The 144,179-nt window shown below is 38.8% G+C and overlaps 1 protein-coding gene across 2 annotated transcripts; it reads left to right on the top strand.

The window, feature by feature from the left end:
* Positions 1 to 27,060: 27,060 nt before the first annotated feature.
* TMEM170B (transmembrane protein 170B) lies at positions 27,061 to 78,773 on the top strand. Of its 2 annotated transcripts, none has more exons than XM_066268385.1 (3): positions 27,061 to 27,823; positions 52,303 to 52,473; positions 53,265 to 53,355. In XM_066268385.1, the coding sequence occupies exons 1-3, from the start codon at positions 27,490 to 27,492 to the stop codon at positions 53,336 to 53,338; spliced, it is 579 nt and encodes a 192-aa protein (XP_066124482.1). In that variant the 5' UTR covers positions 27,061 to 27,489; the 3' UTR covers positions 53,339 to 53,355. The 2 variants fall into 2 exon arrangements, with proteins under 2 accessions (XP_066124482.1, XP_066124481.1); XM_066268384.1 differs by lacking the exon at positions 53,265 to 53,355 and adding an exon at positions 71,247 to 78,773 and having other exon boundaries at positions 27,136 to 27,823.
* Positions 78,774 to 144,179: the final 65,406 nt, after the last annotated feature.

Raw genomic sequence — 144,179 nt, 5'->3', positions numbered from 1 at the left:
ATTGTATGACTTCACACATAGGTGGGATATAAAACTGAGACTTATGGACATAGATAAAAGTGAAGTGGTTACCAAAGGGAGAGAAATGTAAGGGAGGTGCAGGGGGAGAAGGGTTGGTCAGAGGGAGAGAGGTTGGGGGAAGGGTGTAAAGAAGGACAAATATAAGGTGATAGAAAATGATTTGACTTAGGGTGATGGGTATACAACATAATCAACAGTTCAAATGCTATGGAGATGTTCATCTGAAACCTATGTACTCTAATTGATTAATGTCACCCTGTTAAAGTTAATTATCTAAACAAAATTCAAAAAAAAGAAAAAGAAAAAGAAAGGATAAATAGCTAAGTGAACAACATAAGCCAATGTATGGGGATGAAAATACACTCACTTTTGCAGAGAAACAATTAGCCAATTAGAGCAGAAGTGCACATTGGAAGCCATGGAACCAATGCTGCGTGGGCATGACACGTGAAAAGAAATCAGAGGATTTTAAACATGGAAAACATAGGGAATCACTGAGCAATAGAATAACAGAATGAAAATTGGGTTTAGGGAGATTAGTTGGGCAAGGTTATGAAAGAGATGCTGGAAGGGTAGAGACTGCAGCCTGGCAAGCTTTGTAGGGCATTGCTGTAGCAATCCTTTCATGAGGCAATGTGGACTTGGACTGGGGAACTGTCATTATAAATAAGGAGGGTGGAGAGAGGCTTTTCAAGGAAGAAAAGTATCTGATCTTGAACAAGCTGAGTTAGAGATAATGATAGAACTTCTTGTCTAAAATGAGTTGGGAGGTATGAGACTGGAGCTTAGGGAAGAGGACAGCATGAATAAGTAGATTGATATGAATGTGGTATTCAGTGGCATAGAAGTTACAACTGAATCTAAGAAAATGAGAGAGGTTTCTAAAAAAAGGAATGTAAAGGTAAGAATGGAGGAATGTGAGTTGGGAAGCGCCCACATTTAGGGCACAACACAACTTAGAGGAACTGATGCAAGAGGGAACAGGTGGCCTGTAATGTAAATGAACCTCAGACAGTGTTGCCAGAGAATTAAGAGAGCAGAGTGGGTAAGGAGAAGGATGTCTTTATGAGTAATAGAAGAAGTTAAATGATCAAGAAGATGAGGACCTTTGGACAAAGAGTTTCAGTAGTGATCCAGGGCTGGAAACAAAATCACATAGATAAGGGAGGGCAGAAGCATTGAGACAATGGGGTGGTGGACATGAGAAAAATAATTAAGTAGTTAGGACAACCTCTGATGAACCTTATACCTGAATCTTGGCTTCACCCAGACTGGGCAACTTAATATGCAGAAGTATACCTCAGTTTCCATGCACTGGGTTGAATTGTACCCCACTAAATTCATATCCTTCCCAGAACCTCAGAATGTGACTGATTTTGGAAATAAGGTAATTGCAAATGTAACTCATAAAGATTATATTGCAATTGGTGGGATCTTAAACCATTGTGACTGATGTCCTTATGAGAAGAGGAGAGGACACAGAGAGACACACATAAGGAAAATGACCATGTTAATTTGGAATTGAAGACTGGATTTATGCAGCTGCAAGCCAAGAAAAGCCCAGGATTACTGGCAACACCAGAAGTCAACAAAAAAGTACAGTACATATTCTCCCCTAGAACCCTGAAAGAATATGACACTTCTGACATTTGATTTTGGAGTTCTGTCCACTGTGAGAAAATACATTTCTGTTATGTGAAGGCACCCAGTGGTACTTTGCTATGGCAGTTCTAGCAAACTGATATACTTAGTTACTTCATCATTAAAGTGAGGATACCAACACTTTCTTCATAGGGAGCATTAGCAATATGACATGAAAAATAGAGTCTGCTCCATAGGAAAAGCTGAGCTACATGTTGCCATTTATTATGTTATTCTTTGAACAGTTTGTGGTGGAAGAAAAGAAAAAGTGATCCCTGATAAAACATGTATATAATGAAGTAAGTGTTGTTATTGTTTTTGCTTCTTTCTAAACAGGAGTTATGTGTGCATGTTTAAACACAGAAAATAAATAAAATCTTCAGAAAGAGTGATAAACAATTTGGAGTTAATATGTGTCTGCATCAAAGACCAAATCCAGTACAAATGAAAGATTTCAAGAGATGTGACTATAAAGTAATAGACTACATACTTTAATGATTTTCTATCATTTATAATTCCAAATCAATGTTACTCCACAGGGAACATACTCTAGAGGTTAGATTATTATTCTAATGGCAATGCTATTACTTCAAATTCTTTTTAATTTTCTTCTAAAGCTGGTAATTTCAAACTATGCAGGCAAGGTTTCACCACCTCATTTTTTATTACAAAGAAATATTTTTGGCCCTGGCCAGTGGCTCAGTGAATAGAGCACTGGCTGGGCATGCAGTTGTCCTAGGTTCAATCCCTGGTCAGAGCACACAAGATAAGTGACCATCTGCTTCTCTTCCCCTCCCTCTTCTCCTTTTCTCTTTTCTCTTCTCCCAGTCAGTGGCTCAATTGGTTTAAGCATTGGCCTTGGGCACTGAAGATAGCTCAGCTGATTTAAGGATTAGCCTCAGAAAGGGGTTGCTGGGTAGATTGCAGTCAGGGTATATGCAAAAGTCTGTCTCACTATCTTCCCTCTTCTTTCTTAAAAATTTTTTTTCCTAACCTGGTCACTCAATTGGCATGACACCAAGAAACTTATTTCCAAACACTAAATCCACTCTCGAATTACAAACATTAGCACCATTGAGGGCATATTTTTAAAATTTATTTTTACCTGGGCTTGCCTGGTCAAGGCACATATGGGAGTTGATGGTTCCTGCTCCTCCCCCTTCTCTCTCTCTCTCTCTTCTCTTCTCTCTCTCTCCCTCTCTCTCTCTCCTTTCTAAAATGAATAAATAAAATAAAATTTAAAAAATTTATTTTTACTTTTGTAGTGAGAGGAGGGAAAGTAGAAAGACAGACTCTCATATGTACCCTGACCAGGATCAACCTGTCAAGCCCACTAGGAGGCAAGCTCTGGGGCTGTTGCTCCATTGCAACTAGAGCCATTTTTTTAGCTCCTGAGTGGAGGCCATGGAGCTATACTCAGTGCCCAAGGCCAACTCTCTTGAGCCAATCAAGCCATCAAGCCATGGCTGTGGAAAGAGAAGAGAGAAAGGGGAATGAAAGGGAGAGAGAAAGAAAGGGGAGGGGCGGAGAAGCAGATGGTCACCTCTCCTGTGTGCCCTGACTGGGAATTGAACCTGGGACTTCCACATGCTGGGGTAATGCTCTACCACTGAATCAACCAGACAGGGCCCATTGAGGGCATTTTAAAAGTGTACCAAATAGGTGTTGAATAGTTAGCTTAGTTGGCTAGAGAGCCATCTAATGTGTCAAGGTTGCAGGTTCAATTTCTAGTCAGGGCACATACAAAAGTCAACCAATGAGTGCATAAATTAGTGGAACCACAAATCAATGTCTCTCTCTCTCTCTCTCTTCTACTTTCTTTAAAGTCAAGAAAAATAAAAGATATTTTTAAAGTGTATCAGATAGTTATTAAAGTCAGTCTTAAATACCCAAATGTGAAAGAAAACATTCTAAATTCAAGTAGAGTATAAATCTTGTTGACAGAAATGATGGATGACCTCAAACCAGGCAAGCTTTTTAAAATACATTTTTAAAGTACATATTATAAATTGGTCTTTTCTAAGATACCTAAAAATTAACCCTAACTGGCTACTCACTGAAGTAATAATGAAATTTTCAGTGGTGTATTTCTAATTGACACTCACTCAGCAATTTCAAAGTAAGTAAATTTAAATATACAGATTTATATTTTTCTTCTCATATCTTAGACCTTAATATACATGAAGAGAAAATAGCCTTATTTTTCAAATATTTACAAAGAATAGAAAGGAATAAACAATTATTTCAAAAGGCTTAACAATCTACATTATGTTTACAATTTTAGGAAGGAAGGAGGACAAAAGCAAAAGTGTTTCATTTTAATATTTTAATTTGTTCCTACTTTAAATAACTTTTTCAGAGATTCCAGACAGATAAAAAAAGGATCATTAACAAAAAGTCACTTTGATTAAAGTGAAATCTTTTAAAATGGGCCTCTTAGTATACATGAACCAAATTTTTTTCACTCCCCAATTTTCACCTAGGAATAAGTTAAATTTTTTATTCATCCTTCTACTGCATCATATTTCACAGTAAAATACCAAACTGTACTTTATTTGAGCTTGGAAATCCAGGACAAATATAAGGAGGTTGAAGTAAAAGAGGAGCCTCCCTTGGAAACCAGATTATGAGAAGCAGAGAGGAAGTTGCATTTTGTTGTGCAACTTGTTTACACAGAACTCTTGGCCTAATTCTAAGAGATGACAGCAATTTAACCATTACCCAATTCAGTGCCTTACTCAATCGCCCTCTGCTGATTTAATTTTAAACGCTGTCTTCCACTCCTTTGGACATTAGGAAAGATGAAGAAGCTGAGAGAGGGAGCTGAGTGCCTACTTGATGTAACCATTTCTTTAACTTGGAATTGGGTCACATGACCTTGGCTATGAGAAAAGCTCTGATATATCCTATTGTATTTTTATAATTCTCTCAGCATTAATGGAATATCTATAACTGAGAACACACATGTTATATACACATATTTACCAAGTACACACATATATTATGCAATTTATATAAAATATATGATATAGTGTTATACATATCATAATACACACTATAACATTTATTATATATACATATACATTATATAAATTATGTATATATCATATACATGATATATGTACATATAATATATGTTAGTATGTACTCAGTCACAGATTATCTGTTTCCTTATTTTTTTAATGTTTGTTTTATTCTCCCTTAAACCCATGCAAAGGTCAGTCTGCTATTTCTTAATACATATAATGAATGTACCAAAAGACAAATAATGAAAATTATAAACGGCTTCAATTTCATACTTTTACAACAGGCCAGATGTTCTTTTTATGTACTCTACGCACTTTAAAAACTTATATTATCTAAGATGGCATCAAAAATGGCCATTGGAAAACTTATGTTCAGAATTTTATTTTTTTAATGCAACAAAATATTTCCAGTTGAGTTTCATCTATGACAGATTGGTTATGTAACTTAATTGAAGAGAACTTTAAGACAGATTAGAGTTGTGGAGTAACATTCATCCTGTATGCAACATAAAATATTAGGATGTTAGAAAGAAATGGTCTAGATGAGGTCTCCAGAAAAATGGCCTTTGCTAGTTGCAAGATTTTTGCTTGGGTAGCAAAATTTTATAACTAAACAAGGTCTACTCAGACTGGGCTTAATAGAAAATTTGAATCACCTAGATTTGATTACTAAATTGAATTTGCCAATAGACTTCTAGGAAATAGGATCACTGGAAACATCAAATACAAAATAATGTATTCCTATAGAACAGTATTGAAATATTAATAAGGTTAGCCAAACTGCTGAAACCAAAGTTTCAAAATATAATAGCTCAACACTGAGATAGTTCAAAGTGGGTCCAGCCCATCAGGGTTGCTTTGTGCTCAGGTTTACACACCTTTTCAGGAACCTGGGCTCATAGCAACTTTAACATCTTTGACATAGGGCTTTCAAGGATACTTGAGTATCACCAATAATTTTCATCAGTAAAATGAAAGAGTATGAAGGAACAGCTGTGAGAGGTTTTTATACATCAGGCTTGGAAGTGGCACACATCACATCTGGGCAAAATCCATGACCATAACTACAGTGGAGCAGGGGAAGCGTGTCTGGTTGGGTGCCCAGGAGGAAGGGAAGAAGAGATGTTGGTGAACACTTAGTCTCTGTCACAAGGATCATTTAATAAGTAAGTCTTCTTCTATAACCTTTGTAAATTTTGAGCCTCAAAAAGCCATACTAAAATAAGAGGGCTGTTTGGAGGAGCAGCAATTAGGTTTTGGAGATCAGGAATTAGATGGCATTAGGGTAGGTGACCGTTGCAGGGTTTGTCCCATCCTTTCGAGACCACAGCTCTTCCAACCAGAGAAGAAATTAAGAGTTTCAGCCTTCTGCAGCTCCCTTTGGACTGCCACTGTAGCTGCCTCCCCTCCAGCACATTAGGGACTGGGGCTGAGCATGTAGCACATGAGCGCACACGCACACACACACACACACACACACACACACTCAGAGTACTGATTTCTCCCCACCCTCTCTGTGTTGGGAGACCTTTCTCCTTCTCTTCAAGCCAAAGCAGGAAGACTTCTCCTGGAGCTCTCTCTGTTGGCACCTATGTCTGTAGGTGGTTCTACGCTGTCGGGAACCCAGATGGCACTTCAAGTTGTCATTCTCTTCCCCAATAGGCCTGCTCTTTTTTACTTTCCAAAGTACTCTCTGCACGCCAAGTTCAGTAGCTATACTTCATAGGAGACACTGGATGAAGAATGTTTACTCTATCTTACCCTGAACTGGGTCTTGATTTGTTGATTTTATACTTGCTTACATTTTCATTCAAGTATAAAACAAGAACAAAACACTTTAAGGAATATACTATAGCTTCTATAAGTATTCTTAATGTTAAGATGAAATAATAGTGTGTAACTGACAGCAGTTTGAAGGGAAAGGGGGAAGAGGAGGATGTTTAAATATGCTGATTTTCTCATTTTTCATAGTTTGAGTTAAAAAGATACTTGAAGTAGCTAAAATTCAGGAAGAATACACAGAAAAGCTAATATTGGTTGCCGGAGGAGCACTAAGTGGCTGGGGAACAGGATGGAAGGGTCAGTTTTTACTGAGCACACTTCAGCCACGTGAATATATTATGTTAGTACAAAACAGGGAGAAAATGTAGATCTTGCCTATCAAGATAATCCTTCACAAGTCCTTGTTGTTTGTACTTTAGGAGAAATATTCTTTTGAAGTTGGCATTTATATATAGTTTTTAAAATTTATTACTTAAATGAAACAATAATAAAAGCTAGCATTTATTATTTATAACTCCTGACTCTATTCTAAATATACAATATGTAAATGAACACTATATGTGAAATATACATATTTCCCAATTTACAGATAAAGAAACTGAAGGTCAGTGAGGTTATATAACCTGTGTAATGTTCATATCTGGTAAAGCAGCCTGACTAGGACTAGACCCATCTAGTTGAGCAGTAGAGATAAAGGGTAGAAAAATATGTAATCTATTATAATATCATATGATTGGGAAAAGGAGGAAGAACAGTTGGAGAGACAGAGAAGTATATAGATTTAAATTGCTTAGAATGGCTCACTCCTCTGTTTAGAGGAGACTGAAGCGATAGAGATTACCATAAAAAAAAGCAGAAGCAACTCTTTCAAATTATAATGAACACAAAAGCAAAGCAAAGGCAACACAAAGCACACCAAAAATACTGTTTTAAAAAACAGAAAGAGACGTCACGGAAATGGCGCCGTGAGAAGCGTGTCCGACAGCTCTCCCCTAAATCACAACAAATTTATCAACTAGAAACAGAAAAATTTATCCTCGGAGCATTCCGGAGTTCCACACAAACTGAAAGCAAAAGGACTGTTATCACTTGAATCTGAGAGACGAGGGTGTGGAGGGAGCTACCGCAGCAGTGACGCTCATTCAAGCCGCGAGGGAGTGCGCCTGCGGTGAGTCAGCCCATATACTTGGGAACCGCGAGCGGCCGCCGCGAACTGCCGCCGTGAGCGGCCGACACGAGCCGCCGCCCGCGCGCCCGGTCCGCACACTGCGAGTGGGGGTCGCCGGCCGGAGCGCCCCATTTGCGCGCGTGCCTTGGGCATTCCACGCGCCCAGGGCGCCCTGCTGGCCCGCACACCCAGGGGGCTCCATTATCCTGCGCCTGGTGCGGTCCAACCGCCAGCAGTGGGGCGAGTGGGAGAGGCTTGGGAGATTCTCTCCGTGGGCGGGGCACCTCACCCAGACATTCAAGCTAACAATCAAGCGTTGGGGGAGGGGCGCGCGCAGGCAGCCTAAAATACTTTCGGAAACACAGCTGCGACCCAATCACTGAAATTAGCTTAACCATAAAATCTGCGCACCCTCGGTTCTAATTGATAAGATCTCTCTCAGTTCAGCGATCCAAGACAAGAGGCGTGATATTTGTTAGTGCCTCTCGCTAAAGGGGCGGGGGCAACTTCTGATTGATAGAGCCTCCATATTCAGGGATAAACGCTAACAAGAAGGACTTGGCAGATAATAAGGTCTATACTACACTAGTCGTAAGCAGAGACTAGTGCCTCTTCTTCCCTGCAAAAACAGGCTACAAAGTGTGGAAAGCCTGGGTTGAGAGGTCCAACTAAATGATAGGCGCTGAACAGTCACCTTGACAACAATTGACTCCCACCCCCGCCTGATTACACTGGAGGCCCTGACTCTCAGAGCCTTTCCCAAAGCCTTGCACTGAGTGGGGATAGAGTGGGGATTTCCCAGCTCTTTGAGCCTCTTACTCCCCAGGCAGAAGCAGTTGCAGCCTTATAGCTGGATCACCAGGCTGCTAATTCAGAAAGGGGGGACTAGGAGAGAGAATCCAGGAAAGCAAACTCTCTCATCGTTGGACCCTGCAAACGCCAACAAGCCTTTACTTCCAGCAAGACTAAAGCCAATTATATGACATTGCCATAGAATCCCATCAACTGCAAATCCCTACCTAAGAGTGACACAGGGGCAGAGCCTGGGGTACAGAGTCACCGACTAGGAAGAGGGAGAGAAAAGAAAAAGGAAGAAGTTAACCTCTCAAAATCAAAAAACCCACAGACTTTACAACTTGATCCACTAATTTTTTTTTTTTTGTTGTTGTTGTTGTTTGTTTCTTCTATCTTTTTGCCTTTATTTCCTCCACCTCGGTCCTTCTATTCTCTGCCCATCTTATGCTTCCCCTTTCTTGAACTACACTACCCATGAGTGTTGCATTTTATTTTTCTTCTTCATCCTCACCCTCCTTTAAGGTTATACTCCAAAACACTTAACTCTCACTCTCTCCTCTTTTGTTTTTTTTTTGTTTTTTGTTTTTGTCTTGCTTTATTTTGTTTTTTTCTCCTCCTATTTTATTTCTTCCTTCATTTTTCTCTTTTTCTTATTTTTTCCTTTCTATTCGTTTTTTCTTTTCTCATTTTACTTTCCTCCCATATAATCCTCAATCACGAACAAATTAGTTAATTTGGGACTCAAGGCTTTTTTTTGGCTTTATTTCTCTTTTTTGCTTTTGTTTTTATTTTTTTTTCTCTTGTTTGTTTATTTTTGTGGCATTTTGGGTCCTCCCAACCCAAGGTCTCCATTGTATTTAGTCTTCGCTCCACTTAATACAACAGATTTTTACTTATTATTTTTATTTTTTCTTCTTTATTATTCTTTTTTGGTCCTTTTTTCTGATTCCCTCTTATCCCTCTCATTATATCTCTTAATTGACCATCACTTACAAGCAAATCATCTTATGCTTGTCTAAGATTTTCTTCCTTTTTTTTTTTTTTTTTTTTTTTGCATTTAGTAGGTCCCTACTGCCTTTTTTTTGCCCCTTGAACTCTTCACCCCAAATCAGGCCCTCCATTATAGGCACGATATTTCCCTGAGGAGGGGAGAGGAGGGAAAGAGAAGAGAGAAAAAAAAGGGGGAAATAATAAATTATTACTGTTTTTTTTTGTGGGGTGTTTTACCCTTTTTTTTTTTCTTTTTACTCTTTATTAATTCTAATTAGTGCTATCAATAAGACCACCCTCAGATGCCGATAAGAAAGAGGAAATCGAATATTATGGATACAAAAGAAAGAGAGGTAACACAAATAGATGTGGAAAAATCTATGGAGAAAAGACTTAACATATTGGAAGCCTTGGAGCTAAATGACAGAGAATTTAAAATAGAAATCTTAAAAATACTCAGAGATATACAAGAAAACACAGAAAGGCAATATAGGGAGATCAGAAAACAACTCAATGAACACAAAGAATATATTACCAAGGAAATTGAAACTATAAAAACAAATCAAACAGAAATGAAAAACTCAATTCATGAGCTGAAAAACGAGGTAACAAGCTTAGCTAACAGAACAGCCCAGATTGAAGATAGGATTAGTGAAATAGAAGACAAACAACTTGAGGCACAACAGAGAGAAGAAGAAAGAGACTCAAAAATAATAAAAAATGAGAAAGCCCTACAGGAATTGTCTGACTCCATCAGAAAGAATAACATAAGAATAATAGGTATATCAGAGGGAGAAGAGAAAGAAAATGGAATGGAGAATATACTCCAACAAATAATAGACGAGAACTTCCCAAGCCTGTGGAAGGAACTAAAGCCTCAAATTCAAGAAGCAAACAGAACACCAAGTTTTCTTAACCCCAACAAACCCACTCCAAGGCACTTCATAATAAAGATGACACAAACCAATGACAAAGAAAAAATTCTCAAGGCAGCCAGGGAAAAGAAGAGTACAACATATAAAGGAAGGCCTATTAGATTATCATCAGATTTCTCAGCAGAAACTCTACAAGCTAGAAGAGAGTGGACCCCAATATTTAAAGCCCTGAAAGAGAGGAACTTTCAGCCAAGAATACTATACCCATCAAAGCTATCCTTCAAGTATGAAGGAGATATAAAAACATTCACAAATACAGAAAAGATGAGAGAATTTATCAACAGAAAGCCCCCACTCCAGGAAATACTAAGGGGGGTTTCCCAACCAGATTCAAAGAACAAAAGAAAACAACACCACAAGTAACAGCTCCACCAAGAACACAATAAAACCAAACTTAAACTGTTTTCAACAAAGGAAAAAAAGGGGGGAGAGGATGGAGATTAACAGTAGCAAAGGATGATGAAGTGCAGAAATACTTATAAGATAGGGTACTACAATGAATATGGTAGGTACCCTTTTCATTACTTAATGGTAACCACCCTTAAAAAATCCACCACAAAAACACTTGACTTAAAAAAGGTAGCAACAGAGGAAAGAAGTATGGAACACAAACAAACAAAAACAAATGATAGAAAAACAAAAGAGAAGAATCAAACTAGATACAAAACTAACAGAAAGCAATTTATAAAATGGCAGTAGGGAACCCACAAGTGTCAATAATTACACTAAATGTAAATGGATTAAACTTACCAATAAAAAGACACAGAGTAGCAGAATGGATTAAAAAAGAAAATCCAACTATATGCTGCCTACAAGAAACACATCTAAGCAATAAGGATAAAAACAAATTCAAAGTGAAAGGCTGGAAAACAATACTCCAAGCAAACAACACCCAAAAAAAAGCAGGCGTAGCAATACTCATATCTAATAATGCTGACTACAAGACAGAAAAAGTACTCAGAGACAAAAATGGTCATTTCATAATGATTAAGGGGAAGTTGAATCAAGAAGACATAACAATCCTTAATATATATGCACCAAACCAAGGAGCACCAAAATATATAAGACAGCTACTTATTGACCTTAAAACAAAAACTAACAAAAATACAATCATACTTGGAGACCTCAATACACCGCTGACGGCTCTAGATCGGTCATCCAAACAGAGAATCAATAAAGATATAGTGGCCTTAAACAAAATACTAGAACACCTGGATATGATAGACATCTACAGGACACTTCATCCCAAAGCGACAGAGTATACATTTTTCTCTAGTGTTCATGGAACATTCTCAAGAATTGACCATATGTTGGGCCACAAAGACAATATCAGCAAATTTAGAAAAATTGAAATTGTACCAAGCATATTTTCTGATCATAAAGCCTTGAAACTGGAATTCAACTGCAAAAAAGAGGGGGAAAAACCCACAAAAATGTGGAAACTAAACAACATACTTCTAAAAAATGAACGGTTCAAAGAAGAAATAAGTGCAGAAATCAAAAGATATATACAGACAAATGAAAATGAAAATACGACATATCAGAATCTCTGGGATGCAGCAAAAGCAGTAATAAGAGGAAAGTTCATATCACTTCAGGCCTATATGAACAAACAAGAGAGAGCCGAAGTAAACCACTTAACTTCACACCTTAAGGAACTAGAAAAAGAAGAACAAAGACAACCCAAAACCAGCCGAAGAAAGGAGATAATAAAAATCAGAGCAGAAATAAATGAAATAGAGAACAGAAAAACTATAGAAAAAATCAATAAAACAAGGAGCTGGTTCTTTGAAAAGATCAACAAAATTGACAAACCCTTGGCAAGACTCACCAAGGAAAAAAGACACAGGACTCAAATAAATAAAATCCAAAATGAAAGAGGAGAGATCACCACAGACATCATAGAAATACAAAGAATTATTGTAGAATACTATGAAAAATTATATGCCACCAAATACAACAATCTAGAAGAAATGGATAAATTCCTAGAACAATACAACCTTCCTAGACTGAGTCATGAAGAAGCAGAAAGCCTAAACAGACCAATCAGCAGGGAGGAAATAGAAAAAACTATTAAAAATCTCCCCAAAAATAAAAGTCCAGGCCCAGACGGTTATACTAGTGAATTCTATCAAACATTCAAAGAAGACTTGGTTCCTATTCTACTCAAAGTCTTCCAAAAAATTGAAGAAGAAGCAATACTTCCAAACACATTTTATGAGGCCAACATAACCCTCATACCAAAACCTGGCAAGGATGGAACAAAGAAAGAAAACTACAGACCAATATCTCTAATGAATACAGATGCTAAAATACTAAACAAAATACTGGCAAACCGAATACAACAACATATTAAAAAAATAATACATCATGATCAAGTGGGATTCATCCCAGAATCTCAAGGATGGTTCAACATACGCAAAACGGTTAACGTAATACACCATATCAACAAAACAAAGAACAAAAACCACATGATCTTATCAATAGATGCAGAAAAGGCTTTTGATAAAATACAACACAATTTTATGTTTAAGACTCTCAACAAAATGGGTATAGAAGGAAAATATCTCAACATGATAAAGGCCATATATGATAAACCATCAGCCAACATCCTATTAAACGGCATAAAACTGAGGACTTTCTACCTTAAATCAGGAACAAGACAGGGTTGTCCACTCTCTCCACTCTTATTCAATGTGGTGCTAGAAGTTCTGGCCAGAGCAATCAGACAAGACAAAGAAATAAAAGGCATCCATATCGGAAAAGAAGAAGTAAAGCTATCACTTTTTGCTGATGATATGATCCTATACATCGAAAACCCGAAGGACTCCACAAAAAGATTATTAGAAACAATAAACCAATACAGTAAGGTCGCAGGATACAAAATTAACTTACAAAAGTCCATAGCCTTTCTATATGCCAACAATGAAATATTAGAAAACGAACTCAAAAAAATAATCCCTTTCACGATTGCAACAAAAAAAATAAAATACCTAGGAATAAACATAACAAAGAACATAAAGGACCTATATAATGAAAATTACAAAGCATTGTTAAGGGAAATCGAAAAAGATACAATGAGATGGAAAAATATTCATTGTTCTTGGATAGGAAGAATAAATATAATCAAAATGGCCATATTACCCAAAGCAATATACAAATTTAATGCAATTCCCATCAAAATCCCTATGAGATTTTTTAAAGAAATGGAACAAAAAATCATCAGATTTATATGGAACTATAAAAAACCACGAATAGCCAAAACAATCCTAAGGAAAAAGAATGAACCTGGGGGCATTACAATACCTGACTTTAAACTATATTATAGGGCCACGATAATCAAAACAGCATGGTATTGGCAGAAAAATAGACACTCAGACCAATGGAACAGAACAGAAAGCCCAGAAATAAAACCACATATATATGGTCAAATAATCTTTGATAAAGGGGCCAACAACACACAATGGAGAAAAGAAAGCCTCTTCAACAAATGGTGTTGGGAAAACTGGAAAGCCACATGCAAAAGAATGAAACTCGACTACAGCCTGTCCCCGTGTACTAAAATTAATTCAAAATGGATCAAAGACCTAAATATAAGACCTGAAACAATAAAGTACATAGAAGAAGACATAGGTACTAAAATCATGGACCTGGGTTTTAAAGAACATTTTATGAACTTGACTCCAATGGCAAGAGAAGTGAAGGCAAAGATAAATGAATGGGACTACATCAGAATTAAAAGTTTTTGCTCAGCAAGAGAAACTGATATCAAAATAAACAGACAGCCAACTATATGGGAACTGATATTTTCAAACGACAGCTCAGATAAGGGCCTAATATCCAAAATTTACAAAGAACTCATAAAACTCAACAACAAACAAACAAACAATCCAATAAAAAAATGGGAAGAGGACATGAACAGACACTTCTCCCAGGAAGAGATACAAATGGCCAACAGATATATGAAAAGATGCTCAGCTTCATTAGTTATTAGAGAAATGCAAATCAAAACTACAATGAGATACCACCTCACTCCTGTTAGATTAGCTATTATCAACAAGACGGGTAATAGCAAATGTTGGAGAGGCTGTGGAGAAAAAGGAACCCTCATTCACTGTTGGTGGGACTGTAAAGTAGTACAACCATTATGGAGGAAAGTATGGTGGTTCCTCAAAAAACTGCAAATAGAACTACCTTATGACCCAGCAATCCCTCTACTGGGTATATACCCCAAAACCTCAGAATCATTGATACGTGGAGACACATGTAGCCCCATGTTCATTGCAGCACTGTTCACAGTGGCCAAGACATGGAAACAACCAAAAAGCCCTTCAATAGAAGACTGGATAAAGAAGATGTGGCACATATACACTATGGAATACTACTCAGCCATAAGAAATGATGACATCAGATCATTTACAGCAAAATGGTGGGATCTTGATAACATTATAAGGAGTGAAATAAGCAAATCAGAAAAAAACAAGAACTACATGATTCCATACATTGGTGGAACATAAAAATGAGACTAAGAGACATGGACAAGAGTGTGGTGGTTACCAAGGGTGGGGGGGGAGGGAGGACATGGGAGGGAGGGAGGGAGAGAGTTAGGGGGAGGGGGAGGGGCACAGAGAACTAGATAGAGGGTGACGGAGGACAATCTGACTTTGGGCGAGGGGTTTGCAACATAATTTGGTGACAAAATAACCTAGACATGTTTTCTTTGAATATATGTACCCTGATTTATTAATGTCATCCCATTACCATTAATAAAAATTTATTAAAAAAAAAACAGAAAGAATAACACGACTATTATATTAACAAATAAAAATATGTAGTTTAATTCTTAAATAAAAATAAGAATTTTACATTGTATTCTAAAGTGAAATTCAACAAAAGAATCCCTAAAACATAGTGATTCAGAAAGGCTGACAAAGAATGAACAAAGATATACTTCCAAATGCAAACAAAAAGTAAGTTAATATTTCTTCTAAAGTCATGACCTTAATGTCAGGCAATATTAAATTAAAATTTAAAAGCACTCACTGTAAAATACAAATTGACAATTTTAATTTAAAAAGTCAAGTCATAATTAAAATCTAGCATTTTAATATTTGCCTATCAAAAACTGTAGAATAAAAATTAATAAAGTCCAAATTATAAAAAAAGAGAAAGAAGCAGAAATATGTTATTTTTAGTAGACTAATCTCATTCAGCTTTTGTGAGACTTCATTGTTTGTTCAAAGTATTTGTTGCTTCCATCCACCCACCTTTGCTATCCTTCCTTTTAGGCAGAATGTACTTCTTTATGTTATTCAGTTTGGGCTTGACCATTTCTGCTTGACCAAAGAAATGTGATTGTTTATATATAACATGGACCATATTTGAGCATAAACTTAAAATGTACCTGTGTGGTTTGGCCCTGCTCCTTTTATTCCTGCCAGAACTGAGATCAAGGTGAACTGGTAAGACAGTGTCATGCAAGTACAGGGTCAGATTCTGCTTTTATTTTAAAATTTTGATGCTTTGTTTCTCATAGATTTTGTGTTAATTTTGATTGTTAAAGATACTGCATTAGAATATTACTTATCTCGTTCACTGAGGTTTTGGAATCATCTTAAATTTTGCATTCAAGGCAGGTACCCCACTTGTGGCCCTTGTTCTTGACCTATATTATGAGAACAGCATGACCCTAGTGGCTCCAACTCTGTCAACCCTACAGCTGAAATAAGAAAATTTATGGATCTCCATGAAGATCATCAAGCAAATTCCAGGTGAACAGCAACTGGCCTGCTATTGTTCTCAGGCAACACAAACAGGAAGTAAGATTTACTTTTTAAATTAACAAGATTTTTTTTGGCCAAAGAAACCTCACCTACAGCCTCCACTTCTAATCTTTCCTTCTCCGTGGACTCCCAACTCTCTCCTCCTCCTGCCTGACCCCCAGGGGAACCCCTCTCTCGGGACCCCTCTCTGGTCCCTCTGCAAATTTCTTTCACTTGTTTCTCTTCCCTGAAGAAAGCACCCTCCCTTCGCAAAATCCTGTTTTTCATTCACTTGCAAATACCAGTCTTTCTTGCTCCTCCCCTGCTGGCCAGGGGCCCCTTCCTTCTCCACTGTGTTCTTAAACCCCTCATCCCTCCTTGCAGATGGGTGGCTCTGTCTCTTTTTCTTCTTTGACCCATCCCACCCTCCTCAGAGACTGACTATACCTTCCACTACCCCTTGTCCTTTTCCTTCTCCTCAGAGCGCTAAATCTTTTGACTCCTCTGACCACGTGGCGCCACCACCAGCACTTTAATCTCCTCCCCATCCTCCTGAAAATTCTGACCCTCCTTCTTTCCATCCAGCTGTTCATGCTGTCCATCCATCACCTTACCTCTTCCTCCCCTCTATACTGACAACTCCCTGCCATCTCTAAAAGCTTTAAAAAAACCAAAGAACAAAGTTTTCTATTAAGCTGTGTGAATAAGTAATCTGTTTTGTCTCTTTGTCTGTGTCTGTTTCTAAGGCCTTAAACCAATAATTATCCACCTCTTAAATCAAGGCTTACTCATCCCCACAAATTCTCCCTGCAATACCCCCATCCTTCCTGTTCAAAAACCTTCAGGGGTTTATTGCCTTGTACAAGCCTCGTACACCTAATCAATGAGGCAGTAATTCCTCTCTATCCAGTAGTCCCTAATCTCTACAAGTTACTGTCACATATTCCCTCAAACACCACTCACTTCACAGTCCTAGACCTCAAGAATGCCTTCTTTACTATTCCTCTATACCCTGATTCTTACTTTCTATTTGCATTCACCTGGACTGACCCGGACACTAATGCAGCCCAGCAGCTTATGTGGACTGTCTTACCCCAGGGGTTCAGAAAGAGCCCACACCTGTTTGTGCAGCCACTAGCTCAGGATTTAGCAGCATGCTATCTCAAAATTAGTGCTCTCTTACAATATGTAAATACCTACTCCTCTGCAGCCCCTCCCTGCCTGCCTCAAGGAGACACACTGTCACCCTTCTTAACTTCCTTACCAGGAAGGGATATCATGTCTTCTCTGCTAAGGCTCAACTTCACTTCTAGTCCGTAGTTTATCTGGGCATCGCCTTAACCCCCACCACCTGAGGTCTCACCCTAGATCGAACTCAGACCCTTCGCTGTCTCCAACCACTTACCACCACAAATCAAATCTTTTCTTTCTTTGGTCTAATAGGCTTCTTTAGACACTGGATTCCCAATTTTGCTCTCTTAGTCAAGCCCCTCAGTGATATCTTCTGAGCATGGCTTGTAAGATCTATAATGGCCAAGGAAGTAACAGAAAAGGCAAATAAGGCCCAAAAGAAGTCAGAAAATACCAGCTTTTGGCATTTTCACCAGCTCCAGAGTGGAAAGAAAGATCATTGAACTGAAGCCTGCCAGGTTTCCTGGCCCCACTGGTTGACACGACTGTGCTGTGGAGAAGAGACGTGAGAACGTAAGCTGCCCCATCCCTCCATGGAGGGAGGGTTCAGTCTCTTCTAGCCCTGCTCCAGCTACCTGTGACCTGTACTTGCCCAGCATGCTGGGAATTGCCACTGAAGGCCCAAGGTCATTGTTCATGAGCCTATGGTATTTCTTCCAAGTAGCAGATAAACTGATCTCATTTCTTGGAAACACAAGGGCCATCTACTATGCCTTGCCTAAATATTTGAGTTTTATTTATCCCTCAAAGATCTCTACTGTGGGTAATGACAATCTGATTTTGTTGCTTTATTTAATGTATAGCATCTCCTTTATTCCTCTTGTCTCAATGCCCCATGCCTATTGTAGGATGGGACCTTCTGCTAATTCCAGCTAGAAGCAGTGGTCACTAGGACTTGAACTCTAGCTACAAAGTATAGAAATGTAATCACCCTTTCCCTAAGTACTTACAGGATTTACCGGTTACTCAGCAAACTGTTCAGACACTGTCCAAAGGTGCTTCCAGCATTACATCACCCAAGGACTGACTTTTACATGAACAGGTCCACACACTGTGATCCTGACAACTCCCACTGCTGCTAAAGTAGAAAAACAGAATAACACCTATATGTGTCTCCCTACGAATTAGACAGAAACCTGTACCCTCATCTATCTCACCCCAAATATCAACCTAATCCCACCCTATGAGCCTCTTTCAATTCCTAGTACACTACCCATCAATCTAAGGACCTAATGAGCTGTACAGGTAATCTCTCTTCTTGTTGTTTTAGGAATCTCTACAGAAGTAGGTCTAGGGGCAGGGGGACTGGCCACTGCCCTGTCTTATTCCTACTCTCTCTCTCTCTGAAGCCCAGCGAATTTGTAAACATGGAATCAGTGGTTTCATACAAACTGGGTGTCTTGACTGTTGCCTTTCATTGGTCCACTCACTCTCCTATTTATTTTCCTAACTTTTGGACCCTGCCTCTTACGTTTGTTCACTAGTTTCTCACAGAACTGTATGCAGACCTTCGCCAATCAGAAAACTGGAAAAATCTACCTAACTCTACACACCAATCCTGAAACTTTCCCTTGCAAAACAGAAAAATCTAGAACCCTATAAATACACCCCTACTCTGAACAATGGTGGAAAAAACCCTTGTTCTCGATGCTAGCACCAATTATAGGACCAATCCTAATTTTGTGCCTAATTTTAATGCCTCTTTATCAAGTTCCTGCAGGCTCAAATGAGAGAAATTTCCAGGATTACCTACAATCAAACGCTTTTACAACCACTACTCCAACTACCCCGGGGGGGGGGCGGGTTCACGAAGGAGGCCCCCAATAGGGATAACAGCAGGAAGTAGCTCCAGATGATGGCCGGTCCAAGACAAACCTCCTTTCTAAACCCCATACCTTCCCTTCCCCCCACCTCTTTTCCTTTTTATCATACCACAGAGTTGAGAAATGATAGATACATGAATTTACCAGGAATTCCAAACTGGCCTCTTGATGTTCTGCTTATCTGTCAGACCTCACCCTTACTTACTGGACTATCACCCTGAAGCAGAGAAATTCCAAGAAGCTGGCAAGCTGCCCCAAGGAGGAGCATTCTGGACATACCAGGACTTTTGATTCAACATCCACTTGCTCGAGATTCTCCTTTACCCTATAAAATTTGTCCCCCTAGCTTGTACTGGTGCCCTTCTTTGGGAGAAGTGCCCCAGAAGGTCTTTCTCCTCTAGTAAAGCCTGCACACCTGGTGTTCAAGTGCTGTCTCATTCTTACAATAATGAGCCACAAAGAAAACATCAATAAATTTTAAAAAGTAGAAATAATATAGACAGTATATTAAATTATGGACTGCTTAACAAATATAGGACCTCCTCCCCCAAAAGTGAAAATTAAGAGTCTCTCTTTCAAATAACTTCAAAGTAGAAATAATAACTAAAATGGCAACATTTCTAGATAATAGCAATAGAAAATGTTAATAGAATACTATATATTAAAAGCTACAGTGTACAACTAAAACAGTGCTCACTGCAAATTCAAACTTAAATAGTTAAGCAGATGGCCCCCTACTTATGATGGTTTGACTTATGATATTTCTACTTTATCATGGTGTGAAAGCATTCAGTAGAAGCCATATTTTAAATTTTAAATTCTGATCTTTTCTTGGGTTAATGAAATGCTTGAGATGCGATACTCTCTTGTGATGCTGGCAGCAGTAGCCAGCTGCATGCAGCACCTAGTAAGCCATGTGACCATGAGGATCAAGTACTGATACCCTCTCTATACAGCGTATTCTGCATGTTAGATGATTTTGTCCAGCTGTAAGCTAATGCAAGTGCTCTGAGCACATTTAGAGTAAGCAACACTAAGCTGGGATGTTCAGTAGGTTAGGTGTGCTAAATACATTTTCAACTTATGATATTTTCAACTAATGATAGCTTTATTAGAAGGTTACCCCATTGTAAGTTGAGGAGCACTGCATTAAGGAACAGGAAAAAATAAAAATAAATGAATTAAGCAACTAACATAAAATTTACAGAAAGTAAATTTTTATTTATTATAATGCTTGAGATGCTATACTTTCTTGTGATGCTGGGCAGCAGTAGCCAGCTGCATGTAGCGCCTAAAATAATAATAAAATTATTTTATTACTATAAAATAATCCAAAGGAAATAGAAGAAACTGATAATAATTGAAGGAACAAAGAGTGAATTAATATACAGAAACATGGATAAGTGATTAATATATCTATGACCTAGTTAACTGGGAAAATATAAAATGATTAGCAAACATAAGCTAAAATTATAAAAAGTATAAATTGACAAAATAAGTAATGTTTTGGAGAAGTTAACATAATTACAAGATGTATTTATTAGTACTATAAATTATTTTTAAACTGTATTAGATATATAAAAATAGGCTAAAATAAAAAATTATAAAAAAGGAACCAAGGAGAGAAAAAATATATCTAAATGGATCAATTGCTGTAGGAACAAAATACTAACTAGAAAACATTGAGAAAAAGCTTCATTTGTTGTTCCCCAAAATGTCAATAAAAGTTTACATTTTACAAAACATTTAAGGAAAAGATAAATTCAAATAAGGTGAGCTTCTATTCTATATAAAGCAAGCACAACATTAATTAGAAAAAAAATACCTAAATTAAACAATGACTCTAAAGAGAAAACTACTGATCAGTTTCACAACACTGATGGTACAATTCTAATAAATGATTAAGATGTGTATTAAGTAGCATATTAAAAAATGGGAGATCATTACCAAGTGGATTTAATTCCAGAAATTCAAAGAAAACAAATCAGGAAATATATTAATATAATTTCCATGTATGTAGAACTAAAGGAATAATGACATAGCCATATTCATAGTTTCTAAAAAGGCTTATCTTCAACATTTCAAAATCAAAATTTTTAATAAAATAAGTTTTCCATTTTGATAAATATATATTTATAAATTTAACATGATGCTAATAAAAATACTTCAGTAATATTTTTAAAATTAAAAAGCTGATTTTAGAGTTCCTCTAGAATAATACACATTGAAGATTAGTGAGAAAAGAAATGAAAATGAAAAATATAAAACGGAGAACTATTTTAGTAGATACTGAAGCATATTTTATAGCTAAAGAAAATAAAAATAGTATAGTGCTGACACATAGACAAATAGATTGAATAAACATAAAAGACCAGAAATAAATTTAAGGATATAAAGGAAGTTTGTATGTAATAAAGATGGAATTTTAGGTCAGTGGGAAAATGATGGATTGTTTAATAAATATTCTTGGACAACTTGAATAGTCTTCTGGAAAAAAATTGAATGCGTCGAAACTCCTTATATTGAGAAAATTCCAAGTGGACCAAAGTTACAAACCAAAACCCATGTAATTTTTAGAAAAGGTATGAGACTTAAAAATCACAGCTGAGGAGATAGGGTGAGTTAAGAACCGTATGATTTCACTCATATGTGGGATATAAAACTGAAGCAACAAATGACTAAACAAGAAAAACAAACAAATAAAAACTCATAGACAACAGTATGGTTGTTAACAGAAGGAAGAGGGGTTGGGGAAAATAGAGGGCAAAGGGGTCAAATATATGATGATGGAAGATCATTTGCTTTTGGGTGGTGGACACACAATGCAATATGCAGATTATATATCATAGAATGCATACTTGAAACCTACACATTTTTATTAACCAATGTCACCCTAATAAATTTATTTTAAAAATAAATTAATTAAAAAAATCAAATCTGAGAATGAGGAAGACTTCTAAGCATGGTAGAAGGCAGATACCATAAAAGGAAAGACTGACAATATAAATATCAGACATTTCTACATGACAAAGAATTTTTTCATTAAAGTTAAAAAACAATTGACAAACTGAAAAATATTAGGGGATATTTTATTGCTTCATATTTATTTTGAAATATCCCTAATTTTTGTGAGCAATATATATATCACCAGCAGCTAATTTATTAAATATATGAAAGCCCCTACATACAGTTTTTTAAAATATAAACTACCCAGAAGAAAAAAAAATGTACAATAATCTCTAGAAAAGGTAATGCAAATGTTCATGTACACATAAAAAAAATGTGTAACCTGAGTTAAAGTCAGGAAAATGCTAATTAAAATATCATGAAATACTGTTTTCACCATTTTGTTCTTGGCATGCTATGTTTTCTTATGTTTTGTTCAACAATGAAATAATTAAAAAATTGAATCTAGTGTGGATAGTGTATCGTATCGTAAATTTACAGGAGGAATTTAATCACTATACTGTTCTGTGCTTTATATTTGGCCTTCTATCCATAATATCACTGGATTAGATATAAGGTAAATTTTAAACACTGGTTTTTAGGAGCAAAACTGAATCTCATATATTGCCAAATGCAGGATTATGTATGTGGGTGTGATTTTAGTAGTCTTTTTCTTCTTATGCCAACATTCAGGTTTCAAGGCATATTAGAGTTCAAATGTCATTATGTATTCTCTTTTTAAGTCTTGGGATAACAAACGACCTAATTGTAGGGGGCAGTAGCAGGAAGAATCTGAAAGATAGGTAGCCTTAATGCATTGGTGGAGGGAGCATGCAAGAATGAAGTGGAAAATGCAGCTAGAGGCACTAGTGGTTATCTGCCTATTCTTCCTTCTCAAACATGCCTCTGATTCTCAACAACTGTGGGTGGAGGTCATATCCCACTGCCATTGCAAAACAGCTCTCCTCTCCTCAGCAGCCCCATAAAAGTAGTCTGGTACCTTAGGTATACCATATGTTACCAGAGAGACAAAGCAGGAAATATCTTTGTATTTCCTAGTTCCAGAAATTTCAGCTTTTAAATTGTCACGGTGGGCAATTCGGAATGCTTCTAACTTTCTTAGGTAAACTAACTACATTTAGAATGTGAGTTTCTAATGTCATTTTGCAACATCATTTTTGGAATTAGAGCGTTCACAGAAGGAAAATCCTCTTTATCTTGTTTCTCTGATATACTGTGATGGAAATGTCTCTTGGCACTAATAGATGTTCTGAGAAACATTTCAACATGTAAATTTCAGTGCAGTACACATTTTGGAATGATATGCATGGCTCTTTCTTCCTCTTCTGTCATTTCTCCCAACTGAATTTTATTTTCTTCTTAAGAAAACAATCAACAGTGCCATCATTTCTCCTCTCTCTCTCTCTCTCTCTCTCTCTCTCTCTCTCTCTCTCTGTGTGTGTGTGTGTGTGTACAGAGCAGAATTCAGGCAGAAGTGTGGTTGCATAAATAACATTAAAAAAATAGTTGAAAATTGTTGTAAAATTCCAACCTAGCCTTGTGAAAATTAAATGAGCTAATATATAGTACTTGATACAAAGCCTAGAATTTCTGTGCTGAATATAACTATCTGGAGAGATATGATTATTTTTCCAATTTTAGAGTTAGAAAGTGTTGGTGCCAGTAAACCATATTGTCAATATAATAAATCTACTGAATGTACCCCACCACCGAGGGTTTAGGACTGCTAAAATGTGCAACAGGATGAAATTAAGTTGTTTGTGCCATGTGATTCTATTATATCGCACTATTCAGCAAGAAAGAAAGATAATAGAGGGAAAGTGTCCTTGATAATATTTTTCTCAAAGGATCAATATCATTGCATAATTTAACTGATTTTAAAAGCTTTATCCTGGGACCTATCTGGACATTTAATTGTATGGCTAAGACTTATGGGTGTTCTCTCACTTGTGTGTAAGAAATAAATCAGGAACTGTTGGTGAATTGTTTTATTTTATACTCAAGGACAGGCATAGGATTGAAAGAGACCTCTAGGATTCTTTTGGGGTATTCACTGATTTCCATCAGGAATGTGACTAAACTATTCCTTGATTAGTGTATTAACTCAGTATCTAAAATTGCAAGGAAACAGATAGCACAACATTCATTTGCATTAACTCACTTTTGTGTTCCACAGCTCTGGCTGTTGGAAAATGTTCAGTTCCCTTGAGAGTATAGGCCTCCAATAGAGCGGATATCGTTAGCCTTATCAAGGCAAATAAAAGTTAAATGCAATCAATTAGCCTAGCCCTAGAGAGTAGAGAACTTATTAATTTTCAAATCCTATAATGTCTAGCATAGAACATAACAAATAGTAGATGCCAAATAAATATTAAATTGAATGGAACTGAAAAGCAGGGGAAAGGCTGTTGGGTCATCAAAGAGCATTATGGACTAGAGCAGCGATTTTCAACTGGTGTGCTTCAAGAATTTTTTTTTTTTTTTTACAGAGACAGAGAGAGAGTCAGAGAGAGAGATAGACAGGGACAGACAGACAGGACAGAGAGATGAGAAGCATCAATCATTAGTTTTTCATTGCGCATTGCAACACCTCAATTGTTCATTGATTGCATTCTCATACGTGCCTTGACCGCGGGCCTTCAGCAGACCGAGTAACCCCTTGCTTGAGCCAGCGACCTTGGGCTCAAGCTGGTGAGCTTTTGCTCAAACCAGATGAGTCTTTGCTCAAGCTGGCGACCTCGGGGTCTCGAACCTGGGTCTTCCGCATCCCAGTCCGACGCTCTATCCACTGTGCCACTGCCCGGTCAGGCCGCTTCAAGAACTTTTAAAACAGGCAATGACTTGCTTAGAGCACTGTCCTGAAGCACAGAGGTTGTGAGTTTGATCAGGGCACATGGAGAAACAGCTCGATGTCACTCTCTCTCTCCTTTCTTCTCTCTCTAAAATAAATAAAAATTAAAAAAAAACAAAAACAAAGAAAATGCAATACCTGACAATTTAGTCAGGGGCACTGACCTCTTTTCCTTTCGATTGTTGAATAAAAAAATGATAATAGTCAACACAATAATGGCCATCTGGTGTGAATGAATCAAAATTATACCTATTTTTTTTGTCAGATTGGCAAAAAATATATTTTTTGGTGTGTCACAGAATTTTAGTAATTAGTTTGTGTGCTGCAAGATGAAAAAGGAATAGAGGTTTCATTGCTGTGTCTTACTTTCTCATTTCCTAAAGTTAACATTTAGATTTAAAAAAAAATTTATGTGAAATAAGACAAATTCTTTCTATTAAGTTCATTCAATTATTCATTCAGCAAATATTTAATTGAACACCACGTGCTAGGCACTGTCCTAGGTTCTGAATATTTTAAATGAATGCTATATTTTAAATAGTGTGTAATACTAAGATCCCCAATTGATTCCAAACTAACTAAAAGTTCCTGATGTGAAAGTTTAATGAGCTGTTGCTCAGAGTTTGTTATGAACAGTTCACTGAATGTAGTTCCTGTTTTTTTTGTGTGTGTTTTTTTAATACCAATAATCATGTAATGTCAACTCTCTTAACACCACCATTAAACAACCTGCACTTCTGCATCCAGAACCTTAAGGTTATGGAGTAATAGTGAGTTAAGAAACACAATGTGGTCGCTGGAAAAAATTAACAGACTAGGGATTTAGAAACTAGCCTCTGAAATGGTATCACCTCAAGTCACTTGAATTCTGCAGAATCAGTTTTCCTATCCAAAAATAAAATAAATTAGAAAAATGCTTAAGCATTTCTAAGTGTTATATTTTATAATCTTTAGTTAATTAAGATCTAATTAATTGTAGGAGGAAGATAAACTATCAATTTGGGCTCAATTCCTACTAGTGATGCAAAAAATTTCCTTTCCTGTGTTATGAAATCAATACATTGCCTACATACATATATAGATATCTACATACAATTATTTTAAAAGTGGTCACCAAAGACACTATCTTACAGGTGATTCAAACCTTCTTGTTTTGCTAAGTATACTTGATTTAGCTATACCGTGAACTTCACTTCCCTTGTACATTGTCTTTACAGATGGCAGAGCGGTGGAAAAGGGATGGAGTCAGGGGTGGTAGTGCCTAGTGCATATTCACGCTATGCCCAAAATTTAATTTTTACGTTTCAAGTTAAAAGGTTCCAAACTTCAAGAAGGAGTTTCCTGCTAACATGGGACATGAAAAAAGGCAGAAAACTATGGGAAGCAAGTTTATGTCCTAGAGGAGAAAATAACGCAGACTTATTTTTTTTTTAATTCAAATAAAAAGAATAGTGCAATGACAAAAAAGCCAGATCAGGGAATGGCTCTGAATAGGACACCGGTGAGCCCTATTTCAATAAGTATTTCGGAACCTGGAACCACAGGAGGCACAAGTTCTTGTTGCGGGAAGGGCTGACAATGAGAAAGGGGGTCTGTTTCTGTTTTATAGCTTTAAATATATATTCTGCAGGTAGTGACCTAAGTCACCTGACTCAGAAAAAAAATACTCAAATTAATAAATCCATGTTCAGATATTTACGCCTTTCATAAAAAGATGCAAACATCTGTCTCAAAAGTATTTCATTCGAAGCCAAAGATCTGAACTACCACAGAATCCATCTCATGATGGACTCAATACCCCTTACTCTCCCCATGGTAGGTCAGGTTTGCCTCTAAGGCTTCCGCTTCAACACCATCGCGTACCCAGCGTACCCAGTGCGGGCCGGGTCAAAGGCTCCAACTCTCCCAGGCCGCGCGCCCGGGTCGGGGAGGCAGTGGGGTTCTCTGGAGTACCCAATCATCAGCGAGGCCTGGCGGTGGCGCTAGTGACGTAGGCTGCACTTCCCTCCGCCTCTCTGCGGTCCGACTCTGTGCACTGGCGGCCTCGCGAGTTCTGCGCGCGGGGAGGGGAGAAAGACTTCGGGGCCCGCTGGGTGTCGGAGGGCGGCGGGTCGCGGGAAGGGGGAAAGTGAGCATGCGCAGCGGCTCTGGTGAGGGAGGGAAGGGGGGACCTGTGCGCGCGCGCACGAGCGTCACGCTGGCGGCCGCGGGTGGAGGGGGCGGTTCCTCGAGTGGCGGCGGCCGCAGGGTGGGCAGGCTGGCGGCAGGTGCCGCCGAGGCCACCGTCTCAGCCTTCTCCGAGACCCGAGTCTCCTAGTTCTCCAGCGTGATGAGCTGGACTCCGTTGGAGGCTGCACCTGTCGGCTGCCCATCACTCCGAGCTTCCCGCGTGACATCGGCCTTCTAGCGTGCCTGTTCCCCGCGCCGCGGTGCTGCCCCTGAGAGGGAGCGATCGCGGCCTCCTCCGCCTCAGTCCTCGCCTGGGGGCCGCGCGGGGGAGCGCCCGGCCCCCCCCCCTCCCCCATCCGCTGTCCTCAATGTCTCCCCGGAGGGGAGGGGGCTGCCTGGGAGACGCGCTGAGCGGCCCCTCCCGGAGGCCCGTCGGCCGCAGCAGCAGCGCCCAGCTCGGCGCCCCGCAGCCTTGTGCGGCGGCGGCGGCGGCGGCGGCCTGGAGGAGCCGCACACCCGCCGCCGCCCCCGGAGCCTCGCTGCCGCCGCCGCCGTCGCCGCCACCCGGCGCCAGAGGAGAGGGCAGCGGGCGCCCTCCGGGGAAGATGAAGGCGGAGGGGGGTGACCACTCCATGATCAACCTGTCGGTGCAGCAGGTCCTGAGCCTCTGGGCCCACGGGACGGTGTTGAGGAACCTCACCGGTAATTGATGCGCCCGGGGCGGGGACCGGGATGCAGTGCCACCCCTAGCTTCCTTCCTCCGTTAGGAGCGGAGGGAGCGCTCCTGGCCGCCCCACCGCCGTGTGCGCCCCTTTGGGAGTTCGCAGTCCCAGATCCTGGCGAGGAAAGTGTTAATTGGATCCATTCCGCGCGGGTTCTAGAGGCGCCGACCCCCGCCAGCCGTTCCCCCAGCACTCAGAAGCTTCCGAATCGAGGCGGGGTTTGGGGGACAACCCACGACCTACGCCTCCTGCCTCTCGGGGGAGGAGCCCACGACCCTGCCTTCTGTAGTACGCACTGATAGCATTGGTGCTGAGACTTGGACACAGTTAGCTTTTTTTATCCTCCTCTCTCCCACGCGCACACAGTCTTACACGCACACCCTGCTTTTTGCTGTTTAGATTTCTTTTCTGTTTAGCTCTTTTTCTTTCGGGGCAAATCTCAAACTGAATGCAGGACTTAAATTTCATGCTCAAGATCAATTTGTTTCAACTGTTAATTTTTTTTTTTAATAATAGAGGACAATTTAAGTAGATTATAGTGGGTTAGGGGCTGGGCCGAGATCTAGGAAGGTCTGAGCATTTTAGTTTTAACCATATATCTCCTCCCTCTCCTATTTCCTTTTGTCTGTCCTCTCTCCTTTGGCCTCAGACAGCTGCTTTTGTGACATTTGATAATTTAGCGTTATTCCCCTTCGTTCCTCAAGGCAATGAGGAGTGAATTGGTCTTAACTACATTATAATAGTTAACATCAATTTCTAGTTTTTGTAAAAGCGAGCAAAAATACTCATGTTTCTTTTATCAGAGTTTTAGGTTTGCTTTGTGAGAAACTTCTGGTTTTGTTCATGTGGAAGAACTTACATTATTATACTATGAGTTCTGAATTTTAAAAATATCCTCAGATTAGTGTTTGCAAGAAAGATAATTGTTTGCAATTTGGTGACTTCTCAGTGCCTGATCTTCAGAGAAAAAAAAAAAAAGAAAGGAAACACACCCAGGATTTGATTCTTTAAAATGTTGATAGAACATTGTGTTTCAAAATGCGTTATGTCAAACTGGTTACGAGTAGGAAGAGTATATTACAAATATAACCCGTCTTGACAGGAAACTATGTGTATACATAATGTATTTTAAAATCTGGTATGATTTGGAATTTAGATATGTATAGAAACATTTTTTTGGGAATTACATATCACAAGGATGAATTAAAGACACTGGTTTCCTTGAATATGGGAACTAAAATTAACGTAGATTTTGGATTTATATATGGTGTCTTCACTTTTAATACATGGCTATTTAACTTGGAGCAAACCTACCTAGTGATGGTTTAAGGTCAGCAATGTATTTTTAGTTTTGAAAAACTACATTGACATAAAAACCATTTCATTATTCAATTTAATTTAGGGATAGACTGCTTTATCTTACTTATGGCTTTGTTTGTATTTGTTCATTGTTAATATTTCAAATGTATAAATTGTGTTTATTTGAATGAAATGAAAATAAGTACTACATATATATTTATATATGCTAATGACTGGTTTAGCTCATCAGTGAGTATTTAGAAAAATTATTTTTCAGAGACAGAAAATGTAAATGTAACTTATCTCTTGGCTAGATTTCACAATATTTTTAAATATTTACTTTAAGATGCTAATCATTATGCACTGACTTCCCATTCCGCAAGTCAACCATTAGGTTAGTAATAGTAGTTTCAGCCCAAGGTTAGCTGTAATTATCTCCTAATACAATCTCATTAACCATCAGTTGCTCATTTGACTTTGCCATTTTATAGAGGATATGCAGAACATCCCAAATTAGGACTGAAGTATGACTGAGGAACCAATGGAATCTCTTCTAGGAAATAGAGTGTGAGGATGCAAAATTCTGTTTGTCAGGGTAAAAATGGAGAGGGAAATAGGTGAGTTTGCCAGCAGGTGAATGTACTACGTGTTAGGAACTACATGGCTTCTAAAAAATGGACTCTGAAAGTGGTAACTTTCTGATGTGGTTCATTGTAGCCTTCTCCATACTGGTGACATACCAGGTATGTAGTTTAATCATTAGTCAAGAGGTGCTACCTACCTAGCTTGCCATTTAGAACTTGGTCTAAAAACAAACACGTCCTACATATAATTTCTGCTATATATCAGTTACTTCACATATATTTCTAATCTTCAGAATAACTCTCTAAAGTAGATTTACAAAGAAGCTCAGAGAGGTAAATTAAGTTGCCCCAAATCATACCTCTAGTACAATAAATGGCTGAGCTAGGTGTTAAAAACCCAGTCTGCCTGCAGAACTGCCCTTTCCTCTTTTCTAGGATGCTTTAGCTCAGTGGTTCTGAACCTGTGGGTCGCCTAAAGCCATCGGAAAATACATAATGCATATCAGGTATTTACATTCCGAATCATAACTGTAGCAAAATTACAGTTATGAAGTAGCCACCAAAATTATTTTTTGGTTTGGGGTCACCGCAACATGAGGAACTGTATTGCCGGGTCACGGCATTAGAAAGGTTGAGACATTAGAAAGATTGAGAACCACTGCTTTAGCTACTTCCTCTTTACCCTCTTCAGACAATGAATTACTTGCTACATCCTGCTACTTCAGTTTCTTTTATATGTTTTTTAATTATATTTCAATTACATTATAACTTTTGTCTCTTTTAGGCTGAGCTTTTTGGGATGGAGTCAGTCTTAAGCACTGAATTCTGGAACCTCTAGCATTATATTGAATAGTACCTGGCACACAGTACAATGTTCAACACGTATTTATGGAATTTTAAAAATGATACTTAACAGTTGCATGATTTATTCCAGTTAGTTTCCTTCTACATTTTTTGAAGTGAATATGCTGTTAACTAGGAAATGCTGTTAACAAGGAAAGGAGGTGTTTCAGTAACTTTTGTAGACAATTGTCCTACCTTTAAAACACACAAATGCGGCCCTGGCCGGTTGGCTCAGTGGTAGAGCGTCGGCCTGGCGTGCAAGGGGTCCCGGGTTCGATTCCCAGCCAGGGCACACAGGAGAGGCGTCCATCTGCTTCTCCACCCCTCCCCCTCTCCTTCCTCTCTGTCTCTCTTTTCCCCTCCCGCAGCCAGCGAGGCTCCATTGGAGCAAAGATGGCCCGGGCACTGGGGATGGCTCCTTGGCCTCTGCCCCAGGCGCTAGAGTGGCTCTGGTCGCAACAGAGCGACGCCCCGCAGGGGCAGAGCATCGCCTCCTAGTGGGTGTGCCGGGTGGTTCCCAGTCGGGCGCATGCGGGAGTCTCTCTGACTGTCTCTCCCCGTTTCCAGCTTCGGAAAAATAAAAAAACCCAAAAAACAAAAAAACACACACACAAATGCTTATTGCATTTTGTGGTAGTTAACTATGTTTTCATGTACTTTAATCTATTCAATCTTGAGAGAGATTGTTTATCCTTATTTTACACATTTGGATATTGAAGGGAAGAATAACTTGCTTACATCTGATAGCTAATGTTAAAAGCTATTGTCTTTTTCAAATTATGATAACATATTAAGTCAAAAGGCATTTTTGTCATAATAAACTTGGAAGAGAAACGGGTAGTAGAATGGAGCAGACTAATTTGGATTTAAGAATGACTGTGTGAAGGATTTATGGAAATCTGGTTAATTGGAATTTTGGTTAATTAAAAGCCAGTTAAAGTGGGAACATAATCTCATCTCTGTTTTTTTTCTTTATACAAACTAATGGCTATACAGTAGTTTTTTCTTTTCTTTGCATCTTATCCCGTAGGTGAAATGGGAAAATTTTTATATTAACTTTTTTATTTTTTTATTTTTTTTGTATTTTTCCGAAGCTGGAAACAGGGAGAGACAGTCAGACAGACTCCCGCATGCGCCCGACCAGGATCCACCTGGCACGCCCACCAGGGGGCGACACTCTGCCCACCAGGGGGCGATGCTCTGCCTCTCCAGGGCATCGCTCTGTTGCGACCAGAGCCACTCTAGCGCCTGGGGCAGAGGCCAAGGAGCCATCCCCAGCGCCCAGGCCATCTTTGCTCCAATGGAGCCTCGCTGCGGGAGGGGAAGAGAGAGACAGAGAGGAAGGAGAGGGGGAGGGGTGGAGAAGCAGATGGGCGCTTCTCCTGTGTGCCCTGGCCAGGAATCGAATCCGGGACCCATTGCACGCCAGGCGGACACTACCACTGAGCCAACTGGCCAGGGCCATATATTAACTTTTTAATCTTAGAGACCGACTGACCTTTAGAAAGCAATTTTTAGCATGTATTACTTTGATAAAAATAAATGTTTAGAAGGTGATAGTAAGAACTAGCTTAACATTTTAGAGCTAGAAGTTATGTGGTTTAGCTACTTCGTTTTAGAACTATCGTATGTCACATTATCTAAGTGAAGTAATATGACATGGATCAAACAGTTACTTAATGATAGAGGCAGGATTGGAACCTACCTTCGCTGACCCTTAGGTCTATGCCTTTTCCTTTTATTCCACCTAGCTTTATTTCAGGCAGGTCTTTTGGATGACTATTCTTAATGTACTTAAGAATAGCCTGATAAGTATTTGTCTCAGTGAGCCCAAGAATGTGTGGCTGGAGCTAATTTCTGTCCAGCTAGTAAAAGATATTAGAAAATGCAAGAATTATTGAATAATAATGCTTTCTAAAATTATTGAATAATAATACTTTCTAAGATGCTTTTTCCTGTGTAAAAGTTAATGATCCATATTTATTATATATCTAGTTATAGAAATCCTACAAAGTTTGCGCTGGTATCTACTTTTTTTCCCTCACGGAAGACACTAGAATGGGGACTCCATATAGAGAAAATTAATATCTGGAGACACCCATCTCTGTCATTTAATAACTGTTGTTAAAGTTCTCTTCTGTATCCATCATGTCCCAAAGTGTATAATTCATAAGGTTCCTAAATTTTTAACTGTGTATCTGTTAGATGTGTCTTTAACTTAAGTAGAGAGATGAGTGGCTTTCCTTTTCAAATAGTTTTTTACTTTTTCTGAGTTGTACTAAATACCCTGATTCCCAAGATAAAATTAGAACCAATATGTATAGTATATACTCTTTTAGTTTTATAGATCACTTGTCCTTTTTAAAAATGATCTACAGTAAACTGTATTCTTTTGCTTTACCTTTATTTTCCTTTGCCGTTATTTTCCCAATTTGTGTTCTGACCCAAATTTGGTTTAGAGAAGAATTCTTTTACTTAGAAATAGGCAGGATCCCTAAACACCTGGATAAACACAAATCCAGGCTGCTATTGAGAAAGGGATAATTGGTCCCTGGGAAAAAAGGCAAAGGCTGGTGTTAGGCTCCTTTCCTCTCTCAGTGACAGCAGCAAATGCCGAGGCAGGTGCTCTCTTTCTATTGGTAACAAGCAGTGGGAGGCTGAGAATTCACACTGGAAGGAAGGTCAGCAGTCTCTCTGTGTGTGCAAATGCCTATGTGTGTGTGTCTGTATTAAATGTATATGTTTTTATTTTTCCAGTATGCATACAGACACTACTGTTAAACCCTTTTATACTCCACAACTACTAAGCCACTTTAGTGTTAGTATTGTCAGCAAAAAAAAAAAAAAAGAGAAAGGGGAGAAATAGTTGGTATCTACAATATGTATTTGGAATTTTTTCCACCTCATGCTAGTAAAGCTCGCCTCTTCCTTTGTAGTGCTTCCTAGCAGATTTGCTTCTTTCAGAGTGACTTTGTATTTTAGTTTACAGTTAAGTTAAATTCTTTTTCCTAAATTTTCTATTATTAGAGTTGAATTTATCCAGGTACAGTTATTTCAAATGTCACTTATAAGTATGTATGGTTTGTAAATGCAGCCTTAAAAACAAATACTACTTTTCAGTATTGTACTGAACCTCAAAACTTACTCTTTCTGGAAAATTAGAAAATTAGAATTTTTGCCTTGATCCTGGCCAGTGGCTCAGTGGATAGAGCATTGGTCTGGTGGATGGATGTCCAGGGTTCGATTCCCAGTTAGAGCACACAAAAGAAGCAACCATCTGCTTCTCCCCTCTTTCTCCTCCCCCTTCTCTTCCTCTTTTCCTCCTGCAGCTAGTGGCTTGATTGGTTCAAGTGTGGCCCTGGTACCTGAGGATAGCTCAGTTGGTCCCAGTGTCAGCTTCAGGTGCTAAAAATAGCTCAGTATTTGAACATCACCCCTGATGGGGTGGGCAGTAGAGCCTGATTGAGGTGCATGTGGGAGTCTGTCTCACTATTCTTCCCTCCTCTCACCTTAAAAAAAATTATCTTCAGGTTTTTAAAATTCCCATTTCATTATCTTTGAATCTTACATCCCTATCCTCTGGCAATACCAAATCTAAGGGCTAGACATGTTTTAATTCTAAAGCAATTTCTGGGTAAATCTTGGGACTGCATAAGCTATGATTCTGACCTTTTAATAGTTAACTATCAGAATGTAAATTTATCTTTGCTTTGTTCAGGTGTAACAGGTGAATTATATATTTTTAATGACTATACATTTTAATAAAAATTAATCATAGAGTGAGCAGTGGGAGTAGCAACACATTTGAGAGTTCTCATTAGACTATCAAATTCCATTGACCTTAGCTAAGTAGATGAAACTTGGAAATAGAAAAAGATTTTTCACCAAACTTCATGCAAGTAGGAAAACCCAGACTTTTACCTGGATCCAATTGTTTGTGTTTTTATAATATAAATCATGGAATACAGTCTAGGACCGTGATGGCAAACCTTTTTATAAAAACCGCCCACTTTTGTAGTGCTGGTCAATCTGGTCCCTCCTGCCCACTAGTGGGCATTCTAGCTTTCATGGTGGGCCAATTGCGGTGCGCAGTTTGGTTGCTCCGCCACGCCCACCATGAAAACTGGACCGCCCATTAGTGGGCAGGAGGGATCAGGTTGACCAGCACTGCAAAAGTGGACGGTTTTTATAAAAAGGTCTGCCATCATGGGTCTAGGAGCATGTTATGTGCTTATTGTCATAAGACTGGGAAAAATGAAAATAGTTTTGAGAATTAGAGATTGCTAGGTCAATTAACATCTTTTCATTTATATGCTATTTTAATATTTGAAGGTAAATCAGCTTTCTAAATTTATTTCATAATTCTGACATGGCTTGTAAATAATCCTTACATTAAAAAATTTTTATTTTCAGGATTTCAATGCTAAGGAGAGAGAATGATACATTTATTTTTTTTAGAAATTTTACTTGTAGTAGTTAACAACATTTAACACCTTTTAGTGTGGTGGGCATTGTTCTGAGACTGTTACACATATTATTTTTTTGATTCTCATAATAATCCCAAGAGGTAAGGGACAATTATTGACTTTAAAGAAACTGGCCTGACCAGGTGGTGGCACAGTGGATAGAGCATCGGGCTGGGATGCGGAGGACCCAGGTCCGAGACCCGGAGGTTGCCAGCTTGAACGCAGGCTCATCTGGCTTGAGCAAAAAGCTTACCAGCTTGGACCCAAGGTTGCTGGCTCGAGCAAGGGGTTACTCGGTCTGCTGAAGGCCCACGGTCAAGGCACGTATGAAAAAGCAATCAATGAACAACTAAGGTGTCACAACGAAAAATTGATGATTTATGCTTTTCATCTCTCTCCGTACCTGTCTGTCCCTGTCTATCCCTCTCTCTGACTCTCTCTCTGTCCCTGAAAAAAAAAAAGTAAAGAAACTGTCAGACAATATCTTGCCCCTGCAATATAGAGCATGTAATCCAGGACTTGAAAATTATCAGTCAATCCAATTCAGCAAACATTAACTGCAGTGGACATAGTGCTGTCCGAAATATGATAAATAACCAATTATGGCTGTTTTCAAGAAGCTTATGTTCTAATGAGTATGAAGTTACAAATTTTTGTATTATTTTTTGCTAAGTAACAAATTACCCCAGAATTTAGCAGTTTAATACAAGACATATTAATTTTCTCACACAGTTTTTGATGCTCTGGAATCTGGGAATAGTTTTTACTGGTTCTCGCTCAGCATCTTACAGGGTTAACCATCAAGCCGTGAGCCAGACTGCAGTCTGCAGACTTGACTGGTGCTGGAAGGTCGGCTGGCTTTCAGGCATATGTATGTGACTGTTAGTTGGAGGGTTGAGTCCTCTACACGTGGTCCTCTCCATCGGGCTGCTCACGACATGGCTCTTGCCATAGCGAGTTGTCAGAGAGAGAGGAATCTAAACAGAAGTCACGTGGTCTCTCATAATCTAATCTAGGAAGTGATATACCATCACTTCTGCTGTACTCTATTCATCACACAGGCAACTCTGGTATGTTGTCCAGGGGACTGTACCAGGGTGTAAATAACAGGATTACTGGGAGCCTCCTAGAGCCTGGCTACCACAGTCTTAAAGGCAGGTATGGGGAGAAGGGAATGAGGCCCTGAAAGGGAGACCAGGGGTAACATAGTGAGTGAAGGGATGAAGCATCTGTAAGAGAAACAGGTGCCTAGAAAAAACAAAAACTACCTTGATGCATTGAAGAATTATTCTAAAAAGCAGTGTCTATTGTTTTCAAGTGTTAATCTTATTGGGTATTTCTTCCTGGGTTTTTTTTTTTTTTTTTTTTTTGTATTTTTCTGAAGTTGGAAACGGGGAGAGACAATCAGACAGACTCCCACATGCACCCGACCAGGATGCACCCAGCACGCCCACCAGGGGCTACGCTCTGCCCACCAGGGGGTGATGCTCTGCCCCTCCAGGGCGTCGCTCTGTTGTGACCAGAGCCACTCCAGCGCCTGGGGCAGAGGCCAAGGAGCCATCCCCAGCGCCCGGGCCATCTTTGCTCCAATAGAGCCTTGGCTGCGGGAGGGGAAGAGAGAGACAGAGAGGAAGGAGGGGGGGGGTTGAGAAGCAAATGGGCGCTTCTCCTATGTGCCCTGGCCAGGAATTGAACCTGGGTCCCCCGCATGCCAGGCCGACGCTCTACTGCTGAGCCAACCAGCCAGGGCCTTGTTGGGTATTTCTTGATCATGAGTCATATGTCAGTGTCTGGTAAATACTGATAAACAGAGATGAAAATATCAGTCATTGTCCATAAGGAGCTCATGGTCTAGAGCAGTGTTTTTCAACCAGTGTGCTGTGAGACATGGTTAGGTGTGCCGTGGGGAAATTAAACATGGGTCCCCAAACTATGGCCAGCAGGCCATATGGCCCATGGAGGCTATTTATCCGGCCCGCGGCCAGCCGCTTCCATCCGAACATAAACATTCCCCCGACAGGAAGAGTGGAGGCACAGGGAACGCTCACTAACCAATCACCTTCTAGGATTCATCCTGACCATTAGTGATGGACCAATAGTAGACCGCCTCTCATCCAGACCCAGGTAGGTCCCTGTTCGGGCTGCCGTGCACTTGTCATTGTGTGGCCGAGGTGAGTCATGGTCCCGATTTCTAATCCTGGTCAGGACTGGAGGTAAATGTTGCCACCACTAGATGAAGCCTCAGCCTCAGCTGGTTATGTCTATCCTGATGGTGTATATAGATATTTGATCTTTTTCTTTTTAAAAGAGGCCCCCGCAGAGGGTGATATACAATGCATCACAATATTGTCTATATTATATATGGCCTCCTGAAGGGTCATATTCTTAAAGAGCTCAAATCTCTCTATACACCATCAGAACAGACAGAACCAAGGCCCTTGTACCCAGCTGACCATAGGATTTGAACCCACAACCTCAGGGAGAACTCTAGTATTTATCAGAATCCTTACCTAGAAAGCAAACTTCTCAATCTGATAGTAGAGATGCTCTGAGGACTTATGATGTTACACAAGTACCCAACATTTTCTAAAATTGATTTTGTTCAGTCTCTATATAGAGAGTATTTGCCAAATTGATTTGAACCCACAACCTTGATGAAAGCTCCAGTATCTATTAGCGGGACTGTATATATATGAGGGGTTACATGGGACTGTATATGAGGGGATGTTACGTGAGACTGTATATGAGGGGATGTTACGTGGGACTGTATATGAGGGGATGTTACGTGGGACTATTTATAAGGGGATGTTACGTGGGACTGTATATATGAGGGATGTTACATGGGACTGTATATTGTTGCATCCACTGGGTACAAGAACAAACATCGGAGACTTTCAGGAGTTTAGATGTTACTTTATTGGCCAGTTTAACCTGCGCAGGGGCGAACTCCCAAGATGTCCGGAGACATCATGCTCACAAGGAGCTGAAAATGGAAGCCGTGCCTGGCGCTTACAGCCAGGTCCTTATATATCTTAAGTGAGCAAGCATTATACAGAAGCAGATGTGGCAGTTTAGCTATTGGCTAGGGAGGTCGCACGCAGCATAGCAACAGGGGCCGGCATGGCAACAGGGGCCGGTTTTAGCTTAGTGGTGAATTTCAAACATAAACTTCTGATAAGGGTCTCTGACCTTCTTTGTTCTCAGCCTCACAGGGGCCCTATCAGCACTCCCTGTTCCTTCAGTAGTTACGCTCTTGGCAGCCCCAGCATATCAGCACTCCCTGAATCTAACATACATATGAGGGATGTTACATGGGACTGTATATATGAGGGGGTTATCCTTTTTTATTTAACTTTCTTTTTAATAAATGTAATTTATTTAAATTTTAAATAAATTCTAACAGAGTGTCATTTTGTGTCATTTTGGTAGGTGGTGTGCCTCAGCATTTTGTAAATGTAAAAAATGTGTCACGGCTCAAAAAAGTTTGAAAATCACTGGTCTAGAGACACTGAGGAAACCATCAGGTTAAGTAATACTTTTGTGGCTTGGTGAGTTCAGGGAGAACCAGTAGTGGGATTTTGAAGGTAACAGAAGAGGTAGAGAGTGGAGGAAGAACCTATTTATGGGATGATGGAGAGAATGGACTTAAGTTTAAAAGTATTACTTGATCGTTTCTCCCGCTAAAACGTTTTCATCAGTAATGTGAAACTGGATTTTTATTATAAAATTTCCCCCTCTCCCATTCCCTACCATGAATCACTTTAATCTGACATGATTTCTAAATCTTGCTACATATTGTGATCATGTGGGGCTAAGGGTATACAGATCCAGGGCCTCAGCCCATATCTGTGGAGTTAGGAACTCTGAGAACAGAAGCTAGGAAACTACTTTTTAAACACTCTTTAGGTGATTTTGTTATTGAGGTTCAAGGATTGGGAACATCTGATTTTAAAAAGTTAAGGCTTTTGTGATTCATTTGTAGTTACAGTATTTAAGATATATATATATATATATATATATATATATATATATATATATATATATATATATATATAAAATGCATGTTAATATCCAATCTTTAGTATGGCTAAAAACTCATTGAAATTTTTTTTTTTTTTTTTTTTTTTTTACAGAGAGAGAGGGACAGAGAGAGACAGAGAGAGGGATAGATAGGGACAGACAGACAGGAACAGAGAGAGATGAGAAGCATCAATTACCAGTTTTTCGTTGCAACACCTTAGTTGTTCATTGATTGCTTTCTCATATGTGCCTTGACTGTGGGCCTTCAGCAGACCGAGTAACCCCTTGCTCGAGCCAGTGACCTTGGGTCCAAACCAGTGATCTTTGCTCAAACCAGATGAGTCCGCACTCAAGCTGGCGACCTTAAGGTCTTGAACCTGGGTCCTCCGCATCCCAGTCTGATGCTCCATCCACTGCACCACCACCTGGTCAGGCTCATTAAAATTTCAATATAAATGATTCATTTATTTCTAAGAGGATGCTATAATCAACCAGTTTTTTTAAGTGACTGTCTTTTAACATTAAGATCATATCTTTTAAAAAGAATATTTTATTTATATGAACTATTAGCTATAGAGAATAATTCTTATTAAATAGTATTTGTAGAATTCGAGACAATTTCTGTTAAATCTGAAGTATATGGGAGATTTAAACATTTATACTATTTATAAAAATACATAATCAGTTATTGGAATTTTCTGCTCAGTATAATTTTGATTCTGCTAGATTTCTATAGGCAAACAAAGAGTCTAAATAAGCACTGGGATCCTTGAGTTTAAAAGTCAAGAACCTGAGTTTTATACTTGAAAGCTGCTAATTAGCTTTTGTGCTTCAGACAAGCCACCTATTTCCAAAGCCTGAGTTTTCTCATCTGTAATACAATCTAATGTCAATAATTTTTCATAGTGAAAGCTGATTTAGACATTTTAATGAGTTGAGAAAAAGTTTAGAGACTTTAGTATAAGTAAGAAAAACATGTATATGCATATAAACTTGTTTCTTTAATCTTTAAAATTAAAAAAAAATTTAAATGGGGACTTCTTCAGATGTTTAATATGTTAAGTCATAGGTTGAGGTTTAGTACCTAGAAAATTGTTTTTCTCTGAGTACTATTAAGTAGCTCTTAGAACGAGGCCTTCTTAAATCTACTTTAGGAAACTGGAGTCAATATCTGAAGATCCCTTCCAGTTCTGAAATATATATGTGTGTGTGTGTGTGTGTGTGTGTGTGTTAAAATCCCAATGTGGTATAAACTCCCTCAGGATTGCAGTCAGTAATACCTAAGATGTGACTGTCTTAATGGTGCTTGTGTATTGCTTGTTTAGTTTTTATGGCTTTGCTTTTATTTTCTGACCTGCCATTCATTGGTATGTAGATTTAATTTTAGGATTTTGTTATATTGGGAGTTTCATGATAAGTTCTGTTCATTGATATAAAAAGTTCATTTTTCAGTATTCAGCATAAAATCTTTTAGAAATATTGTATTATGAGATTGTAAAAGATTATCATTCAGAGATTTTTTAGGTCAGTGCCTGAATCAAACAAATGTGTTGTTACTGGTATAATTTAAGATGCTTGAGGTCATACAAGTAATAACAGTTGAAACTGTTGTATAATGTCTCTTATAGTTTTATAATAATTTAGATTTTGATTTATAAACCCTATACTTTTATAACTGAGTAATCAATTATAAGGAAGAACAAACTGAGTAGTACCTTTTAGAACGATAGTGCTATGGCTTAAATATAGAACAATCTTTGAACTACTTTATATATATTTTTTTATTTTATTTATTCATTTTTAGAGAGGAGAGAGAGAGAGAGACAGACAGAGAGGGGGAGAGAGACAGAGAGAGAGAAGGGGGGAGGAGCTGGAAGCATCAACTCCCATATGTGCCTTGACCAGGCAAGCCCAGGGTTTTGACCTGGCGACCTCAGCATTTCCAGGTTGATGCTTTATCCACTGCGCCACCACAGGTCAGGCCCTTTGAACTACTTTAAATAGCTCAACCTGATTTCTTTAAAGCAATTGATTATTTTAAATTAAAAACCTGTTTTTCTAAGAATTTTACTATTTGGTGATGAGTACTGTAACTTACAGTTTGAAATTACATAAGTAGCAAGTAAAAGGGTAATTTAGTTTATGGGTAATAAACAGTATTAAAAGTTTTAAGAGAGGCAGTACATTAAAGAAGCTTTTGAATGTGTCACGGTTAAATTTAAAATATAGTGTTTCTGCTGTTTTTTAAGAAGCGGAAGCAGACTACTATTAAATATCTAAAACAGTTTTAACATCTGTGTTAATGAGGTTTCAAGTACAAAGACAGCAACTTACTTTAAATCTGATTAAAATTTTTACAGTGATTAAAAATAAAACATGTCTTTTATGTTTACCTTCATTTTTACCTTATTTGTTACTCATTCTTTGTGTAGAGTTAGGATTCCATGTAGTATTATCCTTCTGTCTAAAGAACTTCCTTAAATATGTGTTGTAGCATAGGCCTGTTGGCAGTTAATGCTTCCAGCTTTTTTCTTTCTGAAAAAAAAAGTCTTCATTTTACCTTCGTTGTTTTTTTTGAATATGGATTTCTGGCTTTATAGTTTTGTTTTGTTTTTCCTTTCAGTCTTTTTTCAAAATGTTATTCTATTGTCTTATGGGTTGATATTTTCTGACAAGAAGTTTGCTGTACTTTTTATCTTTGCTCCTCTGTGTGTCTAATATGTCTTTTCTCCTCTAGCTACCTTCAATACTTGATTTTTGGTTTTCAGTCATTTCACTATGATAGGCCTAGGTGTGTGTGTGTTATATTGTTTTTGGTTCTTTTGGAAGGTCTGAATCTTGGTTGGGATGTTTGGAAGTTTTTGATTTGTGATTCAATTTTTTTTTTCATAGCTACCATTCACTGTTTTTGTTAAATCATTTTTTTTTATTTTTCAAGTATAGGTAACATACAATATTCTATTAGTTTCAGGTATATAGCCCAGTGGTTAGACATTATATAACTTACTATCATCCTGATAAGTCTCATAACTGTCTGACATCATGCATCATTATTAGAGAATTACTATTTTCCCTCTGTGTACTTTACATCCCCACAAATGTTCTATAACAACCACATTGTACTTAATTCCTTCACCTCTCATCTGGCAACCATCAATATAGTCTCTGTATCCACGAATTTGTTTCTATTTTGCTTGTATGTTTGTTTTTTAGATTCAACTGTTGTTAGATACGTATTTATTCCCATTTTATTGTTCATATTTTTTTTCTTTATTTTTCTTCTTCTTAAGGAAGACCCTTTATCATTTCATATTATACTGATTTGGTGGTGATGCACTCTATTAGCTTTTTTGTGTATGGGAATCTCTTTTATATATGTCCTCAATTCTAAATGATAGCTTTACTGAGTAGAGTGATCTTGGTTGTAGGTCCTTGCTTTTCATCACTTTGAATATGTCTTTCTACCCCCTTCTGGCCTGCAAAGTTTTTTTGAGAAATGAGCCGACTGTCTCTTATGGGAGCTCCCTTGTAGGTAACTGCTTTTCTTTTGCTGCTTTTAAGATTCTCTCTTTGTGTTTAACCTTTGATATTTTAATTATGCTGTGTCTTGGTGTGGGCCTTTTTAGGTTCTTCTTGTTTGGGACTCTCCATGCTTCCTGAACTTGTATGTCTGTTTCCTTCACTAGGTAGGGAAGTTTCCTGTCATTATTTTCAAATAGGTTTTTCATTTCTTGCTCTGTCTCTTCTCCTTGGTATGCCTGAAGTTGTCCCAGTAGCTCCTTACACTAACTTCATTTATTTTGACTCATTTTTCTTCTTGCTATTCTGATTGAATATTTTTTGCTTCCATATATTCTAAATCGCTGATTTGATTCTGGGAGGAATTGACTTGTAGGCTGATCAGCTTTTAGGACTGGCTGGGACTATAGTGGAGGAGCTGCTGTGAAGGAGTCAACCCTTCAGAGAGGACTTCAGTGGGGCTTTGGTGCCCACAGGGTCTGCCCCTTAAATGTGTCACTCATTGAGCTGGTAGGCCTCGATCCAGTGGGTTCAAAGCTGTCTTCTGTGTGCACTGGCTCTGGGACTTCCCAGTAGGTTCAAGGTCAGCCACTGCCTGTGTCCTGCATGGGGCTACCTGGCGTGAGCTACAGAGCGAAGTGCAAATGGCTGCAATGTTGCTGAGCTTAGAGGTGCCCAGGAAAGGCCAAGGTGTGAACCAAGGCCAGCTGCCACTAGTGCCAGGCCGGGGGCCATTTAGCAAGAGGTATGGGGTATGCAGAGGCCTGATGCTGCTTTAAGAGGTTTTAGAAAAGTCCAAAGCATGAGCCAAGACATGCCTTTAAAGGGAAAAGCCACTGGAAGTGGCTTGAGTGGGTCTGAAAGTTAGGTGGGGCGGGGTCTCAGAATCACCCGGGCCTGGTAAACAGTGTGAGCCACATTGTTAGAAACGCATGTATGGCATCTGCCTGCCAGGTCTGTGTTGGGGACAGAGGGTGTCTCAGAAAAGGACAAATGGCTTCTGCCAGCACTTTTGTCTGGCAGAAAACTGCCCTTCTAGCTCTAGTTCTGATGCTCAACAACCCAGTTCTTCTCTGTATGTCCCTGTTTCCTTTAAGCTGCTGCCTCAGCACTGGACCTCAGAGGGAATGAGTCTGAATAAGTCTGTGTGTGGCCCCTTTAAGAGGAACTGCCTCAGACTCCTGCAGCTCTCCAACTCACTCAGCCACGATCCTGGTTGGTTTTTACAGCCAGAAGTTATGGGGACTTCTCTTCCTTGCTCTGGAATCCTGGGCTGGGATGTCTGGTGTGGGTGTGAGACCCCTTGATCCTCAGGGACTACCTCTACAGTTGAGATATCCTTCTCAGTTTTAAAATGCCACATGTGGATGTTGGACCAGCCCTTTCAGTCTCTCTGCCCCTCTTACCCATCTCAATGTGGCTTCTTTAAATCCCTAGTTGTAGGACTTGCACTCAGCTAGATTTCAGGTGATTCTGAATGATGGTTGTAATTATGATGGTTTAGTTATAATTTTAATGTGGTTCTGGGAGGATTCAAGTACTGCATTTACCTATGCCACCATCTTGACCTGAAGTCTCTTTATATATTTTAGACACTTTTCGGCCAGTCTCTTTAAATATTTTTCTTCTCCAGTCTCTCTTCTTCTGGAACTCCAGTTACAGGTATATGTTAAATCATTTGAAATTATTCTATAGCTCTTGGATGGTTTCTCTTTTTTCTTCTGTTATATTTTAGTTTGAATAATTTCTGTTGGTTCATCTTTAAGTTCACTAATTCTTTGCTTAGTTGTGTCAAGTCTACTGGTGAGCCCATTAAAGGAATTTTTTTCTTTGATATCATATTTTGGTGTGTGTGTGTGTGTGTGTGTTTTAATTTCTAGCATTTATTTCCATTTTACTTTTTCTCAGAGTTTCCATGTCTATGCTGAAATTTCTCATCTGTTCATGAAAGTTGTTCACCTTTTTCATGAGACCCTTTAGCATGTTAATTATAGTTATTTTAAAGTCCTGTCTGGTTGTTCTAAAACTGGGTCATTTCTGGGTCTGATTTTGTTGAACACTTTATTTCTTTACAGTGGATGCCATTTTTTTAGTGTGTCCCATAATTGTTTTTTATTAAATGCATGACTTTATTGTATAACAGTAGAGACTGAGGTACATAGTATTTATGCCAGCAAATGGGCTGCTGCTTCTGTTAGACCAATAGTGTGTAGGATTGATTTAATCTACTCAGGAGTAAGCTGAGTTTGTGTTTTGCTGTTATTATGGTTACCTTCAGGCTCCAGGTTGTCCAGAAATTGCTGTTGCTGCCTTCTCCTTAGGGTAGGGGCTGGGTGTTGCAGGGTTATTCTCAGTGTCAGAGCTTTTTGTCAGATTTGAGCCATTTCTTCATGCCTACACCACAAAAGGGCTGTCTGTACACACATTCCCTGCCCTCAGTGGCAGACTGCTATTGCTTGTTACTTAGCATTAGGCTCATAGAAGGAGCAGGAGGATTTCTCTGCTGTCTGCTCCAGTTTTAGTCTTTGGCAAATTCTGTGTATTAGGGTCTCAAGAATTGGACTGTCAGTATTTTTGCATTTCAGAACCATGGTAGCCACACTGTTTCTTGTTATCTGATCACTTTGCCTGCTTCTTGGCACCTTCTCTTATTCAAAGCAAAATACTTCAGCCACTGAGGGAGGGCAATCTCAGGGTGACCAGAGTTTTGCTCTTTCACATTTACCATTGCATATAATTCCGAGATTTGATCATATGTCTTAGAGCAGTTGTTTCTCATTCTTGGCTGTGCTTGAGAGTCACTGGGGAACTTTAAAAACGTCTGATGCCCAATTAAATCAATTCCTAGGGGTGGTATTTTTTTTAGCTTCTCCCGAGTCACTCCAACATACAGCCAAGCTGAGAACCAGTGACTTAGAGTGCCCCAGTCCCAGTTCCTCACCCTCATTCCATCTCCAATGTTTACTACTTGGTTAATTCTGTTTATTTTTTAAAATTCAGGTGTAGCAGTGTATTTTCTTCCTTGACATTCCTCCCTCTCACACAGAACTGTGTATACCATAGTATTGTACTAGCTGTATACTGTGCTCTGAAGAACTGGAGGTATTAGAATATATGTCATTGAGGTATCATTAGTTAAGCACCTGAAGTGTCAGCTCTTAATAGTATATGAAAGTACTTTGACAGTAATTTTCAATGAGGGTGTGACAACCCAGCTTCCTGGGACATATGTCAAAATCATCTAGACTAGGAATCAGCAACTTTTTCTGTAAAGGGCTAGTTCTCAACATATAGTAGCTGCAATAAATATTTTTGGCTTTGCTGGCCATATGATTTCTGTCACAACTACTCAACTCTGCCATTGTAGCACATCGACAACATGAGTGAGCATGTCTATATTCTAATAAAACTATGAAAATTAAATTTGAATTTTGTGTAGTTTTTATGCACCTTGAAATACTATTTTTTAAAATTTTGCAACCATTTCATAATGTAAATACCATTTTTTAGTTCACAGAGTGTACAGAAACAGGTGGTGGTTTAGATATGGTTCAAGGACCATTTCTGAGGCTGACCCCTGAGCTGGTGACTTTTTCAAATAGTATAAATGTATCATCTTTGCTGAGGATCTAATGATTCTCCTCTGTGGGATATATCTTCAAAATTGAGAAGACACTGCTGTTTGAAATGAAGGAAAGCAAGTGCTACCTACAAACCTGAGATTTGCTAGAATGAAAATGTTTGAGATACTGAGATAACCTAATTTAAACACAGATTATTTAAACATATAATGTGCATCATTTCTATAAAAAAGGTAGAAAATAATGAACAGCCCTCAAATACAGTCTTACTGGTTGGTATATTTTCAGCATGAGGCTTAGAGTATGTTGAATACATAGTAAGTTTTTATTGTCTACTTGCTAATGATATTAAAGGGTTAGATACTCTATAGAGGATTAAAAATATACTTACTGTTTGTTTAATGAGATAGGTTTCCTTGTTTTTTATGACTCTTGTTTTTTTTGTTTGTTTTTTAAATTTTTCCATTGATCTGAAAGAGAAAGAGGAAGGGAGAGAGAGAGAAGCATCAACTTCTTTTTCCACTTAGTTGTTCCATTTAGTTGTGCATTCATTGGTGGCTTCTTGTGTACGCCCTGACCCAGGATCGAACCCGCAATCTCACTGCAACAGGACAATGCTCTCTACTGAGCCACCTAGTCAGGGCTGCCTCTTGGATTTTTTAATAAATCCCTGAATGAACCTTTAGCCTAGAGTAGTGATTTCTATCTCTATTTCATATTATGATTATTTGGTAGCGTTGATAAAAATATAGCAGTATATCCTACCTCCAGAAAGTTTTAATTGCTCTATGGGTATTTCTCATGAGCTGCCTGGGTTGAGAACATTTGACTTTGATGAATTATAGAATGGAAAACTATTTTTTAAAGATAGTATATTTGCAGTAAAATATTTTTTTAAGTATTTCAGGCAGGTTGTTAAAAGATAAGCAAATACTAAAGAATATACACAATATCACTCATCTCCTTTAAAAGATAGCCATTGTTGCCTGACCTGTGGTGGCGCAGTGGATAAAGCGTCGACCTGGAAATGCTGAAGTCACTGGTTCAAAACCCTGGGTTTGCCTGGTCAAGGCACATATGGGAGTTAATGCTTCCTGCTCCTCTCTCCCTTCTCTCTCTCTGTCTCTCCTCTCTCTCTCTGTCTCTCCCTCTCCTCTCTAAAATGAATAAATAAATAATTTTTTAAAAAGATAGCCATTGTCAAGTCTTTTGTTTATACATTTTATTTACATTTATAAACATAATTTTTTAAATAGGATCAAACAATATATACCATTCTTTGACTTGTTTTTACTTAATGTACTCTAGACATTTAGAGAAGTTCATTTCTCATAAATAATTTTTCTAAGGATTAAAGTCAGAAGCATAGAATGTAAATTTCTGAGTGACTTGGCAACCAGGGCTAATGACACATGCAGATTGTGAGCAGGGCTGTTTCTAGTATTGTTTGGAGGCTGGAACAAAGCACAGCTCTCCTGCTGCTTATGCCACTAAAAAGTAAACACACTGTAGAAATCCCAGCACAGCTAGTTTAAGGTGAAGATTATGGACAGTCTTGAGTAGGGAAAAGTAACAAGAGAGAATTATAGGATGTGCCTAGGAAGAAGGGAGATTTCCATTGAATTAAAGTGATTGTACGAATGCTTCAAAGTTTCTGTTTTGTGCATTGTGTTTTCAAAGTTTTGTACTTGTTTAGCACCAGCAAAGGCTCCCTCTGGCTTCCTCCTTTTATTGTTGCTGAATAGCTAGAAGCTTGGGTTAGGTGAGTTATAGATGCAAAGAAAAAACTATGGTCCTCTAAGTGTTCATGTTGGCTGTAGAACCTAGAAAATTAAGAAAAAATTGTGATATTCTGCTTTTGTCCTCTTTGTACTTGTTCTCCCTCTAGGGCTTTTGGGCATCTGTTCTTGCTCTACTCTTAGGATCCCACAGTTTTCTTCATCTGAACAAACCCATAGGTTTGCCAGGTTTGCCAATAGTGAGTAGAATCTTAGAAAGACTTGTTTATCCTGAGTAGATCAAGATTTTCAGAGGCCTTGTTCATTGACAGGGTTGTGTTAATCTATCATGTAATTCAAAATAATAATAATAACATGAACTTAAATTAGTTGTAGATATATTCAGTGGAATTTAATTTTTTCCATGATAAATAGCATGATTTTTTTAAAAAGAGAAAGAAACATAAAATTAAATTTGAGTTTAGGTGCTTTGTATTTGGCCTGCTTAAAAGGTAATCCTGGACTGGTCATTAGAGGACCATTTGAAATTCCATTTTAGTTGTATAATTCTTTGATATCTTGGTGTTTTAAAAAGATTAATTTTAAATTTTACTTTTCCTAATTATTAGGTATATTTATCATTGATATCAAATATATATATATAGTTGGTAGGCAAACAATATTACTTATAGTGTCAAATAATCCCGCATTCATAAATGTTAAATATAGTCAAGAAATTTTTTATTCAACTTGTATTACAAGGACAATAAAGAAAAGTGCTTTCGGGCTGAGTAGATCTGATGCACTCAGAAGTGGTCTGAGGAGACAAGGCTAAGTGTTGACCTACTAGGCTTATGTTTTCTGTTGCAGAGCCTTTCCTTGTCTTAGAGCACCCTCCCCACTGCCTGTTATGACTCCCTTACATTCTTACTTTAGGCTCATTTTGGAAAATTATATCTTTTTAAATATAAATTTTATCCTCTGAGCAAGTTAAGCCTTTTTATCTTTCATGCATTTATTATAAGTTGAAACCATTTGTTTGGGAATGATGGAAGGAAAGCACTCTTTCCCTGAAAACTGGAAGAGAAAAAACCTTTAAAAAGGCAAAGTTTGTCTATTTTTCTATTATCACCAGCATCTATTTCTTAGGCCATTGAGTAGTGTGCATGGTATTTTAACATACACTAGAAAATATACCAGATGTCTCCCATGAAACAATTTGAACTATTGAAGTCCATTTTAAGGATCCATTAAGAATTTGATATCTTCCTTTAAAAAAAAAAAACTTTTTATTTTGAAATAATTGTAGATTTACATGCAGTTGTGAAAATACTACAGAGAGAGCCTATGTACTCTTTACTGGACCCAATGGGAACACCTTGGAAAAGCACAGTATAATTTCAAAAGCAGGATGTTAACACTTATGCAATCCACCAGCTGTTTTCAGATTTCACCAATATTGTATACTTGTACTCATTTGTATACAATTTTGTCACCTGTATGTGTATCTGTCAACAGTCAAAATACAGAACAGTTTTATTGCCAAAAAAAACCCCTAGGGTTACCCTTTTATTTTTATTTTTTAATTTTTTTTTGTATTTTTCTGAAATGAGAAGCAGGGAGGCAGAGAGACAGACTCCTGCATGCACCCGACTAGGATCCACCCAGCAAGCCTGCTAGAGGGCGATGCTCTGCCCATCTGGGGTGTTGCTCTGTTGCAGCCAGAGCCATTCTAGTGCCTGAGGCGGAGGCCACTGAGCCATTCTCAGTGCCCAGGCCAACTTTGCTCCAATGGAACCTTGACTGCAGGAGGGGAAGAGAGAGATAGAGAGAAAGGAGAGGGGGAAGGGTGGAGAAGCAGACGGACGTTTCTCCTGTGTGCCCTGGCCGGGAATTGAACCCGGGACTTCCACACGCTGGGTGGATGCTCTATCACTGAGCAAACCAGCCAGGGCCTACGGTTACCCTTTTATAACCGCACCTTCTTCCGTTCTTTTGGATTTTTTTTTTTTTTTGTATTTTTCTGAAGTTGGAAACGGGGAGGCAGTCAGACAGACTCCTGCATGCACCTGACCGGGATCCACCGGCATGCCCATCAGGGGGCAATGCTCTGCCCATCTGGGGCGTTGCTCTGTTGCAATCAGAGCCATTCTAGCGCCTGATGCAGAGGCCATAGAGCCATCCCCAGTGCCGGGGCCAACTTTTGCTCCAATGGAGCCTTGGCTGTGGGAGGAGAAGAGAGAGACAGAGAGGAAGGAGAGGAGGAGGGGTGGAGAAGCAAATGGGCGCTTCTCCTGTGTGCCTGGCTGGGAATCGACCCTGGGACTCCTGCATGCCAGGCCGATGCTCTCCCACTGAGCCAACCGAGCAGGGCCTCTTTTGGATTTTTTTAAAAATAACTAATCATTTATGGTCTTGACTTAAAACAATTATTTTTACAATTTCTATCCATGCATTAACTTCTTTTTACTTATTTAATTTTTAAGTGTGATTAAAAAATATATAACAAAGTATATCATATCCTTTTTTAAGAGTGCAGTTCAGTAGTGTTAAGTACATTCATACTGTTGTAAAATCATCTTGCAAAACTGAAGCTCTGTACCCATTAAATTACAACTCCCCTTTTTTCTCTTTCCCAACCCCCTGGCAACCACCATTCTATTTTCGGTTTCTGTGAATTTGACTACTTTAGATATTTCATATAAATGGAATCAAACAGTATTTGTCCTTGTGACTGGCTTATTTTATTTAGCATAAAGTCCTCAAGGTTCATCCATGTTGTAGCATGTGACAGGATTACTTCCTTTTTAAAGCTTAATAGTACCCATTGTATGTGTATGCCACATTTTGTTTATTGATTTATCTGTTTGTGGGCATTTGGGTTACTTGTACCTCTTGGCAATTGGGAATAATGCTGCTGTGAGCATGGATGTACAGATTATCTCTTCACAATCCTGCTATCAATTCTATGGCATATATACCTGGAAGTGGAATTGCTGGATCATATGGTAGTTCTATACTTATTTTTTTGAGGAAACACGGTTTTCCATAGTGGCTGTATCATTTTACATTCTCATCAACAGTGTATAACTGTACTCTAATGTGTTTGAATATTTTAATTCATCCATTTTTGCTTTCTTTCCTGACTTTTATTGACTTTCCTATTACACTCGATAGAGTGAATACTGGCACAAAAAGCAGATGAGATATTTTGCATTATAGAATATTTATATACGAAGTATGAGTCTCAAGGTGACATCTAGACATTTTAGAGTCAGCTACTTTAATTATAGTTAACAGAAACCTTATCTAAACTAGTTTAAATAAAAAGAGATGTTATTACAAGGAAACTGGGATTGGATCTGAAGATAGTAATGTGGCCTTAGGTAATAATGGCAGGGCCTTTATAAGGGCAAGTCCCTAATAATGGGACTTGGTTGTCTCTTGTCTTTGATGGATCTATTTTTCTTTCATTGTGTCCTGTGATTTTCATCACATGATGGTGAAATGGCTGTTTATAAATCCTGAACCCTTTGGCTTCAGCTATCCAGAAACTCAGGTGCTCAGTTGGTTCCAATACAGAATTCCCACGGGAGGGGATGACTGATGTGGCTGGGATCAAATGACTGCCCTGGTTTACCTGATTGCAAGCATGGTCAGGAGAACGGTGCTAGTGCAAGGACCCAGCGGTATCTATGGGCACTACATGGAGTGACTAGGGGGCTGCCTGTGTCGGAAAGAAAGGGAAGGAATGCTAGAGCGATGGAATGAAAGGTGTGCTCAGTAATTCTTTATTCACTAATTTCAGTGAATAGTAAGGAGGATATATTGAAGAATAATTGAGCTTGAAGTTTTGTGTAAGGACTATTAAAATTACCTTAGGTAAAGAATTCTTAATAGCGTTTTAAAAATCTGTTGTGTATAAAGTTGAAAGTCAAGAGAGGAATTGCCGGAAATTCTTAAAATTATAAACATAAAAATTATTGACTAATTTCTGGAATGATTCAAATTAAGGGATATATTTTTAAATGTCTTAGCACTGCCACTTAGTGTAGAAAGTAGAAAGCTACATATCTAACAGCACTAAATTAACTTATGTAATTTACTTCAGAAGATTTGAAAACATGTTAGGGGTATCTTAGACAAGTTGATATATTATGGCTGTTATGTGCTGGAGACATTTAGAGGAAATGTGTGTGTATCCTTGACCTTCTGAAGTCATGGAGGGAATTACTATCACAACAAGTGTTAGCAGTGATGATAATTGTTAAAATTTATTTAGTATTACTATATGTCAGGTACACTGCTAGGCATTTCTATATTTATTATCTCATTTAACCTTCCCCAGACCATGGGTACTCACAATTTGTTAAATTAAATGTTCTGTGGTGTTTATTGGCAGTTATTAACGCTTTGCGTTTTCTTTCAGAGATGTGGTATTGGATCTTCCTTTGGGCGCTCTTCTCCTCTCTGTTCGTCCATGGTGCTGCAGGCGTGTTGATGTTCGTGATGCTGCAGAGGCACAGGCAGGGGAGAGTCATCTCTGTCATCGCAGTCAGCATTGGATTTCTGGCTTCTGTGACTGGAGCGATGATTACTAGTAAGTTGACTTTTGATTTGATCAAATACAGAATTTTATGTGCGCTTACTGTTTTGGTAACTTCATTCTTTTTGTAACCGTAACGTAATCTTTCATGTATAATGTTCTTTACACTTCACCAAAGATCAGTTCATTTATTCATTGTAATAGTTTTTATACTTCTACTATGGTAAGACTCATCATGTTTTGTGGGAAGTGCAAAAATGTGTAAAGATTGACAAGGGGAAAAGCAATTCATGGGAAAACTTACCTTATAGTGGTTGTAGTTTCTGCTTTAAAGAAACTCACTGTCTCATAAGGGAGAAAAGTAGATACACAAGTAGGATAATGATAATTGTCCTTAAAAAGAGTGGACATATAATTTTTAGGTCCTTCATGTCATCTACCTGTAACTACAAAATAAAACTGTGCTTCCTTCGTATACACAAATTATGACAAAAATCTTCCCTGGCCTACTAGAAATTAGCCATATTAGAGTGTCCTATAGCTATTTGAAAGTTTTCTACTGTGTTGCCTTATATGTATTTCATATAAGTCCTCAGTTTCATGCCCTCTGGCCCTCTCCTCCTAACACTGTGCTTAGCTCCAACTCCAGCCCTAGGTTCAAAGAGTTCTGTTTTCTGCTGTGCCAGTTGAGCCAGAACATTGATGCATTTCGTTGAGACCAGAGGGTCCCCAACTGCTTCCTTAACGCGGTCCTGCCAGAAGCAGGTTGCTCCTCTGTGTTGATTCTGTCAGGGTCACTGACTAACAGAGGCTTATGTTGCCTTTTGCTTCTGGTCTCCTTTCAGATACCTGGGACTGTTCCCTGCTATCACTGGATCTGTTTCGAGACTCTCCAAAAAAAAGACGTCTTCCTTTCTAGCAGGTTCTTAGTCCCAGGGAGAAGTGGGTCTTCTATAGCTCTCAGACCTCCCCTTGTGCCGCAGTCACCTTTTCCCAGAGTGATTGGCATACCTTCCCTTGAGAGATGAGCCCTGTTCCTATGTCTGTGGGTATGTCTTGTGGCACTAATAAGGCAATCATAAAATAGTTGTGGAAAGTCATGAGAAGCGTATTTTTTCCTTTATTTACTCTTTGTTTTTTTTTTAGTGTTACCTTGTGTTAAGTTTTTGTTGTTGCTGCATTCCACCTGTGACTTTATCATATGGTACCTCATTCCTTTTGCCGTAGATAAGGTTCAAAACAAGTACTCAGGTTTAGCAAAAGCATAGGATATGCATGGTGAAATAGCAGGACATTCAGCTGGGAGACAGAACAGAGCCAGATCTTGGAAGGCCAGCTGGAAAGTGCTGCAGGGGGGAGAACACATAGATGCTTTCGACTGGAGTTGGCAAGGGGCAAAGTAGCTCAGTGGGAAAATGTGTTTTGTAGCTGAAGATAGAATATGTGTGAGGAACCGAGAGAAAGCTCTGTAAGAGCAGAGATCTTGTCTGTCTTTTTCACTTCTGTGTCCCCAAAATAAAACACTACCTGGAACATAAAGCTACTCTAAAAATACAGGGTGAATGGATGAATGTAGTGAGGGAGGAAGAACGGAGGAAAGGAAGAAAGAAAGGATAGGTAAGAAAGGAGAAAAAAAGGAAGGAAGGATGAAAAGGCAATACAGTCATCCCTTGCCATATCGCTGTTCACTTTTCACGGTCTCACTGTATCATGGATTTTTAAATTGTGTCTGTTTGATTTTATATTGCAGATTTTTTGCTTTATCGTGGGATTTTGCAGTATATAGATATTTTTATGTATTTATTATTTTAATTATTTTTGCAGTAAAATAAGCATAGGAAGTGTTTATAAGAGTGTGGGAAAGGTTTATAAGAGTGTGGGGAGGGTTTATAAAGCCTTAAAATATATATAAATAATAAAATAAATATAAGGCTGCTACTTTGCGGATTTTTGCCTATTGCGGGGGCTTCTGGAATCTGACCCCCGCAATAGACGTGGGGCCACTGTAAGTGTAATTTGAATTTGAGGTCAGGATCTAAACTAGAGTAGTGGGAGTGGGTTGGAAATGAAGGAGTTAATATTAGGACTGTGACACGGGAAAAAATCCACATTACTTATTGCTTGCTTTGGTGGCACACAAAGAGACATGAAAGGGACTACCAACCAGGGTTTTTGAGGTGGGCATGGAGGGGTCACGAAATAGTGAATAGAAGAGGAAAGAAGAAGGAACAGCGTGTTCAGAAGTCGTAAGCAGTGTATGAGTTTTTATTGGCATAAATTTTATAAAACTTTAAAGAAATGTCATTCAACTTCCATTTATTTTAGTGATAATATATACACACATGTATATCTTAACTACTTTTGAGTCAAAACTAAAATCAGCTAATGATTTTAGAACTGCATGGTTATATTTTAAAATCCTTGAAAAGATAAGTCTGACACAATTTCAAGTAAAAGTCTGTATCTAGGTTTGTAATAGAACATTTAAATTTATCCTGGCTAATTTTCTAACCTGCAAACACTTGAATTAAAGCAGAATGGATTAGAGTGAGTATTTCAGTCGGTTTTCTGAATGTGATTTGTGAGCACCCACAGCTTTCTGTTTAGTGCAGCAAGCTCCACCTGGGTGTCTATGTTGTGAGTAAGATACTGACAGAATTTTGATACATATCTATTATATTTTACTACTTCTTAGATTTTATTTCCAGGATACAGTGATTTTTTTCATGCTGGTTAGTGTAGATGGTTAATACTAGTGAATTGGGAGAAACTGGGTTTCTGTGTAACGCCATCACTTGCATTATACAGGATGGGGCAAAAGTAGGTTTACGGTTGTTTGTATGGAAAATAATAATAATATAAAGATAAACTATGTTTTCCATACTCACAACTCTAAACCTAGTTTTGCCTGACCCTGTATTATCTAATTTTAGCAAGGTATAATGTGACATCTCATTCTTGATTTACTTTGTATTCCTCTGATTACTGAATGAATTAGAATATCTCTTTCTATGCTTATCATATATTTTGATTTTTCTGTAAGTTGCTTCTTTAAATTCTGTGCTTTTCTTTTGGGGCTCTTGTTTCCTTTTTAAATTTCAGGTGTTTTTTATATGTTAGAGATATTGGTCTCTTTTTTTGTGTGGCGGAGACAGAGAGAGTCAGAGAGAGGGACAGACAGGAAGGGAGAGAGATGAGAAAAATCAATTCTTTGCTGCTGTTCCTTAGTTGTTCATTGATTGATTTCTCATATGTGCCTTGACCAGGGGGGCTACAACAGACCGAGTGACCCCTTGCTCGAGTCAGCAACCTTGGGCTCAAGCTGGTGAGCCTTGCTCAAACCAGATGAGCCTGTGCTCAAGCTGGAGACCTCTGGGTCTCGAACCTGGGTCCTCGGCATCCCAGTCTGATGCTCTATCCGTTGTGCCACCACCTGGTCAGGCTCTTTTTGGTTTTGAACTCTGCAAATAGCTTGTCAGTTTTTTACCAGTTACCCTCATCCATGATGCTGTTTATTGGGCTGAAATCCTTAATTTCTTCATGATCAGCCTAAATATCCTTTGCCATATGGTTTATAATTTAGATTTTTATTTAATAATTTCCCCCCACACCAAAGTCAGAATAGTTTCTGATATATTGTCTTCTGTTAATTTTATAGTTTTACCTTCAGCAAACATTTTCTTAAAGGACCAGGTAGTAATTTTTTTTTTTTTCAGAGACAGAGAGTCAGAAAGAGGGATAGACAGGGATAGACAGACAGGAATGGAGAGATGAGAAGCATCAATCATTAGTTTTTCATTGCACATTGCAACACCTTAGTTGTTCATTGATTGCTTTCTCATATGTGCCTTGACCATGGGCCTTCAGCAAACCGAGTAACCCCTTGCTTGAGCCAGAGACCTTGGGTCCAAGCTGGTGAGCTTTTGCTCAAACCAGATGAGCCTGCGCTCAAGCTGGCAACCTCGGGGTCTCGAACCTGGGTCCTCTGCATCCCAGTCCAACACTCTATCCACTGCGCCACTGCCTGGTCAGGCAGGTAGTAAATATTTTAAACATTGCAGATCAGATGGTCTCTGTCACAGCTATTCAGTTTTGCTATTATAGCATATGTACATATGTAATATGCTATAATATAGCACAGACATATGTAAAGGAGTAGGCATGGCTTTTTAAAATAAAACTTTATATATAAAAACAGATGCCTGGCATTCAGGTCATAATTTGTCCTCTGGTCTAGAATCTGCCTTTGTATTTGGTATTAGATAGGATTCTAGGCGCCATTTTCCTTCCCAGGGAGGAAGTCAGTTTTTACCATAGCAACCACTAAAATACACATTTCCTCATTGATTTCCGCATCACCTTTTCTGTGTATTATGTTCTCAAGGTACGTAGACATATTTCTGAACTCTGCTCTGATCTGTCAGTCCTTTTAGCTGTTCCTGCAGCCAGTCTGCGTGTTTTTATCCCCGTGGCTTTGTAGGAGGCAGCCCTTATTTTACTGTGCTTCGCCGATGTTGCATTATTTTACAAATTGGAGGCAAAGCCTCCATGAGCCAAAGAGAGTATGACTTGTTTGATTGCAATACTCATGGTTTTGCAGTGGTCTAGAACCAATCCACAATGTTTCTGAGGAATATCTGTGATAAAACTGACAAAGCTAGGTCCCTCTCGTTTCTGTTCTTTCTTGCTGTTAACATAGCTGTTCATGTCATGTTAATTCTTTTATTTAAATTTTAAAGTGTGTCTACTCAGTCCCTCAAAAAGTATAATTATGATTATATTGGGATTTAATTGAATCTAGAGGTTAATATGAGGAGAATTGGCATATTAAATTAGTCCACCTAAGAACATGTAGTATATCTCTCTCCATTTATTCAGATCAATTTGTGTCTTTTCTTTATTTAGTGACAGAGACAGAGAGACAGAGAGCGGGACAGATAGGGACAGACAGACAGGAAAGGAGGGAGATGAGAAGCATCAATTCTTTGTTGTGGCTCTTCAGTTGTTCATTGATTGCTTTCTGTTGTGTGCCTTGACTGAGGGGCTACAGCAGAGCAAGTGACCCCTTGCTTAAGCCAGTGACCTTGGGCTAAATCCAGCTACCTTGGGCTTCAAACCAGCAACCTTTGGGCTCAAGCCAACAACCATAGGGTCATGTCTATGATCCCACGCTCAAGCCAGTGACCCCATGTTCAAGCCGGATGAGCCTGTGCTCAAGTTGGATGAGCCTACTCTCAAGCCTGAGACCTCAGGGTTTTGGACCTGGGTCCTCCGCCTCTCAGTTCGACGATCTATCCACTGCGCTGCCACCTGGTCAGGCTATTTTTCTGTGTCTTTTAGAGTTTAAAAATGTTTTTCTCCATAGGAGGGTTGCATAGTTTGATTATTTACTAAATGTATTATACTGTGGTTGTGCATGGTACCTCTTTTGATGACACTGTTTAGTTTTGTTGGTGTGCAAAAATGCCGGTAAGTTTTGTATGTTCAGTTTATGTAGGATTACAAAGCAAAAATATTAGATCATTGCAAAGATAATAAGATATATAGATTACTGCAATCTAATTAAAAATAATTAAGCAGAAAAGTAAAATACACAACAAAATAGAAGAAATAACTACAGTTCCAATAATAAAGATATGATAAAGAATTATTAAAATAGTTTTGCAATAGCTATATATTCCTAAATATAAAATTAGCATGAGACAATAGAAAATACAGAATGGGACAATAAGTATTTTTAAACAACTGAAATGTTTAAGACTTCTTCCAAAAGAACTTCAGGCCCAAATGGGTTTAAAGATGATATCTACCAAATTTCCAAGAAACAGTTCCTATTTTATCCAAATTATTGCATAAAATGGAAGGAGTAGAAGCTAGGGTCACAGCTTGTTTGCCAAGGCCAAAGTAATCTTGCTGCTAAACATGATGGAGACTACACAAGGCCAGAACAGTGCAGGCTCAGCTACCTTATGCATGTTATGTTTGGTATGCCACAGTAGTATCAGAAATGAGTATGACTGTGCCAATGAAACATTTATGGATGCTAACATTTGAATTTTATACAGTTTTCATTTATCATGAAATAGTATTCTTCTTTTGATTTTTTTCAATTGTTTAAAAATGTATAGCTTTCATGCTGCACAGAAACAGATGGTAGGCCAGATGTGACCTGTGCATTATAGTTTGCTGAACCCCTTCCCCAACTACACAAACTGAGAATCAGCATGCTATTAAAACTAAACCTGCCTTTGCCTTTCTGTATTTGTGTTTTCTCTCAGGAACTGTGAAAGGCAGGTCAAATCCCTGTCATTGCTGTATCCCTGCGGCCTTTAGGTTGCTGTATCATCACACCTTTTGTCCACTGGCGACGTTTCTCCTCATCTTTCTTGTCCTTCCAGGTTTCCCTTGCACTGACCCTTTCAGATCACCTCAGCAGTGTAGCTTCTCCCCACACCTCACTGAACCAGTCTTCTCTGGGAATCGCTCCTTATTCCTGATTCATCCTTTGTCACTGTGCACATTAGAAGCTCCTAACACGTATCATTTATTTCAAGCACCTTATTCCACTTTTATTTTCTTCTTCATCTTTTTTTTTAAATGAGAAGTGGGGAAGCAGAGAGACAGATTCTCACATGTGCCCTGACCAGGAACCACCTGGCAAGCCCACTAGGGGGCGATGCTCTGCCCATCTGGGGCTGTTGCTCTGTTGTTTGGCAACCAAACTATTTTAGCGGCTAAGGAAAAGCAATGGTGCCATCCTCAGCACCTGGGGCCAGCTTGCTTGAAAAAGCCATGGCTGCAGGAAGTGGGGAGAGAGAGAGAAAGAGAGAAAAAGAGGAGGGGGGTGGGGGAGAGGTGGAGAAGCAAATGATCGCTTCTCCTGTGTACCCTGACCAGGAATAAAACCCATGACTTCCACATGCCAGGTCGACAGTTTACCAATGAGCCAAATGGCCAGAGCGCCTTCTGTTTTCTTCATTCTCACATAGCTTAGCCTTGTATTTCACCAAGAAAATAATGACCATAGTGTTTGTAATTTTTAACTGACTGTTCAGCGAAATATACCTTAAAGTGACTGAGAGTAAAGCACAAATTGAGGAAGAATATTTGTTAACATGTATAAATGTAAAAGGTTAATATGCAAATTATTTATTTTTAAAAACCCTATAGAGTGAAATAAGAAGAAGACAGTCTGGGTGAAAAATGAACAAAAGATTTGGCAAGCATTTCATAGATGTAGAAACCTTAATGGCCATTAATGTGAAAAAAGCTCAGTAGTGTTATCAGAGAAACCCAAATTAGTCACAGAGGTAGCACCCCTCACTCACCACATTGAGAAAAGTTTTAAAAAACAAAAGATAAGGCTATGGATTAGTAACTGGAATAGAAATTGGTACAACTACTTTGGAAAACAATTTGGCATTTTCTAGTAAGGTTCTAAATGCCCCTAACGTAAGACTGGGCAATTTTGCTTTTACCCACATGTTCAAGAAACTCTTGACTGCATATGTATGCCAGGTGTCACACAAGGGTGTTCACAGAGCATTGTTTGTCATTGCTAAGGATTGGAAACAAGGGTCGTCAGCAGTAGAATGGATAAATAAGTTGTGGTATATTCATACTTGGAATTCCATACGACAGTGAAAATGCAGAAATTATAGCTACATACAACAACGTGGATAACTTCAGACAACAATATTGAACCAAATATTCTAGAATAGAGTACAGTGGTACCTTGAGTTACAAATTTAATTCGTTCTGTAACCGAGCTCGTAAGTCAGTCAACTCGTATATCAAATTTCTCCCATTTAAAATAACTGAAATAGATTTAATCCAGTCCAGCCCTGTGAAACATCCCCAAACCATCCTAAATTATGAAAAAAGACATGTTTTTAATTAAGAAACGTACCAATCCATAACAAAATGTATGAAATAAAAGAAAAAAGTGTTATTTAGTACTGTATTCTTACCTTGGAGACAGGTGAGTGCAGCTAACGGAGGTGAATGGTGGATGAGGAGGGAGGGATGCAGGCACTGTCGACAAGTAAACTAAAACTGCACTTTCTTAACGTTAAATATAAACTAAAACTGCATTCTTTACTTTAGACAAAACTAAAACTGCACTTTCATTACTTAAAATGAAAGCACAAAAACTTAATTGTAAAAAAATGCACTTTCTTAACTTTAAACCTAACCTAAGCTTAACATTACGTATTTTTCATTTAATCACACCTGTTTTTGCCTTTTTGGCTGCACTTTCGGCACCTTCACTTGCAGGACTTTTGAATAAAAATCTATCCAAAGAGGTTTGCTTTTGCCTGCCTTTAAAATGTTACAGAAATGTGACAAATGTCATTAAAAAGTGGTGAAGCACTACCAGTTGAAACTTTTTTTGGGTGTTTCTTTTCAATGAAACTTGAAAGCTTCTCCCACATTGCCAGCATATCTTTAATTTCACTTGCAAAAATTACTTCCAACAACTCTACCTCCTCCTCACTACTCATCTCTTGCAGAAGCTTCGTATGTTGCATCATCTGTAGCTCCTTCAACCCCTCAGTTGAGAGTTCCTCCTCATGTTCCTTGACGAGCTTGTTTATGTCACCCTCATCTACCTCCAGACCCATCAACTTTCTGAGGGACACAATCTCCTCCAATGCTTCTACCTCGGTCTTGGTCTCTGGTTCGAATCCTTCGAAGTCCCTGTCTGCAACAACATCAGGCCATAATTTTTTCCATGCCAAGTTCAAGGTTCTTGTAACCTCTTGCCATGCCAAATCAATAATGTGTAAACATATCAAGATGTTCTAGTGATCTTTCCAAAATTCTTGAAGGGTTAGAATTATATTCTCAGTCACCTCAAAGCAGCGGCAGAACAAGTGCTTTGTGTAAAGCTTTTTAAAGTTGGAAATGACCTGCTGATCCATAGGTTGCAAGATTGAAGTCATGTTGGGTGGGAGGTAGAGGACTTTCACGAATTTGAACTCATCGAGAATGTCATCTTCAAGACCAGGTGGGTGGGCTAGAGCATTATTAAGGATTAGTAATGCTTTCATTGGGAGTTTATTTTCTTGAAGATATTTCTTCACTGCAGGACCAAAGATGAGATTTACCCATTCAATAAATAACTGCCGTGCCACATAACCTGCAGTTTTTCTTTAAGAATCTTGTGAGTCTTAAAGGCTCTAGGACAGTGGTCCCCAACCTTTTTTGGGCCACAGACCAGTTTAATGTCAGGAAATATTTTCATGGACCTGCCTTTAGGGTGGGACGAATAAATATCATGTGACCGAGACAAGCATCAAGAGTGAGTCTTAGATGGATGTAACAGAGGGAATCTGGTCATTTTTAAAAAATAAAACATTGTTCAGACTTAAATATAAATAAAACGGAAATAATGTAAGTTACTTATTCTTTCTCTACAGACCGGTACCAAATGACCCACAGACTGGTACTGGTCCGCGGCCCAGGGGTTGGGCACCATTGCTCTAGGATATTTGGAATGATAACACTAGCAGTGGCTTTACAGTCACCGCTAGCATTTGCACACAATGCAAGGGTCAGACAGTCCTTCATGGGTTTATGGCCTCGCAGCTTCTTCTCCTCTGCGGTGACGAAAGTCCCCTGGGGCATTTTTTTCCAAAACAATCCTGTTTCATCATAGTTGAACACTTGTTGGGGGGATGTAGCCTTCCTTTGCGATAAGCGCAGCAAAACATACGATGTACTTCTCAGCTGCCTTAACGTCAGCACTTGCAGCCTCACCATGCCTCACCACCAAGTGGATGCCAGATCTCTTCTTGAAATTTTCAAACCAGCATGACTGACCTTAAACGTATCTTCTGCCTCTTTTGAGATTGATGGTTCTTTCTTCTTCATGTCGCTGTAAATAATACATGCGTTTTCGCATATTACAGTCTCCGTCACTGTATCTCCTGCCAGCTTTCTCTTTCACCCACACCAACAGAAGCTTCTCCATTTCTTCATGGATATTTGTCATTAATTGGGACATAATTGTAGTTCCTTTCTCTGGATTTGCACTTTTTTTTTTTGTATTTTTCCGATGCTGGAAACAGGGAGAGACAGACAGACTCCCGCATGCGCCCGACCGGGATCCACCTGGCATGCCCACCAGGAGCGATGCTCTGCCTCTCCGGGGCATCGCTCTGCCATGAAAAGAGCCACTCTAGCGCCTGGGGCAGAGGCCAAGGAGCCATCCCCAGTGCCCGGGCCATCTTTGCTCCAATGGAGCCTTGGCTGCGGGAGGGGAAGAGAGAGACAGAGAGGAAGGGGGGGTGGAGAAGCAAATGGGCGCTTCTCCTATGTGCTCTGGCCGGGAATTGAACCCGGGTCCCCCACACGCCAGGCCGACGCTCTACCGCTGAGCCAACTGGCCAGGGCCTGGATTTGCACTTTTGATGGCATCCTTTTGTTTAAGGATGGTACAAATTGTAGATGTATTGCAGTTGTACAGCCTTGCCAGTTCAATCACTCGTACACCACGCTCATGTTTTTCTATTATTTCTTCCTTTACTTCTATTGACATCATCCTCTTCTTCTTCTCACCACTGTCCTTTACACTCACTTTCTTTGGCCCCATGATAGCACATAAAAAAAGTTAGTAAAAAATGCAAAAATGATGCAAGAACGAGTACAGCGCATGAGATTCGACTTGATTCTGAGGGTAACACGTGAGAAAGAACGAGATGCTAGTGTTGTGCTGCCAATACTGGACCCATGTGCCAATGCACCCGCTAGCGGCAGCTTCCCAAATCACGACTCATATCTCGGAATTTCGTTTGAATCTTGAACAAAAATACACCAAGTCGCAGCTTGTATCTTAAAAATAGTATGTTACCACTGTATCACTATATATAAACTCATTTATTTAGAAAACTAAATAATGTATATTCTTATTAATATAAGCAGGTGTAAAGCTAAAGCAAAGGAAAGGAATGCTCAAAATAAATGCAGGGAGGTAATGGGATACGATTGAGGAGCTTCAGAAGGAAATAGTCATGCTCTTCAGTTGGATGATGGATACTTGGAAGTTTTTCTATAATCTATATTATTATAAATACTCTTCATATCTGCTCGATCTTTAGTAGCATGGTGCCCAGACTTATTTAATAGGCACACAAAATTATTTTCCTTTAGTTCTTTTAGATTAAAATGTTCTCTGGAACTGTTTTCTGACTAATGCTTCTGGGTGGTAAAATGACACAATGCAATGGGAACTTTTATAAATCTGTATCTTTTGCAGGGAAGTTGTAACTTAAAATTTGGTTTCTGATTATCCACTGGGGGAAAGAGGCCATTGGTTTTATTTTCTGTATAATCCTATGTAATGTCTTCCTAGACTGTGGAAACTGGAGTTTTATATTGATTTTTCTTCTTTTTTTTTAAATTATTTTTTTCTCCCCTCATCATTATCAGCTTTATGTTCTTGTCCTCTGTTCCTTGAAAGATTGCACAGAAAAGTGGAATATTTAGTAGTTTTGCCTATTTTCCTTCAAACAGCAGGGCCTCCCAAAGTGAAATCCTTTTTATCCTCACCAGCACAGCTACTAAACAAAGGAGTCAGCTTATTTGGAAGAGAATATGACAGTGAGGTAGAGATGTTTTCACTACTCACTCTTCTATTCCTTGACACTCTTCTCCTGTTTCCTTCTTACATTGCACAGGGTGCTTTTACATGGCTCCCAACCTCCAGTTAAATTTCAAACCCCTGTGGAAGATGTCCCCAAACTGATGTTGTGGGTCCTCCATCTTGAGCCAAAAAGTATTTAAACCCCAATTCTGAAACTTCAAAGGAATAAAAATAATTGGTCAACAAGAGTACATATTAATAGATTTTGAGTAAACATCTCCACATCATTTGGACAGTTCATTATGTTGTATGTCTATCACCCAAAGTCAAATCATCTTCTGTCACCTTATATTTGCCTCTCTTTATACCTTTCCCCCCAACCCCCTTCCCCATTTCCCTACCCTGGTAACCACTGCACTCTTATCTATAATATGTCCATGAGTCCCAATTTTGTATCTCATCTATGTGTTGAATCATACAGTTTTTGGCTTTTTCTGATTTATTTCACTCACTATAATGTTATCAAGGTCTATCCATGTTGTCATAAATGATACCATGTCATCGTATCTTATGGCTGAGTATTATTCAGTGTATATATGTACCACATCTTCTGTATCCAGTCCTCTATTAAAGAGCACTTTGGTTGTTTCCATGTCTTGGCCACTGTGAACAATGCTGCAGTGAACATGGGGACATGGGGGTGCATATGTCTATGTATCAATGTTTTTGAGTTTTGGGGGTATATATATCCAGTGGAGGGATTGCTGGGTCATATGGTATTTCTGTTCTTAATTTTTGGAGGAACCACCATACTTTCTTCCATTAGTGGTTGTAATCATTTACATTCCCACCAACAGTGAATGAAGGTTCCTTTTTCTCCACTTGTTATTACCTATCTTGTTGATAATAGCTAGTCTAACAGGTGTGAGGTGATATCTCATTGTAGTTTTGATTTGCATTTCTCTAATAGCTAGTGAAGATGAGCATTTTTTTTTATATCTGTTGGCCATTTCTACTTGGGAGAAGTGTCTGTTCATATCCTCTCCCCATTTTTTTATTGGATTGTTTGCTTGTTTGTTGCTGAGTTTTGTGAGTTCTTTGTATATTTTGGATATTTACCCCTTATGTGAGCTGTTGTTTGCAAATATCATCCCCATTTAGTTGGCTCTCTGTTTGTTTTTATCAATTTCTTTTGCTGTGTGGAAGCTTTTTAGTTTGATGTAGTCCCATTCATTTATTTTTGCCTTTACTTCCCTGGCTTTTAGGGTCAAGTTCATAAAATGTTCTCTACAGCCAAGGTCCATGAACTTAGTACCTATGTTTTCTTCTATGTAATTTATTGTTTCAGATCTTAATTTAGATCTTTGATTCATTTCAATTTAATTTTTGTGCAAGTGGACAAACTTGTAGTCAAGTTTCATTCTTTTGCATGTGGCTTTCCAATTTTCCCAGCACCATTTATTGAAGAGGCTTTCTTTTCTCCATTGTGTTTTTGGCTTCTTTGTCAAAGATGATTTGCCCATATATATGTGGTTTTATTTCTGGGCTCTCAATTCTGTTCCATTGGTCTATGTGTCTATTTTTCTGCCAATACCATGCTGTTTTGATTAACATGGCTCTGTATTATAATTTGAAGTCAGGTATTGTAATGCCTCTGGCTTCCTTCCCCCCCCTCTCAGGATTACTTTGGTTATTCTGGCTTTTTTATGGTTCCATACAAACCTGGTGATTTTTTGGTTTCATTTCTTTAAAAAATGACATTGGAATTTTGATGGGAATTGCATTAAATTTGTATATTGCTTTGGGTAATATGTCCATTTTACCTATATTTATTCTTCCTATCCAAGAACATGGGATATTTTCCCACTTCATTGTCTTTTTCTATTTCCTTTAATAATGCTTTATAGTTTACAATGTCCTTGACGTTTATTCCTAGGTATTTTTTGTTTGTTTCAACTGTAAAAGGAATTATTGTTTTTAGTTTATTTTTTGAAGTTTCATTGTTGGCATATATGAAATTAGTAGACTTCTGTATATTAATTTTTTATTCTGCGACCTTACTGTATTGGTTTATTGTTTCTAATAGTTTTTCTGTGGTGTCTTTGGAGTTTTCTATATACAGGATCATGTCATCTGCAAAGAGTGAAACCTTTACTTCTTTCCCATTATGAATGCCTTTATTTCTTTCTCTTTACCATTTAGTATGATGTTAGCTGATGGCTTGTCATATATGGCCTTTATTATGTTGAGGTATTTTTCTTCTATATCCATTTTATTGAGTGTTTTAAACACAAATGGATGTTGTATCTTATCAAATGCCTTCTCTGCATCTATTGATAGGATCAGATTATTTTTGTTCTTTGTTTTGTTGATATGGTGTATCATGTAATCGTTTTAAGTATGTTAAGTTATCCTTGTGCTCCTGGGATGAATCCCACTTGATCATGGTGTATTATTTTTTTTAATGGATTGTTGTATTCAATTTGCTAGTATGTATTTTTTCTAGGACCTGGGTCGGCAAACTGTGGCTCGCAAGCCACATGTGGCTCTTGGGCTCTTCCACAAAATAACACATGTGGGTGCTACCTTGATAAGGAATGTACCTATCTATATAGTTTAAGTTTAAAAAATTTGGCTCTCAAAAGAAATTTCAATCGTTGTACTGTTGATATTTGGCTCTGTTGACTAATGAGTTTGCCGACAACTGGTCTAGGATTTTTGCATCTGTATTCATTAGAAATACTAGTCTGTAGTTTTCTTTTTATGCATTGTCCTTGCCAGGTTTTGGTGTGAGGATTATGTTGGCCTCATAAAATGTGTTTGGAAGTATTGTTTCTCTTCTATTTTTTGGAAAACTGAGAAGGATAGGAACCAAATTTTCTATGAATGTTTGGTAGAATTCACTAGTATAGCCATCTGGTCCTGGACTTTTATTTTGAGGGAAGTTTTTAATAGTTGTTTCTATTTCCTCCCTGCTTATGGGTCTATTTAGGGTTTCTACTTCTTCATGACTCAGTCTAGGAAGATTGTATAGTTCTAGGAATTTTTCCATTTCTTCTCTATAGATTCTTGAATTTGGTGGCATATAGTTTATCAGATAGTATTCCGCAATGATCATTTGCATATCTGTAATATCTGTGGTAATTTCTTCTTTCATTTCAGATTTTGTTCATATGAGTGAGGAGTTGGGAACCTATGGCTTGTGAGCCAGATGTGGCTCTTTTGATGGCTGCATCTGGCTCGCAGACAAATCTTTAATAAAAAAAATGTTAAAAATATAAAACATTCTCATGTATTATAATCCATTCATTTCCTACCGTTCATGTGCATGGTTACCGTGGTGGAGCCAATCACAGCTGTCCTCCGGGACAACACCAAATTTTTATTGGATAATGATTAACATACATGGGTTGTTATATGGCTCTCATGGAATTACATTTGAAAATATGTTCATGGCGTTCATGGCTCTTTCAGCCAAAATGGTTCCTGACCCCTGATGAGTTCTTTCTCTTTTTTCCTTAGTGAGTCTTGTCAGGGGTTAATCTATTTTATTGATTTTTTTCAAAGAAACAGCTCTCTGTTGTATTAATTTTTTCTGTAGTTTTTCTGTTCTTTATTTCATTTATTTCTGCTCTGATTTTTACTATTTCCTTTCTTCTGCTGGTTTTGGGTTGCCTTTATTCTTTTTTATTTTTAGTCCTCCGGGAATGTGTCCAATCTTCTTCCACCTCCCTTCACAACTGATCTACCTTCAGTCCATTTGATGCATGGTTCTTTCAGGAGTACCTGTGAGCCCAGCTGAGGTTCCTTTTTTGTGTTACAGTTGTTCAATTTGTTGAAATTTCAAAGGGAAAGATCAGAAACGTCTCTCACACTACTGTTTCATTGACTTCACTCTCCCTGCTATTTTAAATCCAGAGTTTAGTGAACTTTGCCAATGGATGCAAGTATTTTTGTTTGAAAAATAGGTTTGAAAGATATTCTGGCCTTTAAAATAGTAGTTTCTTATATTTGTAGGGAAGTTTAGTCAATTTGGTGTGGAAATTTACATAAGTGCTGTATCAGTTCATCCCTTATCCATGGGGATATGTTCCAAGACCCCCAGTGGATTTCTGAAACAGAGGGTAATACCAAACCCTAAATATACTGGTTTTTTCCTATACATGCAAACCTTTCACTTAGGAAGCACTTTACCTCTCCTCTTCAGCATATTGAATTGCCAGCATCACTACTTTTATGCTTTGGGGCATTGTTAAGTAAAATAAGGGCTACTTGGACACAGCTTCACCATACGGTGACAGTGGGTCTGATAACCAAGAAGGCTACTAAAGAGAGTAATGTTCAGGGAGCAGATGTACAGTATAGAGATGCTGGACAGAGGGATGATTCGTGTCCTGGGAGGGATGGCATGAGATCTCATCATGCTACTCAGAAGGACATACAATTTAAAACCTGTGGAAAGCTTATTTCTGGAATTTTCCATTTACTATTTTCCGACCACAGTAGACTGCAGGTAACAAAACCAGTTTCTGAAATCACAGTAAGACTCTAGATATGGGGTACTTACCTATATTCTATATATAGCTTTTCATGTTTGAAGACAGGGGTTGGTCTGTTATGAATAGCATTCCTAAACCAGTGCCCCTCCCAAGTATAATCTTACTTTCAGTTTGGTGTGCCTCCCCCCTGAGTTTTGTTTTCTCAATTCATTTATATGCTTACGTACATATATGAATGTGTGTGTGTGTGTGTGTGTGTATGATATATAGAGAATATACACTATTTTATGTTTTAGCTTTTTTCTTTGTTGTCTAAATGTGTTTAAAGTGTTATTTTTTTTTGTCAATTCATATAGATTTATATTTTTCTTTTGAAATTGTATGGGTTTCATGTATGGTCTTAGTAGAATTTAGCCATTACTGATTGGTGAATATTGGATTTTTTGTGTTTTGGTTTCTATTGCTATTACAAAAAATGCTATATTGATTATTATATGTGTATACGTGCATCTATATTCTGGATATGAATCATCAGTTTGTTTTAGATATATCAGGTCTTTTTCTAGTCTCTCTTATATTCAAACCATTCAAGTTTTTGCTGGTTTTTGGGGGGATGTGTGTGGTTTTAAGCTGACCTCCTAGGATCATAAACAGAGTCTGTTATATTCTAAAGTTTACATTCATCGTTTTGTTTTTAACATTAGTTCTTTAATCCCTGTGAAATTTATTCTGGGGAATAGTATGAAGTAGGGACCTAAATTTACTTATTCCAAATGACTACTGGTTGTTCTAAAATCATTTATTGAATGGTGGATCACTGATTGGAAATACCTTTACCTCTTACTACCACAATGACTATTAATCAAAATTTGTAGTGCATACTAGGACCAGACACTATTTTAAGTACTTTCCAAGTATTATCTCTTCATCTTCACACTCATCCATTTGACAGTTGGGGAAATGGTGCACAGAGAGATGAAGTGACTAGCATAACACAGCTGCTAAGTGACGGCACTGGGTTTTAATCATGAGTCTGGCTCCAGAACCCTTCTCTGAACTGTACATGAGCAGAAGACGTTTGAACTGACAGATTTATTTGCCATTTCCCAGGTCACCTTAGCTAGTGATTGCTTAGATTTCTACTTCATGGATTGTTTCTGAAAACCTAGGGCTGGACATGTAGAGACCAAATTGTGGTTAGTTGTGGAAATCTTGGGTAAAGCCAAATAAAAACCAGAGTACTTCCTTGGGTTTATTTTAGCATAAGATAGGATAACAGAGAAGGCATGGGATCTTTAAAATTTTTTAGGAATGTCATCCAATTACAGTATCTATTCATATTCTAGGATATGACTATTTTACAAGTGAATCTTATTACTTGAGTAAGTAAATGTTGGTGCCAGTAGTTTTATTTAATATTGAGATGTTTATCAGTTACTTTATTATTTTCTGAATTCCTTGTACTCTTTTTTATTTAGTGTAAATATGAAATTATAGAATAATTGAAGGATATATGGCCAGACTTGGGGTAGCAATTGAACCTCTTTCAACTTCCTTTTTATCATCTTTAAATTAGGTAATAATACTCAGTGATGGTATGCTATTTAAATAAGATAATAAATATTTGTAAAGTTCCTATCAAGCTACATAGTGTTCAGTAAGTACACTGTACATTTAATTTCCTTCTTAAAAATATGTATATGAAAGCCCTTGGCTTAGATTAATAATTTGCTTTACCCATATATATCTGTCATAGAGGTAATACAGTAATTTTTATTTGGGAGATTTTAAGTGAACTACAGAATTCTTAACTAAATGTTATGAATAGGTTTTTTTTGTCAAATGTAAATCCAGTCTTCATATATTTATCTCTTTTCTTATTTCCATGTGTTTGACTATTCTAGGATATGTAGACAGCATTTTCTAGAAAAATAGTTTTAAAGTCATCTCAATCTGTGAAATGGCATACTATAATTTAGATGTTTTTTCCTTAATGATTTCTAAGTGTGCTTTTAAAGTCAGCCATTTAGATACCACATCATCATATATGCTGCATTTAATAAGGTGAAGTGTTGAATCAAATGGACTCCAAAGCCCCTGGTAACTGTGATTCTCTCCTTCTCAGAATGCACGTTGTCTAAAACATTTTTTCTAGAATGGATGACAAGTTCATTTTCCATTTTTATTAGATGTCACATAGAAGTCTTCAAATAACCTTATAGTTGTATGCTTTATTAAAAAGATTAACATTATTTTATATAATAGATTGTGAAATCAATTTATCAAATATTCTGATATTTTATGACATTTGCAAATTCATTTACTGAAAAATAAATGATTAGTATTAAAATTTTCTTGAATCATTTAGAAGTTACATTAAATTGTGATTTTTTGTATTATCATTTATAATTATCAGTGTACTGTGTTGCATGTTTATAAAATACTGATGAATTATGGTGAGAGGTTATGATTTTTTATTAACATATTTGGTATCAAGCAAGCAGTATGTAGCATAACTATGTATTTTGTGGTTGAATAGAAAAGCCTGTTTTTCAATTATGTGGGGAAGTGTGGTGTGGTAAATATAACTTTTACCAATCACATGGGAACTTTTTCATAGAAAATGTATAAAATGAGAATGATCAATGACTATCTCTGTTTTGAGAAAATGAAAAGAGATCACAAGTTAAAGCATGCAGTGCGCTATAAAATAAATGGGTGTTGTTTTGTCTCTCACCCAGGTGCAGCGGTAGCGGGTATTTACAGAGTAGCCGGGAAGAACATGGCCCCTTTGGAAGCGCTGGTATGGGGCGTTGGCCAGACTGTACTGACATTGATCATCTCCTTTTCAAGGATCCTCGCCACACTTTGAAGTTTCTGTGGAAGTGTCTTACTTCACATCAGGAAGCAGATGTACAGATTCTCTGGAAATGACATTGTTAACTGGGGATGAAATTATACTAGAATGTGGAAGGAGTAAGTCAGAACCTAAAACCTTGAGCTGTGTGGAAAGATTGCCCTCTGGTGTTAAAGTGATTGCACTACCGCACTGCACCTTACGTGCCTCCATCCCAGGCAAGGCGAAGTACACGGAGAAGCTACAAGAAAAAGCACCTTGTTTAGCTGCCAATCAGGTTAACATTGGTGTTGAATCATCGTTTTTAACAGTGTTGTGTTTAAGTTACAGGGACATTTTGAAGAATTGATATATGTGCCAAACTCTCTTCTTTTTTTATAAATTGATCATGTGACAATTTGCAAGTGTAGATATAGATGAGTGCTGTGAATATGTTTGACATGAATTTGGTTTGTAATGAGATTTTTGTTTTGTGATGCTAAATCTTGTATGAGTGCTGAATACTGAATCTTTGACTCTGAGGTAAATTATCTGATTTTAATGTTGAACCTTTCCGGGATTTAGGGCTTTAATATGTTTAGGCATTATTGTTATTTAATTTATGTGGAAAATAATACTTAATGGAAAACTAGCTGAGCTCTTTTAAGGACTCAGAGTAGATCTAGAGGGTGCATCCTTTTCACTCACTTAAATTACATTCTTTTAATAGTTTCCCTCATACATAAATGCTCTATTGATATAAATTCAAAAATTTCATGGGTAACACACAATAACTATAGTTTGTATGTCATAAAAATATAATTTGAAACTTTTCTTATAAATTTTGTTAGAAAAGAAGTCTGAAATGCATGTTGCATTCTCTGAGCCTTCTAAAGAAAGTTTTTGCCATGCATCTCATGGAGAAAACATTTTTGTAATTAGTATCTTGGTGGGATTATATTACTTGTTGCATATGTTTTGGTTTTTGACAAAATGTAAACAATCTTTCATTCTGGAGTATTAACTATTTAAAGAGTGGCCTAAATTAGGCTGTGAGAACTAAAATTCGCATTTGTAGATAAGTAACAGTAAGTTATGTAGGAAGATTAATAAACTGTCTTACTTTGGATATGTGGTAACATCATTTTGCTAAGTAAGAATTGGAGAGCTTAGTAAATTTTAAAATTTGGCAGTTCATCTCAGTGTATCAAAATAGTACTGAAATATATTTGAGTTTTAGTTCTTGATATATGATGTTATTTAAGTTTATTAGAATGTGATGACATATTAGAAATGAGAAAGTCCTTAGTGTGAAAGTTTTTTAAAGGTTTTGGCAATATACACTTGTTCAAAGAGTACAGGAAGTAAGGGAAACAGAACCTGGCTAATTTATCTCCTACTGACATCTTTTTAGTACTGGGTACAATTATAAATGTGCTAACTCGAAGGAAGAATCACTGCAGAGAATATGAAGTTCAGGACAATCCAAAAACGTAATCTGCACACAATAGCCTTGCTTTGTATAACCTGATATGGTAAAAAGTAGGTTTCTATTAGGTCCCATTCCAATGTATGACCTTTTGTTACTCAAACCACCTTTCCTTCACACACACACACATCAACAACTTAACTGTGAAGAGTTGGTGGGTTGGTGGGGGTGGGGTAGGTACCAGTAGGGAAGCCAATTTGGGGGATTTGCTAATGCTGTAGTTTTGAAATTTGATTTAGAAAAAAACAGCAGGTATACATTCTTAGAAATCTTTGAAGTAACATTAATCTTAAAAATTAATTTTAAATTATGTACAACCCTGAAACTGTTTCATGTGTTCTTTATATTTTTTATGTTTTCCAAATTAAATTTAGGCATAAATTTCTAAATCAATTTGATTTCTCCTTTTCTGTTAGACTTAAGCTATTCTGTCAATAATTTAAAGTGTTTCTATTCTTTGAGAGAAATTACTAATAACATGTTGAAGATGTACAAAGTGAATATTTTAACGTAGGGTTATGTTACAATTTAAGGAAGTTATTGTGGTAAGGTAATATGGAGCATATGGTTCTGAATTGAAAATTAACCAGAAAATAACTTGGATACATAAATGTATGAACGTGTGGACCAAAGAAATTTAAATGCCTGTTTTTATTCTAGAATGGAAGCATAATTGGATGGTCAGTAATTAGTTTGTAGAGTGTCCTAATCTCATTATCAACTTGCTTTATATTATGAATTGTGTGTGTGTGTGTGTGTGTACACATATGTACTTTTAACTTTTTGGAGAATTTTTGGTTTCTTTGCTGTTTACAGCTATTTCCATTGGGATTTTGTACAACCGTCACTCTTGATGTTTTCAAATGCAGTTGAATAGCATGAATTGATGAAGTGGTCTTAATACTTATTTCTGTGCTGAGATTTTTTTAGAGTTAGTGATTTTTATATAGAGACAAACGTTTAATGATATGTATGAACACACACATATATATCATTACATACATATATACAAAGCTGCTACATATGAATTCAGCCTAATTGGAAAGATCTTGTTCAATGAACATGTTCATGTTATCGTGGAGAATTTGTTCAGTTGAATGAATGATCTTTTAAATAGGTTTGAGAATGTTTGAGATTTTTTAATTTGGGAAGATTTTTCTTGGTTTAATAGTGCTGGTGACCCTTGTTTTCGGTAATACGAAAACCCTTAATGTATTTATGTTATACCTTCTTAAAACGTGTGTGTGATTAGCAGTCAGGTTTCTTTGAGATAAATGCAGAAGGATAAGGGGACTCCTCTGCAGTTTACATTTGTTTTATTTTTTAAAAACGTTTAGTAAAATATTACTGACAGTGAAATCAATTCCCCAAAGTAGAGACCTCTATATTTTCAAACGAATTACTCTTTAACATACTGGTTAGAAATGTTTATAGACCACAGTTTAGCCAGGGGGCCTTATCTAAACTACAAACAATGCTTACCACCTTTAAATGAAGGAGGTGCAAGTCCTCAGCCCCTGAGAGGATGGTTCAGTTAGCTGTCCAGAGTGAGGAAGGTTCTAAAAGATGGCTGTATGTGGTGCCTGCAGCTTAATTATTCTCACTTTAGGTCTTAATGTTATCAAACAGTGTTATAATTTGTTACACAATGTACTATCTTAGTGTTTGCAGCAGTCAGTATTTACACTGCCCTAAAAAGTGTAAGGGTATTATTTGTACATTTAATTGAAAAATAAAGAAATGAACTGCTTCATATAGCAGATATTTGTGATATAAGGAACAGGTGCAACTTAAAATCAAAGAACATTGTTGGGAAAGGTCTTTAGAGAACTTTAATTAGTATGGGGAGAGTGGAGCTCAAGCCAACACTTACACACCAACTAATTCAATATTTAAAACATTTTTGGTGGATTTATTGTACCAAGTGCTGTACCAAGTATTTTCTATAGGAAGTACAAAGATGACTAAGATAGGATTCCTGCCCCTGAGTCCACCAAGAGCTAGCAAGATGGTTTTAAATCCTAAAAAAATTGGGACATTTTGCTTCCTGATTCTAGTTGAGAGTTCAAGTCTTGTGTCCCCCCCCCCAATTCTGATTTTCCCAGTGTATCAAATAGGGTTTTAGTAACTGAGTTAACTATGCTGTGACATAGTGATAAGAATACTGGAATCTAAGCCAGAGACATAAATTTGAATCCAGTCCCTGTTACTTTTTGGCTTCTTGTTTATGAATGGCAAAGAAGTAAATGACAGTAAGTAGAATTTTTAAAATTACATTTGCGATACTAATTGAATATATTGTTTTATAAAACTCATCTGTTTTCTTTCATTTCCACATTTTTCTTACATATATTTTAAGAAGGAAAAATTAAGATCTTTTTCTTAAAATATTGAGTCCTGTACCTCCTCTCTGTCTCTATTTGTAAAATCAGCAAATACTTATCTAGCAGCACTTTTAGGACTTGGTGGTGGAAAGAAGCCAGAGCAAGCAAGGTTAACTTACAGGTTGCAATAGGAAAAGGTAGTGATAGCCGTCCGTATTTACTCCTTTACCTTATCCTGCTACTTCCCTTGTATTTGTTCAACCAACAGTCATTGAATCTCTACAACATGCAACTTACTATCTTGTTTAAGGGATGGAGAGGTATCTCCTCCCTATGTCCACCTCTCTTCGGCACCCTGGGTATAGGCTTCACAGTGGAGTGCAAATTCCATAGGGAAATCAAGCTGGGCTTCCGTGTCTACCAAGCCCTTCATTCCATGGGACAAGGTGCTTAAGCTCTAGTTGTTGTTTGACTTCAAATGAAATACTGTTATTTTTAATTTATGTTCATTTTATAATTCAAGAAATAACAAGTTGCTAAGAGTACTTTCTCAACCACTTCACTTTTGCTGTTGCAATTTTTTATTAGAAAACCTTAATCTGAATCTCTTTAGAGAATTGTTATACTTGTTTTTAAGATGTGAAGACTGTGGAAAGTTACTGAGGAAGTTATAGTAGGCCTAAAGTGCAGAGAATTTGGCAACACTTGGGTAACTGGGTAAATTGCTGCTGCTTTTAATAATCAGGGTGAGAATTCAGTGGTTAAAATTGACTACTAAGCAAAAGGCCTCATAATTTCCCTTAACTATCAGTTCTTTTTATAACATCTTATTTGGGGAGACTTCCAGAATAGAAAGGACATTATTTTATTAAAAACAATAAAAATTTTCAAGCATTTTGTAGCAGAGGGAAGTTTAAAGATAGGAAGACACATTGGAGGAGTAACGCACAAAACAAAGGCATATCTGATAAATATTATGTGAACAATATAAGAATATAAACTACACTGTATGAGTATGTGTACAGCGTATTTCCAGAATGCTGTTTCTTTACATGTGAGACAACTTACCATAAAGCATTTTGAAATCATTATTACAGTTTTTGTGTGTGTGGTGGTGGTAGGTTTGCTCTTCTAACTTAAACATCTCTGTTCAGTGTAGGCAATAGATGTTTTGGAGGCGGTTGCTGAATAAATGATCAAAAAATGTATCTGTGAATTTGTTTGGAGGAAGCAGTGCTTAATGTATGAAGTATTTTAAGTAAATGTGGAGATACAGTGGTTAATACTTTATTAGTGGAAACACCCAGGTTTTTGAGTGAACCATCTCTTCCCTTGAGTGTAGAGGACTCATTTTCACAATCTTCACATTCATTGCACATATGTTGAATTTACTTATAATAACCCTTCTTGATTTTGAGAACTAATTTAGCAGTTTCTTAAAAGTCTCCCTATTCTTTCCATTAGGTTTCATATGTTATGGTTTAAACATGTGTAGTTTGTTGATAGAATCAGAGGTGCTGGTTTCAAAGAATGTGCTTAATACCTATGGTTATACAACTATGATCTTATTGAAAAATACTGTAGGCAGGTCAAGAGAGCATGAACCTCCTCCATATTTTTTTAGCTCCTAGACCATATCCATATGTATCTGCCCTCAGTGGTAACATGGCTGCCCCCTTTTTAGGAGTACATTTAGATATGTAACTAAACCTGGAAAGCAGTGTACTATAAATATATAGAAAGAGGAACTATAATGCATAATTACCATAACAGTAACACCTTTTCTCCCAAGTATGGTAGATATTTTTTCTAAAAAGCATCTTTTTTTTAGAGCCTTGTGTAAATGAATGTGAACTTGATAGTATTACTGGTCATGGAGAGCTCCCTTTGTAAATTAATGTACTCGCCCATCATCACTGAGTGTCTTTGGGAAGGAACATTTTAAAGTTTTATCCATAGAAAGCAAAATGAGCCACTTGCTCAAACAGTAAAAAAATGTTTTGCTTTCAGTAACAGATGAATTTATAGTCCAGTTGTTGACACTTTCTTAGTATTTGTAATATTGGTGTATTTACATGGAGGAATTCTTTTCTTAATTCTGGCACTATACCCCCCTCCCCCCACCCACACAAGCTCTATACATTTAAATAAACAATATGAAATTCCACAATATTTTTCATTTTAGTCCTATCACTTGGTAAAATTCATATAATTCTACCATAAAGTATTAACTTCTGACTCTAGTCATTCTAGAATGAGGGAATCAATTTTATCTTGAAGTTAACCAACTAAAATGTATTTAAACAGCAAAAATATAATTTACCTGATAGGTATTAAAAGACTCACTTTCAAACTTCGTTAACTTCCAGACCACTGATGAATCATTTAGTAAACAACCGTACAGTTTTTAAAAGCTAAATGATGTCTCAGTGCCTTCTTGGAAGTTAAGATACTTTTTGAAGTGACTCTGGTGAGACTGAAGATTGGCACACCTGATGATGGGGACTCAGAGTTAAGGAACAGTGTAATTAAATGAATTCCTTATGGTTTAATAAAAACCAGGTTTTTTGCTATTGATGATGACATCACATCAAGTTTCATTACATTTTCATGATGTGATATTTGTTTCTCTTTTCTCCTTTCTTTTAAGTAAGTTTGAAATGGGGGAAATGTGGTCAAGACAATTAAAAATGGGACTTAAGATTTAATTTTGTTGTAAACTAGAGATTCTAGTATAAACAGTGTTAGTTTTATATTGTAGTGCAAGGGCAGACACTTTATGTAACTTTTAGAAATATATTTACCATCAGGGATTTATTTTTTGCTATCAAAATACTTAATGTACTGTGAAGCTTAAAGACAGGAAGAATAACTGTTGAAGGGATAACACACAAAAACAAAGGCGTATCCGATGTACCCTACATTATGTGAACACAGCCTCCCCCTTCTGTTAAGACTATAAAATACACTGTATGCATATGTGTACTGCATGTTTACATAATACAGTTTAATTTTGAAGGATTATTTTAAAAAACTATGTGTATAATACCTAACAAGCTGTAAATATTGTATACTATTGATTTTTAATTTTATATAAGCAATTTTTTAATTTCCCAATTCATGTACAAATCTCATTGTGTATATAGCATAATTTCCTGGAGAACACAGATTTTGCAGTAATTTTAATTATTTTAATTGTGGTAAGATTCAGATTAACCTTCGACATGTTGATCTTTGTTTTAAATTATTTTTACCACTCATTTTCTTCAAAGGGCAGCAATAAACATATGCAAGTTATTTTTGATTATAGAAAGTTGGTATGCAAAGATAAGATCTAGGTTCAAATTCATGGCTTAAAACAAACAAAAAAAGATGCACAATTAATATCATCCACTGTCTAATCACAGGACCATTTCTGAGGTCCACATGTGTTTCTCCTCTTTGTAACATACAGGGTGATTTACCAACACACACAAAACAATTGTTAAAAGTGAATCCAGCACTCCCAAATGTCATAACAGAATTTATTGGATTAAAAATTTGTAATATACAGTATTTTAATAAAGTTTCTGTATTCAATTTCATGCACATATATAAATAAACCTGTCTTTAAAAGCTTTATGGGGTGTTTAATTCTTGATGACACATCTTTTCAATTAATTCACAACTCAATATATTTTCTCACCATGTTGAGAAAATTTTTGTGGGGCAGTTTTACATATGGATTTTGGAGGTAGTGCTGAAAGGTAAGTATGAAATCTGAAAGACACACTTAGCTTAGTTCATCATTTTACCGAGGACCAACCTTAGGCTACTTCTAAGACAGGGGTCGGGAACCTTTTTGGCTGAGAGAGCCATGAACGCCACATATTTTAAAATGTAATTCCGTGAGAGCCATACAACGACCGTGTATGTTACACACTATCCAATAAAAATTTGGTGTTGTCCCAGAGGACAGCTGTGATTGGCTCTAGCCACCCACAACCATGAACATGAGCGGTAGGAAATGAATGGATTGTAATACATGAGGATGTTTTATATTTTTGTTATTTTTTATTAAAGATTTGTCTGCGAGCCAGATGCAGCAATCAAAAGAGCCACATCTAGCTCACGAGACATAAGTTCCCGACCCCTGTTCTAAGAGGTATTGTTTTAAAAAGCATACCATCACTTAATAAATGATTACCATTTACTGAGTGCTTATTATGTTAGACACTTCATATATATTCTTTTCTTAATTTACTGACTTGAGAGAGAGAGGAACATCGATATGTTGCTGTATATGCTCTCACCAGGGTTGAACCAGCAATCCCTGCTCTTTGGGAAGATGCTGCAACCAACCAAGCTGCCTGGCCAGGGCCATGTGTATTCTTTAACACTTGCAGTAGTCCTTCAGGTTAAGTGTTTTATCCTTACTTTACGGATAAAGAATTTGAGTTTCAGAGAAGGTGAAAAACTTCTCAAAGTTACATAGTTAATGCTTAATTGGGGTTTCCTTACTTTTCCTGTCCCTCCCACACTATGGAATGTTGGTTTCTACAGAGTATTCTGGGAGCTTATACCTGTAATGAGATAAGATCTTATTTAAGATCAGATGGAATTATAGAGATTTGAAAAATCATCAATTTTTCAAAATGACTTTAAAAACTATCAAATTTATGCATATTTTAAAATTTTGTTAGGGATTTCTAAGGGATGATACTAGGCACCCAACTAGGCTTAACTATTCTGTCTGAGAAAAGATTGGGGCTGACAGACGAGCCACTGGTAGTGTTACAACCCTGCTGGAATAGAGACTAGTTTAACTTTAAAAACTGCACATATACATGACATTTTGTGTAATTACTAAATTGAAATGGCTGTCCATATGTTCTGTCTTTTTTTTTTTTTTTTTTTTTTTTTAGGGAGAGAGAAGAGAGATGAGAAGCCTCAACTTATAGTTGCATCCCTTTAGTTGTTCATTGATTACTTCTCATACCTGCCCTGATTGGGGCAGGGAGGGGGACTCCAGGTGTGCCAGTGGCCCCTTGCTTAGGCCAGCAACCTTGGGCTTAAACCAGTGACCTTGGGATTATATCAATGATCCCATGCTCAAGCTGGTGAGCCCGTGCTCAAGCTGAATGATTCCATGCTCAAGCTGATGACCTTGGGGTTTCAAACCTGGGACCTCAGCATCCCAAGTTGGTGCTCTATCCACCGTGTCACCACTGGTCAGGCCAATGTATTTCCTTTCTTTTCTGGGTAACAGTTACAACCATAGTATTATAAAATTATTAAACATACTTCCTTTCTGACCAAGCCTGTAAAAGTTGAACAAAATATAAATCTTAAAATTAAAAATAAATTTTCTATTTTGATTCTGTTACCTTTGGCTCTTGAAGTAATAGTTTTGTAATGTTTTTATAATAGGCCATCTAGCTGGGTATTTTGATACTTGCTGAGCATTGAATTCCCTGTTTATTGCCACCTGTGTAAAAGAAGAACAGAGGGAAAGGTGATCTAGTAGAAAGATGATCAGATTTTTCACTGGGCTTTATGATGGTGTACCTATTCAGTAAGTCCCAGTCAGACTTACTGAATAGGTACTTGTGACTCTCTGTTTTGAAGTTCAACCATTAATTCATAAAATGGTACCTAGAGTTTTAGGATATACTGTACAGAAAAGTAAACAGGACTTATGGCAGAGTTTTGAGAAGTAGAATTTGGGTTCACAATGGAATCTTAATAATCTGTCCTGTTCCACTGTTCATGTTTATCTGCCCTTAATTTTCCATTGTTCATTATCAGCTGTTTTTCTTTTGGCTGATTTTATAAATATTCTTCAGGCATGGACTGATTTGCAAAAAGAAATGCATCCTGTGGTTTTCTTGCAAAGTAAGAGTTTCATCACTAGATGGTGTAGTGGTTCTGTTACTCTTCCTCTTATTTTTTTTTGTCTTGCGCATTCTTATCTAAGAGCCCTAATTAACTTAGTCTGTATTTCTGCCCATTCTTACCTAAGAACTCTAATTAACTCAGTTTGTACTTCATTTCCATAGAATACATCTAATGTTATCTTTCTCTGGTAAAAATATACATAAGGAAATTAAATAAGAAAAGTCAAGAGTTTCTACATGTTATGAACAAATTTAACTTCCAAAGAATGTTAAAATACAGTGTTCAAGGTTTGTTACTAATCAGAAAACTCCATTAAGTGTATGATTTTGATAAGTCATTCATTAATCTGGACCTTAATTTATGTGTTTTTCTTAACTTTTAATACATAAACTAATGTATTTTATCTAAATAGTTTACACTTTGGTGACAGTTAATAGTTGGTCAATTTGTGGGGCTAAAAGCAATACACCAACATAACACAATCATCTTTGTATTGTGAAACTTGGTTTTAAATTATTGCTCTACCATTTAGTATTTGAACGTGGCCAGGTTATTTTACTCCCATGATTGTCAGTTTCCCTCATCACTAAATAGGGATAATAAATATCTCATGTTGCTTGGAGTGGTGTCAGCAAGCCCTCCACCTTGTCCCATTGGCCTCTTCTCATGCATTGTACACACAAAGAAGGATGAGTAGTTCTAGATCTTACCATAAGTTGAGATAGTAAGTTTTGATACCTCTAATTCAAAGTCAGCCAGATTCTGTTTCCATACAGTGCACAGTGCATTTTTAGAGAGGATTTGTTTCGGGTTTAATTGAACTGTGTGTTGCATTGGCAGCAAAGTCTACTGAGGGATTTTTGTCTACAAACATAACTCAGTGGAAAAGAGCTCGGTTAGAAAACAGAATGGATAAACTTGCTCAGCCAGCAAATTCCTTGCATTCTCTGGGCCTAATATGTACAAAATGAGGAAGCCAAAGCAGCCAACATAAATTAAGTCCCCCAAAAGATGGTCGTGACTCACGTGTCAGCTGGGCACAGTCATTAACCAGTGCAGATCCTGTTGTAAGTGGGCTTCTCGACTTTGTTTGTTGTTCTGCAGAGACAACCTGGAGTTTAAATTCAGTGTTGCTCTTTTCAGCTCCAGAGTTTCTGACCTTAAAAGCACAAGTCTCATTACATGGCATGGTCTGTCGCAGCCATGGAAACAAACATGCTCATGAACTCAAGGTCTTAAGGAAATCAGAACTGAACTTAATGTATCAGACAAAAGGACCAAATTTTCATAAAACACCACTTTTCCAGTTCCTTTTGCTTGTTTTATTTTTTTATTGGCATAGGTGTTGACGGGTGACCCTAAGATGTGATACAAGAAGACACATGTGTTATCTTTGATGTGGAAAATTAAAGAAGGTACAGAGATAGGAGGTGCTCTAAGACTGAGGGAACAACAATTATCAGAGACTTAAGACTTTTGAAAGCCCTGTGCTTGTTCACAGAGCGGGGAAGGGATCTCCTCAGTTCTGAGCCCTCCTGCACATGAGACCACATATGTCATTTTCTTCTGTAATGAACATTGTAAGGTCGGAGGATAGAGGGATGGTCACGTGGGAAACCCAGGCCCGTGAACTTTGGCTAGGACCGCCCACAGCCAAGAGCATCAAAAGAAACGTCCTAGGACTCCTTGGTAAAAAAGCGACTGACATGTCAGCCAGTAAGATTTCTCTACGTCATATTAGCCCGACTTCCCTAGAGGGACCCCTTTTTAAAAATATATCCACGCGTTCTCTCCATGTGCGATTTTTCCTGACCTCCATCTTACAGGCCAGTGAGTCTCATCCGGGAAACGCTTTGTACTGAATAAAGCCTTTTGAACTTACCACACTTGGTGGCTCCAAGACCTGTTTCTTCCTTCTCGGTGGGGAAAAATACCTTACAAACATGAAAATGGATCAGCTCTTTTTGTCTTCTCTTAAATGTAGGTTGAAACTTTTAATGGGACAACATCAATATAGGTCTGTTATTCTTAGATTTTCCTAAACCTGGCATCATGAACTTGACATTTGCTATATCAATTGTAGTTCTCAGTTTTAGTCCATCTTCAGATTTCTTACTTGAAGCTCACTTAGCTTGAGGACATTTTGCAAGATGAATTAAAAGAGATGAAGAATTCAAATCTAAACCATAACTTCTGGGTTTTTAAAATGTGAATCTTTAGGAAATATAGAAAGCCTATATTATTGATAAGATATTCCTTGAAATAATTGTTGATATTCAACTTTTACTCTCAAACCATTTTCACATGTATAGTCTTGTTTTATCCTCACAATTTCTACTTAGTTGGTGAAAAGGAAAAATATATTTTTAAAATTTTTCTTTAAAATCAAAGCCACTTACCTGGCTAAACACAGATCTTTTATGAGATCTAGACAGCTGTTTGGACAAAGGCTAATAATCAAAAACAGACCTAAGATAGCCACAGCAGCCTAGTTGCCTGGACTCAATCTCCAGAAGCCTTAAAGAGGTCATTTTGAAAGCTGATCACTTTCTGGGTAACCAATGACTAGCTGATTTTCTATGATAATGCTTTGACTTAAGACTTTTTATGAAAGAATACTGAAAAACCCAAATGTGTTCACAGGAGATCTTATTGGAGGGTTACTCAGTTTTCTTTGATCAGGAATATTTTTCTTTTGATGGACATCTCCAGTCATAAGAGTTACATGCCGTTATTGACACAATGGTCATATCAACATAGTGCCACCATATTTAATTAAGGCAGTGGTTCTCAAAGTGTGCGCCAGGGTGGACTGGTGTGCCCTAGAAGATTTCCAGGTGTGCCCTATGGTATTTCAGAGAAATATGTGCCTGTTGGAGACCAAAAAACCAACAGGGTTTTTGGAATTTAGATTTTTGGGGGACAGAGGTGTTGTGAATGGCTGTAAACTGACAGTCTGCCCAACTCTCCATCTCACTTGCCTGATTATATTGCAAAGGGCTGTTAAGCTGTGGTGCTGTATTGTTTATACTAACCCCCATGTTCCCCAGAAAGACTGGAGGCAAGTTTCTTTTATCTTTTGTTTGGTGTAAAGTTAAGATGATATGTTGATTTGCTAATGGCCTCACTTTGCCCTATAAATAAAGCAAGATGCAGTTTTTGGGAATGCTTTGTTTTTGCCAGCAGCAATTACAGGGCCCACAGATCCAGTATTTTCTTAATTCCGCACCATTCCCACTAAAGACCTGGAATTACTAGCTGTGCTGGTTTGCAGCATGTGCCCAGATATAAAAATAAATATAGTTACTCTATTATACTATTTCATTATGGAAATACTGCTCTCTTTGTTAACACGTTATTATTATATTTATTATTAACACATCATTATACTATTTTTAGATAAATACACCCAAATAAAATGGATAAATTTCTCAAAAAGAAGCATGATATTGAAGAATCTGATTCTGGAAGTGAGCAAAAGTTAAGTGTAAATAAAATAGGACTTTGAAGGCTGACAGGAAGAATTTAATTTATAGGATTTTCCATCACTTAACACTGAACAATATGATTGGATTAGAAACCCATTCATTGAAGCTTCAAGTGATTTTGGTTTAACATTAACAGAGGAAGAAGAACTGGCAGCTATACCTACTGATTGTGGATTGATAATTAAACATAAGGAATTGTCTCTTGAAGTCTTTTGGATTTCTATAAAAGAAGAATATGTGGCAATATCTAAAAAAGCTTTGAACATTTTAGTAATTATTCAACATCAAATTTACTACATCTTTGAAATTGTAGTAAATTTTCAACATCCTATTTATGTGAATTAGGATTTTCTACCCTCAACACAATTAAGAGTAAAAAGAGAGGAATTCCTCAACGTATTGATGAGGAAATGAGAGTTTGCCTTTGAAATATATGCCCAAATATTGAAGAAATCGCTAGGACACATCAGGCTCATGTTTCTTATAAACACAAGAATGAAAAAATTTAACATATTCACTCCGGGACCTGCCAAATTTACTAAATCTTACTAAGAATGTATTTATATATATAAAAAGATAACTTTTTTATTGTTTCTTTATTTTTAACCCCTCTTTTTTTACAAATTCTAAAAAGCATAACTTAAAAAATGTAAAAATGTTTTTTAATGTCAGAATAAATTTAATTTTGTCATATTTATTTAATTTAATTACCATAAAAGCATGCTTGGACTTTATTTTTTTTAATATTTGACTTAATTATTATAACATATGTCTCAGAAATTTGTATATAGTGTGCCTACAATTATTTTGTAGGATTTTAAATGTACCCCAACCTAAAAAAGTTTGAGAACCACTGAATTAAGGTTTCCACCTAACCAGGTGGTGGCACAGTGGATAGAGTGTTGACCTGGGACACTGAGTACCTAGGTTCCAAACCCCAAGGTGGCTGGCCTGAGCAAAGGGTTGTGGGCTTGATCAAAGGGTCACTGGCTCAACTGGAGCCCGTGGTCAAAGCACCTATGAGAAGGAAGCAATCGATGAACAACTAACAGTGCCACAACTACAAGTTGATGCTTCTTGTCTTTCTCCCTTCCTGTCTCTCTCTCTCTGCCTCTCTTTTCCAAAAATAAATAAATAAATTTATTAATAAAATTAAGGTTTTCCAGGATTTAGCCTAACTAAACAGATTGTTTCATAAATAAAACAGCATGATATTTTTCAGAGACTCTTGTCTTGCCTTAACTGGTTAAACACATACCACTAATGATCTGGACAGGAAAAGTTGCCAAATCAAAGAAAGCAAGTGTTCCTGGACATTTTGAGTCCAAAGTAGATGAAAGGAAACAAGTGTAACTTTAGTATTATAGAACTGGGAGGCCGTGTTTTTAGAGACCTCTGTAGAATCGGGCCTGCAGTATGTCAGCAGCATTTGCGACAGTCACGGTGGAAAAAATGAAAAGCATGCTGATTAACCTCGGAGTCCAGATCAAGTAGAAACACACCCACCCATGACATTAGAAATCTATTTATGGCATTTGCAACTGTATTGGGGAAATGATTATAAGCTTGAACCAAATTGTAGAAAACAATAGTGCCCATAAATAAAGACCAGGTCAACATTATGTCAAACCCTCCACAATGGAAGGGACTAAAGGCAGAGATAATAAATTGATGAATAACCTCCCAAAGAATTTTGTCTGACATTGAAATTTGTACCATCGTATAAATTCACTTTATATTTTAAAACATTTCCTTCTGAAATATATACAAGCTTTGTCTCCCCTCACGGTATCTTGAAGAGGGCAGAGGTGGTCAGGCATCAAATGATTTCTTTGCATGCAGAGTAGATAGAGAATTAAGATGGATGAAGCACTAAAGATTTTCTTTTTAAAAGAGTAGTCCTAAAGTTAACAAAATAAGCCCTTGAAATAGACTTTTTCATGAAAGCAGGACTTTTCCCATATGCTAAAATGAAGACAATCAAGCTCAAAATAACTAAAAATTATTTTTTTCTTAAACATCCATGCATTGTCTTTAATATTGGAAAATATCAGCTGTCAACTTGAGAAATGTATCAAGTCACTTGGTAGTGTTCCAGTTTTATGATGTACACCTCAAAGAATTCTGTGATTATCTTGGCTGTTACTAATCCAGACTGGACTTATTTTTCGGTCCAAAGCTACCGATAACTCTGGCTTTAAATACAGTGATAAATTTTCTAAAAGTAAGGCCAAATTGCTGTAAAATTTTTCAATTGTAGCAGTTTTAAGCCACAACAAAGCAGAGGTCGGACGAAATGTAAATAAGCATTGATTAAGTATGTTCTGAAGATCACTAAGTGGGAGAAAAGCTCTGAGAAGAAGAAATTCCTTGGACTAATAAGTTTGAAACAACTTGCCTTTTATATTTTTGTCTTAGAGAGTCACAATTCACAAAAGATTTTGAAAAGCTTTGAGTTAAGAACCCTAACTGGCTTTATTGAATAGCCATGAATTCTCAGAAAATATGTCTATAGTAATATGAGAAATCCTGCTAGCAGATTCTGTGGTCTCCGGAAAACATCTCCAAGCATCTTTTTCAAGTTCTACCTGGTATCCCCCAAGTAGAACTCAAAGATTTCTGGCCTAGCACACTAAACCTGAACTAAAGTTTTAATATCTAAGTTTTAAATAAGCTTTTAATTCCTCTGTCACCTCCATTGTATGCTGACCTTCTCCCACCCTATGATGGCAGATCCATCCTAGGTGCTTCCTAACATGCATGTCCCTCTGGAGCTTTCCTGGCCCAATTCCCCTGGCTGGCATCCATTGTCATGGCTCAGGCCCACGTTAGTCACATTCAGTGGGACCCTTGTGTACACTCTGAGGTTGCCTCTGGCAAATATCAGATGAGAGTTGCAGACTAAATGTCACAGCATTTAAGCAAAGAGAGAGGCCCCGCAGTCTGGAAAGGTCAGTGACAGATGACTTGGCAGTAGGAAAGGCCTTGAAGGCTATTCCCAAGGCAGAAGGGGTGTCCTGTATTGAAGAGGAAAGGGATAGACTTGGATGCTCCAGGATAGGGAACAACAGAAACCCAGGTCTGGGTGGGGATGTGCCACATGGGTCACAGAGAGGCAAGGATGGAGTGGGAACCAGTGACAGGTGGGGCTAAACGGCCAATGGACACCAAGGTGAGAGACCTGAACTGGGCAAACTTGAACTTTATTCCCAAGGCTGAGAAAACCCATTAAAAGTGAAAGAGAAGTCCACCTCCATCTGAAATTAGAGGAGAAGCAAGTGATGGGGATACTCTCACCTGCCCTCAGATCCTGTCAGTATTTGCTTCCTGCTGTCCGTGGGAGAGGACAAGGGCTCCCAAGTCAGAATCCTCGAGAAAACCCACCTTTGCTACTTATGATTGTCACTGACTTTATGATCTTTAAAAGGTTTCTTAATCATGTGGGACCTCAGTTTCCCCGTGTCTGACATGATTTCCAAAGTTGTTGTGAAGCTTCAGCATGTCAGGGGCCGGCGCTGTGGGGCAGATGCACCGTGGAGAGCCATTCTGACCTGCCATACAAGCAGCACCACGTTCCAGGGGCACTGATGGGCATGCTACCTGGCCACCTGCTGCCCTTCTCATGATCCTTGAGCCCTAATTGCCCACAACAGAGAGAATCATGCTGCTAATGTAGTTTTCCTTAACTTGAGTTGCTGCTTTGGGTTGTTACTGTGGGCTTCTCTGTGTTTTCTTAGCTGTCAGCTGGCAGGAGCAGCACCTGGGCTGGCTCTGGGCAAACTTGAAACCCAATCTGCTCAGTTACTGCCCAGGCATAGAAGCAGGTTATTGCCAGGCATAGAAGCAGGTTATTGCCAGGCATAGAAGCAGGTGAAATCAAATGACCCCAACCTGGCAGTTTTTGCCTAGAGCTGGAAAACAAAAATTCCCTTTGTAGTGTCTCCCTTTCTTCCTTTTAAAGTTAGTTAATTGGGGGAGGAAATGCCTGATAGGAATTCACTGCAATATCTCTTATCTGGACATGACTTGGGGCCCAAGGCATAGCAAAATAACTAAAAGTCAATTCTTATATGTGAGCGTTTAGTTTCAACTATAAGATGCTTAGCAAATACTTATTCCTAGCCAAAAGTTTACTTATGTATTTTGATTTTCTGTTTCTTCCCTTCCCCATTGCTACCTGTTGGGATCTTTCATTGTAACCTCCTCCCCTCAACCCAGACTCTGCACTGAAGGCATCTCACTTCCTCCTCAGGGGCAGCTCCTGCATTGTGTGTCCACTCGGTTCCTTGTCTCCAGCCCAGCTCCCGCACGTCCCGCCTCCTCGCAGGCACAGCACCCGCCACACCACGGCCGGATCCAGTGGGGGCTGCACTGCTTTGGTTTCTGGGGAAAGACTTGAGTAGGCTCCCAGTCATAGGGAAGGAGCCACTAGAGAGAGAGGCAAAGGGGAGGGACAGAGAAGGAGGAGGGTGTGATAAAGAGAGAGAAGGGGTGGGAGAGAGAGGGAGAGAGAGAGAGACTGATTGTTGTGGCAAAAGTCTCAAAGGAGAGAAGAGAAAATAGCCTCAAGAAGGTCATGCATGGTGCAGGACAGGGAATGACCTGACAGAACATCTCTTCTAATGACATGGTGGTGGAGGGTAAGATTAAGAAGAAGACTGTGTGGCTGAGGAGATGGTATTGACACATCTAGATTATTATGAAATTACCTCTCTCTCCCTCCCCCCCTTCCCTTTAAGAAGTAAAAGCATGAACCCAGGATAGTTCTGCACTTGGTTTAGTGATTCTTCCTTTTTGTTCCTGGTATGACTACTGATTATGTATGTTCTGGTCTTTGGAGACTGGAGTAATTTTCACAGACAACATTTCTTATCCACATTTAAATTACTGTATGTCTGGGAAGCCCAAGTCCTGCTAAATTTTAAAGGCTGTATTTTACCTCTTGAACTTTTCTGCTGATTAATTGCTTTTATAATGGAATATCAGATCTTTCAAATAAACTTGATACCAGCAGGATTGCCAGAATATCAGCCTGATTTACAAATAGGTCTTCAGAGGCGTTCAGTGCTAGGAAATAAGCAAACTAAAAATAGCTAGATCAATAAATAATTTGTGGAGCAAATAATATAAGTTGGTGGGAAAGTTCTCATGAATTATCTCCGCAGCCTGACCTGTGGTGGCACAGTGGATAAAGCGTCAACCTGGAATGACTGGGCTTGCCTGGTCATGGCACATATGGGAGTTGATGCTTCCTGCTCCTCCCCTCTCCTTCTCTCTCTTTCTTTCTCTCCTCTTTAAAATAAGTAAATAAAATATAAAAATAAAATTATCTCTGCAGTGAGTAAAACATTTTTCTTTGTTTTATTAAAAAGTATTAAATAGCTTAAAAATTCACTAAAGCTTTGGGGATACATTCTAGCCATATTTAAAGAGCTGTTGATTAGATAACAGTATCATATCATTGTTAAATTTCTTAAATTTGATATCCTTATTGTGGTTAGGTAAGAGAGTATCTTTGGTCTCAAGCCAGCACTGGTGTAGTCAGGGGTAAAGGAGAATAATTGTATATAAGCTACTCTCAAATAATTTAGGGGCAAATATATAGATGGAAAGCAACACATAGGAAGAGAGAGAAATGATAAAATACATGTGGACCAGTGGTGGGATTTAGCTGGTTCACACTGGTTCAGCAGAGCCGATACCTAATATATATATATATAAATGGAAAGCAACACAGAGGAAGAGAGAGAAATGATAAAATACATGTGGACCAGTGGTGGGATTCAGCTGGTTCGCACTGGTTCAGTAGAGCCGATACCTAATATTTTGTTGAGTTCAGTGAACCGGTTGCTAAAATGATACTTGTAATCAGGGTTCTCTCTAAGATGAGCACCTGGGCAACCACCCAAGGTGGATATCACAAATTTACATTCCTTACTCTTTTTAATGTTCATCTGTGCAACAGCGTATTCTAAGTGCCCATAGTAAAGTTCATTCTGTCCATAGGTGAAAAAAATTGCAAGTGAGGACGCCAATTAAGAAGAAATTTGGAAATATCTTAAATAACAGTTTCACTGTTTTTTGTCAGGTGTTATTTAATATTTTTTCATTAATATTTTAAAACTTTCTTATAACATAATCTAGTTTTGTGTACCTCTTTCATTGTTCTTATTTAAGTATTAAGTGCATGAAATAATAAACTACCTTTCGGTAGATCAGTTTTTTTATACTTAAAATGGTCATCAGAGCAGCGAACCAGTTGTTAAATTATTTGAATCCCACCACTGATGTAGACCAACATTAAAATCAGGTTTTTGGCCTGATTAGGTGGTGATGCAGTTGATAGAGCATCAGACTGGGACATGGAGGACCCAGGTTCAAAACCATGAGGTTGCCAGCTTGAAAGTGGGCTCACCAGCTTGAGCGTGGAGCCACTGGCTTATGCAAGGGGACAGTCTCTCTGCTGTCCCCCGTCGAAGCACATATTAGAAAGCAATAAATAACTAAGGTGCCTTAACAAAGAATTGATGCTTCTCATCTTTCTCCCTTTCTGTTTGTCTGTCCCTCTCTCTGTCTCTCTGTCTCTGTCACACACAAAAAAAATCATTTTCCTGGGTAAAGCATATATGAGTTATTTGTATTATTTCAGCAATTTTTCTGAAACTGAAATTATGTCAAATAAAAAGTTTAGTATAATACATATATCTATAGTATGGTCACATAGCACATAAACAATACACATATATAATACACATACTCTATCCATGTTTGCCTTTAACCTTTAGATTGAGATAGCACCAGCTGATACTTCCATGAAAAGAGCTGAGTAAGATGAGTCTAGTCTCAGGACAAGTGCAGTCTGCAGTCTGTGCTGGGATGGCGTCTTCCCCACTGGCTACCAGTCAGTGCTGTGGCCTTGAGAATTACGACAGCCTAAGCTTCTCCCTGGGACCTGAAGCTTGGTTTCCTGTTTACTGAGATCCTTGTTTATCAAGGGGAGAGAACGTCAAGGGCTCCTGCTTCCCACACTGCAAAATGGCAAAATGCAAGCGGAGGAGCTTATTGAAAAATTACCAAGGACAACTATAGGTTATTTCTATGCAGAAAGCTCTTGTGTAAACTAGTCTTTGGAACCTTCCAGCTCCAAATTAATGAGCAGATGTTAAAGTCCTTGGACAAGTGAACAGGTCATGTTTAGAAGCCTCTGCTCCAAGGGGCCAGGGTGGCTGGGGGTGCAGGGGTGAGAGTAGGGTGTGGAGGTGCCTGCCCTGACCTTGTTTCTCCAAAAGACTGAGACCCTCAGCAAAACCTCCACCTCTATCTCAGCCTCTGGGCCTTTTCCTTTTGTACAGTGCTGCCATGTCAGGAATAGATGACTGATCTTTACCCGGTTCAAACAGCTCTGAGAGTGTTGTGCTAACAGGAAGCTCCTTGTGGGAGAAGATGACCCCGAGGGAATCAGGCTGAAAACAAACAGAACTAATCTTTGACCTTTGCAGTCCCCTGGGCACCTCTACATTCTACCATTTGCTCCTGGTCTCTCAAGTTTCCTAGTCTTAAAAGAATTCCCATGGGAGCTGCTTTGGGACTGAAAAATATTCTCAAAACACCAAAGACCTAGAAACAGAAAGGTCAGGCTACTTTTCACATTTTAATTTAAAAAATTATAGCAAAAAAGAAAAATATCCTTCTTGACTAGGAGATGGTATCAGGTGGAAAGTCTGCAATTGGTTTGAGGAGAATTTGACACCTTGAGGTCCAGGGTTAGCTGCAGACACAACTGTGAAATAGGGGAGACTGTTCTTTAGGGACCCCCACCTCCTCCCAGTGCCATGGCCCTCAGGGGCCCATGGATCTCAGGCTGTCTGGCCAGAGCACCCCCTGGGTACAGCCTGCTTTCTAGCCAGGTTTGGTAAAAGAATGTGGTAATAAAAACAATTATTCATGACACTGGTACTATAGAACTAGAAGGCTGACCAGGGGAATGACCAGGGGAATGACCACAATGTGTACAGGGACCACTGTGATGGGGCTTTGCAGTGGGAGCAGAGGTTGGGCTCAACTCTGAAACAACAAGGAGAAATGGGAATTTATAGTCAAGGAACAGGGCACAGGCATCAGAGGATGAAAAATTACTGAGTGAAAACATCAAGGAAAAGGGAACACTGGCTAACCCAACCTAGCAGGTTTCTTGCTGAAGTCAGGTTAGGATGGTCAGATGTTGCCTAGAGGATGGTGGAGGATGAGGAGCCCAATCAGATATTGAGAGTGATCAGATATAGACGGTGGGGCAGGCTGGCTAAACTAACATAACAGGATCTTGCTAAAGTTGGACAGTGCAGAGACCGACCCAGAGCCCAATAGTCAGAGCCTAGGTGAGAAGAGAGTTCAGAGGAGCCTGACTAGACTTTGGTCAAACAGAGAAGCTTTGTCAAAGGCCAGTGATTGTTTTCAGAGGGAATAACGTAAACAGGGTTGAATCACAAGAATAAGTTACTTCTTAATTCCTTTCATTCTATACATTCTTTGGTAATGACGAAGACGATCTCCTTGACCAAACTTTAGTCAGGTTCCTTGGAGCCCGCTTTTGAAAAGTCCTTCCAGTTGGCCCCTCCTTGCTGTCTTGGCTTGCCCAACTCAGTCTTAGCAAAGAATCCTGCTAAGACAACTCAGCAAGAATTCCTCTATTTTTGATGTCCCCTCTCAGTAATAGTGCATTTCCTACACCCCACCTCATCCTGCTTCTTGGTTATAAATTCCTACTTGCCCTGCTGTATTCAGACTTGAACCCAATCTCTCACTCCTACTGCAACAGTCTTGAATAAAATCATCATTACCAAGGGTCAGAATAATTCTTTCCTTAACAGTACCCATTAGGTCCCAGGCCTTATATTTATAGCAGTAATAAGACTGGTCCTGGCCTGGTGGAAGAGCTTATAGATCTAACAGGGAGAAGGAGTGTGCCATGGAAAGGAGGCATGCAGACAAATAAATAACAAAGTAAGAACCATAGTAATAGTAGGACTCAGTTGCTGTGAGAAACTGGAAGACAGAACAACCAACCCTAAGAACATAAACTTTGATCTGTGTGTTGAAGAATGAGTAGAATTTTCCCAGGTAGTGATCCTGCTGGTTGGAACTGGGGTACCCACCCCTCAAGCCTCTCTATATGGTGCCTGGTGGCTGTGCCTACTAACAGATCAGATGGCTTCGGGGCACCTGGGGTCCCTGACCCAAGAAAAACTCTCTTTTCAATAACTCACAGGAAGCAGCTCCTTGCCTTTGCTATTGTAAAAGAATTTTCTAGAGCTAAATACTGGCCTTTTGGCTTTAAATGTCAAAAGAATGTTCCCCTCTATTTTTACAAATCAAATCTTTCTTTTGGTTCTTCTGAAAGTTACTGATAAGACTGAAGAGGGTGAGACAGGGAAGGAAGAAAGAGAAAAGAAACCTTGGCACGGGTGCCTGGAAACAGATTCCCTATGGGTGGGAAGTGTTGCAGTCCTTTCTCCTGGGCAAGGCTTGCAGCAAAGAAGTCATGCAGAAGGAGCATGGAAAATCCCGGCTAAATATTTTTAGTTGGTTGACCTTTTAGTAAGAGTAGTATCTCCTTTAAAAGGAAACATCAAAAGAATGTTATGGTACTAATACTTAGGAGGGAGACAGGAGGGGAGATAAGCCAGAGTAAAAATACCCAAGTTTGAGGGATACACTATACTTCTGGGGCCTGTGTGCCCCTAGCAGCTCATTTTTCTGTACTGGGTGATACCTGAACTTTGCCCCTGAGTCTGCTGTAGCTACATCCTTTATCTATTGGAATGTGTCTATGCATCCATTTCTTGATTCTCAAAATGTTCCCATACAGCTCCCTCCCCCTTTCCTTTCCTCCTTCCCTCACTCCTTCCTCCCCTCCTACTCATTTTTCTTCCTGTATTCAGGAACAACCAGCCCCTGTGAGGTGATATAGCTTCCTGTGAAGAGCACGTGCTTATTTTCATGTTGGCCTGAATCTGAGTCTGGACTCCTCTACTTACCTGCAAATGACCTTGGACAAGTCAGTTAATTTCTCTGGGGCTTCAGTTTCCTAATCTGTAAGATGGGTAAAACAATGGCACCCACCTGACAGGTGGTTGGGAGGATTAAAGGAGTGCACATATAACATGCTCAATGAAACTGAATTTTCAGGACAAAGAGAGGAGCTTGGTGGGAACCTGCTATACCTGAGGGGAGGTGACTGTAGGATAAACCGGCTAAGGACACTCACTCCAGATGCCATCTCATTTTCATCTTTCTGGTTCTTCAGGACCCTCTGACTTTATGCTGTAGGACTTAGGTGGGTGCTTTGCCAGAATACTCCGAGTTAATCCCACTCTGTGTTCTGTAAAATCCTCTGATAATTGCCCCTTTCCCCAAATCCTCCACTGCCCGCTAAGTAAAGTCATCTCCAAGTTAAATGATGGAGCAGCAGGTTTTGTTTTTGTATGGTTATGGTGTTGTTTTTTGTTTGTTTCTAACTCTTCTTTCCATAGACTCCTCATCTCAATTTCTCCCCACCCAGCCTTCTACCCTAAAATTCCAAGTGCTCTTGGGTCTTGTCTAAAAGTATTTACGCAGCAGTCTGTCAAGTTCTGCTCTCTTCCTTATTTTCCAAAATGGCCTGTCCTATGACCTTCCATCACTCTCATTTCCTGGGGTAGCTGAGATCAGCTAATTTTTAGGAATAAGCATAGGGTGAAGCCAATCCACAGGTGACCACAGTGAATGGCCTCCTCCATTACTATACTTTACTTCTCATTTTTATTTCAAAGGCATAGCTCTAATAGTGAAGTTAGCAGCAGTTTCAAAGCAGTAACAGACATCCCATGCACACTTAATTGTACCTGTCATGTAGGAAGTTCCCTGCTCTTCCTTGCAGTTGGGTGGGCTCCAGTCATAACTGAGGTCATGATTCCCAAGAGACTCACAGTTGCGTGGAGGAACAGGCGACAGGGCTGAAAGCCAGAAAAGTCACAAAGGAAAAGTGAGGGAGTGGCAAGCCATCCCTGCAGGCAGCAATCTCGTTGTCCCAGATCTTCTATTAACCTGACTTTGCTGGTTGAAACAATGGTTGGAATGGATACAGTCTTTTCCTCTTCTCGGAAAGTCTTGTTGAACTCACTGTCCCCTGAACACTAAAGGTTGGGCTATTGGAAAGGAGTGTGCCTCCAGGGCCTGTAAGCTGTTATTTTAAGGGCACTGTGAGTTCAGACCTCCTATAAATATTAACATTCTTTTCTATTTAACCAGTGAGGGATTTCCAAACCTTTTCACTCATGTTAAGACCCAGTCCCACCTTTACTGCTCCTCCTACCTGGCCCCCTCACTCAGCAAATGACCAGTCATCCAAGGGGAAGTCGGCTCAACTTCTCTCACCTGTTTGTATCTTTACCTGTCCTTTCCTCCTTCCTCCTCCTCTTTGAAGGGTATTCTGCTGCCTCAAAGGCTAATGCCCTTTGTCTCTGAACTTGACTTCGAGTCTACCTACAAATTCTATTGACCTGTGCCATTGCTTGTGTCTTTTCTTGCACTGTGACTCTCTCCCTGTGGGTTATGAATAGTCTTATGGCACGCTAGTCTCCCTGAATAGGAAATTATATCTGAGTCTCATTCTTCATTTGAGCTGCCAGCAACATCTTTCTCTTCCCTTCTGGGGCCAGTGGTATCTCTCTGCTCACAGATCCCTCTCAGCAGGTCCCATTCTCATCCTTTCACTCTGACTTCTTGCAGCACAGGCTGCTGGGTGCTGAGCCCAAAGCACTGCTTCTCAGTCACTGTTTTCATCCTCCCTGCTCCACTGTAGCATCCCGTCCCCTTCATGAAACTTCCTGTTGCCCCATTGTGGTAGCACATGTCTGTTTTGATTTTTCTTCAACCATTGACATCATTCTGTTTCCTTTACTATGTTTTCTTCTTCCTTCTTCCCCTGTCCCCTTCACTCCAAACATGCAGGCTCTGTCCTATATTCCATATTCTGTCTGTCTAGCTATCCTTCTGTCTTATTTTATTCTTCTGACTGCACCTCTGGTTGACATCTAAATTGGCACTTTTCGGCAGAGGCAGATTAAGGTCAGTTGAGGCCCCCGGTGCAGAAGAAAATATTGGGTCCCTAACATTAGAAAAAAGTGTAGCCTGACCTGTGGTGGCGCAGTGGATAAAGCATTGACCTGGAATGCTGAGGTTGCTGGTTCAAAACCCTGGGCTTGCCTGGTCAAGGCACATATGGGAGTTGAAGCTTCCTGCTCCTCCCCCCCTTCTCTCTCTCTCTCTCTCTCTCTCCCCCCCCCTCTAAAAAACTGAATAAATAAATAAAAATAATTAAAAAAAAAAAAAGAAAAGAAAAAAGTGTAAAGTTGGGGTTTTGCGGGGCCCTTCTGGGCCCAGGGCGCACACCCAGTGCACCCACTGTTAAATCCGCCTCTGCTCTTAGGCCTTTCTGCTTTTCTCAACTCCAGATTTTCCCCCTCTCCCTTCCCTTCTTCTTTTTTTCTTTCCTTCCTTATATTTTGCTTCTCTCCTCTCCCAACCACATTCCTGTCATCTATTCTATGGGCATTTATTGAGTTATCTTCTGTGGGCCAGCTACTGTACCATAAAGTTACAATAGTAATTAATATAAAAGTTGATAAGTGCCGTGATAAGGGATGCACAGGATATTATGGGAGCACCTAGAAGGAACACCTAAATCAGAATAGGGTGAGGAGCAGACCTGAGGAGGAGGAGAGGGGGAGGAATTGAGGCAGGATGAGAAAAATGTTGTTATTAGAGAACTTCAGGGTGGGAAGAAGGTTCTCAGTGATCAAGGGGACCAAGGCTATGGAGTCTGGGGCATTTCTACCACCTTGGCACCTCTCATTCATTCCTGTATTCAGATCTCCACCTTATTAGGTGACAGACACTTGGAGAGGTTTCAAAATGCAATTATTATCTCTTCTAACTCATTTCATGCTGCCATCTCAGGAAGTCACATTAGCGTCTTTTTTCCGCATTTATACAGCGTTGTATCTGATTCCTCTAGTTTGCTCACCCTTCACACTGTTTTTGCCTCTGCAATGTCTTTCCCCTCCTTCTCCAACTGCCATTCCCATTAAAAACCCCTTGTTCTTCTAGCCCTTATTTCTCAGCTAAGGTCTCCATCCCTTCTTTATTCAATTAACCCACATGATTTAATTAACCTTCATTCAATTAACTCAATAACTTTCAGATATTTTCCTGAAATACATTTTGAATCATATTACTCTCTTCCTTAAAAACTGTCAACTCACTATAAAGTGACATGCTCAACTCTGATGTCATGCACTTATACCACTGAACTCAACCCAAATTTTTCAATTTTTTCTCTCACCGTTCATTTCCAGTGTGCGGTATAAGCAACATCATGTGGCTGCCCTGATGGGATCAGGCACACACTCTGCTTTTCTGTCTTCAGGATTCATGCAAACAATCCCCCCTCCTAAGTTAGCCTTCTTTTCCATATCTTTTTAAAAAACTGTTTCAATAAAATACATGGAACATAATATTTACCATTTTAATCATTTTTAAATGTCCAGTTCAATGGCATTAAAGACATTCACATTGTTGTATAGCCGTCACTACCTTCCATCCACAGAGCTCTTTTTACCTTCTGGCAGCTGAAAATATATACTCATTAAGCACTAACTTCCCATTCTTCCCACCCCCATCATCTGGAAACCACCATTCTAGATGAATTTGTGTTCTTTAGATGCCTCATCTAAGTGGAATCATTCAGTATTTGTTCTTTTGTGACTGGCTTATTGTCACTTAGCATAATGTCCTCAAGGTTCATCCATGTTGTAACATGTGTCAGAACTTCCTTTCTTGTTTAGGTTGAATAATATTCCATTGTACACATCTACCACATTTTGCTCATCCATTTATTTATTTATTTATTTATTTTATTATTTTTTTTACAGAGACAGAGAGAGAGTCAGAGAGAGGGACAGACAGGAACACAGAGAGATAAGAAGCATCAATCATCAGTTCTTTGTTGCGAAATCTTAGCTATTCATTGACTGCTCTCTCATATATGCCCTGACAGTGGGCCTTCAGCAGACTGAGTAACCCCTTGCTCAAGCCAACGACCTTGGGTTCAAGCTGGTGAGCTCTACTCAAACCAGATGAGCTCACACTCAAGCTGGTGACCTCGGGGTCTCAAACCTGGGTCCTCTGCATCCCAGTCCAATGCTCTATCCACTGCACCACCGCCTGGTCAGGCTCATCCATTCATTCTTGATGGACTGGATGGTTGAGTTGGTCCTACCTTTTGGCTATTGTATACAGTGCTGTTGTGAACATGGGGGTACAAATATCCATTACAATTTCTGCTTTCAATTTTTTTTTCGGTTTTTGCCCAGAAGTAGAATTGCTAGATCACACAGTAAGTCAATTTTTAATTTTTTTTAAAGAGCCATTTAAAGAGTCTTGGTTTCCACTGTAACCAACCATTTTACATTCCCAACAACAGGGCACAAGGTTTCTAATTTCTCCACAAATTCATTAACCCTGTTTTCTCTTTTCTTTCTTTCTTATAGTAGTCATCCTAATGGGTGTAAGGTGGTCTCCTTTTAAAAAAAATTTTTTTTCTTGATTTTAGAGAGAGGAAAGGAGAAAGAGAGAGAGAAACATCAATTTCTTGTCCACTTATTTATACACTCATTGGTTGATTTCTGTATGTGCCCTGACCAGGAATCGAACCTGTACCCTTGGTGTAGTGGGACAATGCTTTAACCAAGTGAGCTACCTGACCAGGGCTTCCACAATCACCTTTTGAAACTATTATATTCTTTGAAAATTAATAGATGGTTTTGGCATCTTTGTTACCTAATATTAAAAACAAGGCATACTCATTAGAACTAATTTAAAGTTTACCTTTAAAAAGAAAAAGAAAGGAAAGCAACCAGGCACAAGAGTGTTGTAACATTACCACGGCACCCACCCCAAACCTCTCCCTTCCTGCAAACTCCTCTGATGTCTTGTTCTCATCTTCCCCACCGGCCACACTCCTGGAAGTGGGGATGATGTTAATGGGTGTGCACTATTAGTGTGCTTAGTGTGTCCATTCCCACTGGTTATTGCTTCTATCTTACTTTTTTTTAATATTTAGAATTAGTCCTGCCTGGGAGTCCTTCCTCTTGGAAACCTCACAACAGTGTAAGAGAAGAAAAGTGGAGCAGAAACCACATAAGCCGGGGGAAGACCACCCCATGGACTGTTCACTTGGCTTACTCAGAACAAATCCCTTCAAGACCTTGCCCTAAGGCCCAGATGAAAGAAGCCCTGCCTTGCTTGCTACTCCACTGCCCAACGGAAGTCATTTCTCTCTTTGTGTGCCCATGGCTTTTATTTAGCTGTTCAGTTATACATTATTATTATTGTTAGACACTCTGACATTTATTATAATTACGTGCACATATTTGTCCCCATCCTTGGAACTGTGGTTTTTCACTGCCTTTGGAGATGGCCTTTGGAAAGCCAGTAGCTTCAGCCACCATCACAGCTGCCTGACCCATGCAGGTTTGCATTGGATTCGGACAGTCGATAATGAAACAACAGAGCCAAAACCTGGTGGGCCATCATCTTTAATCCTAGCTTGCATCTGGCAGGCAAGTAATACACACAGTGGGAAAACACTTCCCTTTCCATTCAGGGCTCTCAAAGCCACTGACTTATCTGAGTTTCTTAGAATCAAAGGTTTCTAGCTCACCAGACTTGTTCACCTCTGTTCCCCATCTCCTTCTCTCTGCACAAACTAGCTTCTCCCTCAGCACTCCACCATCTGCTGCTTCTTTTGGCCTCCTCCACGTGGCCTTTCTCTGCTCTCCTCTCTAATGCTAATCTCAGGAAGAGAGAGAGAGCAAGCTCCCAGTCTGCCCCACTTTATAGTGTAGAAACCACAACCTTTAAGCCAATATACAAACAAGGAAGTCTCTGATACAAAGTCACTTATCTGAGGCATAATGGGATTCCTCATGAGAGTGCACCACCCCACATCATGCAATCAGTCAAGAGCATGGGGAAAAGCTTAGTCTTAAAACTAAGCCTTAGGCTATAATGACCTGGCCCACTTACAGCCTGTCCCCCCCACCCAATACAAACTATAAGCGAGCAAACATATACAGTGTGTCCAAGAAGTCATGGAGCACTTTTGACCGGTCATAGGAAAGCAACAAAAGACAATCGAAATGTGAAATCTGCACCAAATAAAAGGAAAACTCTCCCAGTTTCATACATATTCAGTGCAGTTTGATGTGGGCTCATGCACAGATTTTTTAGGGCTCCTTAGGTAGCTATCCAATATAACCTCTATAGACTCGTCAAGGACTGATGGCCTACCAGAACAGGGTTTCTCCACCAAACTGCCAGTTTCCCTCAACTGCTTATCCCACCGAGTAATGTTATTCCTATGTGGTGGCGCTTCGTTACAAACGTGCCGATATTCACGTTGCACTTTGGTCACAGATTCAAATTTAGCGAGCCACAGAACACACTGAACTTTCCTCTGTACCATCCACATCTGGTCTGGCATGGCCGTGGGCTGCTCTGCTGTATACACTGTAGTGGAATAACCCATTGCATGGCCTTGGATGGGAGCACAGCTAACAAGAAAAGAATGTTTTGCCAAGAAAATTGTTTTGTGACTTGAAGGTGGGTCACTGAAACAGGGCTATGTGACTGAAAGCAGTTGCTGGGCTTTTCTCAGTAAAACATTCTCATAAGATTTCTGTACTTTCCAAGGTTATCCCTTAAGATAAGAAGAGGAATGTTATGGGATCCATAGAAGCAATAGCAATTAATGCCTTCTGATATTATGTTGTTACTAAGCTATCTTGCAGGTGTACTGCTGGGGTCCAGCCCCGGGGGGGATCCAGGGGTCCCACAGGAGGAGACGGCGTTGGCGAAATTCGAGTGAGAGAGCCGAATTCTTTTCTTTCTCTTTATTCTCTAGTTAGCATTTACTGCCAGGCATCTCTGCCAATGGCTGGTCTAACTTTACTTTTTATGCACACACACTAAGTTACAATCACATGGTATTTTGAATACATCATTGTTGTAGTTTCACTATGGTTACATATTTTTAGATAACAGTTAATTCATATCTATAAGCTACAAGTCAGGTGGTAAGTTATTCAAAGTACAGTTATACAATAACTTGAATAATAATAACAATATCGGTACAAACTTCTAAAAGATTAGTACTAATTAATAACTCTATTTTACTCTTGTTGTGAGTCAAGGGCACAGAAAGAGATAGCAGACGAAATCATCAAGGACTAGCAAAGGACCACCGCTTGCTCAGGCAAATAGCCTTGAGTTCATGTAGTGTCCTAGTTCTTTCTTCACAAGACTACAAAAGGCTTGCTATTTAAGAAACTAACACAGCATTAAGAGTAACTTTTACTTAAAGATATATAGAGTGCACCTGCAAGATAGCTAGTAGCAACATAATATCAGAAGGCATTAATTGCTATTGCTGCTATGAATCCCACCACATTCCTCTCCTTATTCTTGGAAAATACAAAAATCTCATGAGAATGTTTTATTGAGAAAAGCCCAGCAACTGCTTTCCGTGACAAAACAAGTCTTTTAACAAAACATTCTTTACTTGCCAGCTGCACTCCCATCCAAGGCCACGCAACAGGCCACTCCACTACACCTTACCTAAGATTCTAACGTCTAGTTAAACTTTATACATTTACTATATTCATACACTAGTTAAGTTCTAACTTTATTCTTTCTAACATGATTAATAAGAAGAAATTCTCCTACAAACTTAACCCTTTATGAGGGATATCATGGCCAGCCTCTTATGTTTATGAGCCCAGTTCATGGGGCTTACAGGCTTTTCTGTGGTACTTACACCTTCTGTCTCATTTCCAAAGAAATTACTACGAATCTACAGGGAAAGCATGGTACTATTATCCCTGTGCCATAAATAATAGCACACACCCAAAAAGGGGGGAATATAAGGCCAGATTAATTCAAAAGATTAAAGGGGGAAGTGTCATTGTGTCTTTCCTTTGCGGTGACTTTGTCAACCCGCAGCGGTTGGTCTTCACTGCGGTGACTCTATCAACCAGTAGCCATCAATCTTCTTTTGCTGTGACTTTGTCAACCAGCAGTTGTGGATCTTCTCCTGCTGTGACCTAGTTAGCCAGCGTTAGTGGATCGGCTCCCGACAGTGCACTCCATGTATCTTTAAGTAAAAGTTACACTGGATGTTATGCCAATTTCTCAGTAAACAAGCTTTTTGAAGTCTTGTGAATAAAATTAGGACACAGCACGAACTCGGGGCCATTTGCCTGAGCAAACGGTGGTCCTTTGCTAGTCCTTGATGATTTCATCTGATGATCTCTCTCTCTGCACCCCCAACTCACAACAACATTTGGCGCCTACCGTGGGGCCTTAAGAAGAGGTTGGGAACAGATGGAACTCCGAAAGGGTAAGTTGGACGCCCTGTGTACGCAATACTTTCGGGTAACTAGCAAAGTCATGGGAAATTCCCATTCATTACGTGACAATTATGTACAGGTTTTGAAATCCCTTTTAATAGGGTCTGGGATTCAGATAAAAGACAAGGTTTTGTTAAGTCTTTTAAATGCTATTCAGAAACACTGTTATTGGTATACTCCTGAACATTGTAATCAATTGAATTTGAACGTTTGGCAACAAGTAGGAAAATCTTTATGCTGTGTTCATCAGCACGGAGATCCACTTGATGCTGAAATTTGGGCTGCTTATAATCTTATTGCTATAGCCCTTGGACCTTCGCAATCAGATGGAGATTCTGTTAAAGACTTGAGTGAGCTTATTTTTAATGAGCCTGAAAAATTTGATTTCAGCACAGAATGAACAGAATAATGACTTGGACAATACTGTCTCTGCTTCTGAAGTTACTGATAATGTTAATGAAATTCAGCCATCCACAGGCTTTCATCCCTCTTTGTTAAAAAATGAGGAAGCCCCTATGGATGATGTTGCCTGTCTAAAACATTTATTAAGTAAACTACAATTTACACTGGAACAACAGGAGAATGGAAATCTGTATACTGCTTATCCTGTTCAAAAGCAAGATATAAGTGAGCCTATGGCTCCTCCAATTCAAGGTCAAAAATTACTGGCAGGGGAAGGATTTTTCAATTCCCTGAAATCTCTGAAATGCAACAGGTGCTTATGTATCATGATGATTTAGAATCTAATTCTAGTAATTTTTCTGCATCTATATTTCCAATTATTCGACAGCCTTTTCCTCTTAATGCTCCAGATCCTGGGGGAGGGCATAATATCCAATTTGACCAATTTGAATTTACTTTCTTAAAGCTAGTCAAACAATCTGTTGCTACGTATGGACCTCAGTCCTCATATGTTTAAGGTCTGATCTCTTCCTATTGTAATGATCATTTAATGATTCCTTTGGATTGGGATTTACTTGCTAGTATGGTTTTGGAACCAAGACAATATTTACAATTAAAATCTTGGTGGAGAGAGAAGGCTTTTTGAATATCTTGCATGAATGCCAGAAATAATCCCCTGGGAGCTACTTTTGAAATGCTCATCGACGTTGGCGCTTATGCAGCTGTGGGACAACAAACTGATTATACCAATGCTGTTATGGCTCAGATTAGATTGCTTGTCTTAAAGCCTGGATGTAGATTCATGCAGTTGAAGACAAGAAAGAAAACCTTAAAGCTTTACATCAGTTGGTACAAATTCAATTAGAATTAGGACATATAGAAGAATCATGAAGTCCTTAGAATTCTCTAGTCTTTGTAATAATAAAATAAATAAATACTAATTTTCTTTGGTGTTTTAGCTACAATCCTCTGAGCTATCATTTTGTTTCATTCTTATTCTTTGCCTGGAAACTGAGGCAGGGGACATGTATTGTATCTGACTATAGAAAGTATCCCAGCAGCTGCCAAGAGAATTTTCTTGGGGAAATTTTGTTTAGTCTCATTCATCGTCAGTCCCTCTGTCAGAAAATGCCCTGGTTAAAATCAGGCAGGCATCTTTCTAGTCTGACTGTGCTCTGAAATCCCAGGTTTCTCTTTGGTTTGTCTGGTCTGGTTTGTCTGATTCTAATTTCTGTTTAGTTTTTGTTTGATGTTGTCTAAAATGTGATTTTGAAGGCCTGAATTGTGTTTATATACAAAAATTAAAAATGCCAGTTTTTATATTGAAAAAATAGTTTCATTCATATATTTTTTTGCTTTAAAATGAGAAATTATAAGGAGCACTCATTTAAATTTAAATTGAATAGAATATGAATCTTTAAGACTTGCTAATTTAGTTAATACATTATAAGGTATATTCAAAGTTTGAAATCAAATAAGAATTCAAGTATTAGGATTAAAGTTATATGTTATACTTGTGTTTCTGTGTTGAAAATTGTCTTGTTTGTGTGTAAAATATGCTCAAATTTGTAAAACCAAGGAATTAAACAAAATTAAGTCATTTTAAGAATTTATCTCAAGCTGCTTCAGACAGTTGGCTGCTTGTAAGGCAACATTCTGAAAAAGGAGGCACTGAGGAAAGCGAGAATTTAGTTCCTCTGATGCCCTATAGTAGACTTAACAATACAAAAGACTTTTAGATATAGAAGCTAATACATCTCTTATTACTAAGCAACATTAGTTTTCTTTTTAGCCCACTTAGGCAGTAGTCACTAAGCTGCATGGCTTAGGAAAAGTCCCTAACAAAGCTCTAAAATTTCTTTTACAATAGGAAAATAACAAGAGTCATTTGGCCTCTGATAAAAAAAAAACATTTATCATATAAATAATTAAAAGAGCAACTTTTTAAATTACAGAAAGTTTAGACTGTAATTTAAAAAGTTGCTCTTTTAATTATTTATATGATAAATGTTTTTCTTTATCAGAGACCAAATTTCTGTCAAAGCTCTTAAAGAGTTAAAATCGGCTTGCTCCCAGTATAAAACTAAGGATCTTTATATGCAGGAACTGCTCTCCTCCTTCATAGACTCTGAATGTTTTATTTCAAAAAAATTTAGAAATGTTAGCTTGGACTGTTCTTTCAAAAGCGAGAGTTACAATTTATAACTTACGAAAATCAAGCTTGTATTCAAGTTAATCAAATGCTAATGCTAACCCTCTTATTAATATTACACAAGATGAACTTTTTAAATAGAGAGTTTTCTAATTTACAACAGCAATGTAGACAAAATGTAGGGGTAAGGATTTGTTCTTATTTCCACAGATACGGGACTAGTAGATACCTTCCAGAAAATTGAAGCCTCGGCATAAGCTGGAAATAGAAAAAAGGGAAATTTGACAATTAAATAAACTTACCTAGGAGACAAAAAATTTTTAAATTAAGACTAAGACTTCAAAAAACATCATTGATTCTGTTTCTAGCAATGCTAGCTGTTGTGTCTATACCAATAAACATAACTATTCTTACTAAGTTTATATTACTTAAATAAGCAATGTTGAATAGTCAGACACTGTATCAACATTATGTAAATCAACCTTTAAAAAATTTGTTAAAAATATCCTCAATCTTTAATAATCCATTATATAAATGACATATTAATAGCTTATAAAAATAATGCTGAACTTTCAGTATCCTTAAAAATGCTTCTGAAACCTTAAATCACTGTAGTTCGATTGTAGTTAAAGACAAATTCAAACATCCTGTCCTATTAACATTGTTACTGATTCACAATATGTAGAACATACAATTAAACTTATAAAAACTGTTTATATTTCAAATAATAGTTCTAGATTGCACAAACTGTTTCAAAAGTTACAACTTTTATTATAGGAATAAAATTTGCCTATCTATATAACTCACATTTGTCTCATACAGCTTTACCAGGACCTATGTCTACTACAGATAATGAAGTTAATCAATTACTCATTAGATAAATAAAAATAGCTACTAAGTTTTATACAAAGACACATACAAATAAATAAATTTTTATTTTAATGGGGTGACATCAATAAATCAGGGTACATATATTCAAAGAAAACATTTCCAGGTTATCTTATCATTTAGTTCTGTTGCATACCCATCACCCAAAGAGAGATCGTCCTCTGTCACCCTCTATCCAGTTTTCTTTGTACCCCTCCCCCTCCCCCTCTCCCTTCTTCCCCCCCCCCCCGTAACCACCACATTCCTGTCCATGTCTCCTAGTCTCATTTTTATGTCCCAACAATGTATGGAATCCTGCAGTTCTTGTTTTTTTCTGATTCACTTATTTCACTCTGCATAATGTTATCAAGATTCCACCATTCTGCTGTAAGTGATCCGATGTCATCATTTCTTCTAGCTGAATAGTATACCATGGTGTATATGTGCTCCATCTTCTTTATCCAGTCTTCTATTTTTTTTACAGTGATTAAAAGCCTTTAAGGAAACTCTTGGCCAATACAGCAAGAATCCATAAAAGAGTAGTGTCCTTAACATGTTCACCAAGTCCAAGTTGGCCCCATCACCATGCCAAATCCCTGAAAAATGCAACCCAACCACAGTTCAGTCTGTTAGGAGCTGTCACAGGGAGCAGGAGTCCAGGAAAAGTCCACATCCAGGAAAAGTCCGCATGGCACTGGAGTTGTCACCATTCTATACTTTGCAGCTCATGTCCAAGTCCCAATGACCACTGCTAGCTGGTAATGATTCAGGTAGACTGGAAAAGCCATTTGCAGCAAGTGTGGATATGGAGCTTCTGTTCTCCTCTGCCTGGAGAGATGAGACCAGGTTGCTTTTCCCTGGAGCTCTGTGACTGTGGCATGGTAAAGAGAACCTTGGGATACACTAAGCTGGGTGGCAAAGGTAGATTCATAATAGAAGTTGGCAAGAGGTGGAAAGAGAGCTCTAAATTAGGAGTAGGTCACAACCTTAAATATGAGTGGGGCATTGAGGTAGGAGGGATAAAGGAAACACTATATATTAAGCAAAGCTTCAGAAAATAGGACTATCAACACCTACAACAGAGATCTTTGAGGGAAGAATAAAAAACCTAATTATTCAGGCAAAATATAGTTAAGTGGCCCTTGTGCAAATGAGATCAGTTTACCTGCTTCTTGGAAGAAATACCCTAGGCTCGTCCACACTGTTGTAGATGGGGCCGACGGCCCTGGGCACCTTCAGCCTTCAGTGGCAAACCCCAGCTTTCTGGGCAAGGTTAGGTCATAGGTGGCTGGAGCAGGGCTGGAAGAGATTGAACTCTCCCTTAGAGGAGCGAGGGGGAAGCCTACCTTCCAGTGTCCCTGATTCCTCACAGCAGAGGCATGTAAGCCTGGCAGGCCTTAAGCTCAATGACCTTCCTTTCCACTATTGAAGCAGGATCCAGATGGCATCCTATGAGACCCCTTTGGGGCATTGGAGCCTTTAAGGGTGTATCCTAAAAGCTGGTAGTTCCCCTGATCTCTATTGGGCTTTTTCTGCCTCTAGGTATCTTAAAAGCCATGCTCAGAAGATCTCACTGAAAGGTTTGAGGATCCCCATCTGCCTATGTAAATCTTTTCCACATATCTGGAGCTATTTGGAAAAAGACAAAACAGTGTTATTAGCTGGATCTAATAAAGAAGGTAGTAGTTTGCAGGCGAAAAAGATTTGGTGTCTCCTGTTCATCAGCATTCAAAAGAAATGTAATTTTTTTAAGTAAAAAGTATGATATGGTAGACCCGTAGGAGTTCCAGGATATGATTACCCCCTTTAAAAAGTTTTTTTTAAATTGACCTTAAAATGTTTGCTGAGTACACTTTAATAATACCTTAACTTTAAAGATTGTAAGCATGACAAAATACAGTGAATGCTTTTGCTCCATATGCAGGAACATTTTCAGTTTAGCCAGTTTAGGAAATCCAATAATAGAACAATGCATACAGACAATGAGCTATAACATGCATAGCAGCCTCTCCTGTTCTGACAGAGGTTACTATAGATCCGGAATATGTATCCACTATAGTGTGGACATATGACTGTTTGCCAAATGAAGGTATATGAGTAACATCCATCTGCCAAAGTTGTCCTTGTAGGGGTCCTTGAGGGTTAACTCTAAATGAAGGGGCAGTATAGAACCCCTTGGACAGGATTTCCCAATCTGCTGTGCTATTTCCCGAGAAATTTGAAACTGTTTACATCAGCTGCAGCATTCTGGTGATGAATAGTATGAGACTGACTTGCTCGGTCTGTTATTGTTGCTCTATATAATTTTCTTTTGGGTAGCTTGATCAACAAGGGCATTCCTAGGCCCTGGCTGGTTGGCTCAGTGGTAGAGCCTTGGCCTGGTGTGCAGGATTCCTGGGTTCGATTCCCAGTCCGAGCACACAGAAGTAGCACCCATCTATTTCTCCATCCCTCCCCCTCTCCTTCCCCTCTGTCTCTCTCTTCCCCTCCCACAGCCAAGGCTCCACCTGAGCAAAGCCACCCCAGGCACTAAGGATGGCTCCATGGCCTCTGCCTCAGTCGCTAGAATGGCTCTGGTTGCAACAGAGCAACACCCCAGATGGGCAGAGCATTTCCCCCTGGTAGGCATGCCAGGTGGATCCCGGTCAGGTGCATGCAGGAGTCTGTCTGACTGCCTCCCCATATTCATCTTCAGAAAAATACAAAAAATAAATAAATAAAATAAAAAATACAACAATAAAAAAATAAAGAAAAGAGAGAGAGAGAAAAGAAAGGACATTCCCTTGTGCTAAAGCTCCAGGGAGCATGAAGTGAGCTTGAGTATGTCCTATGAAACATTGAGCTCTATGTTGACATATAAGTCTTTGAAGAAGGAGGAACTGCTGAAATAGTTCATTAGCATTTGTCCCTAAGACAGCAGTCTTTATAGTGGAAACACTATAAGTAAATATTTGCTGTCTGTCTATACATTAAAGGGGGAATATGGCAAATGCTGAAAAGCCATGATCTTTGTGCCCCTCCCCTCCCCCAACCCCTCCCTCTCCTCCCCCCACCCTGTAACCTCAACACTGTTGTCCATGTCTCTGAGTCTCATCTTTATGTCCCACCTATGTATGGAATCTTAGTTTTTTCTGATTTACTTCTTTTGCTAAGTATAATGTTATCAAGGCCCATCCATGTTGTTGTAAATGATCTTATGTCATCATTTCTTATGGCTGAGTAGTATTCCATAGTATATATATACCAAAACTTTTTAATCCACTCGTCTTTTGATGGACACTTGGGCTGTTTCCAGGTCTTTGCTATTTTGAACAATGCTGCCATAAACATGGGGGTGCATTCCTTCTTTTCAAACAGTGCTATGGTGTTCTTGGGGTATATTCCTAACAGTGGTATAGCTGGGTCAAAAGGCAGCACGATTTTTATTTTCTTGAGGAATCTCCATACTGTTTTTCCACAGTGGCTGCACCAGTCTGCATTCCCACCAGCAGTACAGGAGGGTTCCCTTTTCTCCACATCCTCGCCAGCACTTATTCTGTGTTGTTTTATTGATGAGCGCCATTCTTACTGGTGTGAGGTGATATCTCATTGTGGTTTTAATTTGCATTTCACTAATCATTAGTGAAGTTGAACATTTTTTCATATGCCTATTGGCCATCTGTGTGTTCTCTTTGGAGAAGTGTCTATTCATTTCTTTTGCCCATTTTTGGATTGATTTTTTTTTGTCTTCCTGGTATTAAGTTTTACAAGTTCTTTATAAATTTTGGTTATTAACCCCTTATCAGATGCAATGTCAAATATATTCTCCCATTGTGTAGTTTGTCTTTTTATTCTGTTCTTATTGTCTTTAGCTGTGCAAAAGCTTTTTAGTTTGATAAAGTCCCATTTGTTTATCCTGTCTTTTATTTCACTTGCCTGTGGAGACAAATCAGCAAATATATTGCTGCAAGAGATGTCAGAGAGCTTACTGCCTATGTTTTCTTCTAAGATGCTTATGGTTTCACGGCTTACATTTAAGTCTTATCCATTTTGAGTTTATTTCTGTGAGTGGTGTAAGTTGGTGGTCTAGTTTCATTTTTTTGCAGGTTGCTGTCCAATTTTCCCAACACCATTTGTTAAAGAGGCTGTCTTTACTCCATTGTATTTTCTTACCTCCTTTGTCAAATATCAGTTGTCCATAGGCTGTGGGTTTATTTCTGGATTCTCTGTTCTGTTCCATTGATCTATGTGCCTGTTCTTATGCCAGTACCATGCTGTTTTGAGTACAATGGCTTCATAATATAACTTGATATCCGGAAGTGTGATACCTCCCACTTTATTCTTCCTTTTCAAGATTGCTGAGGCTGTTCGTGTTCTCTTTTGGTTCCATATAAATTTTTGGAATATGTGTTCTATATCTTTGAAGTAAGTCATTGGTATTTTAATCGGTATTGCATTGAATTTATAAATTGCTTTGTGTAATATAGACATTTTAATGATGTTTATTCTTTCTAACCATGAGCATGGTATATGCCTCCACTTATTCGTATCTTCCCTGATTTCTTTTATCAATGTTTTATAATTTTATGAGTACAAGTCTTTAATCTCCTTGGTTAGATTTACTCCTAGGTACTTTATTTTTTTGGTTGCAATGGTAAAGGGGATTGATTCCTTGATTTCTCTTTCTGACAGTTCATTATTAGTGTATAAAAATGCCTCTGATTTCTGAGTATTGATTTTATATTCTGCCACCTTTCCGAATTCATTTATCAGGTCTAGTAATTTTTTTTTTGTATTTCTCTGAAGCTGGAAATGGGGAGAGACAGCCAGAGAGACTCCCGCATGCGCCCGGCCAGGATCCCCCGGCACACCCACCAGGGGATGATGCTCTGCCCATCAGGGGGCGATGCTCTGCCCCTCTGGGGCATCACTCTGCCACGACCAGAACCACTCTAGCGCCTGGGGCAGAGGCCAAGGAGCCATCCCCAGTGCCCGGGCCGTCTTTGCTCCAATGGAGCCTTGGCTGCGGGAGGGGAAGAGAGAGACAGAGAGGAAGGAGGCGGTAGGGAGTGGAGAAGCAAATGAGCGCCTCTCCTATGTGCCCTGGCCGGGAATCGAACCCGGGTCCCCCACATGCCAGGCTGATGGTCTACCCCTGAGCCAACCAGCCAGGGCCCTCTAGTAATTTTTTGACTGAGATTTTAGGGTTTTCTATATACAATATCATGTCATCTGCAAATAATGATAGTTTTACTTCTTTTCCAATTTGAATGCCTTTTATTTTTTTTTCTTGTCTGATTGCTGTGGCTAGGACTTCTAGAACAATGTTGAATAAGAGTGGTGAAAGGGGGCACCCCTGCCTTGTTCCTGATCTTAAGGGGATTGCTTTTAATTTTTGCCCATTGAGTATGATGTTGGCTCTGGGTTTGTCATAGATGGCCTTTATCATGTTGAGGTATGTTCCCTGTATTCCCACTTTGGTGAGAGTTTTGATCATGAATGGGTGCTGGATTTTATCAAATGCTTTTTCTGCATCTATTGAAATTATCATGCGGTTTTTCTCCTTTCTTTTGTTTATGTGATGAATCACATTGATTAATTTGTGAATATTGTACCAGCCTTGCCTCCCAAGAATAAATCCCACTTGATCATGGTGTATGATTTTTTTCATATATTGCTGGATCCGGTTTGCTAATATTTTGTCAAGAATTTTTGCATCTAAGTTCATCAGGGATATTGGCCTATAATTTGTGTGTGTGTGTGTGTGTGTTGTCTTTGCCTGGTTTTGGAATCAGAATTATGCTCACCTCATAAAAGGAGTTTGGAAGTCTTCCTTCCTTTTGAATTTTTTGAAATAACTTGAGAAGGATAGGAGTTCTTTGAATATTTGGTAGAATTCACTTGTGAAGTCATCAGTCCCAGGACTTTTCTTTCTTGGGAGTTTTTGATAGCTGTTTCAATCTCATTTGGTGTAATCGGTCTGTTTATATTTTCTGATTCTTCCAGATTGATTTTTGGAAGATTATATGATTCAAGGAATTTGTCTATTTCATCTAGGTTGTCTCGTTTTTTGGCGTACATTTCTTCATAGTATTTTCTTACAATATTTTGTATTTCTGTTGTGTCAGTTGTTATTTCTTTACTTTCATTTCTAATTTTATCTATTTGAGTCCTCTCTCTTTTTTTCTTGGTGAGTCTCGTTAAAGGTTCATTGATCTTGTTTGCCTTTTCAAAGAACCAGCTCCTAGTTTCATTGATCCTCTGTATTGTTTCTTTCGCCTCTATGTCATTCATTTCTGCTCTGATCTTTATTATTTCCTTCCTTCTACTAGCTCTGGGCTTTACTTGCTGTTCTTTTTCTAGTTCTTTTAGATGCAGGGTTAAGTTGTTTATTTGAGCTTTTTCTAGCTTCTTGAGGTATGCCTGTAATGCTATAAATTTCCCTCTCAGGACTGCTTTTGCTGTGTCCCATAAATTTTGAGTTGATGTATGCTCATTATCGGTTGTTTCTATGAATTTTTAAATTTCTTCTTTGATCTCAATGTTAACCCATTCGTTATTTAATAACATGCTATTTAGTTTCCAAGTGTTTGAATATTTTTCAATTTTTCTATTGTGGTTGATTTCTAGTTTAATGCCATTGTGATCAGAGAAAGTGCTCCATATGATTTCAATTTTCTTAAATTTGTTGAGACCGCTTTTGTGCCTCACATGTGGTCTATTCTAGAGAATGTACCATGAGCGCTTGAAAAGAATGTATATTCTGCTGTTTTAGGGTGAAAATTTCTGAAGATATCTATTAAATCGAGTTGATCTAATATGTCCTTTAAGTCTGCTGTTTCTTTGTTAATTTTCATTCTTGAGGATCTATCTAATGATGTTAATGGGGTATTGAAATCCCCTACTATTATAGTATTGCTGTTGATCTCGCCCTTTAAGTCCATCAAAGTCTGCTTTATATATTTAGGTGCTCTTATATTAGGTGCATAGATATTTATAATGGTTATATCTTCCTTTTGGATTTCTCCCTTTATCATTATGTAGTGACCTTCTGTATCTCTAAGTATGGTCTTTGTTTTAAAGTCCATTTTATCTGATATAAGTATTGGTACCACAGCTTTTTTTTCATTTTCATTTGTGTGAAATATTTTTTTCCACCCTTTTATCTTCAGTCTGTATGCATATTTTGATTTAAGGTGTGTCTCCTGTAGACAGCATATGTATGGGTCCTGTTTTCTTATCCATGCAGCTACCCTATGTCTCTTGATCAAATCATTTAAACCTTTAACATTTAAGGTTATTACTGATATGTAATTGTTTATTGCCATTTTTTTCTTTAAAACTGTTTTCTTCTTTTGCTATATTCTTTTTTTCCTTTGATCTGTTTACAACAGGTCCCTTAGCATTTCTTGCAGCCTTGGTTTGGTTGCAGTGAATTCCTTGAGTTTTTTTTTTTTTTGTCTGTAAAGCTTTTTATTTCTCCTTCAATTTTAAATGATAGCCTCGCTGGATAAAGTAGTCTTGGTTGTAGGTTCTTGTTCTGGATTACTTTGAATATTTCTTGCCATTCCCTTCTGGCCTCAAGTGTTTCTGTTGAGAAGTCAGAAGTCATACTTATGGAGGCTCCTTTGTAGGTGATAGTCTTTTTTTCTCTAGCAGCTTTTAATATCTGCTCTTTATCATTTAGCTTTGGTATTTTAATTATGATGTGTCTTGGTGTTGGTTTCTTTGGGTTTCTCCTTAATGGAGTTCTCTGTGCTTTTTGAACATGTGAAATGTTTTCCTGCCTTAATTGGGGGAAGTTTTCTGCTATGATATATTTGAACAAAGTCTCTATCCCTTGTTCTTTCTCTTCTTCTTCAGGATCCCCTATGATGCGGATGTTATTTCTCTTCATGTTGTCACAGAGCTCTCTTAGAGTTTCCTCAGACTTTTTGAGTCTCTTTTCTTTTTTCTGTTCTGCTTCTGTGCCTTTATTTATCATGTCCTCTAACTTGCTGATTCGATTCTCTGCTTCATCCATCCTGCTTTTAATTCCTTCCATAGTATTCTTTATTTCAGATATTGTATTTGTCATTTCTGACTGATTCTTTTTTACTATTTCAATGTCCTTTTTTATATTTGTTATCTGTTTATTTAGGTTTCCGTAATGGCCATCTATGGTTGTTCTAATATCTTTGAACATCCTAACAATCGTTATTTTAAACTCTTCATCCAGTAATTTGGTTATATCTGATTCACTTAGGTCCTTTTCTGGGGATTTCTCTTGGTTTATTTGTGTTGTATTTCTCTACCTCCACATTTTCTCTTCGTGAGAGTGGCTGTGATCACGTGCTCAGGTTTACAAGCATTGGTGGCCTTGGCCTTTGCCCTGCCCCCGTGTGTGACATTATGCTCAGTCCTGAGGGCACTGGTGAGCACCTTTGCTCAGCTGCGGGTCTCCGCCTCTTTCTGGGCTTTCGCCCAGCCCTTGCAGGAGGAGCCTGTTCGAAGGATGGCTGCTAGCCTTGGCTCTACCGCCAGGCAGGACTGTGTGCCCAAGCTCAGCTCAGTAGCAGAACTCTGCCTCTTCTGGGCTTTTGGCTCCACCCCGTGGGAGGAGCCGGATAACAAGTCAGACCGCAAGCCTGGGTTGCATGGGTGGGGCAAGGCTGTGCTCCTGCACCCTTGCTCAGGGGCTGGTCTCCACCCTTTCTGGGGTTCCCACCCTTCTCCCGAAGTCTGGATTATAGGCTGCTGGCAGCTGAGCTTGATCACTTTTGCAAGCCCCCTTCTCCACCGCCGGGCAAGATTGAGCTCACACCTGAGCCCAGTGGTAGCCAGCTGGCTTCCGCCCCTGCCAGCAGAACCATGCTTTTGTCTCCCACTGCCACCTGCCCTCTGGCGAGCCCTCAGCTGAGTGGGTGGGGGTGTTGCAGCTCGGACCCTAAGACTCACTACTGTAGACCCAAAAGCTCCCTCCTTCTATGTGACTCTGCTCTGAGTGCTGCGGGGGAACTTGTTTGGCTCTTCTCCTGCTTCCCTTTGCTGGTATTGCTGTTTCCAGGGGAAATATTCACTTCAGCTTTGGGGAGTGACTCATCCTATGGGTTAGGGTGACTATCTCCCAAAATATTTCTCCCTGTGCCTCCTAGATTACACTCTCTTCCTGTTACTCTGGTCCTCTCCTCTCTCCCCGTCCCCAGGAGCCCCGGGTGAGTGGTAGTGAGAGTTTCTGTGCAGTCCCTTTAAGAAGGATCCTGGGTCTGAGAAATCAGACTCTTTCTCACAAACAGTATCCTGACTTTTTTCCAGCTAAATACTGTTCTTATGCCTCTTCTGGGCTCTGGGGCTGCAGGCTGGGGCTTTGTTCCTGGGGCTCAGGACCCTTCCCCCTTTGCTAAACTCACTTCCTACCACACGAGTCTCTTCCTGCTGCCGTTCGCTCTGGGGAGCTGGGCAGCCCTCTCTGCGTTTCTGCTTTTCCTACCAGTCTCGGCTTGGCTTCTTCAGTGTTCCTTGGTTGAAGAGTCCTCTTAGTTTAGTTCAAAGTTGGTTTTTCCAGATGCTAGTTCTTAAAATTAATTTGTAATCCACTTTGGTTCTGGGGGGTAGATGTTGGTATGTCCACCTACTCCAGCGCCATCTTGTGTAATCTCCACTATCTTTTGAAAGCGAGATTCCTGGTGATGATCAGCCTTCTCGTTTTTCATGTTCAATACAAAGAATCTAAAAAAAAAATTTAATGCAATAATTTAAAACAACCTGCTAAGAAGCTCGGAATATCGTTAGAAACTGTCCTCAATATAGTATTATAAATGCTTCTCCATTACCGAGAGGAATGAATCCTAGAGGGCAACACAGTAATACCTTGCAGCAAATAGATATTGCTCATATTTCTTCTTTAAAAAAAACTATCTTATGTATGGTTTTATTAATATTTATTCTTCCTTTTGATAGGCCACACCTTTGCCTAAGGAAAAGGCTGTTTATGTCATTCAACATCTTATTAAAGCTTTTAATGTTATAGGCATTCCTAAAGCAATTAAAACTGACAATAGTCCTGTCTATACATCTACTAAATTTCAACAATTCTTAGCATTTTAGAATATTAAACATACTACTAGAATTCCATATAATCTACAAGAACAAGCAATTATTGAATGCAGTAATTGCACTCTGAAAAATATGTTACTTAAACAAAAGGGGGGAGAAGAAAGGAGATTATTCCCTGGAATTATGTTACACAAAGTTTTATTTACTTTAAATTTCTTAAATACAAGAGAAGATAATTTGACTGCTGCAGACATTAGATGAAAAGTAACAGTTCTAAGATTAATCAACTTATACATTATAAAAGTGAGTTGAATCAATAGGTACCTAGTGTAGTGCAACATTGGGGAAGAGGGTTTGCTTGTGTCATTGCAGAATTCGGTGAAGCCCTTTGGTGTACTGCTCGCAGAATTAAACTAACAACATGAATAAGAACAATAGATTCTTTCCATATCCACCCATTGCTGAGATGGAAGAAATGAATTTCAAAAGAAGAATCTTAAAGGTGCTGCTGCTTGGTATTGAAAAGGCTAAAATACAAAGTTGGGGTTAACTTAAAAAGCTGATCTTTAATGGTAAAAATATGCTACAAGCTACTAGAAAAAAAATGCTACTAACCTGTTTTTAGCAACGATTGCTTTGGTAACAATTCTGGTAAGTAGAGCTGAAAATTTTAGTTATTAGGCATATGTTCCTAATCCTCCATTAAGTAGAGTTATTCATTAGGAAAACAGTACCTTTACTATTTTTTTTGTTAATGACTCTAATTGGCTTCTAGGACCTTTGAATGATAGAGGTCCCTTAGCACCTTCGAAAGAAGGCGTAAAATTAGAAAATCATACAACAGGAGTTGAGGAATTACCTATATGTATAGGACATGAGCCACATTGTTTAAACATAGAAGCTCAAGCTGGGCTCTCTATTGTCAAAGATAACAGTAAAGGAGATGAAAAAAATATTTGTTACAAGGATATAGATTTAAAAGTAATACATCTGTACATAAAACGTTATAGATTAAAGCCCGCATAGCTCTGCCCAAGTTAAAGGGCAGGGTGCTTATATAAGGTGGCATAATAACAATGGTTTAATTACAGCTGGTGATCAAAGTAATCATACTATCATATAGCATAGAGGAGGGATGTCACCTCAAGCTCCTCATATAAAATTTGGTCCTATACAATATCATTTGTGGAAAGTAGCCATGGCATTTAAACATGTGTCAGTGTAGAAAGGAAAAATCTGGAGAAATTATCCTTCTAATCATATTATGTTCATCTTTAAGAAGAATGAAACACATTTCACATCAGCTTGTGTTAGATTGCTTTATATATTTGTTATAGGTGAAACCAAATAGAAAGCTGAAAATTATTCAATAACTTGCAATAAGTGTGCTTTTTATACATGTATTAACTCTTCTATTCTTTTTAATAAAATAGTCAAAGTCTTTACATTTTAAGAACCTGAACAGGAGTCTAGATTCCAGTACAGATGCATCGGATGTTGCAGGGTTCCCCTTTCATGATGCTGTTACATCATCTTATTAAGCCCTTGAAGCAAACCAAGAGACTAGTTGGACTAAAAATCGCCATTATTATGGAACTAATAGCTGTAACCACCGCAGCTGCTGTATGTGGAGTTACATTACATCAAAGTATACAGACTGTGCACTTTGTGCAAAAATGGCATGAAGATTCTGAACAACTGTGGACTTCTCAATAATGTATAAATAGTAACATTAATACTAAAGTTAATGATTTAGAACAGACTATGACTGTATAAAGAGATCAAATTGTTAGCCTGCAAAGACAAATTAAGCTAAGATATGATTAGAATGTAACTACTTTTTGTTTTACCCCTATTTCTTAAAATCGTACTTATTTCAATTAGGAAAATGTTAAAAAACATTTGTTAAATCATGATAATGTAAATAAATAAATAATTAAATTACAAAGACATATTCATGAAGCTTTTCAAAGAAAATTAGAAATTCTGACAGGTCAACCTATATTGAAGGGATTAATGGAAATTTATCGCAATTAAATCCTATTGAATATATTAAAGAATTTTGAGGATCCACTGTAGGACTTTTTATAATAATATTAATTTTATGCTTTCTTTTATATGTACTCTGTTGATAAATCAAAGCAAGAGAAATAAGGGATGAATGACAGAAGGCTGTGTTTTCTGTGGTGCTTCATAACATTCAGCATGAACAAAAAGGGGGAAATGTAGTGGAATAACCCATTGCATGGCCCTGGATGGGAACACAGCCAAAAAGAAAAGAATGTTTTGCCAAGAAAATTGTTTTGTGACTTGAAGGCGGGTCACTGAAACAGGTCTATGTGACTGAAGCAGTTGCCGGGCTTTTCTCAGTAAAATATTCTCATAAGATTTCTGTACTTTCCGATCACAGAGGCACCTGAAGATGGCAGTGGAGTAGGCAGACACACAGACTCCCAGCTCACACCACCGAACGGGATTATAAACTAATTTATGAACAATTATCATGAAAAACCAAATCTGGACAACAAGAACAGCTTTCAAAAATCAAGGAGCAGAGGAAGGAAGATGGCAGCAGAGTAGGCGGATGCACAGATGCCCAACTCTCACCACCAAACTGGAATACAAATCAATTTAAGAAAAATCAGCATGAAAAACCAACTCTGAACTGCAAGAACAGTTCTCAAAAACTAAGAAGCAAAGAAGAAACCACAATCCTGGTAGGGAGTGCCTGAATCTCCTCTGCTTACAGGAATGGAGGGGTGGTGGTGAGGCTGAGAGCCCAGAAAGGATCTCACATAGGGAAAAAAGCAGAAACTACTGCTCACAGCCACTTACCTGGTGACCAGGGAGCGAGGTGTGTTGAAAAGACCAGCTTATCTCCCAAGTGGAAAGGACAGGGAGAGGGACAGACTGTGAGGGGCTAAAGAATGCAGGAAATGAACTAAAAAGGCTGACTCATCTGTGTGGAGGCGGCCATAGCTGGGGGAGGGATTGAACCTTTCACAAAACAGAGCTAAAGTGCTTCTGGATCACAGATCTCCGGACATCTATCCAGCTCCAATCAGCGCAACAAGACACAGCTGAAAACAAGAAGTGGGGAGGAGGAGCAGTAACTCAGGTCTCCATGGAGATCTGAGATACACCTCCCCCTACTGAAGCTGAGAAAACACCCTGCCACCAGTGAGATTAGCTGGCTAAAGAGGCCTTCAGAGTCTCAGGTTACACCCATTGCATTCCTGGATACAGTTTCAAGGAAGCCCCCTGCTGAGATCAGTAAACAAGACTATCACCTGTTAAGAAAACAAACAAATCAAGACTTCAAAGCTGCCCAAATCCAAAAGTGGATTACAGATAACAACTGATACCAACCCAAGAAGACCTAGAAATAACACAGCTGAAAACTGGAGGCAGACAACAACAAGCCTAGACTCAACCAACTCTACAAATAAAACACCATGATGAGAAGACAAAGGAGTGCAATCCAAATGAAACCACAAGAGACACCTTCGAGAGATGAACTGAGTGAAATGGAAATAATCAAACTTCCAGATGCGGAGTTCAAATAATGATTGTAAGGATGCCTTGGGATCTTAGAACAACAATGGATGGTCACTATGAACACCTAAATAAAGAAATAGCAAGTATAAAAAAGAATCAGTCGGAGATGACAAATACAATATCAGAAATAAAGACCACAATGGAAGGAATTGAAAACAGGATAGATAGAGCAGAGGAACGAATCAGCGAATTAGAGGACAACTGGAATGAAGGCATGAAAACAGAGAAGAAAAGAGAAAAGAGACTCAAAAAGTCAGAGGAAACCCTTAGAGAGCTCTGTGACAACATGAAGAGAAATAACATCCACATCATAAGGGTTTCTGAAGAAGAAGAAAAAGAACAAGGAACAGAGTTGTAGTTCAATCATATCATAGGTGAAAAATTCCCTAAATTAATGCAAGAGAAACTCTCACAAGTCAAAGAAGCACAGAGGACTCCATTAAAGAGAAACCCAAAGAAACCTACACCAAGACACATCATAATTAAAATACCAAAGCTAAGAGATAAAGAGAAAATATTAAAAGCTGCAAGAGAAAAAAAAGTTATCACCTACAAAGGATAACATCCGCCATAAGGATGACATTCGACTTCTCAACAGAAACACTTGAGTCCAGAAGGGAATGGCAAGAAATATTCAAAGTGATGCAGAACAAGAACCTACAACCAAGACTACTTTATCCAGCAAGGCTATCGTTTAAAAACAAAGAAGAAATAAAAAGCTTCCCAGACAAAAAACAACTCAAGGAATTCATTAAACCAAACCAATGCTGCAGGAAATGATAAGAGGCCTGTTGTAAACAGATCAAAGTGGGAAAAGAATATAGCAAAAAGGAATACACCTTTAAAGAAGAAAATGGCAATAAACAAATACATACCAATAATAACCTTAAATGTAAATGGATTAAATGATCCAATCAAAAGACATAGGGTAGCTGCGTGGATAAGAAAACAGGACCCATACATATGTTGTTTACAAGAGACACACCTTAAAACAAAAGACACACATAGGTTGAAGGTAAAAGGATGGAAAAAAACATTTCATGCAAATGGAAATGAAAAAAAAACCTGGGGTAGCAATACTTATATCAGACAAATTGGACTTTAAAACAAAGGATATAGTAAGAGATAAAGAAGGCCACTACATAATGATAAAGGGAGTAATCCAACAAAAAGATATAACTATTTTAAATATCTATGCACCTAATATAGGAGCACCCAAATATATAAATCAGACTTTGATGGATTTAAAGGGTGAGATCAACAGCAATGCTATAATAGTAGGGGATTTCAATACCCCACTAACATCACTAAATAGATCCTCAAGAAAGAAAATTAACAAAGAAAGAGCAGACTATTGGAAACACAAGATCAACTCGATTTTTTTTCATTTTTCTTTCATTTTAGAGAGGAGGGGGAAAGAGAGGGGGGGGAAGGGGGAGGAGCAGGAAGCATCAACTCCCATATGTGCCTTGACCAGGCAAGCCAGGGTTTTGAACCGGCAACCTCAGTGTTTCCAGGTTAATGCTTTATCCACTGCGCCACCACGGGTCAGGCAGATCAACTCGATTTAATAGATATCTTCAGAACCTTTTACTCTAAAGCAGCAGAATATACATTCTTTTCAAGTGCTCATGGTTCATTCTCCAGAATAGACCACATGTTAGGGCACAAAAGTGCTCTCAACAAATTTAAGAAGACTGAAATCATATCAAACACTTTCTCCCATCACAATGGCATGAAACTAGAAATGAATCACAACAGAATAGCTCAAAAATTCTCAAACGCATGGAAACGAAATAGCAGGGTGTTAAATAATGAATGGATTAAGAATGAGATCAAAGAAGAAATGAAAGAATTCCTAGAAACGAATGACAATGAGCATACAACAACTCAAAATTAATGGGACACAGCGAAAGCAGTGCTGAGAGGGAAGTTCATAGCCCTACAGGCACATTTTCAGAAGCTAGGAAAAGCTCAAATATACAACTTAACCCTGCATCTAAAAGAATCAGAAAAGAACAGCAAGTAAATCCCAAATGTAGTAGAGGGAAGGAAATAATAAAGATCAGAGCAGAAATAAATGATATCGAGGCTAAAGAAACAATACAGAGGATCAATGAAACTAGGAGCTGGTTCTTTGAAAAGGTAAACAACATTGATGAACCTTTAAGTAGACTCACCAAGAAAAAGAGAAAGAGGACTCAAATAAAATTATAAATGAGAGAGGAGAAATAACCACTGACACAACAGAAATACAAAATATTGTAAGAAAATACTATGAAGAACTGTATGCCAAAAAACTAGACAACCTAGAAGAAATAGACAAATTCCTTGAATCATATAATCTTCCAAAAATCAATCTGGAAGAATCAGAAAACATAAACAGACCAATTACAACAAATGAGATTGAAACAGCTATCAAAAAACTTCCAGCAAAGGAAAGTCTGGGGCCCGATGGCTTCACAAGAGAATTCTACCAAATATTCAAAGAACTAATTCCTATCCTTCTCAAACTATTTCAAAAAATTCAAGAGGAAGGAAGACTCCCAAGCTCCTTTTATGAGGCGAGCATAATTCTATTCCAAAACCAGGCAAAAACAACACAAAGAAAGAAAATTATAGGCCAATATCTCTGATGAATATAGATGCTAAAATCCTCAAGAAAATATTAGCAAACCGCATCCAACAATATATGGAAAAAATCATGCACCATGATCAACTGGAATTTATTTTTGGGAGGCAAGGCTGGTACAATATTCGTAAATCAGTCAATGTGATTCATCACATTAACAAAAAGTAGAAAAGCCATATGATAATTTCAATAGATGCAGAAAAAGCATTTGATAAAATCCAGCACCCATTTATGATCAAAACTCTCAGCAAAATGGGATTACAGGGAACATACCTCAACATAATAAAAGCCATCTATGAGAAACCCACAGCCAACATCATACTCAATGAGCAAAATTTAAAAGCAATACCCTTAAGATCAGGAACAAGGCAGAAGTGCCCCCTTTCACCCCTCTTACTTAACATGGTCCTGGAAGTCCTAGCAACAGCAATCAGACAACAAGAAGAAATAAAAGGCATTCAAGTTGGAAAAGAAGAAGTAAAGCTATCATTATTTGCAGATGATATGATATTGTATATAGAAAACCCTAAAGTCTCAGTCAAAAAGCTACTGGACCTGATAAATGAATTCAGCAAGGTGGCAGGATATAAAATCAATACTCAGAAATAAGAGGCATTTTTATACTCCAACAATGAACAGTCAGAAAGAGAAATTAAGGAAACAATCCCCTTCACTATTACAACCAAAAAAATAAAGTACCTAGGAATAAACTTAACCAAGTAGACTAAAGACTTTTACTCGGAAAATTACAAAGCATTGATAAAAGCAATCAAGGAAGATACAAACAAGTGGAAGCATATACCGTGCTCATGGTTAGGAAGAATAAACATCATTAAAATTTCTATATTACCCAATCTATAAATTCAATGCAATACCAATTAAAATACCAATGACATACTTCAAAGATATAGACCACATATTCCAAAAATTTATATGGAACCAAAAGAGAACACGAACAGCCTCAGCAATCTTAAAAAAGAAGAATAAAGTGGGAGGTATCACACTTCCTGATATCAATTTATACTACAGGGCCATTGTACTCAAAACAGCCTGGTACTGGCATAAGAACAGGCATATAGATCAATGGAACAGAACAGAGAACCCAGAAATAAACCCACAGTTTTATGGACAACTGATTTTTGACAAAGGAGGTAAGGAAATACAATGGAGTAAAGACAGCCTCTTTAACAAATGGTGTTGGGAAAATTGGACAGCAACCTGCAAAAAAATGAAACTAGATCACCAGCTTACACCACTCACAAAAATAAACTCAAAATGGATAAAAGACTCAAATGTAGGCCGTGAAACCATAAGCATCTTAGAAGAAAACATAGGCAGTAAGCTCTCCATCATCTCTCGGAGCAATATATTTGCTGATTTATCTCCACGGGGAAGTGAAATAAAAGACTGGTTAAACAAATGGGACTATATCAAACAAAAAAGCTTTTGCACAGCTAAAGACAAGAACAGAATAAAAAGACAGACTACACAATGGGAGAACATATTTGACAATACGTCTGATAAGGGGTTAATAACCAAAATTTATAAAGAACTTGTAAAACTCAACACCAGGAAGACAAACAACCCAATGCAAAAATGGGCAAAAGAGATAAATAGGCACTTCTCCAAAGAGGACATACAGATAGCCAATAGGCATATAAAAAAATGCTCAACATCATTAATCATTAGAGAAATGCAAATTAAAACCACAATGAGATATCACCTCACACCAGTCAGAATGGCGCTTATCAACAAAACAACACAGAATAAGTGCTGGCGAGGATGTGGAGAAAAGGGAAACCTCCTGCACTGCTGGTGGGAATGCAGACTGGTGCAGCCACTGTGGAAAACAGTATGGAGATTCCTCAAAAAACTGAACATCGAACTGCCTTTTGACCCAGCTATATACTGCAAGGACACCATAGAACGGCTCCAAAAAGAGAAATGCACCCCCATGTTTGTGGCAGCATTGTTCACAATAGCAAAGATCTGTAAACAGCCCAAGTGTCCAACAGAGGACAAGTGGATTAAAAAGCTTTGGTACATATATGCTATGGAATACTACTCAGCCATAAGAAATGATGACATTGGATCATTTACAATAACATGGATGGACCTTGATAACATTATATGGAGTGAAATCAGTAAATCAGAAAAAAACTAAGAACTATATGAATCCATACATAGAAGGGACATAAAAATGAGACTCAGAGACATGAACAAGAATGTGATGGCAACAGGGATGGGGGTTGGGGCGAGGGGTGAGGGGGTAAAGAAGGATACAGGTGTTGGGGGAGGGGAGGGGCACAAAGAAAACCAGATAGAAGGTGACAGAAGACAATTTAACTTTGGGGGAGAAGTATACTGCCACAATCAAATGTCAAAATAATCTAGAGATATTTTCTCTCAACATATGTACCCTCATTTATCAATGTCAGTGCATTAAATTTAATAAATAAATTTAAAAAAATAAATAAGGAGCAAAGAAGAAGCCACAGAAAACCTGGTAGGGAGCACCTGAATCTCCCCTGCTTATAGGAATGGGGGGGGGGGTGAGGCTGAGCTCTCAATTCCAAGGAGGAGAGCAGTAAGTACTGCTCACAGCCTCTTACCTGGCGACCACGGAATGATATGTGTTGAAAGGGCCCACTTGTCTTCCAAAAAGAGAAGAAAGAGAGAGACAGATGATGAGGGGGAGAGGAATATAGGTGATGACATTAAAAGCTGACTCATTCAGTACTGTAGGCGGCCATAATAGGGGGAAGGGCTGATCCTTCAACAAAACAAAATACAAAAGTACTTCCAGGTCACAAAGCTACAGACACCTCTCCAGCTCCAATCAGCACAACAATACACAGCTTAAAACAAGAAGTGGGGAGGAGGGGCAGTAACTCAGGTATCTTTGGAGATCTGACATACACCTCCCCCTACTGAAGCTGAGAAAGCAACCCACCCCCAGAGAGATTAACTGGCAGAAGAGGACTTCAGAGCCTCAGGTCACACCCACCACATTCCTGCATACAGTTTCAAATAAGGCCTCTGCTGAGATCAGCAAAGAATACAATCACCTGTTAAGAAAACAAACAAATCAAGACTTCAAAGTGGCCCAAATCCTAAAGCGGATTACAAATAATAGCTGATGCCAACCCAAAAAGACTTAGAAACAACACAAGTAAAAACTGGAGACAGACAACACCAAACCTAGACTCAACCAACTCTACAAAGAAAACATCCTGGGTAGGCACAAAGAGAAGACAAAGAAGTGCAATCCAAATGAAACCACAAGAGAGACCTTCAGGAGATGAACTGAGTGATATGGAAATAATCAAACTTCCGGATGCGGAGTTTAAAATAATGATTGTAAGGATGCTTAAGGATCTTAGAACAACAATGGATGGTCATCACGAACACCTAAATAAAGAAATAGCAAGTATAAAAAAGGATATTGAAATATTAAAAAAGAATCAGTTGGAGATGACAAATACAATATCAGAAATGAAGACCACAATGAAAGGAATTAAAAACATGATGGATACAGCTGAGGATCGAATCTGCAAGTTGGAGGACAACTGGAATGAAGGCATGAAAGCAGAGAAGAAAAAAGAGAAGAGACTCAAAAAGTCTGAGGAAACTCTTAGAGAGCTCTGTGACAACATAAAGAGAAATAACATTCGCATCATAGTGGTTCCTGAAGAAGAAGAGAAAGAACAAGGGATAGAGGCTTTGTTCAATCATATCATAGCTGAAAACTTCCCTAAATTAATGCAGGAGAAATTCTCACAAATTCAAGAAGCACAGGACACCACCAAAAAGAAACCTAATGAAACTTACACCAAGACACATCATAATTAAAATACCAAAGGTAAGTGATAAAGAGAAAATATTAAAAGCTGCAAGAGAAAAAAAGGCTATCACCTACAAAGGAGCCCCCATAAGGATGACATCAGATTTCTCAACAGAAACACTTGAAGCAGAAGGGAATGGCAAAAAATATTCAAAGTAATGCAGAATAAAAACCTACAACCAAGGCCACTTTATCCAGCAAGGCTATCATTTAAAATTGAAGGAAAAATAAAAAGTTTCCCAGACAAAAAAACTCAAGAAATTTATTACAACCAAAACAATGCTGCAGGAAATGTTAAGGGGCATGGTGTAAACAGATCAAAGTGGAAAAAGAATATAGCAAAAGAGGAATACAGCTTTAAAGAATAAAATGGCAATAAACAACTACATGTCAATAATAACCCTAAATGTAAATGGATTAAATGATCCAATCAAAAGACATAGGGTAGCTGCATGGATAAGAAAACAGGACCCGTACATATGCTGTCTATAAGAGACACACCTTAAAACAAAAGATGTACATAGGTTGAAGGTAAAACGATGGAAAAAAACATTTCATGCAAATGGAAAACAAAAAAAAGCTGGGGTAGCAACACTTATATTAGACAAAATGGAACTTAAAACAAAAAATATATAGTAAGAGATAAAGAAGGCCACTACATAATGATAAAGGGAGCAATGCAACAGGAAGACATAACTATTATAAATATCTATGCACCTAATATAGGAGCACCTAAATATATAAAGCAGACTTTGATGGATATAAAGAGCGAGATCAACAGCAACACTATAATAGTAGGGGATTTTAATACCCCACTAACATCACTAGATAGATCCTCAAGAATAAAAATTAACAAAGAAACAGCAGACTTATTGGACACACTAGATCAACTCGATTTAATAGATATCTACAGAACCTTTCACCCTAAAACAGCAGAATATACATTCTTTTCAAGTGCTCATGGTACATTCTCTAGGATAGACCATATGTTAGGGCACAAAGGTGATCTCAACAAATTTAAGATGATTGAAATCATATCAAACACTTTCTCTGATCACAATGGCATGAAACTAGAAATCAACCACAACAGAAAAGCTCATAAATTCTCAAACACATAGAAACTAAATAGCAGGTTGTTAAATAACGAATGGATTAAGAATGAGATCAAAGAAGAAATAAAATTATTCCTAGTATTCCTAGACACGAATGATAACGAGCATACAACAACTCAAAATTTATTGGACACAGCAAAAGCAGTACTGGGAGGGAAGTTCATAGCACTACAGGCACACGTTAAGAAGCTAGAAAAAGCTCAAATAAACAACTTAACCCTGCATCTAAAAGAACTAGAAAAAGAACAGCAAGTAAAGCCCAAATGTAGTAGAAGGAAGGAAATAATAAAGATCAGAGCAGAAATAAATGACATAGAGACTAAATAAACAATACAGAGGATCAATGAAACTAGGAGCTGGTTTTTTGAAAAGGTAAACAAGATTGATGAACCTTTAACTAGACTCACCAAGAAAAAGAGAGATAGAACTCAAATAACTAAAATTAGAAATGAGAGGGGGAGAAATAACAACTGACACAACAGAAATACAAAGGAATGTAAGAAAATACTATGAAGAACTGTATGCCAAAAAACTAGACAACCTAGATGAAATGGATTAATTCCTTGAAACATCTTTTAAAAATCAGTCTGGAAGAATCAGAAAACCTAAACAGACCGATTACACCAAATGAGATCAAAACAGTTATCAAAAAAACTCCCAAAAAAGAAAAGTCCTGGGCCAGATGGCTTCACAAGTGAATTCTACCAACTATTCAAAGAAGAACTAACTCCTATCCTTCTCAAGCTACTTCAAAAAATTCATGAGGAAGGAAGACTTCCAAGCTCCTTTTATGAGGCGAGCTTAATTCTGATTCCAAAACCAGGCAAAGACAACACAAAGAAAGAAAATTATAGGCCAATATCCCTGATGAATACAGATGCTAAAATCCTCAACAAAATATTAGCAAACTGGATCCAACAATATATGGAAAAAATCATACACCATGATCAAGTGGATTTATTTTTGGGAGGCAAGGCTGGTACAATATTCTCAAATCTATCAATGTTATTCATCACATAAATGAAAGGAAGGAGAAAAACCACATGATAATTTCAATAGATGCAGAAAAAGCATTTGATAAAATCCAGCACCCATTCATGATCAAAACTCTCAGCAAAGTGGGAATACAAGGAACATACCTCAACATGATAAAGGCCATCTATGACAAACCCACAGCCAACATCATACTCAATGGGCAAAAATTCAAAGCATTCCCCTTAAGATTAGGAACAAGGCAAGGTGCCCCCTTTCACCACTCTTATTCAACATAGTCCTGGAAGTCCTAGCCACAGCAATCAGACAAGAAGAAGAAATAAAAGGCATTCAAGTTGGAAAAGAAAAAGTAAGGCTATCATTATTTGCAGATGATATGATATTGTATATAGAAAATCCTAAAGTCTTAGTCAAAAAACTACTGGACCTGATAAATGAATTCCGCAAGGTGGCAGGATATAAAATTAATACTCAGAAATCAGAGGCATTTTTATACTCCAACAATGAACAGTTAGAAAGAGAAATTAAGGAAACAATCCCCTTCACTATTACAACCAAAAAAATAAAGTACCTAGGAGTACATTTAACCAAGGAGACTAAAGACTTGTACTTGGAAAATTATAAAACATTGATAAAAGAAATCTAGGAAGATACAAACAAGTGGAAGCATATACCGTGCTCATGGTTAGGAAGAATAAACATCATTAAAATGTCTATATTACCCAAAGCAATCTATAAATTCAATGCAATACCAATTAAAATACCAGTGACATACTTCAAAGATATAGATCACATATTCCAAAAATTTATATGGAACCAAAAGAGAACACGAATAGCCTCAGCAATCTTAAAAAAGAAGAATAAAGTGGGAGGTATCACACTTCCTGATATCAAGCTATACTACAAGGCCATTGTACAAAACAGTCTGGTACTGGCATAAGAACAGGCATATAGATCAATGGAACAGAATAGAGAACGTAGAAAAAAACCCACAGTTCTATGGACAACTGATATTTGACAAAGGAGGTAAGGAAATACAATGGAGTAAAGACAGCCTCTTCAAAAATGGTGTTGGGAAAATTGGACAGCAAACTGCAAAAAAATGAAACTAGACCACCAGCTTACACCACTCACAAATATAAACTCAAAATGGATAAAATTCTTAAATGTAAGCATGAAACCATAAGCATCTTGGAAGCAAACATAGGCAGTAAGCTCTCTGACATCTCTCGCAGCGATATATTTGCTGATTTATCTCCACGGGAAAGGGAAATAAAAGACAGGATAAACAAATGGGACTATATCAAACTAAAAAGCTTTTGCACAGCCACAGACAATAAGAACAGAATAAAAAGACAAACTACACAATGGGAGAACATATTTGACAGTATGTCTGATAAGGGATTAATAACCAAAATTTATAAAGAACTTGTAAATCTCAACACCAGAAAGACAAACAATCCAATCAAAAAATAGGCAAAAGAAATGAATAGACACTTCTCCAAAGAGGATATACAGATGGCCAATAGGCATATGAAAAAATGCTCAACATCATTAATCATTAGAGAAATGCAAATTAAAACCACAATGAGCTACCACCTCACACCGGTTAGAATGGCGCTCATCAACAAAACAACACAGAATAAGTGCTGGCGAGGATGTGGAGAAAAAGGAACCCTCCTGCATTGCTGGTGGGAATGCAGACTGGTGCAGCCTCTGTGGAAAACAGTGTGGAGATTCCTCAAAAAATTGAAAATCGAACTGCCTTTTGACCCAGCCATCCCACTTTCAGGAATATACCCCAAGGACACCATGGAATGGTTCCAGAAGGAGAAATGCACCCCCATTTTGTGGCAGCATTGTTCACAATAGCGAAGATCTGGAAACAGTCCAAGTGTCCATCAGAGGACGAGTGGATTAAAAAGCTTTGGTACATATATACAGTGGAATACTACTCAGCCATAAGAAATGATGACATCAGATCATTTACAATAACATGGATGGACCTTGATAACATTATACGGAGTGAAATAAGTAAATCAGGAAGAAACTAAGAACTATATGAACCAATGCATAGAGGGGACATAAAAATGAGACTCAGAGACATGGACAAGAATGTGATGGTAACAGGGAGTGGGGTGGAGGGGTGTGGAAGTGGTGAGGAAGGAGAGGGAGGGAGTGGGGGAGGGTAGGGACACAAAGAAAACCAGATAGAAGGTGACGGAGGATGATTTGACTTTGAGTGAGGGTTATGCAGCATAATCAAAAGTCAAAATAATCTGGAGATGTTTTCTTGGAACATATGTACCCTGTTTTATCAATATTACTGCATTAAAATTAATAAAAATAAGATTAAAAAAAAGATTTCTGTAGTTTTCAAGGTTATCCCTTAAGATAAGAAGAGGAATGTTATGGGATTCATAGAAGCAATAGCAATTAATGCCTTCTGATATTATGTTGTTACTAAGCTATCTTGCAGGTGCACTCCATGTATCTTTAAGTAAAAGTTACACTTGATATTATGCCAATTTCTCAGTAAACAAGCTTTTTGAAGTCTTGTGAATATAATTAGGACACAGCGTGAACTCGGGGCCATTTGCCTGAACGAGCGGTGGTCCATTGCTAGTCCTTGCTGATTTTGTCTGCTAATCTCTCTCTCTGCACCCTCGACTCACAACAACAATACACGGTGTTATGTCATCATCTGAGCATGCGCACATGCTGTCACATCATCCTACAGAAACTGGGAGGGTTTTCCTTTTATTTAGTGCAGATTTCACATTTCTATCATCTTTTGTTGCTTTCCTGTGACCAGTCAAAAGTGCACTATGACTTTACAGACACATTGTATATCATATTTACAAACCTATTTGACCAACAGCCTTGCATATGACAGGCCTAAGTATTAACAATCCAACTGCATCAAGACTACTGCGGCAGAGGCACTAGGGAGTCTGCCGCTGTCCTCCCTTTCACACATGTGAAGCAGTGAGCTCTTCTAAGGATGCATATGTGAGTTCCAGCACTTTTTCAATGCCAGAGAGGCTGCCTGGGATCCTGAATCTGGACTTGCAGTCCAGAAATGACACAGAGACTGCTTCTTGGGGTGTATCTGCCACCAAAGTCACTTGCCTGGACTAGGCCTTTCTGCAGAGAGAGCCCAGGAGGAAGAGAAAGCAGTGGTGGGGGAATCTGTTTTCCTTCTGAGATTATTCCCATCAAGCTTCATCCTCCAGGCCGCCCTGATGTTGAGGCTGGCAATCTTGGTTAGGATTCAGAACCCCGCAATTCCAGCTTGTGATCGCACATCCACAGTAGCACATGGGTTATGAGTGTTCTGGCCCTGAATTTCTCAAATCTTGAGCTCTTCATCCAGGCAGAAAGTTGTCTGAGAGACATATAGATAAGGGACACTCCAGAATCCTACTCTGGAAAGCTGGGCCAGAGCACATATCACATTTAAGATTGCAGAGCACTGAGTGACAGAGAAAAGTAACAGAGTGATCCAGAATTCCAATGCCCCGTCATGTACTGGCATCTAATACTCTGTCTGGGGTTGGACAGGCTGTCTGCATAAATGTGGAAAGCTGTCTACATAAGGTAGTGGGTGGCTCAGCTTCAGGACATCACCTGATTTGTAGGGGACTGACCATACAGCTGAGAGCAGTGCTTTCCCACAGGGTAGCCATGAGAGAGAAAGCTTTTATTGTCAGGGAGAAATGTAGCCCCTAAAAATAGCAGCAAGAGTAGGATGACTTAAGTTAGCTGGGGAAGTGGGAAAAGGGAAAGGAGATGTGGAGAGGGAGTGGACAGATGACTCCGAATCTGTGTGTTAGAGCTTCATTTGACTTCTGCTGTGGTTAGAGATGAGAGCCCCCCCCAGACACCCCCCCACCCTCTTTCACTGTTACACTTTCTCCCACCCTGAAATTCTCACTGTTACACTCCCTTGACCTTGCCTTGCCTTTAAAAATTTCATTAAGTTTCTTTAGAAGTCTGTGGAAGAATATAAAAGTGTAAAAACTCATGCTGCCTCTGAGCTGTAAGCAATTTTTATCAGCTTCTAGAAGCTTCCTTTTGAATAATCTGGTAATCATCTTTCTTTCAGGAACTTGGAATAAATACTATAACTACAAAGGACTCATCAGATAGGAATTCTAGATCAGTGGGGAAGATAGGAACTCCACTACATCCAAGGCACCCGGGGCCAACACACAGGGGTCTCATTTAGAGCCTTCCAGTAATGGGTCCCCTCCTTTCCTTGCCTGGCTGCTTGGAGGGTGGGGTGTCGAACCTGGGAAAAGAAGAAAACAGGATTGCAACACTGCTTGTTTCTTCTGACACCCTCCTCTTTTCCCACTAGAGGTCGGGTGTTCAAGGGCATCATTTGTTCTCATACAAAGGAAAAAACAGCTCTATTTTGAGTTTCCCCTGTGTCTGACTTGATTACCTGATGTTGGGAAGGTTTGTTTTCTGGGATGCCTAGAGCGGTACACGTTCTTTTCTGGGGTAAATGCTTTCCACAGACATAAACGGCTGCAGGGAAGAAACCTGTAGCTGCCTTTCCTTTTCTTGGAGCTACATTCCAGCATAGATAAATATACAGAAAGATAGACAGGTTATAAAGGAGGCAGGACAACCTGTCAGCGTGAGGGCTCCGAAGAGAACAAAAGGGTTATCACAGCAGATGGTGGAAACAGAATGGAAAGACTTTGGGACTGGAGAAATAGGGAAAATAGTGGAGGCCTCCAGGGGAATAATCTGAAAAAAAATCCTGACACCCCTTTCCCCACCCCCCTTAGGAACACAAACCCTGAGTAGAGTGGGGGTGAAACTGACACTTGAAAGTCCATGTTGAGTCATGTCCCTGCACATCTGTGGAAAAGCCCTGCCCTCAAGGTTTTGCTCTGAGCAAGGCATCCTGGCCTTGAGCAAAGGGATTAATTAGAAGCTGCTCCACCCCCCAACCCCCTTTAATGTAGTGTAGCTGGGGCAGGTGGGAGAGTGGTGTGGGTCTTTTAAATGAGTCATGCCAATGGGTCAAATAGAAAGATGTCAGGAGACCTCTGGTGGAGTGTGTTTCTAAAACAAGGTATGGCACTTCATTTGACATTTAAGACTTTTTAAAAAGCAGATGATCACTCCTACCCCCTCACTAAAAGCCAGTAATCTGAGTCAAGGTTGTCTAGCTCCTATCTTGTGCACGATCTCTGTTCCTTTGCAGATCAAGCCACTAATGTAAACAGGGCTAAGGAAAGGTCTCGTTTTAGACTTTGTTTCTGTTTCAATGGGTAGTTAAACCTTTGAGTCAACCAACTTTGTACCCATGTTCAGCTTACTCTGCCCCCACAGGCACTCTCGCAACCCCGCTGTCACAGGCCGCAAACTGGTTTAAGATCCAACTGGCTACTTGCCCTCTCATGACAGAGACAGCCTACTGAACTGTGCTGGAACAGTCATTGTGGGGGCGGAGTTGGAAGGAGAAAATTAAGGAAAGGAAGCTGTTCTTTAAGAAACCTCAATCCAGTAGTAATTAAAGCATTAAAAAGCCATTATGCCTAGTAGGAGGGCCTTTGGGCTTGCTCTTAACTCACCCAAACAGAAGCCCTCTGCTCGATTCAAGTCCAGGACCTCTTCATCGTATGCCAGGGCTGAATGCCAGGATTAATTTCCCCGCTGGGGCAAAATGGTTTACATTTTGAACACCTGTTATCTACCTGCCACTACTTAATGTTTATTTTCAAGGTAAAGTGCCCCCAACAGAAAGTAGGGCTGCCTCATTCTGAGTTTGCCTTCGAAAGCCAAAATGACCTTCCTTCTCAAATATGATCCCAAATTTAATTCCACACTATCTCTGACTATAAATAGATTTGTTTTGACTTCGGTTGTTGCTGTTGGTGAGGATGGTGATTTATGATTTAATTAAGATCACTGTCTTAGAGACATAAAATATATAGCATGTTCTGCTTCACTCACCATGTCAAAAGAGGCCCTGCCATGCATCTTTGTGACAAAAACACATCCGTGTCCACAGTCCCATGAAGGCATATCTCTTTTACAGAATTCTAAAGAGTTTTGAGGATCTCACTAGCCTTATTAGAACAATGTGTGGAGTGGAGAAAGGTGAGACTGGTTTGCATCAGCCAGGCAGGTGGGCAAGTGGGATGGGGATTTAGTAACCCAGATGGATTTAAAGTCTCAGCCTCAGAGACATCCTGTCTTGTTCCTCATGGACCCAATCTCATTGCTAATCTCCCACTCTTGAGTCCTGGGGCTCCCCCAAGGTCTTCATCCCTACATCACAGTCTACAGAGGGCATTAGAAGATGAATTGTGCTGATTTTAGAAATAATCTACATGTTGCCAGTTTGCTAAAGCGCTGCAAGAATTAAAAGTGCATCTGGTAGAAACCAGTATAAGTGAGCAGAGCAAAGCTAGTCCCCAATCCCAACCTCTTCTGCTAGGCTGTGCAGCTTGGTTTTTTACTTCCACCTTACCCTTGCCATCTCTCCTTGGTTCAAAGAGTCCCTTTCAGGCCAGCCGTTGTCCCCAGCATTGTCAGGAGGTTTGATGTAGTGTGAATTCCTGCCCGTGGGAAATGGATTGAGAAATGCACAGAATCTCAGGATCAGAGAGCCCAGGAAGCTTAGAAAGAGTCTTTCTGTATAGACTGTGTCTTACAAGCAGGCAAAATGGGAACAGTTTCCTTTAGATAACTGGTTTTAAAGATGTCTGAGAGTGGAAACCCACAGGCATCCCAGGGGCTTGTCTGAGTCTTGTTCCAGGTAAACCCGGTTCTTCCATTGGTCATATTAAAATCTGTCCTCTTTGTTCTACACCCATCACTGATACCTTTTTTGTCAAATCTTAACTGTGGGTCTTTGAATTTGAGCCATTCGTCCCCCAGAATGCCCCCTCCCTTACCAACCAGCCTTCCATTTAGATACACACAGACCAGATGTGCATTGCTGGTCCAGCCATGTAAATAACTGGTCCTTTTGAATTTTGAAATGAGGCATATGCCTTTGTTCACTCATTTAAAACTTAATTTTGAGTGCAGAGTATATGTCAGTCACTGTCCTATGTACTTAGACTGTATAAAGGAACAACAAGAATATTTTTTGCCTGGAAAACTCATTATAGGGGAGTGAGAGGGGTGTGGGAGATGATAAACAAAAAATATTCAATAAACTGCATGGCACATGAGACATTAAAATTGCTATAGAAAAAATAGAGCAGGTAAAGAAGGATTTTGGTGTGCAGGTAGTGGGGAAAGTAAGATCATAATAAAATTTTCAAGGGCAGCTTTACAGAACAAGTGAGAAAAACAACAAATGAAAATATGTACTCCTTTTTATGAAGAATTGATCTTGATAATAAATAAGTGTTGGGATACTGAGATACATCTCACTATCTGAAAAATTAAATTTTATATTCTGTAGACATTTATATTTATTTATAAAATAATATTCAGAATAGTATGTTATAACTATACAGATACTATATATGCATGTACACATATACATAAAAATATATAATATAATTTAAGAAAAAATATGCACCCTAAAGGAACTTTGACATCTCTTTTAAGTGAGGTAGACATATAGATAATTTCTAAGTTCCTCAAATAATCTTTTTGTTTACTCAGAAGAACATTCTAAGTTGACCAATTTCTATCTCTTGGTAACATGAACCTCAGAAGCATCCCCTTGCCTTGTGACCCTGTTCTGCTGATCAGGCTTAAAGGTGCTTCACACTGGACTGCAGCCCAGTGTGGCTCTCTGCAGCAGAAGGGGTTCAGGATGACGGGGCTGGGGCAGCAAGAGGAGGCTCCACTCTCCTTACAGGAAGAAGGGCACTGGGGAGCACAGCCACCACAACACATCTGTTTGCTCTAGTTCTGCTCAGAAACCCGAGACAGAATTCTAGTTTCTTGTTTCTTTGAAAGTACTCGGTGTACAAAAAAGCAAGTGGAAAACTAGGAATGTCCAGTCATTGTTCAAGGATTTTCTGGAATTTGAACATTGTGATTTTCGTTGTATAGAAAGGACTTTGGTTGCCTGTTTATCATCCAGTGCAGGCTCATGAATAACTTCCTGGAAGGCTGGCCCACATTCTTGGTCCCATTGGTGTCTCTTACCCAGCAAGGCTTATTCAGGGTGTCTTCCTCACGTCCTGTCTGAGAATGACCTGCTTTTCTTCACTCACGAAGCTATAAGTCCTTATTGAAATGACCCACTGCACAGGAAGGTCCGCTGTTCGCTGTGGCGCCTGGCAAGAGAAAACAGCCCTAGTTTCTAGGAAGTTAGAAATGCACGCACGCTCGCACACACACTCACTCACTGGAAGTCTTGTTCAAAAACAATGAAATGTTTATGTTCCTCCACAGGCCTGATACGGAAAACCAGCAGACATTCCAGCAACGTACAGAACAGAGGTGAAGGCAGGTGCAGGAAGCACAGCTGGAAACCAGAGAGCACAAGTGTCATGTCCACAGGCCCAGCAGCCTTAGTGATTAGCCAGGTGGACATGGGTACTGAGACAAAGCCAAGGGCATACGCGTGCACGCGTATGTGTGTGTGTGTGTGTGTATACTCAGACTTAAAACTTACCCAAATGGAAAGCCCGTAAAACTGTCAGCATTTAAGAGAAAAATAACCATGAGATTTATTTTAATATCTAGAAGGAATTTTGTTCTGCCAAATATACCCTAAAGCTGTCAGATTTTTTTTTTTCACTTTCCAAGAGGCACCAGAGTAGATGTGTTCTTTACATTTGTTCTAGGACTCAAATAAGACCTATTTGAACATGATAAGGAACTCTAAGGAGCAATCTCACTCTGGTAGATGATTCACTTCTAGAAACAAGATCTTTGTAAATATTATGTACAAGACAATTATTGGATAAGAACTCTGATGACCAAAGAGTTCAGTACCCTGCCCCTGGTCATCCCACTGGGTAAAGCATGGTGATAATGTAGAATCCTGATTCCTATTTCTGTGGGTTCAACATGCCAGGTTTCCTTCTCCCTAGGCCTGGTGATGAGGGCTAGCACCAGAGGTAGTGACCTTGCAGTTGCACAGGCCTTGCTCTCATAGGAGCTCACACCTGGTTTAACGCCTGCTATTGCCATCTTGAAATCCTTAATGCTATCTTTGAACTTGTTTTTTGTAATTGCAGTCCAATGGAACATATATATGAGTGGAGTAGTTACACACAATATGGGTGGCCATTTACTTATAGTGTTCCAGATACCCCATGAACACAGAATTGCAGACAACCCATGAGCTGTTGGAGTCCAGGGAAGACTCAAGGCAAACACAAGGTAAGCCTGTCAATGACTGAATAAGATGGGATGAAGAAGGAGGAGGGGCACTCACAATCTCAAGAAGGAATGCTTTCCATTTGAACTAGAACTTGCTGTGAATACAGAAAGCAGGCAATGGTTTTCTAAGAAATAATAATGACCAAGAAGCCCTATCATGTCTTTTCTTGCTCTTGTTATGTTCCTGTGTTAACCAAACATCTAAGCTGAAAATGAAGACAGAAGGAAGGGGGGAAATAGGGCAGTCCTCCTTACTCATTAGTAAGCCAAAGGTAGAGAATATTGGTAGAATGTGCTTATATCAGGAAGTGTAAAAAAAAACAGTTGAGTTATTTTTGTGCATTATTTCTACTGCTCTGCCTATGCAGCTGCTACAAAATAGGAATGATGTAATTTCAGTAACTTTGCATATGAGTTCCATGCTCTTCTATTTGCACTTAAAACTGGCATTGCACAATATAAAGATGAAAGGTAAAATTTGTGCTAATAATTAAAAATTTCATTTTTTCTTCATTTAGAACATTAAGTAACAACAATTTTTAAAATACCGTGATGAGTTGAGAGACTGCAGAAGAAAGGGAAAAGCTTTATATTATACCTTTAACAATACTTTCTCCCCTGCTTTTAAACAATATTCATTCTTTCCTTGGCCCTCCCAAAAGACAAATGTCTAAAGAAACACCTAACATGGTTGTTAGACTCAATCCTGATCATAGATTTGTATAATTCAGGTCTACTAGTGTTCTTATCACACTGAATTAGGATTTCATTTTAGTAATTGTCTTTGTTTGGATACCCCCAGATGCATACAAAGTGGTAAGATTTAAGTGGAAGTAGTTTACTTGGAAAATGATTCATGAAACACCAGTAGGGGAGAGAGAGAGAGAAACCGGTGAAGAAAGGAAGAAAACCAGTTAACAATGTGCATCAAGCTAGTTATCACTGTTGGGAACAGGAGCCTGATCCTGCTCGGGAACCTCAGGAGACAGTGTTCTGAGTTACCCAAAACAAAGACCATGGAATCTGGGGTGCTTGTCTCCCAAATATCCATCTACCAATGGTGGAGGGCTAATCCTGGGAGCATTCATTTTCATCTCTGGTTTGTTCTGCTCATGGTTATCATGGCCAGAAAAATAGCCCTAAGTAATGGCAGGCAGGGTACCAATAGCATCTACTGCATTAGTCAAGCATTAAATAAATTCTGTATAGATTAATGAGACCCCATAGAGACATGAAACAATGAAGTTTTTTTTCTTGGAGGAGACTTCAGAGAAACATGATCATAAGGACCCTTATAGGTAAGTGTTCTGAGTGAGGACATCACATCTATTTCTGTGCAAAGTGAAACTTTTGGGACAGAAGTGAAATACAGGGGCCTGATGGAAGCTGACAAGGGGACCTGCAGCTAGCAGGATTGCTAAGGAGAGCCTACAGACACTCAGTGGACCTGGAAAGAGAGCCTTACACTAGTGCTGCTCACCAAAGGACAGCTTCTGATCTTAAGGTGATTTCCTGTCAGTTTTCTAATGCCCAGGTATTCAGGGATCACAGGCATACTGCCCAGTCCCCTGCAAATTCCCACTAGGCATGTGGCTGAGAATGGTTCCATGTGTACCCAACTCCAGGTGGCATTTACTTTTTACCTTTTTAATTTTTCAGAACTTAATTATGTTTTGATTTATTGTATTTTAATGGTTCTCATTAATTTTATTTCTTTGGTTAAATAATAAGCTTCTTTCTGGGCAAATTCTTCATCTTTTTTTCTCTTTCACAGTGCCTAGCCTAGCTGGGCACAAAAAAAACTATTGGTAAAAGATTACCATTAACTTTTTTTTTTTTTTGAGAAAGAGAGTCAGAGAGAGGGATAGATGGGACAGACAGGAAGGGAGAGAGATAAGAAGCATCAATTTTTCATTGCAGCACTTTAGTTGTTCATTGATTGCTTTCTCATATGTGCCTTGACGCAGGGCTATAGCAGACCGAGTGACCCCTTGCTCAAGCCAGCGACCTTGGACCCAAGCTGGTGAGCTTTTCTCAAACCAGATGAACCCGTGCTCAAACTGACAACCTTGGGGTCTCAAACCTGAGTCCTCTGTGTCCCAGTCTGATGCTCCATCCACTGTGCCACCACCTGGTCAGGCTACCATTAACTTCTTGTTGATTAGCTGTCTCTACCAAGGCCAGAGAACTTCACTCAAGGCAGCTGCTGACAAATTGGACAGTCTCAGAAGGCTTCATGGCTCCGGAGATAGGTCAGGTCTTATGCTATCAGATACCTTGAGGAGCATAGGGTCCTAAGATGCTTCCTGGGATTGGAAGTGTACCGGAAGGGGCAGGTTCACTCCCAGAGGGTAGAAGATGGCTGCGATGGTAGGAATCATGCAGCTTGGCATGGGCTGTCTAGGCATCATGGATCCTGGGCCTGGTATTTGACCTGGCTAGGGTGGACGGGGCAGGGGCATCTGGTGGCTCATCAGAAGGTGGGGAGGGGGCTGCTGCTGAGCATCATGCCAGGTGCTGGTGTGCCGGACGAGGGCTCTGCCCATGCTGCTCCTGCATCACTGCTGTCAGGCTCACCATTCAGGAATTTCAGTTGTCCCACACGAAGTCCTGGAGTTCACTAAGCAACTGCTGTCTCTTGTTCTAAAGCCTCTTTCTCTCTGTTCATCATAGTTTCCAGCTCCTGAAAATGTCGCAGTTTGGTCTCCAGTTTCTTTATTTGTGTCTCAGCCAGGTGAGGAACCAGAGCCCTGATCCGTGTCCCCACAAACACATATGGGTTCTGGCTGGGCTCCCCTGCCTTAAGAAAGCTCAGATTCTGCTTTCTTCTTCCCACGGAGGGTGACTTTCTCTTTCTTTACAACTACCAGTAAGTTCCCTGTTCTCTTCAGCCTCATCTTCTGCTTTGGTGTTCTCCCTAACTTTGCTATCCTGTCCCTTCTCACAGTTTTTAAACTGTCCCTATCTTGTGCCTTATTGCCTCCACATGTCTCATTTTCCTCCTTGTTTCATGCCTTGTCAGGTACCAGCCCTCAGTGCCAGTTTTCAGTTCTCCCTCTGCAGCTCCTTCCGGCTCCTCTGGCTCTTTGGTCCCTGCGCCGGGCGACAGCTGCCCTTCAGGGCTGCGTCACTAATAGTGGGGTTTTGGAATGTACTGTTAATTGGGGGATTTACTGGGGGGCATGAAATCAACTTATACAGAGAGTTAACATAGAAAATATGTGTGGATAGACAGGTAGAGAGCAAAACCTCATAATTTCCTTTTTGTAAATGCACATGGATCTGTAAAATAAGAGTGGTTCAAGCAATGCCATGTACAGGAGGATGTTATTTGCAATCCATTTTTACAAACATTTTATTGATTGATTGATTGAGAGAGAGAGAAGCATCAAGTTATAGGTGCTTCACTTTAGTTAGGCATTGATTTCTTCTTGTACGTGCTATGTGCCTTGACTGAGAATGTGACTACAGGCTCAAGCCAAGCCATGCCAGCAACCCCTTGCTCAAGCCAGAGACCTTTGGGCTCAAGCCAGGGACCTTGGGAATGTGTTCATGATCCCACAATTAATTCAGTGACCTCAGGGTTTCAAATCAGTGACTTCAGCCTTCCAGGTCGATGTTCTGTGCACTGTGCCATGAGTAGACAGGATGGAATGCATTTGTTGTTAAGAGTTTACAGTGAGTGCACAAAATGTGAGAGTATATGTGCACCCGCTCACCTGAGCTTCATCTCAGGTTTGTTAAATACCAGACTCACTTTTTTATTCAATTTTCACTGTTGTGTTCTACAGGGTCTGAGATTTTATTTTACCATATATACGAGCTATTAAGTTAACCTCTTACCATTTCACGGATGCTGGCAGAAACCACAAGACTCTTGCATCAGAAAGGACTGTTGCCTGACCTGTGGTGGCGCAGTGGATAAAGCGTTGACCTGGAAATGCTGAGTTCACCGGTTCAAAACCCTGGGCTTGCCTGGTCAAGGCACATATGGGAGTTGAAGCTTCCTGCTCCTCCCCCTTCTCTCTTCTCTCTCTCTCTCTCTCTCTCTCTCTCTCTCTCTCTCTCTCCTCTAAAACATGAATAAATAAAAAATAAAAATAACTTCCCAGCAGAAAGGACTGTTGATCACAGCATAGCAAGAAGTATATGTTACCTCTTATCAAAGATACACACATGGCTCAGGTAGATACCATTCACTCAATGAGTTTGCATTGTAAGCAACTCTGAACTTGGAGTATCTGCTGCTTTTGTGGCAAACAGGAAGCTAACTTGCCTCTTGCTTAGGGAGAGATATCGCCTCATTTCTCAAGGTGACCAGCTTAAAACAACCCTGAGAAGCATAAAAAGGGGGCAAGTCTGTAAATCTGGCTCAAGGTGGGAAGAGTTGTGAAAGTCATCTCTGCCACTTAGTAGATTTGTAAACTTGGGTAAGTTAACCTCTCGATGCCTGTGTATCCACAAATGTAAAATGAGCTTCATGATCAAATGTGTGTTATAGAGATTCCATGATTAAGTGAGAAAACCTATGCAAAGTGCTTAGCACACAGTATGTGTTGGATGAATTAGCTCCACTTGTTTCTGCAGACAACAGAAGCTCCTAAAGAGCCAGCACCGTGTTCTCTTCTGCTTTTGAAATAAACCAGAAATGTTTGTTGAGTGTCTCCTGGGAGTGTCACCCTTTCGCTTCAAGGAAGCAAATCTGTGGGGAAGTTAGTTGAAGCCTGCTAAGGGAAAACCAGAGGCTCAAAGAAAGTGAAGAGGGGAGAATGCCAGTTGCATGTTTGAATGCTTTGCTATGTGCCAGACACTGTGTTATGCGTTTGATTTCATGTCTATCTTATTTTAATGCTCTACAAAGTTATGAGATGGAAGTCTTCACCTCATTTTGAAAGAGGTGTGAATTGATAGCCAGAGTGGTTAAAGGATTTGTCAAAGTCTGCTGCCAGTAAGCAAGAATCAAATCCAGGTGGGAGAACTTCAAACCCATCTATGAAATGACTGTTAGAGTAATGCCAGTTCCCAATGACCTTCCTAATAACTTTGGGAAGCAGGGAGGACCTTTTGCTATTACCATCTTTTGTATTAGGAAAATACGAATAAGGAAATAGCAAATCATCAACATATGTACTCAATATTCTTGACACACATAGACTTAGTTTTTTAACCCAGTGAAGTTTTTTTTTGGCTATTAATCTGATAATTAGGTACTTAGATACTGTTTATATATTTGGACTCTCAGTAAGTGACTCTCCCATCCAGGTACTAACCAGGCCTGACCCTGCTTAGCTTCTGAGATCAGACAAGATCAGGTGTGTTCAGGGTAGTATGGCCGTAGACAACAGTAAGTGACTCTCAAGATGCTGTCCATGCACTGTGGGTGGATTTGACTTCAAAGGAGTTTTTGAAATGCCACTTGTCTTGTACGGAATGGAAGATTCCTTCAGTGTCAGCCATGATCTGAGGACTGTGGGAGGACAGTGGACCCAGCATGGGTTTGGGGATCAGAAGACTGAGTTCTGGCTCTGGGGCTGGGTGCTCCTGGGCACTGCACTCCTCTTGGGCATGGGTTTCTTATCTTCAAATTGAAGAGTGTATGCTTGATGATTTCTGAAGTTCATTAATAATTTGATTCTGTGATTCTGAATCTCTGCCTGGCAAAAAGTCTAGAGACATATGGAGGCAGAGACTTGCCCCCCTGTCATCTCAGCAAGAAGGGAAACCCTCAAAGGGCCAATGCTTTCTTTGGCTAGAACTGGAGAAACAATGGCACAGATGACCTCAGACAGCCAAGTCTTTATTCATGTCTTGGTTACAAATCCACTGGGGACTTGAAGGAATCTGATTTGTACTCCAAGGACCTGCAAGTAGAAATACTTCATGAACTCTCTGGCCAAAGAATAGAGAGTCCTAGAACAAAGTCTGTTTTGATCTTTTGTCTTGGTTAGGGGTGATACCATATCGCCAGCATAAACGACGATGCTTATATTGTTTGCATGCCAGCAAAAAGGAAAACAAAACCAGGTGGTTTGGTTAGCTTTGGCATGTGCAGTTTGGGGTGGGAAATTCCCTCAGATTCTGGCTGATCACCTAGTATTTCATTTTGTAAAATAAGTGTGTCAGTTTCAAAATATCAGAGATTCTTGTTGAAAGGTAATCACAAAGAATTGGACGTGCTGGTGTTTAGAACACACATTCCAACCGGTTGACATTACAGCTCTTACTGTAATATCAGCAGTAACAGCAGTGGTGTGAG

The sequence above is a fragment of the Saccopteryx bilineata genome, chromosome 3 (assembly GCF_036850765.1).
Source record: "Saccopteryx bilineata isolate mSacBil1 chromosome 3, mSacBil1_pri_phased_curated, whole genome shotgun sequence".
In the NCBI taxonomy this organism is placed as follows: domain Eukaryota; kingdom Metazoa; phylum Chordata; class Mammalia; order Chiroptera; family Emballonuridae; genus Saccopteryx; species Saccopteryx bilineata.
Note: the sequence above shows the minus strand (reverse complement) of the source record. Positions and strands in the feature narration are given on the sequence as shown.

What these genes read in the sequence shown, in the direction of transcription:
- TMEM170B (XM_066268384.1), top strand. Translation starts at nt 27,490, where the DNA reads ATGTCTCCCCGGAGGGGAGGGGGCTGCCTGGGAGACGCGCTGAGCGGC. An exon ending in GGTGTTGAGGAACCTCACCG is followed by an intron (nt 27,824 to 52,302) that starts GTAATTGATGCG and finishes GTTTTCTTTCAG; the next exon opens with AGATGTGGTATTGGATCTTC. An exon ending in GACTGGAGCGATGATTACTA is followed by an intron (nt 52,474 to 71,246) that starts GTAAGTTGACTT and finishes TCTCTCACCCAG; the next exon opens with GTGCAGCGGTAGCGGGTATT.